The sequence below is a fragment of the Somniosus microcephalus genome, chromosome 6 (genome assembly GCF_052327205.1).
Source record: "Somniosus microcephalus isolate GS21.2 chromosome 6, FLI_Smic_1.0, whole genome shotgun sequence".
NCBI lineage: Eukaryota > Metazoa > Chordata > Chondrichthyes > Squaliformes > Somniosidae > Somniosus > Somniosus microcephalus.
The window spans coordinates 57,126,946-57,271,124 of NC_140992.1; positions in this window are offsets into that span (position 1 = coordinate 57,126,946).

Consider the following 144,179-nt stretch of genomic DNA (forward strand, 5'->3'; position numbering starts at 1 on the left):
CCCCCTAGTTCTAGTTTCACCCATCATTGGGAACATCCTCACCGCATCCACCCGATCAAGCCCCTTCACAATCTTATATGTTTCAATAAGATCGTCTCTCATTCTTCTGAACTCCAATGAGTAGAGTCCCAATCTACTCAACCTCTCCTCATATGACCACCCCCTCATCCCCGGGATTAACCGAGTGAACCTTCTTTGTACTGACTCGAGAGCAAGTATGTCTTTTCTTAAGTATGGACACCAAAACTGTATGCAGTATTCCAGGTGCGGTCTCACCAATACCTTGTACAACTGCAGCAATACCTCCCTGTTTTTATATTCCATCCCCCTAGCAATAAAAGCCAACATTCCATTGGCCTTCTTGATCACTTGCTGCACCTGCATACTAACTTTTTGAGTTTCGTGCACCAGGACCCCCAGATCCCTTTGTACTACAGTACTTTCCAGTTTCTTGCCATTAAGATAATAACTTGCTCTATGATTTTATGTCCTCCTCACTCACTGCTTTCCGTCCCTTCTTTGTATCATCTGCAAACTTTGATATGTTAGACTCGGTCCCCTCCTCCAAATCGTTAATATAGATTATAAAGAGTTGGGGACCCAGCACTGACCCCTGCGGAACACCACTAGTTACTGGTTGCCATGTTTAAATTCTTCCATGGCTTTACTCCTCCCTATCTCTGCAACCTTGACCCTCCAAACACTCCATTCCTCTAACCATAGCCTCTTGTGTATCCCCCCTTCCTTTCACCTTGCCATTGGCAGCTGTACTTTCAGGTCCTAGGTCCCATGCTCTAGAGTTCCATCCGTAAATCACCCACATGCCTCTCCTCCATTAAGGCCCTTCATAAAACCGATGTCTTTAACGAAGCTTTTGGTCATGCTTTTAAGATCCCCCTTCTTTGGCTCAGTGTCCTCTTTTCCTTATGCCTCTGTGAAGCATTGTGGGATGTTATTCTACATTAAAGGCACTACATAAATGAAGGCTGTAGGTGTTGTAATTCTTTTTGTATCTGTCAACAAAAAAAGACTTGGATTTCTAGAGCGCCTTTCACGGCCTCAGGATGTCCCAAAGCACTTTACAGCCAATTAAGTACTTTTGAAGTGTAGTCATTGTAATCTAGGAAACAACAAAATTGCATCTGCTCTAATCAGTTAATTAAATGTAAGAATTTTCTTGCATACCAAACTTGTAAACTCCTGTACAAACACACCAAGAAAGATTACTTAATTAAACCATTTCCTTATTGTTCTTGGTGTTTTCACTTAGTATATACAGGAAATATTCACTTCTTATCAGCTGCTTTTATATGCAACCCTGACCATGGGGGAAGAGGGCTAACTGCACCATTCTCTTACAATTACTTCTTTAATATGCATCAGTCTTTCTGTCAACCAGCTGGACAGTGGAGGCCCACCATTCCATGCATGCAGTCTGGTCAGTGTTAATAATGCCATAACATTGCAACATGACATCATTGCTGAAGCATGCCACTGTAGCCACAACTGCACTTTTACTGGCCCCAGGATGACCTAATTCAAATAAAAATGGGCCTCCTGGCTTCTGATCTTAAAAATGTGGCAAGTTTACTTTGATGTGGCGGCCTGCTATCTGTAACGCATCTTACAGGAGCTAGTGGCCAAAGACCAATATAAAAGCAGCTTTCTGTCTATCTTACTTATTGCTTCTCTCTGATTCTCCTGCTTTTCTCTCCAATTCAATTCTGTTTCTCTTTGTTCCTTTTCCAGGCCTTCTATTGATTACTGTTGCTTTACCATATTTTTCTTTGCCATCTGTAGTATAACATCAAGTCTGCCAAATTTTTGTGTCTGTCTACTTAAGTTCAGTCTATTTCTGTGTGATTTTATCTTGTGGGTAATAACAACAGATCTATCAGTTTGCCGACTTTCTTACTCTTAAGAAAGTTCACTCTCTACTTGGACGTTCATTGAAGCTCATTCATTATTGTCTATTGTGCTGCTGTCAGGTGAGCAGAGCATTTACAGTTTGATGGCATAAGTTGGGAAACCATGGATAGAAAGAAAGCTCAAACTAACAAACCCAAGAGCAACTGGTTTGTGTGAACCCCTTGTCCCAAAAGTATTTTATGCATGTGCCATTGAGTGGCAGTACGACTTTTGATTGTTTACATCATGCCACTCTTGGAATTTATGCAGATATCAGGAAATTAGTGCCATCTGCTAAGCATCTTCCCACAACCAGAGATCTACAGTTAAGCAGAATGGGGAAATCTAAACTCTCTTGCACCATTCTGTAGCACTATGTGCTGTACTATCACATCACTGTGCCTCTCCCTCGCATCTATGCAACAGCACCATTGCATTTATAAAAATCCTTAATGGCAGTATGACACTGAAATTCAGAAAACCTGGTAGTATTGGCATTACATCACTAAGCATGTTCTGTGCATAAATAATCAGGACTCAGGCCAAGGTCTGAAGGGGTCCAGGCCCATTCAGAGCTCTGGCAAAATCCAAAGGGCCGATTTCAACCCTGCCCAACTGGCGGTGTTAAAAACTCCGGGGCCTCACGCTGCCAAAGTTCCATCGTTTCGCCATCTGTCTCGGACCCTACCCGCATGATTCCCACCTTGAGTTAAAGGCAGGGCTAAAGAATCTGGTACAGTTAATGCTCCAGTAGATGCAGACTTGGTTGAAGTAACAGGGAGATTTAGTCACTTATATATTGGTGTCAGTGAGTAACTGCACTATCAGTTCCAAAAACACTTATCTCTTGCAGTAGGGCCCAACCCCAGGATTTGCTAGAACCAATATCCAGGAAAATCTTTTTGTTAAAAACATCAGATCTTCCTGAATCCCAGCTTTTCCAATGGGGTTGCCAGCAGCTGTCTGAAACTCAGGGCTGGAACCTCCTCTGATACCAATGTAAAAGCAGCTGTTACGTTCAAGTACTAAAAAAGTTGTAAGTCTATCCAAAAACATTAATTCAGTTTAGGAACTTTAGTAGTCTGCAGAGAAGACTTTTAGCTTATTTGCCTGGTGTAGATTCAGAGGGAGAAATTCGGTATCGCCCCGCTTGGGGCGCAATTATTGGCCGGGCGCAAAGTTTAGCGCCTGGCGCTAATTATCACCTCCGACTGCAAACTTGGCTTCTATCGCCCCCTGGAGGTGATTGGGGCGCTAAGTCAAGCATTACACACCTCTTAAGATGCTAATGGCGAGGAGCGAGGCGTTACCTCAGAGAACTGGCGAAGCTCAGGTGATGTCAGTCAGCAATGGAACACAGACACACTGACGCCGGCCAGTTCTTAAAGGGGAGGGTCGATCTTGCTCTCCATCCACAACCTGCTCATTGCAGCCTTGAATCTTGGCCTGGAGAGACCTGTACATCAAATCTGCTGGAAAGAACAATGGAGAGGCCCAGGGAAAGAGCTCAGAGTGCAGCCCCCATAGTCTCTTCTAAATCGATGCAAGGAAGGTCAAGTCAAAATGAACCTGCAAAGTGCTGCTCAGCACCCAAAACTCCTTCACACAGCGTTGAATCTTTCCAGAAGTCTCTCTCTCTCTCTCTCTCTCAGAATATATGGTGCAAAAATGTCAGCAACAAAAAAGGCAGGAAGCGGTCGCCTTTAAATAGCACTTCCCCCAGTCCCTTCCTGACTACAAAACGCTCCCCTCAACCTGTCATTGCTAACGGCAGGTGGTAAGGCAGGGAGCACCAGTCAGTATCCTGTCCGGGACGCTACCGGGGCGTTGCATGCTCAACTGATGTCACGATCCGCAGGCGCAGGAGATCGTGGCGGTAGTGTTTAGCGCCGCCACAAAATGACTGGTCAATTTCGCGAGCGGTGCAAACATCGCCGCGCCCGGGCGCTAGTTGCTTTGCACCCCATTAGCACCCTCTTAGAGCGCTAACGGGAGGCACAAACCAACTGAATTTTTCCCCCTCAGAGTTTAGAGCAGAGAATCTTTGCACCTCCTATACCACCCAGTGATACACCTGTGCAGGAGTTTCATTATTTTCGTAAATTTTTATTTTTCAGTTGAAATATTCAGTTTTCAAATGGCCCAGAAATTCGGGTCGGGGGCTTCCCGCGGGTGCAAGCCCCCAACCTGCACTTACCTAGTGCACCGGCCGTTGGGTTGTGGGCCCCCGTGGAATTCAGATCCGGGGCCTGCTCCAGCTGCTGGCGCGCAGTGCTTGCGTATCCCAGGGGCGCAGTTAGTTCGATGCATTCCCTGGGATCACGTGGGCCATGGGGAGCCAATCGGAGCAGGGAATGCACCATTCATAAGTCTGACAGGAAGTGCTGTCAAAACTTAGAAATACTATGGGCCTCTTCTTCTTACAAAACATCACTAAATCGTCAAATAAATTTTAAAAAACATCACATTTTTTAAATAAACTATAAATTACATGAAATAACTATATTAAACAATAATTTAAATTTTTGAAAAAAATAATTTTATTTTCTAACGGGGCTAAAAATAAACTTACCTTTCTTTAAAGTATTTAAAAATAGTAAACCTGTGGAAAAAATGTTTTAATTTTAATTAATTCACCACTTACCTTGTTAAAAATAGGCCTTACGACTGCTTTTTACATGTCTAACTTCTGCAGACTTACCCTCCTGGGAAAACCTGTAAAAAAAAACTAAGTTCGATGCGCACGCGCAGCCTCCCCCGCACACGCGTTCGACCTCTGAACCCCTGCATTCAGGGGAACGGAAGTGCCGGTTTCCCGCACATGCGCAGTGCGTACTCACCCGCGGGGACCCGAGTTTCTGGGCCATTAATAAAATAAATATACTTTATCTGTTGTATAACTGCACACACTGCCTGCTCCATGGTATCACACTCTTTGATTGACTGAAATTAAACAAAAAAAAATTCACAATTCAAACTATCCCAATTGTGAAAAGACTGCCAGTAATAAAACAGAAATTGAACCAATCAAACTGTTGAGAATATATTTTGAAAATCTTTCATCCGCCATCTCAATTATTCTAAATATAACCTAGCAGAAAATTGTTAATTCCTCTCCCCCAGAACATTTAGTGGCAACTGGGCCTTCTAGTTCCTGATCTCCAACAGCAGCTCAAAGGCCCCAATCTCAGAGACTCAACACATAGCTCCACACCTGAGGGACCTGCAGCTGCATTGAAATGTCCTCCTCTTTTCCAGCATTAGCCCCTGTCAGGGGAAGGCACACAAGGGAGGGGGTGCCCCTAGTGCCATGCTAATGGTTTAGGATAGGAAATGCCAGCACTCCTGGGTCTTAACAGGAGTCCTGTCTGCTGCCAGGACAGAGGGGAGCCAGGAAAATTGACCCCATAAATTGTTGAAACTTTCTGTATGAACTTTACATGGTTGAAGTCCAATAGTAATATTATGGAGTCCTGGCCAATATTTATCCCTCAATCAACATTACTAAAAACAGATTATCTGGTCATTATCACATTGCGGTTTGTGGGAGCTTGCTGTGTGCAAATTGGCTGCCTTGTTTCCTACATTACAACAGTGACTACAGTTCAAACTACTACATTGACTGTAAAGCGCTTTGGGACATCCTCAGGTTGTGAAAGGTGCTGTATACATGCAAGTCTTTCTTTTCTTTTTTGTAAAAGCAAGATACAGGAAACTTTGTGATATCCGGCACCGATGGGACCGAGCTGTTGCCGTCCCATCAAAACTGCCGGACAAACCAGCGCTAATGTTGAAACATACGGAGCTCATATCTGGCAACAAACCCAACAGCTTCTAAACAGTCGGCCGTACCTTGCAAGCATCTCTGTAGTTTAGCAACAGCTTCAGCGAGACCTTGCAGAGCCTGACTGGTGAAAAAAAAGCAATGAAAAGAAAAAAAACCTAACGAAACGGCTCCTGATTTTTGCCGGTGGCTCGAGCATTCCGGACAGTTAACCTCCGGATAAACCAAAGTTTCCTGTAGATTGTTAAACCACTTTTCATTTTGAATAGCATTTTTATTATTTGTAACAGTGGAGGATCATTATATAATCCTTCACATGTACGACAATGTCCCATCAATGTTCATTAAATTTGTATGACGCGACCACAAGCACATAAGGCAGATTAACCACACCACTAGAATTTCTGTATAAAGGCACATCCAGTTTCACCATACTTAAAACTTGGATTTTGCACTCAGTTGGTTTCTTATGTTCAACTCTGCTGGAACAGTTTTTTATTTCAAGTGTAATTAATGCTGAACTTGGATCAACTTTCACCAAGGTTTGGACAAATAAACATTAGGTATAACTAATTTGAGAAAATTATAAGGAGTATCAAGGGGCATTGAGAACAGAATTCCCATTTGTTACCTTTCACACAGGAAAAAAAGGTGAAAACTCAATACTTTAGTCTAAAAAATATTTTTTTAATCTGCAGTAAAATCCCCTCAAGGCCTGATTTTAACACCAAGCTGAAATCGGGGGCTGAAGCAGGCGGCAAACCGTCTCGCTCCCTTGAATGTGAGGCCAGGGAAATTTTGACCCCCAGGACTTATTTGCATGCACCGACTCTGACTCCCACCCGAAGCTGGTGGGAATGATGTCACTGCCGGCGGGTGAGAGTCAAAATTGGTGGGGGGGGTCAGTCTGTCGCTGGGGTCCCACAGAAACAGTCCCCAGCAAGGTAACTAAGGACTTGGGGGGTGGGGAGGTCAGAAAATCGAGTGATGGGGTAAGCCTGAGACGGGGGAGGCCCAAGGTATTCTGCTACTCCTCCTGGCCCCCAGGGAATCTTCAAAAACATTTTTATAAATCTCTTACCTGGGTTTCCTGTAGCCAGGATCCTTGCTGCCACCAGCATTCACTGGTGGGTTGGAGGCTGTGCGGGCCTTAGTTGGGCCCACGGCTAAAATAGTGCGCGCATCACAACGGGATGCGACACTGCCCTTTCAATTAGGCCTCTGCACCTTTGGCACAGGCAGCCTTCCCGTACCTGAATTTACACAAGTCAAAATAATGGGAGGGCTAGACCGCATTGGGAACACAGTGCAAACCCACTTTCTGCCATCTAAACTACCCCCGCCCACCATTTGTACCATTCCCACCAGGCTGAGGGTTAAAATCGGCCCTTTAATCTTGTATATTTATTTTATATGCAACATATATTAATTTTATATACAATATATATTAATACATAGGATAAGCATTCATTAACTCACTTATGTAAAAGATAGAATTAGCGTTTACATGGATCAGAAGTGAGACAAAAATATCTCCTACAGTGACGTTAAAAGAAGTATTCCTTATGATGCTGTCTTTAGCAAGAGGAAAACAAAAAAGAGAAAAGGGAAGGGGAAAGGGAGGAGGGAAAGGCTGAGAGGAGATAAGGGATGTGAAAGAGAGACGAGAAGGGATGTATTGGGTGGGAAGAGAAGCAGCATGAGAGGAAGAAAAAAGGTGATAAAAATAAAAAGTCAGTGAGGGAAGATAGGAAGGGGAAGAAAGGAAAAGAGAGGAGAGGGAGGAGGAATGACAGACAGAGAGAGAGAGAGAGAAAAATAAAGGGGAGGAGGGAAGAAAGGGTGGCAGATAGAAAAGACAAAAAGAGAGAAAGTAGAAAGCGTGAGAGGGAGAAAAGAGAGAGTGAGGAGAAGTGAGGTTGTAGGACCTCGTTTGCAATTTTTTAGGTATAAATGAGCAGAACATGCACAATGCCCACTTCACCCGTTTGTACCAGGAGGTGAGCAGCTCAACCAACAGTCCTTAAAAGGACTGCTGGAGACCAATCCAAAAATAGCCTGGATCTTTTATTGGGGGTAATTCTTGTGGGGCTGATCACTCGTGCCCCCCTCCAGTGCGTCTCCCCTCCCCCACTTTTACTGCTGACATTTGCTGTAACTTGGATTTCCTGGCAGTTGGTGTGGATAGCTGCCTGCCAGCGCTTGGCACCTCCTCAGCTGAATTATGCTGATGAGGCCTAAACCTGATAATGCTTCCCAACGTTGGCTTTGGGTGGGCCCACTCTGCCAACTTCTGTTTAAGTTAAACATTCCCCGCAATGTTACAACAATAATGTAATAAGGTACCAGGAGTAGCTTTAATACCGTATTATTAACTCAAAATTACTAAGACAAAATCTCTTAAATTAAAATAAAAACACTTCTCCTGCTTTTGTCCAGTTGTCCCATTTATCTTATTTTCTTTTCTTGCCTATCCATCTTAGTTTCACTTTATTTTTTACAGTTTTGTCGCTAGTCCACCTCTTTTCCAGGTCCTTTCCCTTAATTTTTAAAACGTTAAAGCATTTCATTTTATTCTACTCCTTGCCGGTTTTAATTATCCGTTTGAAAGTTGGAGAATTTTTTCTTAAATAAAAGATCTTAAAGCCAATGGAATGCCCAAGACATGAAAAGTGACCTTGTTGCATTAATCTTTGATCTAAAACTGCACCCAAGCCAATAGATGTTTGCGGCTGACAGGTAAACTCAATGGCACCACTGAGGCTCAACAGTGTTCATTCCAAAGCTTGTCTATGGTGCTCAATGCTTCATTGTGCCTCAAACAGTGGAAGTTATATTCCTTTAAGATAAAGTGTGTTTCAAAATTAATTTCAGTTAGTCGTAGTTTTTTTACTCAAAGATTCTTTATTTTGGCAGCTGGGGTGAGCAATACACTGAACTGACTGGAATTACTCACATCTTCAGAGGGCCCCATCTATCCTACACTGATTTTCCATTATTATGTGGTTTGCCTGTATTCATAAGTGAAATCCAGAAGAATTGATCTCACATCTCCTGAAATATTAAATGCATGCAAATATGCCGATGCTGTTGGACACTCTAGGGGAGAAATTCAACTTGGTTTTGTTCCTCTTTTTTGGCATAAAATGGACAATAGGTAGACAAATTTCAGGACGTGATAACCCGCGACCGATCTCTCCGGCCGGCCGCCATATTGGATTGAGCAATGTTTGATTGTCAATGCCAGTCACCTGAAAGCAGTGAGGGCCCTCATTAAAATAAAGGTCCTGCATCTCTCTAAGGACCATTTTCCCCAATCTGATCTGTGGGAGCACCAGAGTCACTGGTACTTAAGCCCATCCAGTAATTCTTGGTGCCAACAAGCCGGAAGCAGGCTGCAACTGCATTATTTAAAGGCATCCTCAGCTGCATTCAGGCAAGTCTCTGGTTAGCCATTTTAAGCTGCTAATGGGCTTGAAAGCCTTTTCTTGGCTGTGTTAACTGCTATAGCTGTTTGGGAAACTTTTAGAGAGCACTCTTTGGAGGTGCAGCACTATCGCGTTGCAGGGACTTCATAATCGATGTAATTCTGGATGTACAGCTCAATCTGCTATTGGAGCTGGAGGATGATGAGGAGTCCTGCAGCTGCTGGGAGAAGAGGGCGAGGAGAGGAGGATGCAGAAGGCTTTACACCATGCGAGACTTCCTGAATCAAACATTCTGCCTCAAATTCATCGAGGAGCAACGTGTCCAGGGGTGCCACTTCACCAGGGAAGCCGTGACTGAGCTATGTCAGCTGTCGCAGCACCAACTGCAGCCCAGCACTGGGGTACACATATCACTGCCAGTGGCGATACAGGGGAAAGTGGCCACAAATTTCTATACCTCAGTGTCATGCCAGGCTGCAACAGGTGACATCAGCTAGATTAGTCAATTTGCATCAGGGAGGTCGCAGGTGCCCTCTTCACTAAGTGGAAAAAATTTATCACGTTTCGAAGAGAGCCAGCGTAACAAGAAGAGCGAGCTCTGGGCTTCACCAGAAATGTAGGGCATTATCGACTATATCCACATACCCTTACGAGCTCCATACGAAGAACATGGCATCTTCATTAACAGGAAGAACTTCAATTTTTTGAATGTACAGCTGGTGTATGACCATAAACAGCGTTATGTGGCGTTGCCACATTGGGGAAACACTGTGTGTATGTAGATAAATCTGTATAATCCCTTTTTAACCACTGTATTCCCCTCCCCCCGCAAGACAGTTGCAAGCTGAGAGGAATAAGGCACGTTCAGACTTGCCTGCTGCTGAGAGAAGGAAAACCAATCAGGTTCCAGCAGGTGACCAATCCATGAGTCATCACATGTTCGCGGGCTTCACGAATTCAGTACTGTATTGTGAGAGTTGGAGTAAAGACCTATTTCTTGTAGCTCGCTGTGTTGCATATTTCTTTACGCGGGAGACCGTAGTCCCCCACATTGGTGACCCCGAATGTCGGCGGCCGAAGCCCCCGACTCACGCAGCCCTACAGAGGCCAGCAACGACCCGATGGCAACCAGCAGCAGCCTGATGTCGGCCGGCGCCACGTCCTTGAAGCTCCCCACCTTCTGGGAACACCAAGCACCAGCTTGGTTCGTGCACTCGGAGGCCCAATTCACCCTTCGCAGGGTTCAAGACGATGAAGAAAGGTACCTCCACGTAGTCTCAGCACTAGCAAGCTCTACCGCCGCTGAAGTTCTCGGCCTGCTGGGGAACCCACCACAGACCGGCAAGTACTCAACCATTAAGGGCCGCTTGCTGCAGGCTTACGGCCTGTCTGGGGAGGAGAGGGCCCGCAGGCTTCTCTCACTACCAGGCCTCGGCGATTCTACCCCAACCCAGTTGATGAGCCGGATGCTTGCGCTCCTGGGCTCTGAACCGCAGTGCTTCTTGTTTTGGGCCCTTTTCCTCAGCCTGCTTCCTCAGCAGGTACAGACTGCCCTCGCGGGGTCCCCGATCACGGACTGCATACAACTGGCAGCCGCCGCAGACAAAGTCTTTGCCGTCGCCCAACTCGGCTGTGCAGCCGCGAGGCTCCCCGACACCACCGAGCGCGCGCCGCCACGCCAGGCCGCAGAACTATGCTACTACCACGCGCGTTTCGGCCACAAGGCCCAACGCTGCAGAGCACCCTGCTCTTTCGATCAAACCAAGATGGCCACCCGGACCAACGCGCCAGCCCCGCGCCGCCGCCTAGGCCCGCTCGACCGCACCCCCGCCGCCACGATGGCCATCGGCACCGCAGGTAAACTGCCGTACATAACCAACTCTCTTTCAGGGCGCAGATTCCTTTGCGACACCGGAGCCCAATGCAGCATAATTCCTGCCGCCCAGCTCGACATCCAGGCAGGCCGCAGTGGCCCACCCCTCGTGGCGGCAAATGGTGCAGCCATCGCTACTTTCGGAAAGCGACGGGCCGAGGTTTGTTTCAATGGCCAGCGATTTACGTGGGATTTCGTGATGGCCTCGGTGGCACATCCCTTGCTGGGCGCCAATTTTCTTTGCGCCCACGGACTCCTGGTCGACGTCCGCGACAGGCGCCTGATCGACGCAGCAACTTTCGCTTCACTGGCCTGCCAGCAGAGCAACAGCCCGGCCCTCGTCGGGTCCTGCTCCGCCCCGGCGCATGACGACTACGCCCGCCTACTCGCAGATTTCCCGAGGCTCACACAACCAACTTTCTCAGCCGCGGCAGCCAAGCATGGGGTCGAGCACCACATCGCCACTACGGGACCACCAGTGTTCGCTCAAGCCAGACGCCTGGACCCAGCCAAGATGGCGGTGGCCAAGGAAGAATTCACCACGATGGAAAAACTGGGCATCATCCGCCGCTCGAACAGCCCTTGGTCGTCCCCCCTCCATATTGTGCCCAAGCCGGGCGGTGGCTGGCGCCCCTGCGGCGACTACAGACGGCTCAACGACACCACCACGCCCGATAGATACCCCATTCCGCACATCCAAGACTTCTCGGCACACCTAGCAGGAAAGTCCGTCTTTTCCAAGGTCGACCTGATTCGCGGCTACCATCAGGTCCCAGTCCACCACGCAGATGTCCAGAAGACGGCGGTCATCACCCCCTTCGGACTGTTCGAGTTCCTGCGCATGCCCTTCGGGCTTAAGAACGCCGCACAGGCCTTCCAATGGCTCATGGACTCCGTCCTACGGGACCTGAGCTTCCTGTTCGTCTATCTGGATGATATCCTCGTGGCCAGCACCAGCAAGGCCGAGCACATCACGCATTTGCGCTCCCTTTTCCAGCGCCTCAGCCAACACGGGCTAATCGTCAACCCGGCCAAATGCCAGTTCGGAGCAGCCCAAATTGACTTTCTCGGCCACAGAATCTCGCCAAGGGGAGCCATTCCCCTACCTTCCAAGGTGCAGGCGGTGGCGGACTTTCCCCAGCCCACCTCGGTCAAGGCGCTGCAGGAATTTTTGGGGATGGTCAATTTCTATCACCGGTTCGTGCCCAAGGCCACCGCACTCATGCGCCCCCTCTACGAAACCACCAGGGGCAAAACGGGTAAAGAGCAACTCACCTGGTCCAGCGAGATGGCGACAGCCTTCCACCAGACTAAAAGCGCCTTGGCCAACGCCACACTACTGGCCCACCCCATCCCGGGCGCCAAACTGCCCTCACCATGGACGCCTCGGATTACGCCGTTGGCGCCATCCAGCAACAGTGGGTCGAAGGCGCGTGGCAGCCACTGGCATTTTTCAGCCGACAGCTGCGCAAGAACGAGCAGGCCTACAGCACGTTCGACAGAGAGCTCCTGGCCCTGTTCCTGGCAATCCAGCACTTCCGTTTCCTCCTGGAAGGCCGGCCGTTCACCGCATTCGTGGACCACAAGCCGCTCACTTTCGCCATGGCCTAAGTAACCGAACCCTGGTCCGCGCGCCAACAGTGCCAACTCAACTTCATCTCGGAGTTCACCACGGACATCCGCCATGTCGCCGGCAAGGTCAATTTGGTGGCCAACTGCCTCTCAAGACCCTCGCTCCACGCAGTGCACCTGGGCGTCGACTACGCCAGCATGGCGAGAGACCAGGCCGCCGACGCGGAGATCCAGGCCCTCAGGACGTCAACTACCAGCCTCACCCTGGCCGACATCCACTTCCACGCAGCCGGCACAACCCTCCTGTGCGACGTCTCAGTCCCCTTACCTAGGCCGGTCGTCCCATCCGCCTGGCGCAAGCGAGTTTTCGATATCATCCACGGCCTCTCACATCCAGGGATGCGTGCGTCTCAGAAACTTATGTCCGCCAAGTTCGTCTGGCCTGGAATCCACAAGGATGTGAGAGACTGGACCAACACATGCGTGGCGTGTCAGCGCGCTAAGGTCCAGCAGCACACCAAGGCGCCATTGGAGTGTTTCCCGGTGCCCGAGAGGCGTTTCGACCACGTCCACGTCGATCTGGTAGGCCCCTTGCCGCCGTCGCACGGTTTTACACACCTGCTCACGATCGTCGACCGCACCACCAGATGGCCCGAGGTGGTTCTCCTCGCCTCCACCACCACGACCGACATCGCGCGAGCATTCGTCTCGACATGGGTGGCCCGGTTCGGCGTGCCGACCGACATATCCTCGGGCAGAGGCCCCCAGTTCACCTCCCACTTGTGGAATGCCATCACCGCCGGCCTCGGCACCAAGTTGCACAGGACAACAGCCTACCACCCGCAGGCCAACGGGCTCTGCGAGCGCTTTCATCGTTCTTTGAAAGCCTCCTTCCGCGCCAGCCTGGCCGACACCAGCTGGATCGACAAACTACCCTGGGTTCTCCTGGGATTGCGCACCGCGCCCAAAGAGGACCTCCGCGCCTCTGCGGCCGAGGTGGTCTACGGCCAACCGCTCAGAGTACCAGGCGACTTCCTCCCCCTGACAACGGATCCGTGGTCGGCCGCCAGACAGCTTTCCCTGCACCAGGACGCGGCCCAGCAATTCCGTCCAGTGCCCACTTCGCAACACGGCCCGCAGCCGTCCTACGTGCCTCGAGACTTACGACATGCACCATACACCGGCCCCTTCCCAGTATTGGAGACGGGGGACAAAGCTTTTCTTATCGACGTCAGTGGGAAGCCGGGCCTTATTTCAGTAGACCGCCTCAAACCGGCGCACCTGGACCTCAGCGTCCCATTTCGGCCGGCTCTTCCCCCATGGCGGGGCAGACCTCCCGCGTTGGTGGCGGCCCCACAAGAGGACCAAGACACACCAGAATCTTACTTCCCGGCCGCCGCCCCACCTTCGCCGGCAGCCCGTCCAGCCAGCCCACCAGCAGACCAGCCGCCAGACCAGCCGACGAACCAACCGGCCGACCTCCCAGACAGCCCTCCTCACACGCCAGATGGCTACTACAGCCGCTACGGCCGCTTGGTCAAACCTCCGCAGAGACTGACTTTTACAGTTAACGAGGATTCTGGGGGGGCGTATGTGGCGTTGCCACATTGGGGAAACACTGTGTGTATATGTAGATAAACCTGTATAATCCCCTTTTAACTGCTGTATTCCCCACCCCCCGCAAGACAGTTGCAAGCTGAGAGGAATAAGGCACGTTCAGACTTGCCTGCTGCTGAGAGAAGGAAAACCAATCAGGTTCCAGCAGGTGACCAATCCGTGAGTCATCACAGGTTCGTGGGCTTCACGAATTCAGTACTGTATTGTGAGAGTTGGAGTAAAGACCTATTTCTTGTAGCTCACTGTGTTGCCTATTTCTTTACGCGGGAGACCGTAGTCCCCCACAGTATCATGCATGTCTCTGCTCAGTTCTAAGACAGTAGTCATGATGCATTTATCCTGAGATTTCAATAAGAGAAAAAGAGGGAAAGATGGCCATATACCCTGCGAAGCGTATCCTCCAGCCTCGCCAGTCACATCGCTCCTGACATGACCCCGTCCACAATTTCCATGGCTGCCTCAATTAATATAGAAAGGACGTGGATGGATGGTCGCCCTCCTTCTGTCTGTGCCTGCTCCTTGGCATAGTGTGCCAGCTTTTCCTGCATGAAAGAAAAGGAATGCGCTTTTTTTTATCTGTTCACGGAATGAGGGCATCGTTGGCAAGGCCAGGATTTATTGCCCATCCCTAATTGCCTCGAGAAGGTGGTAGTTAGCAGCATTTTTGAACCGCTGCAGTCCATGTGGTGAAGGTACTCCCACAGAGTTGTTAAGGAGGGAGTTTCAGGATTTTGACCCAGCGACTTTGAAGGAACGCCAATATATTTCCAAGTCAGGATGGTGTGTGACTTGGAGGGGAACTTGGAGCTGGTGGTGTTCCCATGCGCCTGCTGTCCTTGTCCTTCTATGTGGTTGAGCTTGCGAGTTTGGGAGGTGCTGTCGAAGAAGCCTTGGTGAGTTGTAGATGGTACACACTGCAGACATGGTACGCTGGTGGTGGAGGGAGTGGATGTTTAAGGTGGTGGATGGGGTGCCAATCAAGCGGGTTACTTTGTCCTGGATGGTGTTGAGCTCCTTGAGTGTTGCTGGAGCTGCATGCTTCCAGGCAAGTGGAGAGTATTCCATCACACTCCTGACTTGTGCCTTGTAGATGGTGGAAAGGTTTTGGGGAGTCAGGAGGTGAGACACAGAATACCCAGCCTCTGACCTGCTCTTGTAGCCACAGTATTTATGTGGCTGGTCCAGCTAAGGTTCAGGTCAATGGTGACCCCCAAGATGTTGATGGTGGAGGATTCGGCAATGGCAATGCCATTGAATGTCAAGAGGCAGTGGTTAGACTCACTCTTGTTGGAAATGGTCATTGCCTGGTACTTGTGTGGCACGAATGTTACTTGCCACTTATCAGCCCAAGCCTGACTGTCGTCCAGGTCTTAATGAAGCAGTCCATGCCCGCATATAGCATCTGACGACTTGTGAATGGATCTGAACACCGTGCAATCATCAGCCAACATCCCCACTTCTAACCTTATGATGGAGGGAAGGTCATTGATGAAGTAGCTGAAGATGGTTGGGCCTTGGACACTGCCCTGAGGAACTCCTGCAGTGATGTCCTGGGGCTGAGATGATTGGCCACCAACAACCACAAGCATCTTCCTTTGTGCTGCCTTAATGTCAAGGGCAATCACTCTCATCTCACCTCAGGAAATCTGCTCTTTTGTCCATGTTTGGATGAAGGCTGTAATGAGGTCTGGAGCCCAGTGGTTCTGGTGGAACCCAAACTGAGCATCAGTGAGCGGGTTATTGGTGAGTAAGTGCTGCTTGATAGCACTGTCGATGACACATTCCATCACTTTGCTGATGATTGAGAGTAGATTGATGGGGTGGTAATTGGCCGGATTGGATTTGTCCCACTTTTTGTGGACAGGACATACCTGGGCAATTTTCCACATTGTTGGGTAGATGCCAGTGTTACAGCTGTACTGGAACAGCTTGGCTAAAGGCATGGGTAGTTCTGGAACACAGGTCTTCAGCACTACAGCGGGATGTTGTCGGGGCCCATAGCCTTTGCTGTTACCAGTGCGCTCAGCCATTTCTTGACATCACGTGGAGTCAATCGAATTGGCTGAAGACTGGCTTCTCTGATGGTGGGGACTTCAGGAGGAGGCCCAGATGGATCATCCACTCGGCACTTCTGGCTGAAGATGGTTGCAAGCACTTCAGCCTTGTCTTTTGCACTCCTGTGCTAAGCTCCGTCATCATTGAGGATGGGGATGTTTATAAAGCCTACTTCTCCCGTTAGTTGTTTAATTGTCCACCACCATTCATGACTAGATGTGACAGAACTGCAGAGCTTTGATCTGATCCGTTGGTTGTGGGATTGCTTAGCTCTGTCGATAGCATGTTGTTTCTGCTGTTTAGCATATATGTAGTTCTGTGTTGTAGCTTCACCAGGTTGGCACTTCATTTTTAGGTACACTTGGTGCTGCTCCTGGCATACTCTTCTACACTCTTCATTGAACTAGTGTTTTCCCCTGGCTTGATGGTAATGTTAGAGTGAGGGATATGTCGGGCTATGAGATTGTAGTGGAATAAAATTCTGCTGTTGCTGATGGCCCACAGTGCCTCATGGATACCCAGTTTTGAGCTTCTAGATCTGTTCTGAATCTACCCCATTTAGCATGGTGATAGTGCCACACACCATGATGGAGGGTGTCCTCAGTGTGAAGATGGGACTTTGTCTCCACAATGACTGTGAGGTGGTCATTCCTACCAATACTGTCATGGATGGATGCATTTGTGACAGGTAGATTGGTGAGAATGAAGTCAAGTAGTTTTTCCCTTGCTTTGTTTCTCTCACCACCTTCCACAAGCCCAATCTGGCAGATATGTCCTTCAGGACTCGGCCAGCTCGGTCAGTAGTGGTGCTACCGAGCCACTCTTGGTGATGGACATTGAAGTCCCCCACCCAGAGTATGTTCTGTGCCCTTGTACCCTCAGTGCTTTTTCCAAGTGGTATTCAACATGGAACACCATGTTAGTTTGACCTGGTGAAAGGTTGTGAGGCTGTGCATGTCAAGGTAGACTATTTTGATGGTATGTGAAAGATGGCACAGGTGTGCAGAAGTGAAGAATTAATTGTGGGGCACTGGAATGTGCAGAGTGTACCAGTTGCAGCAGAAGGAGGTGGTGTGTTGCTGTGATTGAAGGAGAGTGATGGGAAGCGACAGAAGGAGGAGCTATGAGTGCTGGGGCTACAGGTGATGCAAGACTAAGCAGACAGTAAGAAAGATGTGAGTTAGGAGTCTTACTAATTCAGCCCCTAAGCTTCTTAAAGCATTGGAGCCAATTCCCGGGTCCAATGCTTCTCACATTGACATGTTCGGCACTTCTGCCCACTGGTGCCTGGCAACTTGCCTTCTGCCACGCATTGGGAACAACATCTCCTTCCTCCTGCTCATCTTACTAAACAGAACATGCAGAGCAGTGACCGAGAATCGGGGGGTAGTTGCTGTACTTGCTCTACCTGCCATTTGCACTGTACAGCACTGATTCAGTTATGGAAAGGCAAAGTGCACCTCCCCTTTAAGAAATGCAGCATTAGGCATCAATGACGCCCAATTCTCCCCAACCAATTGGCAAGCTGCCAAAAAAACATGCGAGTACTCACCCCTTTGAGGTTCTGTTCATCTATCCCACCCATCAAGGTGCTTTGTTATCACTGAGACTCAGATTGACCCAACAACAACAACAACTTGTATTTATATAGCCCTAGAAAACAAGGCATAAATGGAATGTATCAGATTAAGCTACTGGATAAATATAGTGTAAGAATGAAAGTGCCTTCACTTTTTGAATAACTTCAATCAAAAGCAGTTAAAAAAGTTACAATGAAAATAATATATTTTTCCTTTGTGATTATATAAACCAAATATACAGTAAGGATTTGCTTTAACAACAGTTGTTCACTGTCTATCTATCATAGCAGTGAATAGAACTGGCAACTATTACACCACTGGGAATGCTTTGACCACTTTTTTGATTGAATTAAAAATGATAAGGAAATGAATGAAACTTCTGTATTTATTATCATGAAAAATACCATTTGCTTTACAGAAAGGTATTTTTAAATAAACTTCTAAAATTAGAATGTCTCAGGGGACTGCTCATTATTTTGTAATCACCATTGGAGTGTGGGACATGTGAAGTTATATGTGAAGTTTCGGTCGGACGTCCGTGCTGTGGAGGTTTTTTTCCCCTACAGTAACCCCACCCGGAAATCAGCCTGCTTGACAGGCTTGGGTCCCTGTCAGGCAGGGAACATTTTGGAGGAGGCCGCAGGAGGAGGAGCAGGTAAGTAACCTGCTGCTGCATTAGTGGGAGCTTGGGGTGGTAGTGGGGGTGCGGGGGCGGGGGGTCGGCAGAGGGAGTTTGTCCGATCCTTGATCCGGAAGGGTGGGGGGTCCGATGATAGGCAGGGAAGAAGGTAAGTTTGGTGGTCTCGGAGGAAGCACTGCTGCTCCTCCTGGCCCACAAGCGGTGCTGGAAAGACACTTAACTTTTCCCCAAAGCTATCCTCATCTCCCTTGTGCTATTGGGTTTCCTGAGACCTGGGGAACCCAGCCAGCCAAGGTTAAACCTGTAAGACAGGTTAAATGTGAGGCTTCTGGCCTCATTATAATATTTAAATGGACAACCCACCTCCTACATAATGGGCCAGTAATTCCTGTCCCAACGCGTGAGTACGGTTGGGGTACGCACGCGTCTGGCCGGAGGAAATACCGGTTTTCAGCATGCACAGCGCATGCGGGGAAAACCGGCATTTCCTGCCCTCTGAACGAAGGGGTTCAGAGGCAGAACGCACACGACTGCACAGGCAGCGCGTGCGCAGTAAAATTCCTTTTTTTTTTCAAAGTTGCACGCGTGTAAAGGCCTCCGGTCTTTACGCGTGGAAAAACAAGACATAAGTATTTAGTTTTTCAGGTAAGTGGGCTTTTAGTACAATGTAGAATTTTTTTTCCACAGGTTTGTTATTTTTAAAGAATTTACAGGATGGTAAGTTTAGTTTTAGACCCTATTTTTTTTAAATTTATTTTTTTCAAAAAATTGATTAATTGTTTAAAACATTTTTTTAAAACTTATTTGTAGTTATTATAATCAGTGGGATGTTTTTTTAAATTTTATTTAAAGTTAAAGTAGTGTTTTGGCAGCCCATACTTTTCATGAGTTTGACAGCTCTTACTGTCAAACTCATGAATGAGTTTCCCCTCCCCTGATTGGCTGCACAATGCTCACCTGATCCCAGCCGGCACATCGCACTAACTACGCCGCTGGATCAGGTTAGCACAGCGCACCGACAGCGGAACCGGGCCTGTGAAAGGAAATGCAAGCAGGCCCGGGCTTCAGATGTCGGCGCGCAGGGTGAGTGCAGATCGGGGGCTTGCACGCGCGGCAAGCCCCCGATCTAATTTCAGGGCCAATAAGAAATAGGAGCAGGAATAGGCCACGTGGCCCCTCGAGCCTGCTCCGCCATTCAATAAGATCATGGCTGATCTAGGGCTCAAAGCCACTTCCCTGCCCGCTTCCCATAACCCTTCACTCCCTTATCTTGCCAAAATGTGTCTATCTCCACTTTAAATGTATTTAATGACCCAGCCTCCACAGCTCTCTGGGGCAGAGAATTCCACAAATTTACAACCCTCTGAGAGAAGAAGTTCCTCCTCATCTCAATTCTAAAACGGCGACCCTTTATTCTGAGACTCTGCCCCTGAGTTCTAGATTTCCCCATGAGGGGAAACATCGCCTCTTCATCTACCCTGTCGAGCCCCCTCAGTATCTTATATGTTTCGATAAGATCACCTCTCATTCTTCTAAATTCCAATGAGTATAGGCCCAGCCTGCTCAACCTTTCCTCATAAGTCAAACCCCTCATCTCTGGAATTAACCTAGTGAATCGTCTCTGAACTGCCTCCAATGCAAGTAAATCCTTCCTTAAATAAGGAGAGCAAAACTGTACGCAGTACTCAAGGTGTGGTCTCACCAATACCCTGTACAGTTGTAGCAGGACTTCCCTGCTTTTATACTCCAACCCCCTTGAAATAAAGGCCAACATTCCATTTGCCTTTTTGATTACTTGCTGTACCTGCATGCTAACCTTTTGTGTTTCATGCACAAGGACCCCCAGGTCCCTCTGAACTGTAGCATTTTGTAATCTCTCTCCATTTAAATAATAATTAGCTTTTTTATTTTTCCTGCCAAAGTGGATAACCTCGCACTTTCCCACATTATACTCCATCTGCCAAGTGTTTGCCCATTCACCTAGCCTGTCTATATCCCTTTGCAGATTCTTTGAGTCCTCTGCACAACTTGCATTCCCACCGATCTTTGTATCATCTGCAAACTTGGCTACATTACACTTAATCTCTTCCTCCAAGTCATTGATGTAGATTGTAAATAGTTGGGGCCCCAGCACCAATCTTTGTGGCACCCCACTGGTTACCGTTTGCCAACCAGAAAATGACCCATTTATCCCGACTCTCTGCTTTCTGTTAGTTAGTCAATTTTGTATCCATGCTAATATATTACCCTCAACTCCGTGAGCTCTTATCTTATGTAGTAACCTTTTATGTTGCACCTTATCGAATGCCTTCTGGAAATCCAAATACACCTCATCCACTGGCTCACCCTTGTCCATCCTGCTTGTTACATCCTCAAAGAACTCCAGCAAATTTGTTAAACATGATTTCCCATTCCTAAAACCATGCTGACTCTGTTTGACTGCAGTATGTTTTTCTGAATGCCCTGCTACTGCTTCCTTAATGAAGGAATCCAGCATTTTCCCAATGACAGATGTTAGGCTAACTGGTCTATAGTTTCCTACTTTCTGTCTCCCTCCTTTCTTAAATAGTGGTGTTACATTAGCTGTTTTCCAATCCGCTGGGACCTCTTCAGAGTCCAGGAAGTTTTGGTATATTGCAACCAATGCATCCACTATCTCTGCAGTCACTTCTTTTAAGATCCTGGGATGCAGGCCATCTGGTCCAGGGGACTTGTCATCTTTTTGTCCCATTATTTTACCGAGTACTATTTCCTTAGTGATAGTGATTGTCTTAAGTTCCCTGCTCCCTGTGGCCCCTTGATTATCCATTATTGGGATGTTGTTAGTGTCTTCTACAGTGAAGACAAATGCAAAATATTTGTTCAAAGTCTCTGCCATTTCCCTGTTCCCCATTATTAATTCCCCAGTCTCATCCTCTAAGGGACCGACATTTACTTTAGCTACCCTCTTCCTTTTTATATACCTGTAGAGGGGGTTGGCTGCCCGTCCCCTGTCCCGCCTCCGATAAACCTGGCAGTGGGCAATTTGGGTCGGGTTTGAGATTTTTAACATTTTTACATCTCACCTGACTTCAACCTACCCATTTTTGGGGGTTAAAATAGTGTTTTTTGACTTCATATAAACTCCATTCTCAATTGGCCCATGATATTGTGATTATTTATAATGAAGACCGAAATAATTAATTAAAAAAAATAATGGCCCAGAAATTCGGGTCGGGGGCTTCCCGCGGGTGTAAGCCTCTGACCTGCACTTACCTTGCACGCCGGCCGTTGAGCTGTGGGCCCCCGTGGAATTCCGATCCTGGGCCTCCTCCAACTGCCGGCGCGCAGTGCTTGAATATCCCAGGGGTGCAGTTAGTTCGATGCATCCCCTGGGATCACGTGGGCCATGGGGAGCCAATCGGAGCAGGGAATGCTCCATTCATAAGTTTGACAGGAAGAGTTATCAAAACTTATAAATACTACGGCCCCAAAACATCAGTAATCTTCAAATAATTTTTTTTTTTAAATCACATTTTTTAAATAAACTATAAATTACATGAAATAACTATTTTAAACAATAATTTAAATTTTTGAAAAAAATAATTTTATTTTCTAACGGGACTAAAAATAAACTTACCTTGCTTTAAAGTATTTAAAAATCTTAATTAATTCACCACTTACCTTGTAAAAAGCAGGCCTTACACCTGCTTTTTAAATGTGTAACTTCTGCAGACTTACCCTCCCGGGAAAACCTTAAAAAAAAACCAAGTTCGATGCTCACGCGCAGCCTCTCCCGCGCATGCATTTGACCTCTGAACCCCTTCTTTCAGGGGAACGGAAGTGCCGGTTTCCCGCGCATGCGCAGTGCATGCAGGAAACCGGCACTTCCATTGGGCCTACGGGTGAGTACCCCGTGCGTACTCACCCGTGGAGACCCGAATTTCTGGGCCCATGTTTGTTAATAGAAAACAAAATAACATTTACATAGTAGTTTCAAATAGCGACAGTATGCATATACATACATGAATTGTAGCTTGACTCAGTGGTAGAACTCTTCCCTAGGAGTCAGTAGGACATGGGTTCAAACCCCCTTCCAGGATATGCATTTAATCTGGACTGACACTTTGGTGTTACCATCCTTTCGCTATGACGTCAAGCTGAGGCCCCATCCACCTGCTCAGATGGGCATAAAAGATCCCATGGCACTATTTGAAGAAGAGCAAGGGAGTTCGTCCAGTGCCCTGGCCAACATTTATCCCTCAACCAATACTATCAAAACAGATTAACTGGTTACTTAAACAACACTGTTGTTTGTAGGACCTTGCCATGTCAAAATTAGCTGCCATGCTTGCCTACAAAACAACAGTGACTACACATCAGAAGTTATTTAATAGCTGTCCAGTGTTTTAGGATGTCCTGAGGACATGATTTTTAAACACACATACAACCAAGAAGCATCCTTGCTTTGGATAGGCTCACAAAAGTTGCCCATGTTCTTCACAATGAACAATCCTGCAGTCTCCCCATCCCCACTGCCAGCCATGCCCCCTAGTCCTTTGAAAAAATGACCTGTTCTTAACCTGTACAGACTGGTCTATTCAGTTAAATGTGTAACACAAAATTCTGTCTTGAACTTTGGGGGCACGTAAAAGCTGTTCCAAGCGAAAGAGGACAGATGGGAGGGAACACTTGCATGTTTTCCTTCAGTCAGCTTTCAATTTTAAATATTCATTAAGACAATATAAAATGGAGCCTAACTTATAGAAAAATAGGTCCTTCTAGGTTGCCTACTTCCACCTTCATAACATCACCCATCTCCATTTCTACCTCAGCTCATATGTTACTGAAACCCTCACCCATGTCTTTGTCGCCTCCAGACCCGATTAATCCAAGGCTCATTTGGCCAACCTCCCACCCTCTGTAAATTTCTGCTCATCCAAAGCTCTGCTGCCCATGTCTTATCCCTCACCAAGTCATGCTCATCCATCATCCCTGTCATTGCTGACCTACATTGGCTCCGGTCCCTTAATGCCTCTAATTTAAAATTCTCATCCTTGTGTTTAAATTCCTTCATGGCCTTGCCCTTCCCCATCTCTGTAACCTTCAACATCCCCACAACCTTCCTCCCCTGCCAAACACTGTCTTCTGCAACCCCCTCTCCCTTTGCCCCACTACTGGCAGCCTTTCCTTCAGCCATGCTTTGGAATTTCCTCCATAAATCCCACTACCTCCCACTCCTCCATTAAGGCCTTCCTTAAAACTCACCTCTTCCACAAAGCTTTTGTCATCCCTCCTAATATCTTCCTTTCTGGCTCAGCATCCGTTTTTGATTATACCTCGCTGAAGCATGTATTTTTCTATGTTAAAGGTGCTATATAGTTGTTGCTCTCCAAACAACGGGAAAAGATAATTTTCTGCAACTCTGCCATGTCAACTATCAATACAGTATGTGTGTGAGTGTGACAGCAAACATTTTATCTCCCGAGCATGAAATACTGCATATTACTTCATGACATGTGTATTTAAGATACCCCAAAAGGTTGGTTTTAATGAAGCTTCAAAAACTTGACCGAGGTCTCCAGATGTTATATTGGGATCCAATGTGCCCTTAAGTCATTTTAAGTTTCTTTTGAATGTTTGTAAGCCATGAATCACAAGCAATGTTTTTTTGAAGTATAATACTTTGCAGTGCTGCCATCAGATTTTTTATTTAGTTGGATAGTAATATCTTTTCATATTAATACATGTAAAGAAAAGCTTCCTACATGGAAAAGAATAAATTATGAAATTAATAAGCAATATTTATTCTGTTGGATATAATTATTTTGAACCAAGTGACAACATTAAATAAAGCTGTGAAAGAAAGAACTTTAACCACATTTTAAAAGTTAAAATGTAGACAAGTAAATAAAAAACATTTCATCTGGATGTTCATATTACATTTATAAAAAGAGTTGGTTCCAATTTTGCTAATCATCTGGAGTTCCTGTTTAGTCAGCAGAGTAATATTAAAACAATATTTCAATTTGCTTCAGAGGTAGAAAGCCATTTTAACCACATATTGCAAAATATGTTTTTTTTAAATAAGCTGCCTTAACGTCACCAACATGAACTTCGACCCTAGCTGGGTCCTAAGCACGCCAGGCAAACAGGCTGACAGTGGTGATGTCTGCAGCTCTTAAAGGGACACACACATCATTCAGGTAAGTTAGAATTTCAGGTTCACCATCCTCCACCTGCATCACGATGACATGCAAGCCGTGATCCTGACCAACGGTTCCATCACAGACCCAATTCAAGTATGAACCTTGCTGCAATGCTCCATCTCACCCTCAATAAGCTCCCCGCTGGAGTGGAGCTAATTTACAGAACAAACGGGAAACTGTTCAACCTCCGTTGCCTCCAGTCCAGATCCAAGATCGTCCTATCCTCTGTCGTCGAATTACAGTATGCAGACGATGCTTGTGTCTGCGCTCACTCGGAGGTCGAACTCCAAACCATCATCAACACCTTCACCGAAGCGTACGAGAGCAAGGGCCTTACACTAAACATCCGTAAGACAAAGGTCCTCTACCAACTTGCCCCCGCCACACAGTACTGCCCCCCGATTATCAAAATCCACGACAAGGCCTTGGACAACGTGGACCACTTTCCATACCTCGGGAGCCTACTGTCAACAAGGGCAGACGTCGTTGATGAAGTCCAACACCGTCTTCAGTGTGCCAGTGCAGCCTTCGGTCGCCTGAGGAAGAGAGTGTTTGAAGACCAGGACCTCAAACCCGGCACTAAGCTCATGGTCTGCAGAGCAGCAGTGATACCCGCCCTCCTGTATGCCTCAGCTACATGGACCATGTACAGCAGGCACCTCAAAGCAATGGAGAGGTACCACCAATGCTGCCTCCACAAGATCCTGCAAATTCATTGGCAGGATAGGTGCACCAACGTCAATGTTCTCGCTCAGGCCAACATCCCCAGCATCGAAGCTTTGACCATGCTCGATCTGCTCCGATGGACGGGTCACATCGTCTGCATGCCCGATACGAGACTCCCAAAACAAGCACTCTACTCGGAGCTCCGGCACGGCAAGAGAGCCTCAGGTGGGCAGAGGAAACGCTTCAAGGACACCCTCAAGGCTTCCTTTAAAAAGTGCCACATCCCCACTGACACCTGGAAATCCCTGCCGCAAGACATAGAAACATAGGAACATAGAAGATAGGAGCAGGAGTAGGCCATTCGGCCCCTCGAGCCTGCTCCGCCATTCAGTGAGATCATGGCTGATCATCCAAATTCAGAACCCTGTCACTGCCTTCTCCCCATATCCTTTGATCCCTTTAGCCTTAAGAAATATATCCAACTCCTTCTTGAATGTATTTAATGACTTGGACTCCACTGCCTTTTGTGGTAGAGAATTCCACAGGTTCACCAATCTCTGGGTGAAGAAATTCCTCCTCATCTCTGTCCTAAATGGCTTACCCCTTATCCTTAGACTGTGACCCCTGGTTCTGGACTCCCCGGCCATCGGAACATCCTTCCTGCATCCAGTCTGTCCAGTCCTGTTAGAATTTTATAAGTTTCAATGAGATCCCCTCTCATTCTTCTAAACTCCAGCACATATAAGCCCAATCGACCCAATCTCCCCTCATACGTCATTCCTGCCATCCCAGGTATCAGTCTGGTGAATCTTCGTTGCACTCCCTCCATGTCAAGAACATCCTTCCTCAGATAAGGCAATGAAAACTGCACACAATACACAAGGTGTGGTCTCACCAAGTCCCTGTACAAATGCAGCAAGACATCCTTGTTCTTGTACTCGAACCCTCTCGCTACGAAGGCCAACATACCATTTGCCTTCTTAACTGCCTGCTGCACCTGCATGCTTACCTTCAGCGACTGCTGCACAAGGACACCCAGGTCTCGTTGCACTTCCCCTTCTCCCAATCTATTGCCGAACAGCTAATAATCTGCCTGTATTTGCCACCAAAGTGGATAACCTCGCATTTATCCACATTATACTGCATCTTCCATGCTTCTGCCCAATCACCCAACCTATGCAAATCATACTGGAGTTTCTCGGCATCCTCCTCACAGCACACATGCCCACCCAGCTTTGTGTCATCTGCAAACTTGGAGATATTACATCTAGTTCCCTCGTCTAGATCATTTATATATATTGTGAATAGCTGGGGTCCTAGGACCGATCCCTGTGGTACCCCACTAGTCACTGCCTGCCACTCGGAAAAAGACCCGTTTATTCCAACTCTTTGCTTCCTGTCTGCCAACCAGTTCTTTATCCAAGTCAGTACCTTGCCCCCAATCCCATATGCCTTAACTTTACACGCTGATCTCTTATGCGGGACCTTATCGAAAGCCTTCTGAAAGTCCAAATACACCACATCCACTGGTTCTCCCTTATCTATTCTACCAGTTACATCCTCAAAAAATTCCAGTAGATTAGTCAAGCACGATTTACCTTTTGTAAATCCATGTTGACTTTGTCCGATCCTGTCACTGTTTTCCAAGTGCTCTGCTATCACATCGTTTATAATGGATTCTAGCATTTTCCCCACTACCGATGTCAGGCTTACCGGCCTATAATTCCCTGTTTTCTCTCCACCACCTTTTTTGAATAGTGGGGTAACATTAGCTACCCTCCAATCCATGGGAACTGTTCCAGAGTCTATCAAATTTTGGAAGATGACCAGCAATGCATCTATTATTTCTAGGGCCACTTCCTTAAGTACCCTAGGATGTAGATTATCAGGCCCTGGGGATTTATCGGCCTTCAATCCCGTCAATTTCCCTAACACCGTTTCCCTACAAATACTGATTTCTTTCAGTTCCTCCCTCTCACTAGACCCTATGTTCCCTGACATCTCTGGGAGGTTATTTGTATCCTCCTTTGTGAAGACAGAACCAAAGTATGTATTTAATTGGTCAACCATTTCTTTGTTCCCCATTATAAATTCCCCTGATTCTGACTGCAAGGGATCTATGCTTGACTTCACCAATCTTTTTCTCTTCACATATCTAAAAAAGCTTTTACAGTCAGTTTTTTTGTGCACTGCAAGCTTACTCTCGTACTCTATTTCCCCCCTCTTAATTAATCCCTTTGTCCTCCTTTGCTGAATCCTAAACTGCTCCCAATCCTCGGGTTTACTGCTTTTTCTGGCCAATTTATATGGCTTCTCCTTCGTTCTTATGCTATCCCTAACTTCCCTTGTTAGCCACGGTTGAGTCACCTTTTTTGATTTATTTTTATGCCAAACAGGGATGAACAAATTCTGTTGTTCATCCATGCGATCTTTGAATGTTTGCCATTGCCTATCCACCGTCAACCCTTTGAGTAACATTCCCCAATCAATCCGAGCCAACTCACGCCTCATACCATTTATTTAAATTCAGGACCCTAGTCTCTGAGTCAACTACTTCACTCTCCATCTTAATGAAGAATTCTATTATATTATGATTGTTCCGACCCAAGGGGCCTCGGACAACAAGATTGCTAATTAATCCTTTCTCATTACATAATACCCAGTCTAAGATGGCCTGATCTCTAGTTGGTTCCTCGACATATTGGTCCAGGAAACCTTCTCGTATACTCTCCAGGAATTCCTCCTCCACAGTATTGTTACTAATTTGGTTAGCCCACTCTATATGTAGATTAAAGTCACCCATGATAACTGCTGTGCCCTTATTGCATGCTTCTCTAATTTCCCGTTTAATGCCATCCCCAACCTCCGCATTACTGTTTGGAGGTCTGTATACCACTCCCACTAACGTTTTCTGCCCTTGGTATTTATCAGTTCTAACCATACAGATTCCATATCATCAGAGCTAATATCCTTCCTTTCAATTGTGTTAATCCCCTCTTTAACCAGCAATGCTACCCCACCTCCTTTTCCTTTTTGTCTATCTTTCCTAAATATTGAATACCCCTGGATGTTGAGTTCCCAGCCTTGGTCACCCTGGAGCCATGTTTCCGTAATCCCAATCATATCATATTCGTTTACCTCTATTTGCGCAGCTAGTTCATCCACCTTATTACGAATGCTCCTCGCATTAAGACACAAGGCCTTCAGGCTTGTTTTTTGAACACTCTTACACCTTTTAGAATTATTATTTACTGTGGCCATGTTTGATTTAACCCCTTGATTTCTCTGACTGCCACCTTTGTTTTTCTCCTTCCTTTCTTTTGCTTCTATCCTTGTTTCCCTTTCCTCTATCTCCCTGCTCAGGTTCCCAACCCCCTGCCATTTTAGTTTAAACTCTCCCCCAGAGCACTAGCAAACACTCCCCCTAGGACATCAGTCCCAGTCCTGCCCAGGTGCAAACCATCCGGTCTGTACTGGTCCCACCTACCCCAGAACCAGTTCCAATGTCCCAGGAATTTGAATCCCTCCCCCTTGCACCATTCCTCTAGCCACATATTCATCTGAAATATCCTTCTATTCCTACTCTGACTAGCACATGGCACTGGTAGCAATCCTGAGATTACTATCTTTGAGGTCCTATTTTTTAATTTACCTCCTAACTCCCTATATTCAGCTTTTAGGACCTCATCTCGTTTTTTACCTATATTTTTGGTACCTATACGCACCACGACAATTGGCTGTTCACCCTCCCCTTCCAAAATGTTCTGCAGCTGTTCTGAGACTTCCTTGACTCTTGCACCAGGGAGGCAACATACCATCCTGGAGTAACAACAGAAAATGCTGGAAAAACTCAGCAGGTCAGGCAACATCCGTGGAGAGAAATTTGAGTTGACGTTTCGGGTTTGACCCTTCTTCAGAAGGGTCAAACCCGAAACGTCAACTCAAATTTCTCTCCACGGATGTTGCCTGACCTGCTGAGTTTTTCCAGCATTTTCTGTTGTTATTTCGGATTTCCAACATCTGCAGTATTTTGCTATCATACCATCCTGGAGTCTCGTTTGCGACCGCAGAAATGCCTATCTATTCCCCTTACAATAGAATCCCCTATTACTATAGCTCTCCCACTCTTTTTCCTCCTGTCCTGTGCAGCAGAACCACCCACGGTGCCAGGAAGTTGGCTGCTGCTGCCTTCCCCTGATAAGCCATCTCCCTCACCAATATCCAAAGCGGTATGTCTGTTTGAGAGGGGGATAGCCACAGGGGACCCCTGCACTACCTGCCTGTGCCTACTACTCTGCCTGGTGATCACCCATTCACTTCCTGCCTGTGCAACCTTTACCTGTGGTGTGACCAACTCCCTAAACATGTTATCCATGACCTCCTCAACATCGCGATTGCTCCAGTATGTATCCACTTGCAGCTCCAGCACCGCAATGCGGTCTGTCAGTAGCTGCAACTGGATACATTTCCCGCACACATGGTCGTCGGGGACACAGGAAGTGTCCCTGATTTCCCACATAGCACAGGAGGAGCATACCATGGGGCTGAGCTCTCCTGCCATGACTTACCCTTTAATTAATTCAAATTAAATTTAATCAAATCAATCCCACCAATTACACTACAATTAAATTATATACTTAAGGGCCCTGGTTTACCAGCAGTCCCCGCTACACCACAGACACTCCATAAACTATAAACCACAACATTTAAGTTTGGAAAAAAGGAGAGAGAGAGAAATACTCACCAACCAATCACTTACCTGCTTTCTGTTGACGTCACACTTCGATTACTTTTTACTTCTCTCTCTCCCTCCCTCTGAGCTCGGAGATTGGTAAGCCTATCTGCGCCTTGTTGCCTCATAAATCACCGCCACTGCCTTGCTCCATACAAGTCTGCCGCCGCTGTGGGGCCTACCTGCGCCTCGCTGCCTCTTAAATCACCGCTGCTGCCTCGCTCCACACAGGTCCGCTGCCACTGTGGACCGCACAAAGTGGAGAAGAAGCATCCGAGAAGGTGGCGAACACCTCGAGTCTCTTCGCCGGGAGCAAGCGGAAGCCAAGCACAAAGAGCGCATGTCAACCCAAGCACCCCACCCATCCGCCCCTTCAACCACCATCTGCCCCACCTGTGACGGAGACTGTAGGTCCCACATTGGACTCATCAGTCACCTGAGAACTCATTTTTTATGTGGAAGCAAGTCATCCTTGGTTCCGAGGGACTGCCTAAGAAGAAGAAGAAGAAGAAGAAGAAGAAGAAGTTAGAATTTTAGGGTTTGGACTGTTTTTTTTTATTTTATTGAAGTGGTGGCTTGCTGCAATAGATGTGAAAAGTTTTTTTTTAATTGTGCAGGGAGTGTTGCTGAATCCTTGCAAGGGCTCAGATGATAAATGAAGGCCTTTGAGAAGACAGAACATGCTGCAAATGCTTAGCAGGTCATGCAGCATCTGTGGAGAGAAAAACAGAGTTCACATCTCAGGTCGAGATGCTGCCTGACCAACTGAGTATTTCCAGCATTTTATGCTGTCATTTCACATTTACAGCATCTGCTTGCAGAGGGAAGAGGAAGACGCAGAAGAGGAGGAAGCCAAAGAGGAGGAATCAGACGGAAGGGTGCATACTAGACAGCCCCTTTATGGCCGGGATATCTGGGAAGGAATCATTCACCTGCAGTTCCACCAGCTGGGCAGATTGCCTGTTCTTGTTGACCCACTGGCTGGGCAGACTGGAGTTGTGCTGACAGGAGGGCGGGAAAGCAAGAGGTGCATGCCAGAAGGAGGATAACGTACGAGGATACCCACATCTTGTATATTTTCAGCCCTGCCGCTGGCCAAGGGCTAACCCCTGCCCCTGCCAAGAATGGCCTGCACCATCTCCTCCAAGGGGGTGAGGTAAGGCTAGGAATGGGAGATGTGCCTCGTCATTGGTGCAGATTGTTTGTAGGCAAATGATTGGGGGTTGTGCAGAAGTATGTGAGGCTAGTGGTACAATTGGTAGGAGACGGCTTTTGAAGATGCATTCACTGACCTTGACCAGTGGTCTGAGGTCACAAAGCTTCTTTGGGCAGTGGAGCCAGGTGGTGGGGGCGACACTGCGGCAGTGACGGCCTTAGTGATTTACTCCCACATCATTCTTTCTGGAGGGCCTCCTGGCCCCTGTGAGTAAAGGGCCACTCTTGCCGTGTTGACCCCCTGCACAATGCTGGAGTGCTGCATGTGAGACCCTCATTGCCCCTTCCCTGGTTTGCTGAGCCATTTGTGTTAGTGCTGAGGCAGTTTTCCCATTTGTTGAGGCTAGGAAGGTAATTCAGCTTTAACAGCTGAATATTCACAATTAGAACTTCTTTTAAATATTGAATATTTCTTAAAAGGCAGAAAGGGTTGAATAATGTATTGATTCACTGCATTTTACTTTGCATTACTTCAGTGTGCATGGCCCCTTTAATTCTCAGACCTCTTCATTGCCCACAATTCCCTCCGAGCTCCACAGCTTCGCTCACAGAGGCTGTGGGAAGCTGCAACGCCGGACCTGGACAGAAACTTTGTCCCGGATCCCTCCAGCAACACCACCAGGACTTTACTAGTGAATACAAATTTTTCTCCCACAGCTTTAATTTTGATTCATAGTCAAATGACTTTCAGATATATTCTCAGTCGGAATTTTCTGGGGATTCAGCGGATGGGATCGGTGGCGGGTCGGTTGGGAAATTTGATGTTTTTGACAGTGAGTCAGGACCCCGTGGTCAACCCACCGCAACGCGCCTTTCCCAATGTCGGGTCTGTCAGCGCTGAACAGACCAGACAGGCAGCAGCGGGCGACCCAATTAAACTCATTACCATCTAGTTCACAGATCATTAACAGGCTTTTTTAACTCACCTTTTCACTTTAACTTCATGGCCACAGGAACCATGCTGTTCGGGGACCACGGCTGTCAACCTGAGGTGGGAGTTCAGTGGCCATTGCTCCAGCTCATTACTTAACAGTTTCAAACGTACAGTAAAAGCTCCCACCTGACAAAGATCACTTTCCTCAGCCTCAAGATGTTTCTCAGTCTATTTCCAGCACAGATTCTGCAGGCTTTCCACTTTCCACTCTCCATTCTCTTCTACCTCACTGGAAGAACGCTCTCACCATTGACAGAATGCTTTGGTCATCTCTACTTCACCTGCCATCTATTCCACAACATGGGTGCCCTTTATACTTCTCACCTTGGTCCTCAAAATCCAACCATGATCAACCCCAACACCAGCAGCACCAACAAAAACATCCGAGCACATTGCTGCCCGGGAGGCCAGGGATGGCCTCACCATGGCGAGATTTACTTCACTTGACGCTGTACACCCTGGCTGCCACATGATGTGCCAGGTTGGCACCACACCACACCAACACCATAAAGCATCCCTAAAATGTCCAAGCCATTCATTTCACACTCACCACCATTGCGGGAGGGGGGGTGGGGGGGTGGTACGTTATGTCTCACCATTCACTGCAACTCAATAAGCCACTTCCAAAGGTGCACACAAATCTGTCCAAGACTGCAAAATAAAGGTTTCAATGTTTGACACCACATTAACAGAAACTTTATATGAACATTGCATAAAACACCCAAGTGCCTACCCTTGTGTGTTGTTAGTTGGTATGATTGCACTGGGATGAAGGTGAGTGTGAGGGGTGGCTAGTGAGATGGGGAGGTGATAATGTAGATGGAGAGAGAGGGCTGGGTGGAGGAGCAAAGGTAAGTTGGTGTGAGTAAGGATGTGCAGGAGTAGGGTAGGGAAGGCAGAGTGATGGGGATGTTATGAGAGGCACAGCAGGATGAAGGTGAATGTGGCTTTGTACTAACATTTTGTGATCTAATGAGATCATTGAAAGGTTTGCGCCACTGCACCCAGGTCCTCCTGATGACATCCCTGATTGTGCCCTCCTCCTGGAGAGTTGTCTTCCACCCATCGGAAGGGAAGAGGACCTCCCTGCATGCTTTGACTCCCATAAGCATATGGAGGGAGTCATGAGAAAACCTGAGTGCAGCCCTCTGCCGCTGTGCAGTCATTGTCACTGTTTGCAGCACTTCAGTGCTGTAGAACACTGACAGCACAAATTTTAAAAGAAAGTTGGCCATAGCCCCTTTAAGGAAACCGGCTGATGATGCGTCATGAAATGACGTTACCAGGCCCGCTTTCCCTAATTGGAACAGGAAACGCATTTGGCAGGCTTAACAAGCCCTATCTTAAAGTTATAACATCTCACCCAACCCCAACCCACCCATTCAAAAGTTTTTTGGGAGTTAAGATTCAGCCCTATGTTGCTGATAAAAGCTCTGATTCTGGCAGCTTACAGAAAGGAAGTGAATATTCATATATTTTTCCCACTAATTTTGGATGGGTGTGTTGGAGTCAGGTGAGATGTTAAAACTTTAAAATTCTCAAACCTGACCCTAACCTGCCTCCAACCCACCCACCTTGGGATTTAATGGAGGCAGGACAAGAGGTGGGCAGCCAACCTGCTCCCAGGAGGCGGGTTGGCCAATTAAATATTTTAATGAAGCTGGCAGCCTCTCATTTAACCTGCTTTGGAGGTTTAACCATGGCTGTCTGGGATTCCCAGTCCTCGGGAAACCAAACAGTATCATTGTCCTATAGATTATCCTTTAAGGAACTCCAAATGTTGACATTTTATGCTGTTTTAAGGAAGGAAGATTTTTTTTAAACAATGGTGTCTTGCAGGTATAATATGAGACACCAAAAACGACTGATCAAGATTGCAGAGTGGCTGTTATAAATCTCATCATTCATCAAGAAACTACTCGTGAAATAACGCTGGATGGCCAGCTGGTGGCGCCGTCCAAGGAGTATAAATACTCGGGCATGGGCCCAGCTTCTCAGGGACATTGTGTAAGACAAGGCACTAGTGAAGTACAGCTAGACCTCCATGTTCTGAAACAAGTTGATTGAAGCCTTGCTTTATGCTCAAACCAAGTGCGTAGTGAGTTTTATTACGTCAATTTAATCAACTTGATATCGACTCCACGCTCTGAGTGATTTTGGGAACAGCCAGCTACAACTCAAACCATAGAAGGGAACTCAGTCAAGTAATCGATCCATCATGGAGAAACTACTCAGACCCGCCCATCTCGACCTGGACCCGAATTCACTTACAGCCGCTAAGGTATGGAAACACTGGTATCGTACCTTTAGCAACTTCCTTGAGGAGTGTGGCGAGAATGTTCCTAACAAGTTACAAATGCTTGCTAATTATGTATCCCCTCATGTGTTTGATTATATCGAAGACTGTGTAGACTATGATGCCGCTATCCAAATGCTACAGCATCTATATGTCAAGTCCCCAAATGAAATTTTTGCTCGGCATCTACTGGCCACAACTCGACAACAACCCGGGGAATCACTTGACGAATTCCTTCAGAAACATCGCAGGCTCAGCAAGGATTGTAATCTTAAAGCTGTTACAGCTGAGCATTACCAGGAGGAGTTAATTTGTGATTCCTTTATTAATGGGATTGCGTCACCCTTCATATGTCAGCATCTGTTGGAGAATAAAACCCTCAAGTTACAGGCTGCCTATGACCAAGCATGTTCTCTGGACTTAGCAAAGAGGAATACAGACACCTATCTTTCACCACGTGCACGGGCTGCTGCTATCACTTTTAGTGACTCTTTCAATAGGACTCGGGCGGAAGCCCTCACGAATGATGACTCCAACCCGGCTGACGACAACCCTACCCTAGAAACCTACACTGATGAAAACCCCACCCTAGCGGCATCTTGGCAATCTGGAAGGAAGTGTTTCTTCTGTGGAGGTGCATTCCATTATAGGAAATGTTGTCCTGCTCGTAACGTGACCTGCAATCATTGCAGCAAGAAAGGTCACTTTTCGAAAGTATACCGGTCGAGAGCTCCTGTTAGTTTTGCAGCTACTATCCATAAAACTGCTCCTCCGCCAAGAGCCACTACTAAGGTTACAGCTGCAATCTATGAAACTGCTCCTCCCCCAAGAACCACTACTAAGGTTACAGCTGTCAAAGGTAAAACTGCCCCTCCTCCAATCACAGCTGTTTTTCCCCAAAGTCTGTCCCATGCAGCCACGAAGGTTTCAGTATATCGACACATTTTGAGTGCACTAATCGACTCATGCAGCTCTGACAGCTTTATTAGTGAGCGGACTGTCAGTAAGTTAAAACTGCGCATTTACCCCTCGGACAGGGAAATTGCAATGGCTCTGATGACACTGACCACCAATTCTTCTGGCTTTTGTCTTGTCGACCTTATTCTCAATGGCCGCACTTATTTCTCCACCTGGCTCGGGGTGCTCAAGAACCTATGCAGTGATGTGCTCCTGGGACAGGATTTCCAGAAACAACACAAAAGACTCACTTTTGAGTTTGGAGGGTCAAAGCCGGAGCTTACTATTTCCAAAGTACCATTTTGTGCACTTTCGGCGGCTTCACTCGACGAGCCCTCCTTGTTTGCCAATCTTTCCCCCCGATGTAAGCCCATAGTCACTAAATCACGACATTTCAGCCAAGATGATCGATCCTTTATCGAGACAGAAATCTCTCACCTTCTAGCTGACAGTATCATTGAGCCATGTTCATCTTCCTGGCGGGCTCAAGTCGTCGTTGTTAAAAATCCTCTGAAGCAACACAAGAAATGTCTTTGCATCGATTACTCACAAACTATTAACCAGTATACCGATCTGGATGCCTACCCACTACCACGCATCGATGACATGGTCAATAACCTTGCCAACTACAAGGTATTTTCAACTTTTGATTTAAAGAGCGCCTATCATCAAGTGCCGTTAAAGGACTCTGACAAAAAGTATACGGCCTTTGAGGCCAATGGTCGGCTTTACCAATTTTGTCGCCTTCCATTTGGGGTCACCAATGGGGTGGCCGTCATTCAATGGGCAATGGATAGCCTTGTATAATGGTAATAATATCACCATTGCTGGTCATGACCAGAAGAAGCATGATGCCAACCTCCAGAAATTTTTTGACGTTCTCCGTCATCGCAACTTAACCTTAAATGAGTCCAAATCTGTGAAATCAGTACCATCAGTCAACATCCTTGGCTACTGGGTGGGCAACGGTGTTATCAAACCGGATCCGGAGCGACTTCGTCCGCTTCAGGAGCTCCCTCCCCCTATGAATCTCGGCTCTCTTCGTCGGGCACTCGGCATGTTTACCTATTATGCAAAATGGATATCCCACTTCTCCGACAAGATCCAGTCCCTGCTTCATGCAAAGTCATTTCCATTGGAGGCAACAGCTATTTCAGCTTTCAACCTCCTCAAGCGACAACTGGAAAAAGCCACACTTTGTTCCATTGATGAAAATCTTCCTTTCGTGGTCGAGTGCGATGCATCGGATGTGTCTATCTCTGCTACCTTGAATCAATGTGGTCGACCCGTTGCATTTCTGTCCAGAACTTTGCAGGGTAGCGAGCTCCATTATCCTCCTGTCGAGAAGGAGGCTACGGCCATCATCGAAGTGGTACGTAAATGGAATCATTTTCTTGCTCGTCGCCATTTCACACTTATAACCGATCAGCGCTCTGTGGCCTTTATGCTGGATAACCAGAAACGCACTAAGATCAAGAATAACAAAATACAACTCTGGAGGATGGAATTGGCCGCCTTTGGATACACCATACATTATCGACCCGGCAAAGAGAATGTGGCCCCGGATACCCTCACGCGGGCATTCTGCTCTTCTATGTCAACTTCGACTCTGGCGGATCTTCATACTGACTTATGCCATCCTGGCGTTACCCGTATGCTGCACTTTGTGCGATCTAAAAATCTCCCATTTTCTACGGAAGATGTGAAAAGAACATGCTCCTCCTGTAGAATTTGTGCGGAATTAAAATCGCAATTCTTCCGTCCATCGGATGGCTCGCTCATACACGCTATGCAGCCTATGCAGCGACTCAGCATTGATTTTAAAGGGCCATTGCCTTCCTCAATGCGAAACACCTACTTACTGACTATGGTGGATGAATATTCACGCTTTCCCTTTGCTTTCCCCTGTCCCAATATGCTTACTTCCACAGTGATCAAATGCCTTGATCAAGTCTTTTCCCTTTGCGGTACAGCCAAGTTCATCCACTCTGATCGGGGTCCCTCCTTCACGTCAAGCGAACTCAAAAGTTCTCTCTCCCAACGGGGAATCACCACAAGTAAAACGACACCGTACCATCCCATCGGTAACGGACAGGTTGAGAGATACAACGCTATCATTTGGAACGCTGTTCGTCACGCAACCTACCAGACCAGCAGTGGGAAACTATGCTCCCTGACGTGTTGCATTCCATCAGGTCTCTCCTTTCTGCATCTACCAATGTCACACCTCACAAGCGATTCTTCAGCTTCCAGCGTCACTCCACCCATGGGACGTTTCTACCATCATGGTTGGCAGCTCCCTGCCCCGTGCTGCTCCGAAGATTCGTCCGATCATCTAAAAATGATCCTCTCATCGATGAAGTAGAACTCACGGACGTCAACCCCACATACGCGCACGTGCGGTACCCTGATGGCCGGGAGTCCACCGTTTCACTCCGGGACCTGGCTCCCTGTCCCGCCGGTTCCACGGACCCAACCGATAGAGGGACCAACGGGGATGATGCCGACACTCTGCGCGCCCTCAAAGATGACGCCCTACCTGGGACATTGAGAGATCTGCCAGCTGCCCCACCGGATCCACTCGGGGAGCCGAGCGCTCCCCGTGGGATGGCCACCAGAGGCCAGGACGCCGGTCAATCCCCGGCTATCCAACAGGATGAAGCCATTTCTGCGCCTGTGGGGACCCGCACCCGGAGTCACGATCTCCCCAGCCTCCCTCGGGTCGATCAGAGCAACACGGGCCCTGTCAATCCACCGGTACGGATCAAGTGGCCCAGGAACTAAGACACGGTCTGGGGAGACGTACCTTCTAGCCATAAACAAAAATCTAAAAGACTGCGGTTATTCATGGTCCGCCTAATCCACTAAGAGGAAGTCGTCGGACTTCCAAATCTTTTAGGCAGGAAGAATGTTATAAATCTCATCATTCATCAAGAAACTACTCGTGAAATAATGCTGGATGGCCAGCTGGTGGCGCCGTCCAAGGAGTATAAATACTCGGGCGTGGGCCCAGCTTTTCAGTGACATTTTGTAAGACAAGGAACTAGTGAAGTACAACTAGACCTCCATGTTCTGAAACAAGTTGATTAAAGCCTTGCTTTATGCTCAAACCAAGTGCGTAGTGAGTTTGATTACATTAGTGGCTCTCTACTTTTTATTTGAACTTGGCACAATATTTATTGTCCAGTTAAACAAAGCTGTAATTTTCATCTAGTAGTGGATAGAAGTGGATAGAAAGGACCTATTTCCCTTAGCAGAAGGGTCAAAAACCAGGGGGCACAGACTTAAAGTAATTGGGGGAAGGTTTAGAAGAGATTTGAGGGGAAATTTCTTCACCCAGAGGGTTTTGGGGGTCTGGAACTCACTGCCTGAAAGGGTGGTAGAGGCAGGAACCCTAACCACATTTAAAAAGTACTTGGACGTGCACTTGGGATGCTCTAACCTGCAGGGCTACGGACCAAGAGCTGGGAAGTGGGATTAGGCTGGATAGCTCTTTGTTGGCCGGCACGGACACGATGGGCCAAAATGGCTTCCTTCCGTGCTGTAACTTTCTATGATTCTAGTTTAATGTTCTGGTCACGCTTTTAAAAGCCTGCGTTGAAACTAATAACAATTGGAACAAAAACAATTTTATAATGAAATACAGTTGGTTTGTTCCTCCTATTTTAAAGCATTTTTTTTTCTTCATTCTTAAGTCTTACATCACACACAATTCCCTCACTATTGCAGTGGAGGCCGTGGTGTCATGCTGCTAGCTCCTTGCTAATGATAATCTTATTCAGGACATTAATAAGCACTCAAGAGCATTCCTTGGTAACTCTGCAGATGACTTTCCCTCCCTCTATCTATGTAGGAAGGTTTCCCCATTGACAACTCCCTAATGGTAGATACAGCATTCACCAGATTGTAAATCACGGGCTGAAGCCAAGTGTGTTTTAATGCTGTAGCAAAGGGAGTGAAACAATCTTTCACTGAATTGCTGGCCCAGGACAGACTTACTTTAAGACAAAGAAAGAGGATACTGTAACATTAACATGAAATAAATATGATGACAAAACCAAAATGATACATTGCTTCACATCCAAAGGAGTACACTGAAATATTGATAATTGTGACCATTGTGTTGAGTTTTGAAAAAACAAGTCTTCAAGAACATGCTTGATCTTTTGAGGTGGAGAAACCAACTGAGAAAACCTAAAGAGAGTCATTATGTCATTTCACGGTTCACCAGTCTCTTTCTAGAGGCTCACACTGTGTTGTGCAGAGCATTGTTATAAAACCCCCTACGTAAAGTTTTACCACAAATCCCTTCAGCTCCCAGTCACATGGACAGATGGCCACCGCCTTGCCAGTCAATAGGTTTTAAGCTTGTGCTTTTCAAAATCTTTGAGCTTACCGGAATGACAGCTTCTCACACAGCGGTGAAGTCATACAGTTAAACAATAAAATAAAAATAATAAAATGCTGGAAACACTCACCCAGTCAGGCAGCATCTGTGGTTAAACTATAATAGTTTACTGACAAGTGTAATGGATTCTCTAGTGTGAACTAGATGGGATCTAACCATAGAATCTAATCAATTTGGAGTTTCTTAAATGATGCTCTAAAAGACAATAATCCACATATATAGATATAAAAATCTTGCCAGCCATATTGAAATGAAGTTGATTTATAACTCTAACTTATCAGGAGTGCATGGCACAAAAAGTGGCTGATTTGGCACCAAGGTCATGGGTCAAGGTGCTATTTATTGCCAAACACAACTGACAAATGTATGTTATCACTATTGTAACAAAAGTGTCTGAAGACTCATGACAAGGTGTTGCTTAACAGATCAGTTTCATTTTACAGCATGGCTTCACTTTACAGTTGACCAATGCACCACACACAGCTGCACTAACATTTGTATTCTTTCAGGAGCAAGGCTGAGAGCAACGATTGACTTATGCAGATATAAGAATATCTTAATTAGTTAACATCACAAATAAAAACAAGACATTTCTCTTTGTATACCTTTTCCTCCAAAATCTCCCTACTTAGGGACACTGGAATGCCACAAGGATTTTACTTTCTTACCATATAAATTCAACATGACAATCCTAGTGTAATACAAGCATTGCTTACCTTATAACCACTGATGAGTGCTTTGGAGAGATGATGAGGGCTAAATTGGATAACCCCCGAAAACGGGCATGGGGATCACTGTAATGTATGTAATGTATATATACCTTAAGGGTGAGAACTACTTTTTACAGCTCCTGTATACTGTAGTACCGGCAGTGACCACACCTGTATATAAACCCTGAGTAGTGATCTGTAGAGTTAGTTCTAGAGTAACCCTCATTCAGTAAACACCTGTTGAATCGTTCCCTGCAGTCTGTTGTCTGATTATTGAAGGACACAACATTAAGATACACGGACATAACATTGGCGACGAGGCAGATTCGAACCTACCTGCAACTCTGCATCACCTCCCAGGGATTCGCTCCTGGAGAACAGTGGAAGAAGGTCGAGTCCAGAAGCACGGGCGTCGACCATGGGCAACCGCCCAGTCATCCAGCGGAGATTTGAGCATCGCAGGGGAGGCTGTCGAGAGCCAGGCTTGGCTTTCCAGTCACGGTGGTCCAACGAAACGGGCTGGCAACAGGTACTGCGCAGACCCTTCCCGGACAGTGGCGGGCTAGAGCCCGACCGAGCGGCACAGAAAAAGGCCGAGCAGCGTCGATGGGGGAGAGAGAGAGGACAGAGCGCACAGGGCGCAGCCGGTGTTCAGGACCGAGCGGCATCAACGGGGGAGAGAGATGAGAGAGAGCAGAGCGCAGCCGGTGTTCAAGGGCCGAGCAGCGTCAACGGGGGAGAGAGGCGCGCAGGAAAACGCAAGGCGCTGCCATTGCCACGAGGACCGCAGAGAGCGGTGTTGGCAGCAGCGCAGGAGCAGCGCGCGAAACCCACAGGGCGTCGCCATTTGCCACGAGGACCGCCGAGAGCGGCGTTGGCAGCAGCGTGGGAGATGCCATTTTAAGCCACAGCGGGGAAGAAAGGAAAGCGCGGGAGACGCCATTTTAAGCCAGTCTAACCACACCCAAAAATGCCGAAGAGTGGCAGTATCACAGCGTTCGACAATGAAGTCGAAGATTGGACGACATATGTCGAACGCATAGAAGTATACTGCAAGGCGAATGAAGTGCCAGATGACAAGAAAGCGCTGGTATTGTTGAATTCAATGGGTGCAAAAACGTATGGCTCACTACGAAACCTAGTAATCCCAGAGAAGCCAGTAGAAAAGGATTTTGAAAACATAGGCCTAGAAATTGGGTATAGCCCCGCTTGAGGCGTTAGAACTGGCGCTGCGCAAAGTTTATAGCCAGACGAAACTTGTCGCTGCCTGGCGAGATATTGGGTTGCATCGCCCCCAAAGGGGATTGAGGCGCGAAATCGGACATTGCACGGGGCTCCTAAGGCGCAAAAGTTCAGGCGCTACCCAATATCGGCGCGGACGGGCGCAGCGCATGTGATCTCAATTATCGGAAACCACGAGACTTCCAGGCGCCGGCCGGCTCTTAAAGGGGTGGGTCAGTCAGCCTGAGCTGCCACACTCAATGCCCTGTAGGCCTCAGAATTGGCGCTCGCCCTTCTCTGGCGCAAGAAACTTGGTCAGGATGGAGAAGGTAAGACAGAGGGCAGAGCGCTTCAGCACTGAGGCTCTGGACCAGTTGGTGTCTGCAGTTGAGCGCCGTCGAGATGTTTTGTATCCTGACAATGGCAAGAGGCTGAATCAAAAGGCTTACCGGCGATCTTGGAGGGAGGTTTCTCTGAGGGTCAACTCCAGCAGCATGGCGACCAGGGCCCCTGTTCAGTGCAGGAAGAAATTCAACGACCTCACTCGGGTCGTTAGGGTGAGTGTTGGTTATACAAACTTCTGATTCCCTCCATCTGCACCTGACTTCGAGGACCCTGTTGCCATGATGCCCCAATGGCCATCTGTCAGCAAGCACCCATGGCCCTTTCTGGGCACACACATGGACATTTCACTCAAGGCCACATGTAAGGGCTCTTGCACCATGGGGGGCATGCGATGATCTCTCAAAGCCTCATGTAAGGGCTCTTGCACCATGGGGGGCATGAGATGATCTCTCAAGGCATCATGTAAGGGCTCTTGCACCATGGGGGGCATGAGATGATCTCTCAAGGCATCATGTTACAGAACTTCCCCTTCTTTCCCCTGCAGTCCAAGCTGGCGACGATCCGAAAGGACCAGCTTCGAACCGGTGGCGGACCTCCACAAGTGGTCACTCTCACGGATCTCGAGGAGAGAGTGCACCAGATTCTTGGAGGACGTCTGTCTGGTCCTGTTACCACTGCAGCTGCCGACCCCATTCTCGACAGCGAGGGTAAGGCTCTCACCTTTTTCAGCTGTCTCCTTCCACTTGGTCCCCCCGCCAGCATGCTTCCTCAGTGTGCAGCCATGTCAGAGCCTTGCCGCAATCTGGCATGCCTTTCCGCCAACCTGTCCTTTTGCTAAAGCCACTCTTCCACCTCCCTGCTTTCAGATGATGCATCACCAACTCGGGCTCAACGCCCTGAAGCTGCCAGTGCCAGTGCCTCCGGAGGCGAGGATCAGGAGGAAGCCGGACCATCCGTTCCAATCTCAGGGGAGCATACACATCTACAGACTGGGGATAGTAGTTCCCTGGAGAGGAGGGGGGGGCTCTGAGGATCAGCCAGTTGCCGGAACAAGCGGCATGCAGCAACGCAAGGGGGGTAGGCAAGTTCGGCCACCGTCTCCCCGGAGGGCAAGGCAGGTAGTGATGACTGCTGCACAGAGTGCAGAGGAGGTGCGTCGCCTGGCTGAAATGAGCACCCAGGCCCGGCTCAGGCACACTGAGCTGATGGCTGCAGTGGGGAGGATGCCTCAGTCAATAGATACACTGGCAAAGAGTGTGTTGGACTTCAGGGCAACAATGGAGAGGACTCTCCAGGGCTTCGGGGCAACATTGGACAGGACTCTCCAGGGCTTCGGGGCAACAATGGACAGGACTCTCCAGGGCTTCGGGGCAACAATGGAGAGGACTGTCGAGGGCTTTGGGCCAACAATGGAGAGGACTGTCCAGGGCTTCGAGGCCGCTATGGAAAGGACTGTTCAGGGCTTCGGACAATCCCTGGAAAGGTCTTTCCAGGGCTTGTCCGAGGCAGTGGAGCGGTCGGCACTGGCCTTGTCTGAAGCAATGGAAAGAGCTGTCCAGGGCTTCTCCGAAGCACTGGCACCTGGCTCACAGGTCCTCACTGCTGCCACGCAGTCACTTGCCGGCCTCATCCACACCCAGATTGAGGCAACGCGAACTCTCACTGCAGCCACACTATCTGCATCAGCTAGGATCACCCCGGGCCCTTCCAGTCCCATTCAAGGCCAGGAATCAGTGGAGCATGCGATTGTGGCGGATGAGCCGAGCCGGTCCCCTCAGAGAGCCAGTGTGTCATCCGACCATGGTGCAGGTGTCCTCTCTTGGCAGGTGACCATTGCACATGCCAGCGCTGGTACATCTGCAGTGCAGCTGCCACCACCTGCAGGGCACACTGCTTCCAGCCATGCTCAGATCAAGCATCCTGCGTCCGCACCCTCCAAGCCCAGAGGTCGGCCAGGCCGTCCCTCAGGGGCTTCTGCGCTTCCACACAGTCAGCAGGCGTCCCCCAGCCTTCACCCCACCACTGGGGTTCAATTACGTAGGAGCAGCAGGGAGGGAAGGGACCGACCGCGAAAGAGAAGTCGTTCTCCATCAAGGGGCCAGCAGTAGAGGGAGGTGCTGAGACGTTTCTTTGGCCAAATTCAAGGACACCCTCACCTGTTGTAATTGTTGGAAATGGTTTGTTTAGTTTTGCGGCTTTGCCGAAGAGTTAACTGTTATTTTGTTAGTTATGGTTTTTGTTGACACGACGTTGTTTTGCTGTAATGAAAGACTTTTGTGACAATAAAGAGAAGTTTGAATGTGCTATGGTGCACGTGACTAATTACAGTGATGCTGGCCTTCAGAGGCTTTCAAACATCCAAAGTGTGCAGGAGTAAAGACACTCATCATTCTGCCAGAGGGGCCTCGATACGAGTCCTCATGAGCCTCTGACAGATGGCCCTTCCACTTTCAGGAGCCCTTCCATCTTCCTCCTCCTCCTCCTCCTCCTCCTCGTCCACATGCTCCTCCTCCTCCGCCTGCTTCTCCAGGGTCAGAGGGAAGGTGATGAATTGACGCCTTCGCCTATAAAGGGCAGCTGTAACTTGCCGGATGCAACAGTGTACTGCAACCTGAGAGATATTCGCAATGTCCCCAATAGCTGACTGAAAGGATCCGTTGCCATAAAAATTGAGGGCAACTGTCAGTTTAATGGCCACCGACAGAGAGGTCCTGCACCGTAGACGCGGCTGCAGATCCTCAGCAAGCAGGTGGCACAGCTCAGTAACAACGTCCCTTCCGATTCGGAGCCTTCGCACACACTGCTCCTCCGACATGTCAAGGTATGACACCTGCTGCCTAAAGACCCTCGCAGCATACCCTCGGATTGGCCGACCTCCATTGCCCCTCCTCCTTCTGGCCAATCCCGGCCCTCTCTCCCGCCGTCTATCTGCCCGTTCATAGTGTTCGGCCATGAGGCCGTCGCCCTCCAAAGCATCTCCCATTCCGATGCCAGTTGGTCAAAAGGCTGTTAGGTCTAGTGCTCCAACTGCTCCGGACAGGTTTGAGGGTCCCAAGTACTCTAATGCTAAATTCCAAAAACTCTGCTCCACAGTAGCTCACCAACTCTCTCCACCAACGATCGCAATGAACAGGCCAAGTAGCTGAAGCTTCTATAGTAGAGCTGTCCCCTTTAAATAGCGCCCCCCGACTCCGAGAAGGGCCTGCTAATGCTCCTTTGAACTGTCACTAATAGCGCTAGGCGTAAAGGCTCCGGGCGCCACCCAATATCCGCTCAGACGCCCCTAAAAGGCGTTGCACACTGAAATGACGTCATGATCTGCTTGCGCTCGCGGGCGCGCGCAAACACTTAGCGCAGGCGTTAAATGTATAGTCAATATGGGAGTTGTCGCTATCTTCATTGCGCCCGCCCCAACATTGGGTAACGCCCCAATTCTCGGTCTCTTTAGGCGCTAACTGCTGGCGCAAACAGCCGAATTTCTAGGCCATAGTGTCAATCCTACAGGACCACTTAAACCCCACACCGCTGCTGATAGCAGAAAGATTTAAGTTTCACAAAAGGAACCAGCATAAAGATGAAAGTAATGCTGAGTATTTAACGGAACTGCGTAAGTTATCGAAACACTGCCAGTTTGGAACGGGACTAGCAGATACTTTAAGGAGCAAGTCCTGCAAGGGATTCCAGGGACCCAGTGTTATTTGGACGACATCCTGGTCACAGGCGAAAATGACAGTGATCACCTCGCCAACCTGGAGAGGGTGCTCACTAGATTGAAGGAATATGGGCTCCGAGCTAATCGCCACAAATGCGAGTTTTTCCAGAAGCAGATCTCGTATTGTGGCCACGTTATTGATAAAGAGGGGTTACATAAGTCCCCTGAAAAGATTGAGGCAGTAGTCAAGGCTCCAGCACCGGAAAATGTGTCACAACTGAGGTCGTTCCTCGGGCTGGTGAACTACTACCATAAGTTCTTGCCGAATTTGTCTACCGTACTACACCCACTGAACACCCTACTGCAAACGGGGGTACCATGGAAGTGGAGTGACGAATGTAAACGAGCTTTCCAGAAGAAACAATAGCATTGGAAGCTGATGAATCAACTGACAACAGGGTGCTAGAATCGCCTCCGCACCAAGAGCGAGACACTCGGGAAAGGCGTTATACAGAAAGAATCAGGAAGCCTCCCCAGAGACTGAATATATGAATGGACTATTTTCATATAACATTGTATATTAAAAATGTTAATTGTTAAATGAGTATTATGGTGCTGTTAATCTAAAAGGGGAGGAATTGTAATGTATGTAATATACCTTAAGGGAGAGAACTACTTTTTACAGCTCCTGTATACTGTAGTACCGGCAGTGACCACACCTGTATATAAACCCTGAGTAGTGATCTGTACAGTTAGTTCTAGAGTAACCCTCATTCAGTAAACACCTGTTGAATCGTTCCCTGCAGTCTGTTGTCTGATTATTGAAGGACACAACATTAAGATACACGGACATAACAATCACCATGCAGGATTAACCCGTGCCCGTTGGATGTAATGCAGGCAGCACTGCTCATTTACATGATTTCTGCATGCAGCCAGTGCTAGCCACACTGTTGATTGGCTGCACGTATCGGCAGGAGGCCCAAAATCAATACTTGCTAGCCCTACTTAAAGCTAGCCTGCACTGCTTAAAACTAGCTAGGAATTCTTAAAGGGGAGGTGCATTGTGGCTGGAGCAGGTGCTGGGAGTCCTGTGGGAGCTGAATCTGACCTGGGAAAGACAGAAGAATGGCTAAACATAGGAGAGAAAGTGGGCACCCAGGTTTTTGGACGCTGTACTGGAGGTCTTGGTAGAAGAGGTGGAAAGAGGGAGAGAAATCCTATGTCCGCAGGGAGCCAGGAGGCCCTCCAGCTACACAGTGAAAAGGCAGTGGGAGCAGATAGCCATGGAGGTCAATGCCAGGAGTCTAGCCCTGAGGACCTGGAAACATTGCCGCAAGAAGTTTAATGAGTGGTCAAGGTCAGTGAATGCACCTTCAAATACCATATCTTACCAACTGCACCATTAGCTTCAGCCACTGCTCAAATCACCACACCCCCACCATTCACCTGTCAACAATCTCTATCATAGAATCATAGAATGGTTATAGCATGGAAGAAGGCCATTCAGCCCGTCAAGCCCATGCTGGCTCTCTGCAAGAGCACTTCAGCTAGTCCCACTCCCCCACCCTTTCCCCATAGCCTTGTAAATTTCTTTCCTTCAGATATCAATCAAGACTCATACCTAACATTCATATGCTTCACCTTACCCTCACACACTTAGCACTGTTGCAAGCCTCACACCCACATCTCACAGCTCACACACACTGCCAGCTATTCAACCATGAAAGCCACATCACCCAAGCATATTGCGCGACACTCACTGACAAACTTCCCTCTCTCTTGCAGGACAAAGTGGAGCACAGCATCCTCATACCTAATCCTCCTTCTCACAACCCACTTCCTCCTCATCCCACAATCTCTTCTGCAGATGGTGTTAGCATGCACCTCTTATTTTCCACCCCCCCCACCACAACCTTACCCTTGTGCCTTTTTCCTTTCAGGTACCCAAGAAGTGCAAGAAGTGAAGGAACACCAAGAAGTGAGTGATGATGAAGACACACTGTCACTTGATTTCACACTCGCAACCACTAACTCAGATACTGACACAGCGCGTATCTTAGAGGATAGATTAGAGGCGGGATATGCAGGTGATGAGACACCGGCCACCACAGTGCAGGGGGCAAGGATAGCACAGGTGCTAGCTTGCCAGAGGGCATGGTCACACATGGGTACTGCTGCAGAGGACTCAGATGAGGACTTCGATGGGCTAAGCTACAGAAGAAGGCAGATGGGTATACACAACATAATGCTTGGTGCTTTGGGAAGCCTGCCAGAAAGCCTGCATTCAATGTCAAGAAGCATGGAGGAATCTGGCATCAACTTGTCACAGAGCTTTGCGCAGAGCTTGGAGCCCATCCTTTCCAACATGGAAATGGTGGCCAACTCCATTAGCACACCTTTGGGCCCATCCATGATGCAGTCTGATGGCTGATATCTCAGCTTCCATTGCAGAACAAGCAGCTTCCACCAAAAGTCTGAGTGCTGCAGTGGAAACTCAGACTGTTGTCATCGTGGCTGTGGATTACACTGTGCAAAGGGACTTGCAGGGTTTCACAGCAGTCCAGCAATCTGTCCTCCAACAGATTACTAGGATTGCTGAGGCACCGCCCTGGGGGAGTGGCAGTGGCTCCATGGAGCACAATACTGCTGTCCTCTCTCAGGATGACAGCATTCCTGCTCCCACCCCATGCCACTCCGCCAGTGCCCAGACTTTTGCAGCCCAAGCTGAGATGGTGCAGTCTGAAGCTGGGCCTTTTAGACCCAGAGCTGCTCAAGGTCATCCTCCAAGGCCATCTGCAGTCTGCCCCACTGAAAGTCAACAGCCTTCCAACAGCCATGCTGCAGGCACTGGGGTAGCACTGCGTAGTAGCACTAGGGCAGGCAAAGACACATGGAAGACAGGCACTAAGGGAATGCACAAGGGTGATTAGTTTACGATTGTATGAAGTATGGCATGATTTAATTTATAAATTTGGTTTGGAATGTTTATTTTTTGGTGGCTTTTAATTTTGCATTGTGATCAAGAGGACAATGTGATTGTCAGTGACAGAGGGAAGGTAAGGAGTGTGGGACTGTTGGTGAATGGGGAATTGGTGTTGAGGTTACTGGTATCGCACTCGAATGAATTCTTCACGTACAGCCCGGGCAGAAAGAGGCTGTGTAGGTTGCCACCTCCCTTCCTCTTCTGCCTCCTCTCTTCTTCCTCCTCCTCAAGCTTCTGCTCGTCACCTTCTCGCATGATAACTGGTGACAACGGCTGTCCCCTCAGGATGGCAAGGTGGTGCAGCATACCGCCACAAATCTTGAGACCTGCTGAGCTGAGCGGTTCATGCAGCAGAATCATTGTTTCAGCATGCCAATGGTCTGCTCTATCACATTTCTTGTGGCAGCATGGCTCTCATTGTATGCATGCTGCACACATGTGCGTGGGTTGCGAACTGGAGTCATGAGCCATGTTGTCAGCAGATAGCCCATGTCACCCAGTAGCCACCCTTTGGTTTGTCTTGTTGCTAAAATGCAGCTGGCACAGCGGACTGCCATAGAATGAATGCATCATGACTGCTGCCAGGATATCGGGCATTGGCCTGCATGATGGTCACACACCAGCTGGACATTGAGGGAGTGGAATCCCTTTTGGTACTGCTACATGGCAGAATTGACATGTGGCACCCACAAGGCAATGTGTGTGCAGTCAATGGCACCCTACACTATGGGGAAGCCTGCAAGTCTAGCAAACCTTTGTGCTCACTCGCAAGCTTGCCTCTGGCAAGAGAGAATGAAATGATGGAAGCTCTCTTTGAATAGAGAGCCTCAGTGACCTCCCTTATTCAACAGTGGATGGCAAATGGCGAGATGTTGCAAATATATCCAGCTCCAGATTGGAAGGAGCCTAACGCATTAAAGTTCATCGCCACAGTCACCTTCACAGCCACTGACAATGTGGTCCTTCCCCTAATCTGAGGTTGCAGCTGTAGATGCAGCATTTGGCAGATTTCAGTGAGGACCTCCAAAGTGAAGCACAGACATCTCACACACTGTTCCTCACTACGGGTCAGGTAGGAAAATTGCTCCCTGAACACCCGGGCAGATATGGGCTGTGCTGAGAGCCCTTCTCCCCCTCCTCCTCCTCCCACTTCTACCAGCTTGACCTGCTCTGTGTGGCCTCTGCTCGTTCTCCCAGTCATGCTCCATTCCAAGTGGAAGGCCTACTAGTGCACCCACGTCTGGGAGCAACTGTCTTGTGCAGAAGCCTTGAAGTCAGCAGAAAGTACTTGCGCACCTGCCACACCACTCCCTGTAGACTTTTCAAACTTGAAACAACTATGGAAAGCACCAAAAATGTGTAGAATTGTTGCAACAGCCAAATTAAATCAACCAGCAACTAACCTGTAAGTAGTTGATGATTCCTTTAAATAGCACTGGTGGGGGTGGGGGGGGCCTTCCTGCTGCTGAACATGTGTTCAACTGTGCAAGCTTAAGAGAGGGCATTGGCTGGAGCACTGAGTTCAAAAATGGCAGTGCTGGCGTCAAATCAGTGTTGCATGCTGATTGACGTCATGATCTGCCTGCTCTGCATACTTCCAGCGGATTTTCACTGCACACATTAACGCCTGTACCAAGATGGCGTCCGCCGCGCTTCACTTCACAAATGTGCATATGCATCATAGACACCATTTTAGAGCTCTAAGGGCACTCGTAGCCCCCAAAAAACAGGCACCACCGAGCCCAATTTTTCACCCCACGCCTTTTGTCACCAGATGATATCAGAAAGTTATACATCATACAATTGGTAGACCAAGATTAAAAACATAGGGTGAGATTTTGCAGAGAAAATAACAGCATGTGAACGATGCACACCATTATTAACGTGCAATTCAGCCAGCAACTTGTAGTGAGGAAGAGATACCCCATGAATTGCGAATTGACGCAAGTTGCTGGATGATTTGCGTAGCTCACGCTTAACCTCCCCGTGATTTTCCTGAAGTTGCACATTAATTGCCCATTAAACGCGCCACAGAAAGTTAAGTCTAGTAATTAACAGTGTAAATACCCTTTTAACAATGTGATAATTGTTAATGATTGTTAATCAACCTCTCTTGCCCACAAAGTGAACAATTATAAGTGTGGAGTCTCATTCTTTTGTGTTGTGAATTGTTTTAGGAGATTTAAAAAATGCCGAATTTTAAATTTAATTTTTTTCTTACTTTTCCTTTTTGTCTTTTTTTTCTCCCTTAATCCAATCTTTCTTTCCCTTTCTGTACCTGATTTGACATTGAAGTCATCTACTCTAATTCACCTTGCTTCTCAGTCCTTCCTCTGGTTATTTCTCAATCCTTAATGCACATTGGATAAGGAGGTACACTGTGTGTTCCATTGTTCACCAAGGTCCCAGATGCCCTGTTGCCCGCACTGCACCATTATCAGCTTGCACTTCCACCAACTTTGTTGGCAAAATTTTTAAAAACCTAAATGTGCAAAAACAAGTCTAACTAATGGGACATGCCCTGAGATGTCCTGCTCCAGCAATATCTGCCCCATTATTAAATGTCATGTTTCCCATCCCCTGCTGGAGAAGTACACTAACTCTCTCTTAAAAACATAACAGTAGGACCCAAAGACAATTATAAATGTTATATCCTGAATCAATCCCGATTAAAATGAAATGAAAGGAGTTGTCCAATAGGCAATGGTTAAACACGATTCATGTTGTGGCACGGAGCCATACAAAGCAAAAAAGTCTGAGATTTGATGCTTGATCTATATCAAGTTATCCAGGCTCAGCCAGCACTACTGACTCCCAACAACCCAGAGTAGGGAGAGATAAACCCAAGGTTATCCAGTGATCCCTGCTTGAAGTGACCATGTGGATGGTAGAGGTAAAAAATAGCTTGACAACAGTCATTGTCTAGGTTTACACATGATAAATGGCCCTTTGGGTGAGGTGCAGAAGGGCCACTGATGGAACCATACAGCAGCTATAGCAACATGAAAGAAGTGCAGGGGAAAACTAATAAGAAAACATTGGAGGAAAAATAGTGAATTGAAAGTGACAAACTAATCTCTAAAACAGAATGGCCCGTAATTTCCGATAGGAGGCTTCCTGCATGCGGATGCTTCCTATCGGGAAAAAATCTACACCCTTACCTGAGGGCTCCCGAGGTCTGGCCATTTCCGATCCTGGGCCTCTGCTCTTCGAAATGCGCAGGGCCCACGTCTCCCGGGGCGCATGCGGTTCGCAAGCATCCCTGAGATCACGTGGGCCAGGCGAACCAATAGGAGAAGGGAATCCTCCTTCATACTTCTGACAGATAAACCTGTCAAAAGTATGAATGGGGATCACTGAAAAAAGACATAAAAACATTAAATACATTTTTTAAAAACCATCACGTTTTTAAAATGAGTTAAAATTACATTAAGTTAAATATTTTAAACAAAAATTAAATTTTTTGAAAAAAATAATTGAAGTTTTTTACAGGGCTAAAAACAAACTTACCTTTTTTAAAAGTATTTTAAAATTATAAATGAGTGAAAAAAAATTATTTTTTAACTTTTTTAAACTCTTATGCTGGTAAAAGCAGGTCTTACGTTACGCCTGCTTTTACCAGGCGTAAGATTTTTAGGTGATTTCAGCGGGCGGAGGTTCTGCAGAAAGCGGAACTATCCCCCCGCAGAGGCCCTTCTCCAGGGCTTTGCATGCCTAAAACCGGCACTTGCGAGGTCCCTACGGGTGTGTGCACAGCTCGTACACACCCATAGGAATCGGAAAATACGGGCCAATATATTCAGGCAAAACATCCACATTTCTTTAACTGGTTTGTCATTTATAAGGGAATATGTGTAAAACAGTATAGAGTGAGGTAAGTACTTCAGTTTTCAATCTCATTTCAAACTTGCAAATTTGTTTTTATAATATTTACAGCACAGAGAAGCTGTGATTTCAAACATCAGTCTCCTGAACACTTGCTTGGTAAACCTTTTCTCATTTGTTTGCAAATGCACTACTTGATCATGTAAATTGCATTGAAACACATCAGCACATCATCTGTGCATGACTTCATTGTAACAAAAGGACTGTGGCTGCTCCAGCTCTTTCCTATTCCTGAACAGAAATAGTCTACCAAGCACTTTTTCCATGAGGACAATATATCTTAAAACCTTAAAAACTTGTTTTTCACCAGTAAAAATATTGATTATATTGGAGCACTTATGGCGGTACCTTTCCAACTAAAGCATCTTATCAAACAATAGCAGGCATTGCACTGTGTGAACATAAACTTTCAGAATTTTGGAATGTTTTTAATTATATATATAAATGCATAGTTTAATAGACACACAAGGAAAATTTTCTAGTTTGTTTGACTTGTGTTCATTGCTCCTGGTTTTACCTTACAATGAATGCAACAGCAGTCTCATCATTAAATTATCGTGTCTCTCTAATGGTAATGTTATGGTAACCATATAAAAAGTAATACTAATAAATGTGAAATGCATACCACACAGGAGCTACATGCCATTCATATAGGCAGCATATGTCACTTATATAGCTGCTGCACTCATGGGATGTTTGACAAATGAATGCTGGCTCCTCCATCACCAGCACAGCTTGTCCTGCTCTCAAATATCAGTGCCTGTGCTATGGTGGCTTAACCTACTCAGTTAAAAGCACCTTGTTCATGTACAGGAATTGACACTGACACACATACTAGCCACACATTACCAGATGTGAATGAATTGTTACCTTTTATCTGGCGTATACTGTAAATCAAAGACGGCCAAAGCAAAGATCGAATTTCCACACAAGTAATGTCTGTAATTCATAAACGCAGTGTCTAACAAGTGTGTAAGTACTTTGTGATGAATTACCCCTTTAATCATCAGTAAGACGTACTACTAGGAATCAGATTAACTTGAATAACTATGATCAGCACTGCTAAAACTGGTTTGCAATTGAATTTTTAAAAATTATATATAATAAGCAATTATAATCTGAATTTGCGTGCAATTACAACACTAAACTTGTTATTTGACAAACTGTAGGCTTTTAATACTACTTAGATAACATATCATGAAAACTGCTACCTCATAATTTGAAAGATCAACAACAACTCTACTTATTTCAAAGTTTTGAAATTGTGTTGAGCATGAAGTAGTACGTAGTCCCAGTTAAACACCAAGGTCATAGGCTAAGGAGGCATTTGTGTTGTGAACTGGCAAAGATAAAATGCATCAGATTTGTGAATCTAAATGCTGAACAGTGCATTTGAGTAAAACTTGTCCCCATGAGCACAAATACAGTATAAAATAGGTATTTATATTTTGGAGGAGGAGAGAAGAATTTTTTTTTGCTCTAAATGCTATCTAATATATTATTTAAAATGTAACAAATAAGCACATGTTTTGCTCCATTTTGATCCACATTTTGTTACTTGCACTAAAGGTAAGTTTGGGTTGGAATCAACAGCTTTATATCTGGGAGGACACATTCTCCGATTTCCCTTCTTCTTCTCCTGTGGGCTAGCCCCTGTTACTACCAGGAGCATTCATTCCCTAGTTTTAAAACAGACAAGTAGCAAAAAGACTTTGGTCACAATTATAAATACAAACTTTCTTCATCAGCGACAGGAATCAAATTCCATGCTGGTATAAAAGTAAAGGCAAGACATCTGCCTATAATTCATATCCATGATCACTATTATTTTCTTCTGCGTGAGATAACATTTTTATTAATGAGGCCAGTGGAAATCCATTACTACTGTGTATTTTTTTGATTTATGGCCCTGAGAACTTGCTATTATAACACTTGCATTTATATAAGGCCTCGTCACATTAAAGTATTCAAAAAATCTTCGCATAATTAATTACTTTGGCAGCTGCATGTTGGCAAATGTTGGACCTGCACAACCATTTCTTTAATATAAATAATTATTTTAGTACAAATCACTTTTGGTGGCAGAGCCTTCAGCTGTCTCGACCCCACACTCTGCAATGGGCTTTCTAAACCCATCCACCTTGCCACTTCTCTCCACTCTTCAAAAGCCTCCTTACAATTGACCTTTTGACCTTGCCTTCTCCCACCACTGATTGGCATCTGGTTGTTTTTTTCACCTCTGTAAAGTGCTTCAGGACAATTTATTGTGTGAAAGGTGCTGTAAATGTGTACATTGTTGTTGTATGGGGTTAGGGTTAGTATTGTCATTTAGGATATCTCAACATTTCAGAGATTTCCATAAGGACAGTAAAAGGAAAGAGTGTCCAATAAATTTAGATGATAGTCAGGACCTTATAAATCACATTTTTGAAAAATCACAAATTGTTTTGGTCAGAAATGTAGCTAGAGTTGTTTTGCGTCAACTGCTGATATTTGTAATTAATACTAAAATTATTAATGAAGCCTTCGATATTCCTGGAAATTGTTTCATGTTTAATGATTTACACAGGTGTAACCTTAACCAGAATGTTAATCAAAGGCATCATCAAACATCAGAAATTGATTGCAATGAGATTTTCATGTGCTGCCATTATAACAGAGATTTGCAAAACATCCATAATCCAGCTGTTCTCATGTCTGTCCAGCACCAGATATCTCTGGGAAGTATTGTGGACTTATTTTCATTTATCGTTCATAATGGAACTAAAATTACCTTCTTATCACCATGTAAAACTTGTATGGAAAAACACATAAGATAACATTTAAAAAATCAGTCCATAATTATAGTTCTTTAATCTTGCTTGCCCTTGAAGGACTTTTTCATATTAAGTGGTCCAAATAGAGAACTGAAGAATGAGTTTCTTATCATCTTGTATGGCATTCTATCAATTCATGGTATCAGACAAGAGTGCTTATGCACCCTTTCAATAAAATAGTGCTGCCATTTTTGTTTAAAAGTTATTTTTGAGTCTGTTTTCTGATGGCTTACTGGGAAAAAGCACTGACTTGTATAACACTAAGCTACAGACACTTGCAAGTCTAAGATTCAATCCTTGGTCTGTGCTAGTGAAGGCAACAGTTTGGGCTGTACAATTAAGCTGCATGCCTCTTGGCTGCAAATGCCATGGAATCATAGCACAGCAAGTGTCAGCATCTTCAGGAGAAGGGGACAGAGCAGGAAAAAAGATACAAATTGTAGGTGTAAAGTCTGTGGGTTGTGCAGTTAATAAATACACAGACTTCAGAAGTAACAAACAAACAGGTCTTTACTATTCGAAGGTCCGGGCGAATCTGCCCCAGCAATCCTGCCACAACACTTATATACTGGTGTGGTCACTATCGGTATTACAGTATACAGAAGCCAAACAAATAGTGCCACACCTAAAGTAGTTCTCTTAAAGGTGAACGGTTACATTCAATAGTTCCCTTAAAGGTAGACGGGTACATACACTACAATCCTCCCTTTTTAGCTTATTACTTACAGAGTCTCCGTTAAACATACATATCTTCAACTTCCTATAAACAAATTACAGATATAATCTCGGTGGAGTCAATGTCATATAAAACAATTTACAGATATAATCTCGGTGGGAACAGTTCACAGGTTCAGTCTCTGCGGAAACAGTTCATAGATTCAGTCTCTGATCTTGACTCGTTCCGAACAACATTTCTTTGGTGTAGCCGGTTCACCTGGCTAGCGTGACTCCTCCATAGCCTTTTTCTTGACGTAACAGCTTGAACTTTCGTCCTGTTGAACCAGCAGTGCGGACTTTTACAACCAACTGGCTGTCTTGACATTTTCCAGTTTTTCAACTAATTTAGCTCCTTTCGTAGTGTTCCGCCTGAGATGGTAGAAGTGCTAATATTTTAGACAGTTATTATCTTCTGCTTCTTCTTTTTCTTTTCTGCCTTTTTGAAACTCTCGGAGCTCCTTTCTCGGCTGCCAGCTGTAGCGCCACCAACTCTCTATGTTCCTTAGACCTTAAGTGCTTCCTCCGGATTTCAGCACTTTGGGAGTTTTCATCACAAGCTGGACAGACCACATCCTCGTAGTATTCAGTGTCACTCAACAGGTCATGGTAATATTCGGGTTCGTCCTGAGTTAGGCCAGCGAGAGAGCCTTCTTCTTCCTCCTCACCCGTCTGGACGTTAGCTGACGGTGGTTCCTTCCCTAGACATCTTTCTTGAAAAGACTTCTTCATGCATTCATATTCATCCCGCTCTTCCTGGGTTGTCTGCCATTCCTTCACTACTGACCTCATTTGTGAGTTCAATACCTTCCCTTCCACTGGGGATTGCGGTATCAGGCTATTTAATCCTTCTGCTGAAGCAGCTGTTTCAACATTCTTCTGTTCACATTGACGTGATTCAACGAACTCTTCATAGAGTAAACTGTAACACAAAATCTGTGTTGCCACCTCAGTTATTTCTGTAACTTTTGGGAGCTCCGAATTCCTTCCCTTTGCAGATTGAAGCTCGTGTTCCCATTGTGGAGTCTTGTCTCTCAGCATGTGAAGGAGTTGGCTGACCGTTAACTCTTCCGTGGGGACTCTGTGGATCAGAGTCTTCACCATTTCATCCACCTTTCCCTCCAATGCTTTCACCTTCCTTTCCTCTTGTACTTTGGTTTCAAGCGCTCGCAGAAGTTGCGCCTTGATGCTCCCAAGCTCATGTTCAGAGCCCATTCTTACAGTCTCTGTGTTTCTTACAGTTTCCTTCCCTTCCACTGAAAGGATTCCCAGTTGACTCTGCTCTTCAAGTCGTTGAACCTCGGTCATTGCCGCCTCATATTTGTCTTGGGTTTCCTTCAATATTTTTATGAGTTCTTGGACATCTTGTCTTTCATGTTCTGCCATGTCTTTCACCGCTAAATTCTCATCTATGGATGGAACTTGTACCGATGAGTCTGTCTTGGCCTTGAGCTCATCAAGAATTTCCTGCAGCCTTTGGACTTCTTGCTCATGTTCAACCTTTAGTTGTTCATGTGCTTCTACTGAAACTAGCTTTTCGGAGGTTGCCGAGTTAATCCCCTCCAGAATTGTCGCCTGGGCCTGTTCATACTGTTCTTTCCACTTCTCACACTCTGCTTGTAAGGAGTCGTAGAGAAGAACTGGAATAAAATCCCGGCTTCCTGAAGATTCCTCTTCATTTGCTTCTTTCGCAATTTCCTGTTGGAGTTCAGCCAAGGCTGCTATGCTATCTGCCTCTTGAAGTCTCACTGCCATCAAATCTTCTTTATTCTTGCAGTCTATCTCAGTCATTTTCCCTTTATTTTCATTTAACTGAGTGATAAGCTCCTCTTGCAACATGGCCACATTATTCACATCAGGTAAAGAAGCGTTTCTCTTTTCCATGTCCAAGATTTTTTTCTGCATCTCTTTAAGTGCACACTGCGATTCAGCTTCTCTTAACCTTGCCTGCACTAGCTCCGTCTCCAATTGCAGAACAAAATCCTCAGTGTAGCGTGGTTTGCCTTTATGCTGTATCTCTAGATCATGCAAATATTCTAACTCCTGAACATCATAAGGGAGGTGTGATCGGTAATTGGTCACGATGGCTCTATGGTCGCTCTCTGCTTGAGCCAGCAGGTTCTGTTGTCTTTCCAGACTCTCCCATTCGGTGTCATAGAACTTTTTCATTGTTTTCATCTCTTGTACGAGATGGTAACTTAATTGTTCGAATTGTTGTCGTACTTTGAAATAACGTTGAGTTCGAGCTCGGTGTTCCTCCGTAATGCATATGTCTGTGACTTGAACAGACTCAGAATTCTCTGTCTTTATGCACGCCATCGTTTTTCCAACCTTAGTCAGTGAGTTCATGTTAACCTTGTTTTTCATACGTGGGCTGGACTTATCGTCTTCCGGCTCAGAGTCTGAGCTGCTTGTCTGCACCGAGTCCTCACTCGTCATTGCTTGTAGGTAGTACCATTCCATGTCTATTTTCTTGATCCACTCCCGTCCTAGAAGTGGTGGTCCTCCCTCATGTAGTACATACAAGTTCATTCTTGGGTGTTCTTTACCCCTATCTCTCACCTTGACTCTTATTTTTCCCATGGGGTATACTTTATGCCCCGTGTATGTCTGCAATATGAACTTGGTATCTCTTAAGGGTATGTGTGAGAATAGCCGGTGGTAATCCCCTCGATTTATGACTGATACAGCTGATCCAGTGTCCAACTCCATTTTCACTTGGACTCCAGCTATTTTTAGCATGACCCAGATAGTTTGTAGGTCAGCTTCCTTACTCACATGGTGGATACTCAGACTACCCAGCTCCTGGCCGTTTGGATCTGAGTCTGGATTCTGTTCGTCTGAACTCTTCTCAGCCCCCTTGTATACCTTGTTGTACTTTTCTTGTGATGGCTTCCTTTGGTTGTTGGTCTTCTTCCCTGACCGGCATACCTTAGCGATGTGACCCAGTTTGCCACATTTCCTACATTCTTGGTTCTTAAACCAGCATTGATTCTGGTCGTGTGTTGTCTTCCCACAACGATAGCATTTTGTTGTACTTGAGGTAATTTGGTCCACCCCGAGCGCCGCCGCCTTTAGTTGCATTTCCGCCGTTCCTTTCGCTGCGGCTTCGTGTGATGCGGCTATAAGGACAGCCCTGTCAAGTGTAAGGTCGTTCTCTTCTAGTAGGCGCTTTTGCATCCCTTCCTTGGACAATCCGCCTACGAACTTGTCTCGCAGTGCCTCTGTCAGATTCCCTCCGAACTGGCAGTATTTCGCTAGCCTACGCAGTTCGACCAAGTATTCTGCGTTGTTTTCGTCTTTCCGTTGCGTTCTTGCATAGAATTTGAATCGTTCAGCCAACATCAACGGTGTGGGGTTCAAGTGGTCCTTCAGAACAACCACAATCTCTTCGAAAGACTGATCCGCCGGTTTAGCTGGTGCCAGTAAATCCTTCAAGAGCCCGTATGTCTTTGCGCCCATCGAGTTTAACAATGTTATCGCCTTGTCGTCTTCCTCTATTTTGTTGGCTTCACAATAGATCTCGATGCGTTCCACGTACGTGGCCCAGTCTTCTATCTCAGAATTAAAATCATTAATATTCCCTCGCTTAGGCATCTTTCTTCCCTTGGGAGCAGCACCAGTATTTCTTTAAGTATTCTTATTTATTTGTTTATTTCTAAGATGGCGGTTTTCCCGCGAATATGGCGGTTTCCCGCTCTTCCTTTCTCTCCCCGCCCACTTCAATGGCGGTATGTCAATCAAGATGGCGGTTTTCCCGCGAAAATGGCGGTTTCCCGCTCTTCCTTTCTCGCCCCTCCCACTTCAATGGCGGTTTCCCGCTTCTGGCGTCTTCTCCGCCTAATGGCGGCTTCCCGCGTTTCTTCCCGGTGGAAGGGGTACGCTTCCCCCCACAGCGGACAGGTTCAGCCGCTGGCTGGCTACCGCACAGCTCCCCTTACTCGGCTATGTCTTTTCCTCCCGCCCGCACGGTTCTACCGGCGCTGGGTACACCCCGTTAACGGAGGACAGTTCAGCCGCTGGACTGGCTCTCGCGCAGTCTCTCTCTCCGTACCCGGCTCTGTCGCTCTCTCACCCGCACGTTCGGTGTTACCGGCCCTGGGTACCCCGTTGGTGGAGAACAGCTCAGCCGCTGGACTGGCTCTCGCGCAGTCTCTCACCCCGTTTTCGGCTGTGTCTCTCACCCACTCCCGCACGTTCGGTTTTGCCGGCTCTGAGTACCCCGTTGGTGGAGAACAGCTCAGCCGCTGGACTGGCTCCTCGCAGTCTCTCTCTCCGCACCCGGCTCTCACCCGCACGGTTCCCGTTCGCCTCCCCAGCCCTCTCGCAGACCGGTGTTTCCCTCCCCGGCTGCGGCTGGGTTTCTCTTCCCGCGCCTACTCGCAGGCTCAGCGCTTCGTGGCTGCGGTCGCTGCCCGGATTTTTCCCGCCGATCGCGGTCCAGCTGTCACCCGACGCCGTTGGACCCGACTTTTGGCCGGCACAGCTCTCCCTCGACCGAGGTCGAGTGCTCTGCCCTTATCCTCCGGATACTTCTACACCTTCCCCTACTCACAGTCTCTTCGGCCGCCTTGTTTCTTGCTGGTCGGCTCACTCCGCACCGTGGCAGAAGGGTAGTCAGTGCCTGTTGCTGATACAGCTTTTGTTGTTAGTCTTCCTGCTTTCTGTTGTTGCAGCCTCGTGTTTTCTTTTGGTAGCACGACGAGGGCGGTTGTCTCTCTTCGACGCTCTTCGTTGCTTTTGGTAATCTTGCCGCAGGGTACGATCGGACTCGTCACCACTGTAAAGTCTGTGGGTTGTGCAGTTAATAAATACACAGACTTCAGAAGTAACAAACAAACAGGTCTTTACTATTCGAAGGTCCGGGCAAATCTGCCCCAGCAATCCTGCCACAACACTTATATACTGGTGTGGTCACTATCGGTATTACAGTATACAGAAGCCAAACAAATAGTGCCACACCTAAAGTAGTTCTCTTAAAGGTGAACGGTTACATTCAATAGTTCCCTTAAAGGTAGACGGGTACATACACTACAGTAGGGACTTGCTTTACAAGAGTTATTGCTGAGATAATTGTGGGATTGTATGATGCTAGAAAACAGTGTCAGGATCAAGTGTCTCTTTAAATTCCAATTTCATTCCATTTTCTGGATGTGATATTACAAAGTATAACTGTTCCTTGATGAACCCGGAGAACGGTTTCAAGAACAAAATAGAACTTTACAACTGTTATTTTAAAAAGATATCCAGACCATAGCAAACCCAAGTTAGTAAACTAACAGAGTGATTTATGATGGCATATAAGTAACAATAAACATATAAGCCTCTATATACTGACATTTAGCAAAAACCTATTTTCACTGTGAAGTAACAATAGAAAGTAATACTGTATTCAGATTCTGAGTAAATTACTTAAATTGGCTCATTTAAACAGAAAACTGATTTCAGTTTTTCAAACTCACTATTATGCTTTAAGCACTGTGTTGCTCAAATCTATTAGATCGAGTTACAAGGAGAGGGGGGTGAGAAATTTGTGTTCGCCAGGAAAGTTGCCGGTGTCACCAGCAACTGGAGTTAACGGCTGCTGAAAATGACAAATTTCATTTGGGGGTTGGGGGGGTGGGGAGGTGTTGGAGATTGGTGGCACAGCACTTAACTTCCGTGCAACGCCGTCCTGGTGGCGTTAGTGGAGGCAATCCAACCCGAAGTTCCTGTCCAGGTGCGGCATTCGAGCTTCGCACAGCTTCTGGAAGTGAGGCTGTGGAGCTCACAGGGAATTGTGGGCAATGAAAGGTCTGAGAATTAAAGGGGCCATGTATGCAGAAGCAACAAAAATTAAAATCCAGTGAAATCGTGCAATTTTCAGCCCTTTCTATATTCAAAAAAAAAATTTATAAAAAGAACTCCCAAATGTGAATATTCAGCTATTAAAGTGGAATTCCCTGCCTAACCTCAGAAATTGTAAAAGTGCCGCAGCACTAACTCAAATGGCTCAGCAAGCCAGGGAAGGGGCACCCAGGGTCTTGCACGCAGCACTCCAGCTTTGTGCAGGGGGTCAATGCTGCAAGAAAGGTCTTCTACCCACAGGGGGCCAGAAGGCCCTCCAGAAAGAAGGATGTGGGACTACGTCACCAAGGCCATCACTGCCAGCAGTGTCACCCTCACCACCTGGCTCCAGTGCCCAAAGACGCTTCATGACCTCAGACCACGGGTCAAGGTCAGTGAATGCATCTTCAAAAGTCATCTCCTACCAACTGCACCACTAGCCACACACACTGCTCAATGCATAATCTCCAATCACTCACCTAACAACAATCTGCACCAATCACGAGGCACATCTCCCATTCCTAGCCTCACCTCACCTCCTTGGAGGAGATGGTGCAGGCCATTCTTGGCAGGGGCATGGCTGAACCCTTGGCCAGCGTTGGGGCTAAAAGGATACAAGATGCTGGTATCCTCATACGTTGTCCTCCTTCTGGCATGCACCTCATGCATTCCCGCTGTCCCATCACTACAACTCCACCCTTGCGCCTTCCTCATTTCACACACCCAAGAAATCCAGCCTGCCCAGCCAATGGGTGACCAAGAAGAGGGAGAGGAGAGTGAAGAAGAACAAAAACAACAAGATTGATTTGACACTCTTAGCCACCAGCTCCTCAAGGTCAACAAGCAAGGCCATTTGCCGTGTCCCCCACTCAAAGTTAACAGCCTTCCACAGCCATGCTGCAGCGACTGGGGTAGCACTGTTTCAGTAGGATAGGCAAAGGCACCCACAAGACAGTCACCAAGAGAACAGGTGATGAATTGATTTCTTGATGTCACATTGGATGGATAGACTTATATAGTTGGATTGGAAAGTTTGCTTTGTGGTGGCATTTATTTCAACATCGTGGGTAAGAGGCGTTGTGATAGTCAGTAACAGATGGAAGGTAAGGTGTGGGACTAATGTTGAAAGGGGAATTGGGGTTGTGGTCACTGGGACCGCAGGTGGATGATTCCATCCCGGATATCCCGGCCACAAAGGGGCTGTCTGGGATGCATCCTTCCATTTGTATCCTCCTCTTCTGGGTCTTCCTCTTCCCTCTGCGAGCGGATGCTGTAAATCTGAAATGCCAGCATAAAATGCTGGAAATACTCAGCTGGTCAGGCAGCATCTCGACTTGAGACGTGAACTCTCCACGGACGTTGCCTGACCTGCTGAGTATTTGCAGCATATTCTGTCTTCTTAAAAGTTTAATTTACCATCTGAGCCCTTACAAGCGTCCAGCAGCACTCCCTACACACTTTAAAAACTTTTAACATCTATTGCAGCAAGCCACTACTTCAATAAAATCAAAAAGAAAAGTCCAAAACCTTAAATACAAATTAACCTGAAAGATGTGTGTGCCCCTTTAAGAGGTGCTGACATTGCCAATGTCAGCTTGCTTGCACACCAGGTTAACCTGGCATCCTTAGGACCCAGCTAGGGTGTTAGTGCTAGGGTTGACGTTCGGTTTGTGACGTTACGTTGGCGTTGCACGCCTCTTGACGTCACAACGGTGCCATATTGTCCAGCATGGCGCTGCCAGCAGCGCAAAGGTAAGGACCAAAACTGCGGCCGCCCCGGGACCCACCGGCAGCTGGCGAAAGAACGGTGGCCGGTGTTTTAGCGCTATTTAATGGCACTACAGAGTGGCGCTCAGGCCGCAAATTTCTAGCCCAATATTTCTTTCTTCTCCAATTGATCTGTTCACACTAATTAAGAGTGAGTTCTTCTGATTATATCAGTGTGGTCGCTGTCCTAGGTATTTATAGAAATAATTCGTTTTTGCAATTTTTAAACCAGCTTTCTCCCATTTTTGTTATTCCAGTATAAATTATGTAATCTCATACATATTATTAATGCAGTCTTGATGGATCTACTATGGAAATATCCCACAATTAATACATACACGATGAGGCCCTAAAGGGCTTGCGTGAATTGGATCTCTATAATAGTGATACGTTAATTATATTTGTTGCAATAAATTAGTTATGACTGATAATTCATTTTTAAAAATGCTCCTTTTTACAAAAATATTTATCATTTTTTGTAGTTTTATTTAATTTGTAACAGACTAGACACTTAAACTGAATATAAGGTTTTGAATCGTATTTAGGCCTTTTTGGTTTCAAGAACACAAATGCACCAAGGTGTATGATACCATTCTGTCTATTTGGTATATTTCAGCTAATTGAGAAGTACAGTTTAGAATGACATTTCTTTCAATTATTGTCAAAAGACAGGCAAGACCAATCATATTTTATGAGTCAGCTCATAAGATTACTGGTCATCTTTGGATTACTAACAGAAAACAAGTCACAAGTAACTAGTTAATGGAAAGATCAAGGGGAAATTTAAGAATAAGGTAAATAAAAGAACGGTGGCATAGTGGTTAGCACTGTTGCCTCACAGCGCCAGGGACCCGGGTTCAAATCCGGCCTCGGGTGACTGTCTGTGTGGAGTTTGCACATTCTCCCCGTGTTTGCGTGGGTTTCCTCCGGGTGCTCCGGTTTCCTCCCACAGTCCAAAGATGTGCGGGTTAGGTTGATTGGCTATGATAAATTGACCCTTAGTGTTAGGGGGATTAAATACGTGGGGTTACGGGGATAGGGTGGGATATGTGTTGATGTAGAGGTTACGGGGATCGGGTGGGATATGTGTCGGTGCAGGCTCGATGGACCGAAATGGCCTCTATCTGCACTGTGGGGTTTCTGTGATTCTGTGAAAACTACCTAATCAGTTACTAGATGAACTTTCAATTAAGTTTCTTTGATAACTTGTTTAGTTACTACATCTATTGATGCTGGAGGACCAAGGAAGTTGCAGTCAAGCAGAGACCGAGAGGTTGATTTTAAGTCCCGGGTGGAAGCATGGCCTAGCAAGTGGCCAGCCTGTCCAGGCCGATTTTAATGGCCGGCCCTCATTAGCATGGCACAGGCTGACTTCCTAACCAAAACAGCCTGGAAGGCGGCAGAATGCAGCTGCCAGGCTGTTACAATTGGGCGGCAGGAGGCCATCGCCAGGGATCAGAGAGAACGGCCCCGACGCTAAGGTAAGTGTACAGGAAGGATCCGACCGGGATTGCGATCGGGAGAGGGAGGGGAAATCCCGGAGCAGGAGAGGCCTAAGGTTTCCTTATGGGGCTCAGAGTAGCATGCCTGCTCCTCCTGAACTTCAAGAGAACATTTTTTTTTAAATGTAAAGCTTATCATTTTTGGCCTCTTCCAGACCCAGATCCACTTCCTGATAGATTTGGCCTAGCGGGCAAGCCACCGCCACTTCCCCGCTCTGGCCTTGGGTTAATATTGCAGCTGGGCCTGGATGAGATCACTGGAGCATGATCTACATATTCAAAGAAGGACCCCACTGGCCTTGGACAGGTGCCCTTGCCACCTGCAATTTAAAATTGCAGCCAGCCAGATTTGGGACAGAAGCCAGTAGGTATGTTCCCCCCACCCATCACTTCATTTTAACTGCCTCCCCCCGCCCGGTTTCTGCCAGATGGAAAGGACTAAATTTCCCTCCCCCTATGATCACAGTGTTGCTCTCCCCTTTTTAAATTTACTAATGTGTCACTGCTGATTATGCAGCCCATTGGTTGGCCATTAAGTAAAAGACAGGCGTTTTCTGCTGCTTGCGACAGTCATTCTGGAACTGAGGAAAAGACAGATCCTGGATATGGGAGTAATGCAATTTACTTGCTTTATATTGTCAGGTTCTGTCACTGGTGGGCATACGGTAGTTCTGGTGCTGACAGCACATTATCAATATATACATAGTGCCATAAATACACAGGGAGCTTTGTGAAGTAATTTGCAGCTGATATGGTTTAGAGAAGTCAGCATATAATCATCTATTCAATGCACTTACTGCAAAATGAAACACTGAAGTGCAAAGGTGATCATACCCATTCCTTAGCATCTGAAACTAACAATTGGTCCACTTGTTAATGATGTGCATGAAGCTGCATCAGTAGAAAGCAGCCTGCACTGTCTTTTTAATTCCAGCTCCAGTAGTATGCATCCCATCCTGCTGTTAATGCTTTACAACATGCTCACTGACTTTCCCATGAGGCTTTGAACTTGAAAGAAATACCAAAGGATCACCATATGATGCAAGGAAAATCACCAATCTCATTTAGGGCTTGGAATTATATCCCAAAGCACAGTGATTGTGATGGGAAGAGGAACATTCATCTCTGTTAGGATTTTGTATAATGTATAGGAGCCCTGTGTGATGACATTCACCTCAAGTTGTTGCTAATTACCAGATCCAATGCAAGCTTAATCTACAAAAATAATTACTTTGAGGCTTTCTTTAGATTTGATGCCACAAGATATCACAGAGAATAAAACCAAATTATTTACTTTTTAAAAAATCAAAAATAAAATCACACCCCATTCTTAAATGATTGGAAGTTTACAAGAAAGAGTTCTGCATCTCAGTTAGGTAATAACTAGAGAAGCTTTTAAAATCATCAGAAAGATTGGGAATGACTCATGGGGAGTTTGGACACACACTAAAAATGTAGCTGTACTGCAAAAAAAAACAACTTTGTATCTAATTTATGTGTCCAAGCAGAAAGGGTAAATAGGGGTGTGGCAAAGGCTTTAAACTAGTGAGATGGGGGGAGGGATCTACAAGAAACTTAACCAGACTAATTATAAACACAACAGGAAAAGAGAGCATAGGAAAGAATAAAGTAAGGGAGGACATTGATGGCAAGGGAATAAATAGTTATAGAACATGGGGGTAAAATTGGGTCATGTCCCCTTTGAGGCGTTAACTTTGCCAGGGCACTAAAAGTATTTTTAGCATCCCAAAAAAGTTAGCACCCCTGCACCCGAAATTAACTGGTAGCGCCCCAAGAGGGAGGCAGTGTGCTACTGGAAGCACCCCGCCTCCATCTTGGGGTGCTGCGAGTGAATATCATGGTGCTACGTGCCGTGGTACTGCAGGCCTTCCATCCCTTATTAAAGGGGAGTGGCCTAGCGCAGCACAACCTGGGGCCCAGCTGAGCCACCAGGGATCAGAGTGCCAGCAAAAGAGCCCAGCACTCAAGAGGAGTGCCGGGCTTACGGAGCGCAGCCGGCACCCCACAGGGCGGCTTCTCAGGCGGCCAGGGACAGCAATGGGGGCAGGTGCTGGCAGGCAGCCAGCAACAAAAATGGTCGCCCGGCACCTCCCCCTTAATTTGTGCCGCCCCGGCTGCACATATGCCCCCTTGACCTTGTTGGACATAGCATCCGGTGGTAAGTCAGGGGGCGCTACCAAAGATCATGGCCGGGGCGCGAGCAGGGCACTGCGCATGGCGATGACATCATCGCCGGAGGCGGAGCACCGCGGGGCACTATCGGTTACGGCTGCCGCTAACCGCCCACTGAATTTCACGGGTGGTATTAGCTGCGCCGCGCCCGGGCGCTAGTTGCTTTGCACCCCATTAGCACCCTCATGGGAGGCGCAAATCAACCGAATTTTTCCCCCCAGGAGTCTAAAAAATGGTTAAACATAAAGTGAGAGGAAATCCTATTAAAAATGAATTAAACTGTCTGTACAGCAATACACACAGTGTCCATAATAAAACAGAGGAGCTGGAGGCAATCATGTGTTGTGAGGAACCAGACATAGTAGGGATTACTGAGGCATTGTTACAGAAAAATCAGGACTGGGAATTAAACATTGCAGGGTATAACATATTTAGAAAAGACAGAGAGGGAAAAAGGGGAGGTGGAGTAGCTGTACTTATTAGGGATAACATAATGGCAGTAGAAAAAGTGACACAGCTATCAGCAAGACAAAAATAGAATCCATATGGATAGAGATAAAAGATAATAAAGGATCAATCATACTAATAGGTATAGTCTACAGACCACCTAATCCTAATAGTGGGAAAGGAGGTGGTGGAAGAAATATGCAGATAAATTATGGAAATTAGTAAAAAACATAGAATAATAATCATGGGGGATTTCAACTATCCAGATATTAATTGGACAAAAGAGGTAGGTAAAGGGGATAAGGGAATGGAATTACTACAATGTGTACAGGACTCCTTTCTAACTCAATATGTAAAAAGCCCAACAAGGGAGGATTCACTATTAGATCTAGTAATGGGGAATGAACCAGAGCAGATAAGAGAAACAAAAGTAGTGAAACATCTAGGCAATAGTGACCATTGTGGTAAACCACTTTTATCGTTCACTATCGTTACACTATAGTTATCACTGTTGTATTGTTATCACTGTTCTCACTGTTGTATCACTATACGAGGTCGCCTCTTGTCGCGCTGTTATACCTGGGCTGACCACCTCCGACTCCGCCCATGGCTCCACCTACCTGCCCAGGTATAAAGGTAGTCGACTGGCTGGTATTCCTCCTTGTTGGACCCGATCACCCACGAGGGTGGGCTCTGTTATTTAGTCAATAAAAACCTTTAGTTACGTTCCTAACTCGTCGCTTTTTATTGGACGAATTGATAGGTATATCAATTTTATTGACTAAATTTTAAAGATGTCTACTACTGGCCAGCCAGAAGCCCTCCCAGAAGCACAGCCACAGCAGCTTTCAGACACCGGGCTACACCAGCCACACCAGCCGGCTTGGCTGCAAGCCCTCAAACCACCGTACCTGGATCTAAACCCACAGGCAGCAAACTCAGCCCTCAACTTCAAACACTGGCTGGACTGCTTCGAATCCTACCTGGAAGAATCCGGCGTCCCTCAGAGATCCAAACTAAGAGTTCTGAACGCCCAAGCGAGCCCGAGAGTATACGCACTCATCCAGGACACGACTACATACGAGGCCGCTATCAACCTACTGAAACAGCAGTACCGGAGCCCGGTAAATTACATGTACACCAGGCACCTCCTGAGATCCCGCCCGCAACAGCCAGGAGAGTCTGTAGCTGAATTTTTACGGGCGCTAAGAGCACTCGGCAGGAACTGTGACTTTAAAGCGGTGACGGCTGTTGAAAATACGGAAGATAATATCCGCGATGCCTTTGTGAAAGGCCTACGGTCCGACTACTCACGGCAAAGACAGCTTGAAGCTAAAGACCTCGACCTGGACAAAGCTGAAGCCCTCGCTCTCTCCCTAGAGGTGGCCCATCAGGACCAGGAGGCGTTTTCCAGGTACTGCTCGCGACCCTGGGACTCGGGCCCGACCCCTACCGCAATACCCTTCGCAGCGCCGCCCCCGGGACCTACCTCAGCGTCGGCGTCCCGGACCCGACCGGGACCGCCACCCCCGGTACCGGCTCCGACATCGGGCACCCGCGATCGGGCCGCCGGCTGCTTCTTTTGCAGCCAGGAGAAGCACCCGAGGTCGCGCTGCCCAGCCAGGAACTCTACCTGCTCAACCTGCAGGAAGAAAGGCCACTTCTCTAAGGCCTGCAGGAGCGGATCTTCAGAGGCCAGCAGTGCCTCATGCGAACTGTGGGGGCGGCCATCTTCTTTCAAGGCAACTGAGGCCAGCATCCCCACACGTGAGTCATGGGGGCGGCCATCTTTGATCAAGGCAACCGACCCCAATAGTGCCTCATGTGAGCTATGGGGGCAGCCATCTTCTCCGCCATTTTGTCCTACCTCGTGGGAGACGCCATTTTACCCACCACGCCCGACTGCCACCGGGCCTCCGGACCCGACGACCGCCTCGCCCGCAGACGACAACGACTCGCTTACCTACACACTAGCCTCCGTCACTCTGGATCAAGCCCGCCCACACCACCTGTCCAAGTCGATGATGGACATCAAAGTAAACGGCCACGCCACGACCTGCCTGTTCGACAGCGGAAGCACGGAGAGCTTCATCCACCCAGACACGGTGAGCCACTACTCCCTCCCTGTCCTGCCAACACGCAACCGAATCTCGATGGCATCGAGGTCCCACGCCACGGACATTAGCGGCTACTGTGTTGTGACCTTGTCGGTTAAGGGTACGGAGTATAAAAATTTTAAACTCCTCGTCCTCCCCCAGCTCTGCGCTGCCGTCCTACTAGGGCTGGACTTCCAATCCCACCTCCAAAGTGTAACCCTAGCATACGGTGGGCCCCTCCCCCCACTCACAGTCGACAACCAGCGAATGTTAAACTGCCCACCGCGTAACACCTGCAGCCTATCCACCCTCAAGGTGCCGCCACCTTCCCTGTTCGCTAACCTCACCCCCGACTGCAAACCCGTCGCTACCAAGAGCAGGCGGTACAGCGCTGGGGACAGAGCCTTCATTAGCTCTGAGGTGCGGCGCCTCCTGAAAGAGGGCATTATCGAGGGGAGCAACAGCCCCTGGCGTGCCCAGGTCGTGGTCGTTAAGACCGGCGATAAAAATCGCCTGGTCATCGACTACAGCCAGACCATAAACAGATACACCCAGCTGGACGCATACCCCCTTCCCCGCATATCTGACATGGTCAATCAGATTGCACAATACCGCGTATTCTCGACCATCGACCTTAAGTCGGCCTACCACCAACTCCCTATCCACCCCGAGGACCGCCAGTACACCGCCTTCGAGGCGAATGGGTGCCTATACCACTTCCTTAGGGTCCCCTTCGGTGTCACCAACGGGGTCTCGGTCTTCCAAAGGGAGATGGACCGGATGGTTGACCAGAACGGACTGCAGGCCACATTCCCCTATCTAGATAACGTCACCATCTGCGGCCGCGACCGGCAGGACCATGACGTGAATCTGGAGAAATTCCTCCGTACGGCCCAACGGCTGAACCTCACCTACAATAAGGAGAAATGCGTGTTTAACACCTCGCGCCTTGCCATCCTTGGCTGTGTGGTAGAGAACGGACTCATCGGCCCCGACCCCGAAAGAATGCGCCCCCTCATGGAGCTATCCCTCCCCCACTGCCCTAAGGCACTTAAGAGAACCCTGGGGCTCTTCGCCTACTATGCCCAATGGGTGCCCAATTATGCGGACAAAGCCAGACCCCTCATGAAGTCCACATCCTTCCCCCTCACGGAGGAAGCGTGCGCGGCCTTCTCCCTCATCAAGGGAGACATAGCCAAGGCCACAATGCACGCAGTGGATGAGTCCATCCCCTTCCAAGTGGAGAGCGATGCATCCGACTTCGCCCTAGCCGCTACCCTTAACCAGGAGGGGAGGCCGGTGGCCTTCTTCTCAAGGACCCTACAGGGCCCCGAGATCCGACACTCGTCGGTCGAGAAGGAAGCCCAGGCAATTGTGGAGGCGGTACGGCGCTGGAGGCATTACCTGGCAGGCAAACGATTTACCCTCCTCACCGACCAACGTTCGGTTGCTTTCATGTTTAATAACAAGCTGAGGGGCAAAATCAAGAATGACAAGATCTTGAGGTGGAGAATCGAGCTATCCACCTACGATTATGATATCTTGTACCGGCCAGGTAAGCTGAACGAACCCCCTGATGCTCTTTCACAAATTACATGCGCCAGCGCGCATATTGATAGACTTCAGACCCTCCACAATGACCTCTGCCACCCCGGGGTCACCAGACTTTACCATTTCATTAAGGCCCGCAACCTGACCTACTCCATCGAGGAGGTCAGGACCATGACCAGGAACTGCCAGACCTGCGCCAAGTGCAAACCGCACTTCTATAGGCCGGACAGAGCAAGCCTGATCAAGGCCACCCGCCCCTTCGAGCGCCTGAGCATCGACTTTAAGGGGCCTCTACCGTCATCTGACCGCAATGTGTACTTCCTCAACATCGTTGATGAGTACTCCCGTTTCCCTTTTGCCTTCCCCTGCCCAGACATGACCAGTACCACGGTCATCAAGTGCCTGAACGACCTCTTCGCCTTGTTCGGGTTCCTGAACTATATACATAGTGACCGGGGCTCCTCCTTCATGAGCGAGGAACTCCGTCAGTTCCTACTAGCGAGAGGTATTGCAGCAAGTAGGACCACCAGCTACAACCCCCGAGGGAACGGCCAGGTGGAAAGAGAGAACGCGACGGTATGGAAGGCCGTCCTCTTAGCCTTAAAGTCTAAGGGCCTCCCAACCTCCCGCTGGCAGGAACTCCTCCCGACAGCGCTGCACTCCATCCGGTCACTACTTTGCACTGCCGTTAACGCCACCCCCCATGAACGAATGTTTGTTTTCCCCAGGAAGTCGACTACGGGAACCACTCTACCAACCTGGCTGACCTCTCCGGGGCCCGTCTTGCTGCGAAAGCATGTGAGGGCCCATAAAACGGACCCCCTGGTCGAGAGGGTGAACCTCCTGCACGCCAACCCCCAGTACGCCTACGTGGCTTACCCAGACGGGCGGGAGGACACTGTCTCCTTACGAGACCTCGCACCCTCGGGCACTCCGGAGACACCACCTTTACCCCCCCCCACCACCCCCCCAATTCCAGCCCAGGTGACGGCATGCCGGAACCCCACGAACCTTCGCCGACCATGCAGACACCAGCATTAACACCGGATAATGCAGCACCACCACTGCGACGATCGGAGAGGCTTACGAGGCCTCCGGACAGACTGACATACCAGAACTGGTAGTACACTTCACCCCGCCGGACTCAAATCTAAACAAGGGGTGAATGTGGTAAACCACTTTTATCATTCACTACCGTTACACTATAGTTATCACTGTTGTATTGTTATCACTGTTCTCACTGTTGTATCACTATACGAGGTCGCCTCTTGTCGCGCTGTTATACCTGGGCTGACCACCTCCGACTCCGCCCATGGCTCCACCTACCTGCCCAGGTATAAAGGTAGTCGACTGGCTGGTATTCCTCCTTGTTGGACCCGATCACCCACGAGGGTGGGCTCTGTTATTTAGTCAATAAAAACCTTTAGTTACGTTCCTAACTCGTCGCTTTTTATTGGACGAATTGATAGGTATATCAACCATAATATAATACGCTATAAGATGATAATCGAGAAGGACAGAAGTATGACGAAAACTCGGGTAATAGATTGGAGAAAAGCTGATTTTGAGGGGCTGAGAATAGAACTTGGGTAAATAAATTGGGCAACAATATTGGCAAACAATGATGTAGAACAGCAATGGGAAACATTTAAAATGGTGTTCAACAGAGTGCAGGAACAATATATTCTGCTAAAAGGAAAGAACAAACTACATTAATGAGACTCCATGGATGAATAAAGCCATAAGGGAACAATTGAGGGTAAGGAAAGAGGCAAACATTAAGTACATAGACAGCAGGGGAGTGCATGATATGGGAGAATACAAAGAGATTAGGAGAGAAGTCAAAAAAACAATTAGGAAGGCAAAGAGGAACTATAAAATTAAATTATCAAGGAACATAAAACAAAATAGTAAAATATTTTACAGGCATATCAATAAAAAAAGGAAGGTTGGGATGGGAATAGGGCCATTAAGGGATAGACAGGATAATGCCACAGGTAACAATAGAGAGATGGCAGAAATATTAATAATTATTTTGCTTCAGTATTTACCAGGAAAATAGAACAGGTGGACATGACGTTGGATGATGAGATGAGTATTGAGCTAAGTGCATTTAAAATAAAAAGAGGGGATATATTAAATAAACTAATCAAACTCAAAGAGGATAAAACCCCTGGATGGATGGATTGTATCCATGCATTTTAAAAGAATCTAGGGAAGAGATAGCAGAGGCATTACTACACATATTTAGTAATTCGTTGGAAAAAGGTGTAGTGCCAGAGGACTGGCGGATAGCTAACGTAATACCTATATTTAAGAAGGAGGATAGAACATGTCCAGGGAATTATAGAACAGTCAGCTTAACATTGGTGGTAGGAAAAATAATGGAATCCCTACTAAAGGAGAAAATAGAAGAACATCTAGAAACCATAAACATAGTAAAGAATAGACAGTATGGATTTCAAAAGGGAAAGTCTTGCTTGACCAACCTCATTGAATTTTTTGAAGCGTTAAGAGAGTAGACACTGGTAATGTAGTAGATGTAATTTATTTAGATTTTCAAAAGGCCTTGATAAGGTACCCCATAATAGACTGATGAACAAGGTCAGAGAATGCAGAGTCAGGGGACAAGTAGCAGAAAGGATAGCTAGCTGGCTTCAAGACAGAAAGCAGAGAGTAGGGGTAAAGGGTAGCTATTCACAATGGCAGAAGTTGGGTAGTGGTGTTCCATAAGGATCAGTGTTGGGACCACTGTTGTTCACAATTTATATTAATGATTTAGACTTTGTAATCAAAAACACAATTTTTAAATTTGCAGATGATACCAAATTGCAGGGGATAGTCAATACTGAGGAGGACAGCAACAAATTACAGGACATTAATAAACTTGCAGAATGGGCATATAATTGGCAAATGAAGTTCAACACAGATAAATGTGAGGTATTACGGGGGTGAAATTCGCTTACATTGCGTCTGCCGTTAGCGCCTCTGCCGTTAGTGCCCCAGGCCTCTGTGCCGCCGGCGATGACGTTATCGCCAAGTAACACAACCCCTTAGCGCCCCATGGCCGAAATTCTGCTGCACCCCACGAGGCTGCCGCGGGCGATATCAGCAACAGCCTCGCGGGTCGCGAGCCAGGCTGCACACTGCTAGTGAGGCGCTAATTAAAGGGATAATCCGGCTGCGCCCCACACTGACATTTTTAATTTTGGCCAACCTCCAGGTCAGCCCTTGGTATGGCCCGTGGCCACCATCGCGGCCATGGCACCACGCTGCCCTGGTGGGCTAGTGGAGGCCATCAAACAGCCTGCAGAGTGCACAGCGGCCCTCCCCTTTAACGGAAGGGGAGGGGTGCTGAAATGTGTCAGCGCTACGCGGAGCGGCCGCATAGTACTCTGGTGCTACCTCGCTTTGTGCCCCACGCACCGTCTCGAGAGGAAGTGGAATGCCTGAGATAGCCTTCCGCTTCCTCACCGGGGTGGTAAACTCAATTTAGCGGCCGGGGCGGAACGCCCGCCACGGCGCTAAATGTGAGGCGCTATATCAGTTACCGCCCTCAAACGGGGCGTAACCGAATTTCGCCCCCTACATTTTGGTAGGAAGAATAGGAAGGGCACTTATTACTTGGATGGTGCGCGTCTAGGTCAGGTAGAGGAACAAAGGGATATCGGAGTACAAATACACAAATCACTACAAGTTGCAACACAGGTTACCAAAGCCAGAAAAAAAGTAAACCAAGCACTAGGGTTTATTTCTAAAGGTATAGAATTGAAAAGTAGGAAAGTTATGCTAAACCTGTATCGAACATAGACCACACTTAGTACTGCGTACAGTTCTGGTCGCCATATATTAAAAAGGATATAGAGGCACTGGAGAGAGTGCAGAGAAGATTTACAAGGATGATACCAGAATTGCGAGGGTATACACATCAGGATAGGATGAACAGGCTGTGTCTCTTTTCTCTTGAAAAAAGAAGGCTGAGGGGTGACCTAATAGAGATCTTTAAAATTATGAAAGGTTTTGATAGAGTGGATACAGAGAGAATGTTTCCACTTGTGGCGAAGAGCATAACTAGAGACCATCAATATAAGATAGTCACCAAGAAATCCAATAGGGAATTTAGAAGAAACTTCTTTACCCAGAGAGTGGTGAGAATGTGGAACTCGCTACCACAGGGAGTGGTTGAAGTGAATAGTATAGATGCATTTAAGGGGAGGCTAGACAAGCATATGAGGGAGAAGGGAATAGAGGGTTAAGCTGATAGAGTTAGATGAGGAAAGAGGAGGAGGCTCAAGTGGAGCATAAACGCCAGCATGGACTGGTTGGGCCGAATGGCCTGTTTCTGCGCCGTATATTGACTTTATAAAGATATGAATCATAGTGAGAGAACAATAATCAAAAAAACCTCACCAACTACATGTACAAGGCCAAAGATGGGTGACATTAGGTATGTAGCAGCACATTAGATTTGCAGTTAAAGCACATTATTGGGGCATAGGAGAGGGATCTTCACCACATGCCTAAACCATTTCTACACCTTACCAAGGAGTGCTTCATGCTGCTATTGGGTGCAAAGAATGGTAAAATACTCTACTTCCCACCACCATCATCCTTCACATTGATGAGAATAGTAAATTCCCTAATTATTTCAAAATGCATACATAAATCCTTTGATATTACTCCTATTCCACCAGGAGAATAGAATGGAGTAATTGTTATGCCCACCTCTTAGGGGATCACAAAAATGTAATTGGAATATACATTCCAAAAAGACAATGATATTGTCATAAAATCCCATTAAATGCCAAATTGTAAAAATCTCAAAGATCAAATCACCTCATGATAATTACAAGATGGAGTCTCTGAGCCTGAAGGAGCTGGAGCAGTAACAGAGCAGTGTCTAACATGGTAGCATACATTATTCTTAGATCCCAGTTGTAGATCAGGAAGGGCAAAACACTTTAAGTAGAATATTCCATCTTTTTGTAATTTAAACCATATCATAGAACAACAAGAGGAATGAAAAGGTCTGGGGGATTCATAGTATGGAACTGAATACTTCACACACTGAACTATGTGATTAGTTCTTAAGGCATAGAATTTATTAAGAAATAGCACAATATATTGCAGATCTCTTCCAAAAACACATTCTGGCCCTTATAGCACATAATAAAAATGGAAAACAAATAAACACAAATAGCTACTACACAGTTTATCATTCATACTCATAAGTATTCCAACTATGATCCCTGACAGTGGGAGGGGAATACAATTCTAAAAGTATTTCCTTGTTGCTTATCTCAGGCACTAGATATGGCAAGGTTCAGCTAACCTGAGGTAACTTAATATTACCTGAATATAATCATATTTCTATACAAAGTGACTGCCAGCATTTGGAACAGCCTCTGTGAAGTGATGTTATAAATGTTGCTTTTTCTGCTGCTTTCAATTGTGTAAAGGAAACCATTCCAGGATCCAGACAGCTTACATTTGCATGTTCCTCAAGTCAAAACCATCTCCTTTGTGCCTGTGCTAAAATGGCCTACTTTACCTCAACTTGCAGTGATTTTCCTCTAAGCATGTTTCTTCAAATAGTGGATGAGCTCACATTTAAAAATGTAGTCACCTTTAAGCAAGTTCAAAATGAAACATGCCCCAGAGGAGGTTTTCGCCCGTGTATTGCATGACAAATCTTTGACTAATTATATGCCTAATGAATGATTCTCTGCATCCATGTAACTTCTAACGAGCTCACACTGACCATTATCTCAAGGGTGTATGAAATAATATAGAACAAGTTAGAGCTCAAGACAAATTATTTATAGGAGTGTCAGGCTGCAGTATTAATTTTGCATGATGATAGCAGAACACTGCTGAATCAGTCATTCTTACAGTAATCAGATATATTTAAATTAATATTATCCTGATTAAAATCTGTCTCATTATTCAACGGACAGGTCCCTTGGGTTCATCTAGCAACAAAACATGTAGTTTGTCTCAAAGAGGCAGTTCTGACAGATAACCTTATGTCAAAGCTCATAACTAGAAATACAATTATTCCCAAATGGTGTGTAAGCCATTTGCTTACAAGAACGTGCTGAAGCAGCAGCTCCATTTTTAAGTGCAAGTTTCAAGCTGAACCTTGAATTTGCAAATGCTTTCAAAACCTTGCACCTGATTACCTTAGTAATAAGCTTATTATTCAGTTCATCTGTTCATTCTCATCAAACTGATCTCTCACCATACTTAAGTCTCCATTTCCCAAAGTGCTCAATTGTCGTAATCAATCTTTTGTCTCTTGTGCCCATAGTGTATGGAACTCACTGTCTTACTTATCAAACAATTTCTATCCTATCTATTTGGTCCCTCATTATTTTAAATGTGTTTGTGGAAAGAAAAGGAAAAAATATATAACATCTTATGAACGCAGAACATTCTAAAGCACTTCGCTTAATTACTTTTAAAGTGTAATCACTTGTTTTGTAGGAAAATGTGACAGCTAATTGTACACAGCAAGGTTTCACAAACAGCAATGAGATGAATTACCAGTTCATCTATTTTGGTGATGCTGGTTGAGGGATAATTGTTAGCCAGTACACTGCGAGGACTCCCTATTTTTCCTTGAATATTGCAGTGGAATTGTTAACTTCCACCAGATGACATTGATGACAACAGCTTTCATTTATATATCACCTTTATCATAGAAAATGTTCCAAGACACTTTAAAGGAGCATTGGAAAAATAGACACCAAGCCAAAGAAAAGAGAGATATAGGAGGAGGGACCAAAGGTTTAGTCAAAGAGATGGGCTTTAAGCAGGGCCTTAAAAGTGTAAGGGAGGAGGAGAGGAGGAGTGCTTTAGGGAGTTAATTCCATAAAATGGGACTGAGGTGACTGAAAGCTTGGCTGACAAAGGTGAGACGAAGGGAGTGAGGATTCATGAAAGGCAAGAGTCAGAGGAACAAACTTCAGGAGGGGTTATAGGGCTGGAGGAGGTTACATAGTGAGAGATGAGGCTTTAGATAAAGAAAAGAATTTCAAATTTGAAGTGTTGGGGAATTGGGAACTATTGTAGGCCAGTGAGTACGGTGGTGATAGAGGGAGGAGGATCAGAGGCTGGTGAGGACACATTTGAAGTGTTGGGGAATTGGGAGCTATTGTAGGCCAGTGAGTACGGTGGTGATAGAGGGAGGAGGATCAGAGGCTGGTGAGGACAAATTTGAAGAAGTTAAGTTTGGTGGTAACAAAAAGCATGAATAAGAGTTCAGCAGTAAAAGAACGAATGTGGAAATGGAGGTGGATGGTTTTATGGAGGTGCAAGTAGGCAGCCCTATGATCGAGAGGATATGGGGATGGAAACTCAGCTTGATAAGACTGGAGCCAAGTGTGGGCAGTCCCACTGAGATGAACAATGGAGAAGAGGTGTTGGTGAAGGATGGTGTGGTTAGCCATGTCAAAAGCTGCAGAATGATAAAGCAGAATGAGGAAGGATAATATACTACAGGGGTTGTGATGACAGTGAATTGGAAAGAGAAGGTAGCGTGCCAGGTGAGGGGGAACCAATTACAATATTAGCTAGTATGAGAGCCAAGAAGGGAAGTTGGCGATCAGTGGGAAAGGGGTTGAAGGAGCAGGAGGTAGGTCTCATGGAAAAATTAGCTTGGAGCGGGGTAGTGGGAGATGGGGGGAAAAAATTAAAGAGACCAGGGATGAGTTAGCAGGGGAATTAAAGGTTGGATTGGCTAAGCGAGCAGAGGGAAGGAGGTAAAGGAGTAGAGGTAGCTGAAGAGGTAGTTGTGATCTTACTGACAAAATAAATTCCTGACTTTCTTACACTTGGGCCCCAATCTTACCTCCGAGGCACGTTACATGAGGAGAGGTGAAGTTAAGATCTGGAAATCCGGAAGTACGGGTTTCCCGAATGTCCTGCACTTTTCAACTTGTCTTTTCATTGTTTTCTGTAGGCTGCCCGCCCATGCCTGTTGGGCGGGAGAGCCTCAGCCAAGCTGAGAGCATGTAGGTCTAGTGCGGGGATGGGATAGATTGTGGGGGGGTGCAGATAGTGGTCGGGAAGGTATGATTGCAGAGGGGTCTTATTGTGGGGAGGGGAATGATCATTGTGGGGGGGGGAGCAGACAGATTGTGGGGGGTGGGGTTACTGGTAAGCTTGCTGGGCCTGGAGGAAACGATCCTGTTTCTGGGCCACAAGCCGTGCTGTAAAGGCACTTAGCTCATGGATTCAGCCTTTCTCACCTCCTTTCACCTGCTGGGTTTCCCGAGGCCAGGGAAACCCGACCAATTGGGGTTAAAAATAGAATCCCTGTTAAAATGAAGGCATGCAGCCTCACTAGAATATTTAAATGACCAACCCACCTCCTGAGAGCGGATTGGTTGCCTGCTCCTCATCCTGCCCCATTAAAACCAGAAGTGGACGTGTTCGAGGCGGGTTGGGGTCCTGTTTCCGAGTTTTAGCTTTTTAACCTCCCACCCGAACCAAACCCACTCATTTTTGGGGGTTAAAATTTCCCCCTAGGTGTTAGAGGGGAGGTTGGAGAGAGCAGGGGTGAGAGGTTTAAGGAGGGTGGTCAATGTAGATTAAAAAAAGCCTGGGTTATCTTTGTCCACCATGGTAATCCCTGGATAATGAGCAATTTTGGCACTGGACAGCGAGGTTTGGTATAGCTTGATATGATGAAGCCATATTTTCAATGAATGGCTAAGCCAGTTGCGTGCCAAGTTTGCACTGCTGTGAGTTAAGGGCATTGAGATGGGGGCAGTACCTGGGAGAATAATAAGAATGGAAGAGAGTAACAGTTCTTCTGGGTACAAGGGCATTGAAAGTAGGGTTGAGGGAATGGTTGACTAAATCAACAGGAGGACTATCAAGACAACTAGAGAGCTAAAGGCTGAGCAGTTGAGAGTTAGAAATTATGGTTGTAAGCAAGTCAGGGGAGAGTTTTTTCTAAGATTGGATTCTGAAGGAAGTGAGGCTGAATGAAGGTAGGGAGTTTGGTGGGATACAGGGAAGTGGTTGGATGTGGCCTTGTTGGTGATCAAAGGCCATGGGAGTAAAGAGTTCATGGGAGATGGCAAAATCCCAGGGAATGGCTATGAATATAGCTAGCAGACTTTATATGAAGAGAGAGGTTTAGGGACAACAGGAGGGAAGTGAATTCAGAAGGCAAGGGGAACTGGAGTGAAAATTGAAATTGTTGCGAATGAGGTGTTGCTCACTACAGATATGTAGGGAAGAGAGAAGGGAAGATATTTTGGGGAGAAAAGCGGGGTCATGTTTGAGGGGGGAAGGGGAAATAGTCAACAAGGATTTTCAAGGAAAGCCAGGAGGGTAGAACAGGGTGAGGTGCTCAAAGGAGGGTAAATGCCAGAGGAATAGAGAGTGATATCAAGATGAGACTTGGTAATAAGGGATAGATTGATGACACAGTTTGAGCTTGGGAGGTAGTTTGAAAGTGAAGCCAGGTGGAGAGGTTTCAGGGAGGGGACAATGTCACCATTTTGGTCAGGGCTGTAATGTTAATGCAATCGTCTCCAGCAATGGTATGGCTGGCCAGGGCCTTGCTAGAAAGTGACCAGACATTTTGGATGGAAAATGCAGAGGGGCGCTGATTGTGGACCCCCTGGCGGAGACTGGGAGCGGGGGATTGGGGTTTGTTGGTGAATAGGTTGAGTAGGATGAGAGGGAAGTTGGTGAGGTTGTCCAATGAACGTGCTGGAAAAGGTTGACAGGAATGAGGGATGAGGCAGTTGGAGTTATTGGTCATAGAGAGTTCGCAGCAAGAGAGAGGGAGGGAGATGGAAAGATGTAGGAGTGCAGGGAAGGCTGAAAGACCAGATTGGAGCTGGAAAAGAAGGGACTTGGGTCTGTAGCACACAAAATGGCACAAGTGAGATCTGAGTTGACATAAGCATGATGAAAGTAATGATTAAAGTGGACAGACATGAGAAATTACAATACAATCTGGAGCACTGTCTTGAGAGGGGAGCTGAATTTTATGTAAACATAAAAATCAAAAGAACAGGCAGACGGATTTAATGTTTCATCCAAAAGGCGGCATCTTCAACATTGCATTATTCTCTTAGCACTGGAATGTCAATCTAAATGATGTGCTCAAGTTCTGGAATGGGGCTTGTACTCACAACCTCTTAACTCAGAGATGAATGCTACCAACGGAGTCTAACTGACACATAAGTAGCCTTTATAGTTGTTTGTGAAAGGTTTGCAAAATTCTGCAGATTCCCTCAAAGCAAGAAGATTACCCCAAAGAAGAGATTTTGGACTGTTTAAAAGAATGTTGGGCCAAAAAGGGCTTAAAGTTAAAACCCCAGGATTTTGGTTATTTTAAAAGGGCATGTCCAGGCCTGTGGAAGGCTGGGACAAAGGGGTTGGGATGGGCCTCTGTAAAAACAAGCAGTTTGGTTATTGGCATAGGCCAAACTGTCTGGGAATGTTCTGGGCTGTCTCAGTCATTTCACATAAATGACAAAAGGCCTACGGAAGAGCAGTTCCCGCCAAAATTACAGAGCATAATGCAGTACATGCCACTGATCAACAAAAGGGACCCTGACCCCAGCAGGAGAAGACAATCGAACAACAGTTTAACCACTCAGAGAGACATCCAAAACCACTTCACACACTTAAACCAATTTCGAAGCAATCCTGAAACCAGTTAAATAAATGGGACCAATCAATGTTAACAAGCCCGCCCAAAATTTAACAATGAACCGAGTCTGATTTGGCGGGCAGATAAGCAGGCCTCAATTAGTATAAACTAAAGACCTGTCTCCACAAGAAATCAGTTTGATGAGTTTGATGGGTTCGAACAGTTCGATAAGTACAGTTCAGCAGAAGGAGTTCAACAGAAACAGTTCAACCAGTTCGAGAAGAAAGAAGAGACCCATCGTTCAAGTTTAAAATACCATCGAAACTCGGCGGTTTCAGAAGCAAGCATCTGGAAGCAGTTCTCTCTCTCGAAGAAGAAGAAGTAACACATCATCGGACACCTCGTGGCACCAAGGGCTCCACAAAACCAACAACCAAATATTACCAGAAGCCAACCAGGTAATACTGGGCCACCGCGACCAACAAGAAACCAACTTGGAAGAAACCGAAGATCTGCAAGTTTTTCCTCTCTACAAACTATTCCTGCGTTTGGTGAGCATTATCCCTGGTCCTTTCGAGTCCAACTTAGCTAGTAAGGTGGGATTGGGAGGGGTGAGGTATTTGTCTACTGTAATTTTTCCCTCGTGTATGTCGAAGTGTTTCCCCATTTTATTAGAGTGTTAAGATTATTGTATTGTATTTTCCATCTCAAATAAAAACCAAAGTTCTTGTATCAAATTCAGTTGCCTGCGGCAATTTCATTACAACCCCCAAATAAGTCCAGGTCTAGAACCAAGGGAGTGGGAGCGATTTGAACCGCTCATAAGTCAGAGGCCAAGCTGACCCACACACCACCCCTTACAATGTATTATCACATGGTTTGTCACATGGTTTAGTATGAGCATGCTCAGTCGCTCTGGCCTAGTAAAGCAAGCACATTGACTAGTAACTCATCGTGTCCCTGTCCTTCATTTGTTCTACCCACATATATTACATTTTTGATGATGAGGATGGGATCCCAAAGCCATTTTTAGGGATCATGGAAGGATACAGTGATCAACTTTCAAGTGGAAAAGCGTAAGGTACATGGGTAGCGTGCTGAGTCACTGTTCGACAGGATCAGGATAATCACGGCCGCGCCTACGGGATTCATTGGAAGCCTCGGCGAACCATTAAGTTCTTACATTGAGCAGATGGAGATGTTTTTTAAGATGAATAACATTATTGAGACTGAAGGTGCTGATGAGAATGTTCAAGCTCAACATAAAGTAATTTGTGAATGTAAGAAAGCAATTTTTCTAATAGAGATCGAGCCAGCTGTCTGCGGAATGTTGACAAACCTACTCGCCCCAGGGAAAGCGAAGGATGCGTCGTTTGAAGACATTGTCGAGAAACCCGAGGACAAAGCCAATGCCGAATCTAAAGCTCTGAGACCAAGTCAAAAGCATGTCAGTGAGAGCAGTTCAGTGAATTGTTATCACTGCAATGGAAATCACTCACCACAGTCCTGTCAATACAGAAATGTGAAGTGTTTTCACTGTCAGAAGCAAAGCCATATTTCAGCAGCTTGCAGAGCTAGATCGAAAGCAAGGAAGTAAGAACCATTCTAGTGGCAATGCAAAGCAGTGATAACAAAAGGGAGGAGTTCACAATGTTGAAGTGAATACACCTGATGTTGAAGAACTAGGAATCTACAGTAGCTATGCCACGAGCAGCAATGCTAACAGCCGTGAGATAGACTTCCGTACAAAACTTTTGATCAACGAGCAATATATTGATATGTGTATTGACACGGCGATGGACTGCTCTATCATGAATAAGGACACATATGAGAGTAAGTTCAATCAAATACCACTTACAAAGAGTATCGCAGAGTTAAAAACCTACTCCGGAGAAATCCTAGAGACATGCGGACAAATAGAATGTACAATGGCCAATCAGTAAAGCTGCCTATTATTGTAGCGTGCTACAATAAAAGGCCTACCCTCATGGGCAAAGACTGGTTGAGAAAGTTAAAACTAGACTGGAAAAACATCTTCAGTGTAGATGCTTCAAAGAAGCGACTCGACACAATGCTGAACAAGTACGAAAGCATGTTTACAGACAGTTATGAAGTCATCACTGGGTATGATGCACATATCTGCATCAAGTCCAATGCAAAGCCTGTCTGTTGTAAGGCAAGGCCGGTCCCCTATGCGTTGAAAAGTCAGGTGGAGGAAGAGCTAGTAAAAACTGATAAAAGTGAATGGGCTACCCCGATTGTAGTAGTGCCCAAAGCAAACAAATCTGAGATAAAAACAGGATCATCTTTGAGTTCAGAACCAAAACAAAAGAGCCTGATAATTGGTTCAACGCCAAAACCTTTTTTAAGGAGATCAGGAAGGCTCCGCAAACCTGTTACTAAACAGAATTTGTAGGATTTGTAGGATTTGTTGTTCAATTAAAAGAAAAAAAGATAGGAGTTTTTGTTATGTGATACATGTAACACTGGGAAAGGTGGAACCATAGTTTTGTTGTATTTGAGAGGGGAATACATACATTTTTTTTAAGGGGAAAGCAGTTCACCATTATCACACGGTTTGTCACATGGTTTGGTATGAGCATGCTCAGTTCACTCTGGCCGAGTAAAGCAAGCACATGGGCTAGCAACTCATCCTGTCTCTGTCCTTCATTTATTGTACCCACATATATTACAATAGTGACTTTGTACAACAGGTAGACTATCCTTTATCCGAACTTCCGAAAACCGAAGACCTCTAAAAACCGAAAGTTTTTTCGTTCAGCGTAAGTCGTGCGCACGACATGACCAGAGTCCCCCCACCTGACCTGACCCGTCCGATATTCTTTTCTCCCCCCCCCGACCCGACCCGACCCGTCCGATATTCTTTTCTCCCCGACCCGACCCGAACCGCGGCATGTCCGATATTCTTTTCTGACCCCCGACCCCCCCGACCCCCCCCCCCGACCTGAACCGCGGCCCGTCCGATATTCTTTTCTCCCCCACACCCGACCTGATTTGCGGGCCAGCTTAGTAGGAGGTCAGCCGATATCCGGCTTTCCAGAGAAGCAGGAAGGGGAATGAGACACGGAACAGTCACAAGAGGTAGCCTGAACTGTAAAGTCTGTGGGTTGTTTAGTTAATTAATACACAGACTACCAGAGTAACTTAAAACAGGACTTTACTATTCGAAGGTCAGGGCGAATCTGCCCAATAAATCCTGACACAGCACTTATATACCGGTGTGGTCACCGTCGGTATTACAGTATACAGAAGCCAACAAAGTAGTGCAACACCTAAAGTAGTTCTCTTAAAGGTGGACGGTTACATACAATAGTTCTCTTAAAGGTAGACGGATACATACACTACAATCCTCCCTTTTTAGCTTACAACATACTGATTCCCCATTAAACATACATTATAACATATATACAACTTTATGCAAGACAGTTCACAGATTCAGTCTCTCTGGAGGTTTCCGGACTCTGTCCGGATAACGCCTCGGAGGTGTCGTAACTCCCGGCGGGGTAGCAGGTGCTTCTGGCAAGGTCGATTCGGCTTGAAGGACAGTGTCAGGTTCATCTGATTCCAATATTACCAGATCGGAGGTAGGTGTTCTGGGTATCTCTGTCTCAACATTAACCATGTACGGTGGTGGAGTAGGTTGGCCATTTGTGGCTGACCCTATGATCTGGTCAACATGGCGCCTTATTATACTGTCCCCAATGTCCACCGTATACATCAACGGCCCTAGCCTTTTTCCAATAGTTCCAGGCTGCCATTTCTCGGTACGGTAGTCCCGGGCCAAAACTTGTTGACCTATCTGAAAAGATCTAGTTGGCCTTTCATTCATGCCCTGGAATTGCCGGTTCTCTACATCCCTTCTGACGTTTGGCTTAAGCAAATCCAGCCGGCATCTTAGTCGTCTATTAAAAAACATCATGGCGGGAGTTTGATTTGTGACCGCATGTGTTGCATTCCTGTACGCCAACAAGAAGCTATCCACCTTATGTTGTAAGTTAATGGCTTCATTACCCATGGTCTTTATGGCCTTCTTAAAGGTCTGGACAAACCTTTCAGCCAATCCATTGGAGGCGGGATGGTATGGGGCTGACGTGTAGTGCTTAACCCCATTGCTCTTTAAGAATTTCTTGAATTCTTCGGACACAAATTGCGGTCCATTATCAGAACAGATCTGTTCCGGCAGCCCATTCCTAGCAAACATGGTCCTTAACACTGTGATGGTTTTTTCCGTGGTGGTGGTGGACATCTTTATTACCTCCGGCCACTTGGAGTGTGCATCCACCGCTATTAGAAACACTGAGTCCATAAATGGACCAGCAAAGTCGATGTGTACCCTTTGCCAAGGAGATGAGGGCCACTCCCATGGATGCAGAGGAGCCTGTGGTGGCGCGTTTTGGACCTTCTGGCATCCTAGACAGCTCTTAGTGATTTCTTTGATGTCCCCATCAATGCCTGGCCACCACACGAACGCTCTTGCTAGGTTCTTCATTTTCACTCCACCCAGATGTCCCTCGTGCAGCTCCTTTAACACCTTCTGTTGAAGTTTGGGTGGAATCACCACTCTAGATCCACACATCAGGGTTCCTCGACACACTGACAGCTGTTCTTTTCTCTGCGAAAATGCTGGCAGCGTTGGTTCGCCCTGTGCTGGCCATCCCTCCACCATTAAATCATAGACTCGTGAGAGAGTCGGGTCATTTCTTGTTTCGTTTTCGATCATCGAATTTGTTACTGGTAGACATTCCACTATGGATGAGTGGAACATCTCTACCGGGTCCACTGTAGTCGCTTCTTCTACTATCGGCAATGGCAAGCGCGATAACCCATCAGCATTTCCATGCTGTTTGGACCTTTTGTATTCGATGTCATATTGGTGTGCCCCAAGTAACACGGACCACCTCTGTAACCTTTGCGCTGTCATGGTGGAAATGGCCTTGATAGGGTTGAATATGGACACCAACGGCTGGTGGTCTGTCAGTAATGTGAACTTCTTGCCCTGCAGGTAATGATTGAATTTCTTTATGCCCCACACAAGGCTGAGGGCCTCCCTATCTATTTGAGCATAATTTCGCTCCGCGGAGGTCAATGATCGGGACGCGAATGTCACTGGCCTTTCCGAGCCATTTGGTAACTTGTGTGAAAGTACTGCTCCAATTCCATAGGGGGAAGCATCACAAGCTAGACGAAGAGGTAACATTGGGTTGAAATGAGCCAACACTTCTTCAGAGGTAATCAACGCCTTGCTTCTGCGAAAGGCCTTTTTACATTCCTCACTCCACTTCCATGGTACTTCTTTCCGCAACAGAGCATTCAGCGGATGCAGCACCGTGGATAGATTCGGCAGAAACTTGTGATAATAATTAATCAACCCCAAGAATGATCTTAACTGTGATACGTTTTCCGGAGCGGGGGCCTTCACGACAGCTTCTATCTTGTCAGGTGACTTGTGCAGCCCCTCTCGGTCAATGACATGACCGCAGTACGAGATCCGTTTTTGGAAGAACTCACATTTCTTGCGATTAACTCGAAGGCCATATTCCTTCAACCTAGTGAGCACCAGTTTCAAATTTGTGAGGTGTTCTTCCTCGTCTTCTCCCGTAATCAGGATATCGTCTAAGTAACACTGCGTGCTTGGAATTCCTTGTAATACCTGCTCCATGGCCCTCTGCCAAATTGCTGGAGCCGAAGCTACCCCAAAAACCAGTCTATTATAACGATACAAGCCTCTGTGTGTGTTGATGGTGAGGTACTGACGCGACTCTTTCTCGACTTCCATTTGTAAGTATGCCTGTGCCAGGTCTATCTTGGTGAAGTGTTTCCCTCCAGCCAACGAAGCAAAGATATCTTCAATCCGCGGAAGTGGGTATTGTACCGTGTGAAGCAGCGGATTCACTGTGATCTTGAAGTCTCCGCAGATGCGGACCTTCCCCGGTCCCCCTGGCTTGTTACTTGGTGAAGACTTCATGACGGGAACAATGGGCGTGGCCCACTCACTCCAGTCCACTTTTGACAGTACCCCTGATCGTTCAAGTTCTTCCAGTTCTGCCTCCACAGCAGGTCGTATCGCGTAAGGTACCGATCTGGCTTTGAAAAATTTTGGGCTTGCATGTTCTGCAATCTTAACCTTTGCTTTAATTCCTCGCAGTGTTCCCAGTCCTTGCTGGAATACCTCTTTAGCTTCGTCCAATATTCTGGACAACCGTTCAGGTTTGACATCTTCCTTTCCGGAATCTACCATCATGGTGTTTAGTGAATGCCAGTCTATCTTTATTTTCCTGATCCACTCCCGTCCCAGAAGTGGTGGACCTCCCTCAGGCAACACATACAGGTCCATCCTTTGGTGATCTTTGTCCTTGTATCTCACCTTGACTTCTATCTTTCCGATGGGGTATACTTTGTGCCCCGTGTATGTCTGCAATACTAGTTCCGTATCCCGTAGGGGAATATGCTTGAATAACTTTTTATAATCATGCTTATTCATGACCGTCAACGCCGATCCGGTGTCCACTTCCATTTTCACTTGGACTTTTGCAATCTGTAGTGTGATCCAGATAGCTTGTCGGTCAGCTTCATTACTCACATTGTGAATTCTCAGACTATCCAGTTCCTTGCAGTTGGAGTGTGAGTCCGAATTCTGTTCTTCCGGACTCTTCCTAGTCACCTCATGTACCTTTCTGTACCTCTTTTGTGGTGACTCATTATTGTTGGTCTTCTTTCCTGACCGGCATACCTTAGCTATGTGACCGAGCTTGCCACATTTCCTACATTCCTGGTTTTTAAACCAGCATTGGTTCTGGTCGTGTGTTGTCTTCCCACAACGATAGCATTTCGTTGTACCCGAAGTAATTTGCTGCACACTGAGTGCCGCTGCCTTTAGCTGCATTTCCGCCGTTCCTTTCGCTGCGGCTTCGTTCGATGCAGCAATAAGGACAGCCTTATCAAGTGTAAGATCGTTCTCTTCGAGCAGTCATTTTTGTGTTTCTTCCTTCGACATTCCGCACACGAATTTGTCTCTGAGTGCCTCTGCCAGATTTTCCCTAAACTGACAGTGTTTCGCTAGCCTACGCAGTTCAATCAGGTACTCCGCGTTGCTTTCCTCTTTCCGTTGCGTTCTCGCGTAAAATTTGGATCGTTCCACTAACATCAGTGGTGCGGGGTTAAAATGATCCTACAGGACAGCAACAATATCATCGAAAGTCTGATCCGCCGGTTTAGCTGGTGCTAGTAGATGCTTCAAGAGCCCGTATGTCTTCGCACCCATCGAGTTTAGCAAGGTTATAGCTTTGTCATCTTCTTCTATTTTATTGGCCTCACCATAGATCTCAATGCGTTCCACATACATGGCCCAGTCTTCTACCTCGGAAATAAAATCGTTGATGTTACCACGCTTAGGCATCTTCCTCTCTTCCTGATAACACCACGGATTATTTCTTTAAATTTTCTTTTTTTTCTTCAAGATGGCGGTTCCCGCGAAAATGGCGGTTTCCCGCGCTTATCTTCTCTCCCCGCCCACTTCAATGGTGGTTCCCTGCTTCTGTCTTCTTCTCCGCCTAATGGCGGCTTCCCGCGTTTCTTCCCCTGGCGGGAGGGGTACACTTTCCCCACGGGCGACGGCCGCTGGCTTTCAGGTTCACAGCCTGCGTGTCGGCTTCAGTGCTTTCCCTTTTCTCGGCAGGGCAACCGGCGCTGGGTACACCCCGTTGACGGCGAACAGTTTCAGCCGCTGGACTGGCTCTCGCTCAGTCTCCCTTGGTCGGCTCTGCCTCTCCCGCTCGCTCGGCTCCCAATCGCGCCTCCCAGCCCTCTCGCAGTCCGGTGCTTCCCTCCCCGGCTGCAGCTGAGATTTTATATCTTCCCGCGCCTACGCTCCCAGTCGCAGCGCTTCGTGGCTTCGGTCGCTGCCCGGCCTTTTTTGCCGGTTGCGGTCTAGCTGTCTCACGACGCCGTTGTGTCCCCAGCCTGTCTGTACCGCGCTTCCTTGCTCCACGCTGCCCCAGTCTCAGCGCCTCTGGGCCCGACTTCTGTCCGGCTCCTTTCCCCCTCGACCGTGGTCGAGTGCACCGCCCTTATCCTCCGGTTATTCTTTTTACTTTTCCCTTACTCACAGTCACCGTGGCCGGCTTGCTTCTCGTGCTGATCGGCTCACTCCTCACCGTGGCAGAAGGGACAGTCAGTGCCTGTTGCTGATGGAAGTCTTTGTCTCTGAATTCTTCCTCCTTTCCAGCTCTGCAGACTCGAGTTTTCTCCCAGCAGAATGACGAGGGCGGTTGCCTCTTCTCGACGCTCGTTAACTGCTTCGGAAGTATTGTTGCCGCAGGGTACGATCGGACTCGTCGCCACTGTAAAGTCTGTGGGTTGTTTAGTTAATTAATACACAGACTACCAGAGTAACTTAAAACAGGACTTTACTATTCGAAGGTCAGGGCGAATCTGCCCAATAAATCCTGACACAGCACTTATATACCGGTGTGGTCACCGTCGGTATTACAGTATACAGAAGCCAACAAAGTAGTGCAACACCTAAAGTAGTTCTCTTAAAGGTGGACGGTTACATACAATAGTTCTCTTAAAGGTAGACGGGTACATACACTACATGAACTTTTAAAATTTATATTAAATACAAATTTCCCAGTCTTATAATAATACCTTCTGAAATCCGAAAAATTCCAAAAACCGAAACTCAGCTGGTCCCAAGGCTTTCGGATAAGGGATAGTGTACCTGTATTAAATATCATACTTTTCTTCATTTGTACCTTGTTTGTATTGCCTTTGTAGCCTTAGCTGACATGTTGATGGAGTGCTGCACTGTCAGACATGATAGCCGCGATTTTTTGGTTCGAGGTGGCTTGGGTGAGGGACAGCTGCCTTCCGGGCTCCAGTCCCGTTCCCAACGACATCAGACGCACAAACGTGATTTTTTGTCAATTAGCCTTATTAAGCCTGCCCTGCGGGCTTGCCTGCCAATTAAGAGGAAGCCAGTGTCAGATGACATCAGTTGATGATGTGTCATCTGCCGGTTTTCTTAAAGGGGCCATGCACATTTTTTTTGACAGCTGATTTCTCAGTATTTGACAGAATTGAGGTGTTGCAAACACTGAAAATCACTGTACAAAGGTGAGCTCTTGCACCCAGGCTCTCCAGTGACTCCCACCTTAGGCTAGAACAGATGGTAGCTGCAGGTGAGGTTACAGAAGCGATCTGTCACTGGTGAGAGAGGTTCTCCCAATGAAGTAGAACTAGACATCCAATTCAAAACTTGTTACCTACAGAAAAGTGTAAATGCATTAAAAATTATTTTCCCTACATTATCTTACCTCTGAAACTCACCAGTGCACCATTGGATCTGTCACGCCACTACTGCAGCTGTCATCAATGCAGAAACATTACAGTAGACTCACAACATGCCACACTTACCTGGCGTGGAGACCGGATGTCGGGCAGCCCGCAGTAGAACTGTCAAAATTGCAAAAAGCCTCTTAACTGCCTGTTAACAACCTGTTAACAAGCAGTTAAGTGGCTATAATCCTCTTCCTGCCGCTAGGTGCCGGGCCCATGTGCAAATCAGGGACCCGACACTTGAGAAGTTTGATTGGAAGCGGGTTGACAGCGGGTTTCCGACCCGCTGTCAATCTTTGCAATTTTGCCGGATGTCCCGCCTCCAAACCCGCCCCCTGAGCACTGGCAAAATTCCGGCCGATGTCTTTTAGATGAGATAATAAATCAGAATATTATCCCAAAGCCTCCTCAGCCTCTTAGGTGAGCATAAATGATCCCATGATACTATTCGAAGAAACGCAGGGGAGTTCTCCCAGCATCGTGGCCAACAATTATCCCTCAATCAACATCACTAAAAAAACAAATTTTCTCGTAATTTATCTCACTGCTGTTTGTGCGACCTTGCTGTGCACATATTGGCTGCCTTACATTACTACAGTGACTGCACTTCAATGGCTGTAAAGTGCTTTGGGACATCCTGAGGTTATGAAAGGTGTTATATAAATGCAAGTTCATTCTTTCTCTCATTAAAATGTTCCAGTTTGTGTCCGCTGCATTAAATCCACTATTATTAAAGATCATCCCATACATTCCAATTTGTCTTTATTACAAACCATTTTAGGTAAATTAAGGTCTCTGTTATAATGTTTCAAAAACCAAAAATGAACAGATTGAGTAATTTAATACGAACACCAACACCATCAGACTGTCCACGCAAAGGACTTGAGCCTTGAAATTACTTGAAGTTTGGAATGACTGGGGATGCTCCTTGGGACCACAACTGGGAATTCTTTAAGATAAAGTGTAAAAGGTTTTGCAGAAATTCAACCCTACAGACATGAACCAATTACTGTGTTGACGGGCTTGTTGATGAAGCATAGATTAAATGATTCACTGGCTGTCTGCATTTGACTCACTGAAGCCCCATAACTCAGGTACTTGGACTGCTTGCTGCTGCCACGTAGTCAGTGGGATTGTCTCTGAATGGGATTGTTTTGGTTCGATGAAAATGTTTAAGCATTAATGCATTGAAAGTTTTTGAAACTCTAGAGGGCTCGAGTATAATTCACAAGTTAATAATCTTTATGTTTGATTAGCATGAATGGGATTGTTTTGGTTCGACAATTAATGCCCCCATTAAGGTGTATTTTAATACCAGGAGTTAGATTTTAACTTAAGTCAGGTGGTGTAGACAGGGCAGTAGCAACTCAAAAATGGCTGACAGTTCCATTTACACTGGCACTTCGACTGCTGCCACTTTTAAAAAGAGTCTCTTGCTGGGCAGCCAAAGTGCTTGCCTGTTTCAGTCAGTAGGCCATTTAAACATGTAAACTAGAAATCTCTCTCTGCCTTTCTCTTTTTTATACAGAGAGATTGATTTATAATTTTAAACTGTTGTTGAGCGAATGAAACCACCTTGTCATCAGATATTCTTTGTCTGGATTAGATAGAGTCACAGGGGCTATCATGAAACGGACGTTGTGAATTGGGAGCTGGTTTTACATGGTGTCAATGGAAAAGAAGACAGGGCGGGTTGTAGAGTGTGCTGCTGAGTCACTGCCGTCTGCTTTACACAGACTTGAAAACGTGCACCGGAAATAAAAAGGGCCAGAATGCACACAGGCAAAAAGATGCAGTTGTTGGAGTCGCTAGAAATCAACAGGCTCTGAGACTTTTGTTGCACCAAAGGCAAAACGCGTGTTACTTTATTCACTCTCCATGAGGACTGAGGGTCTCAGCCTCGTTGCAGGGCTATGACGTCATTATGCTACCGACGCATGACGTCATCACTGATGTGCCTCAATAATTCCGAGACTCGATGTTAGCGAAACAAAACAAGGCTTTTATTAACTTAGAAGGTAACACGTAAGAGAGAGAGGTATCTTCCTTCTGGAGACTGAGGCCAGACTGAGCTAGCTTACAAAAGGGGCCAGGTATGGGCGGAGCCCTACACACGGCACATTCCAGCACATTCCAATAAACAATACAATGAGGACTGGGGGAAGGGAAATGACACTGAAACCGACCACAGTCACAGGCAGTGATGAATGGAATATTTCATCACATTCACCCCTTCTATAGATTTAGTCTGTTCGGGGGTTTGATAGTCCTTTGCGACCGACGTGGCTGTTGTGGTGCCGCGGGTGTCGGCTGGGTGTCTCCGGTAGCCTCCTGGGCCTCTGCCGGGGGTGCCGCCAGGGTTGTTGAAGGGGTAGTTGGTGGGGGTGCCGTTGGTCGATGTTCTTCCGGGGGTGATGAAAGAGTAGTGGGTGGGTAAGAGTTGCTGTGATCGTTGTTGCTGCTATTGCCGTGGTTGTTGTCGATGCCGGCTGGGGCGACGTCTTTTATGGACACGGTGTCCTCCCTTCCGTCGGCGTGCCGGACATATGCGTATTGGGGGTTGGCGTGGAGTAGGTGTACTGGCTCCACGAGAGGGTCCGTCTTGTGGCCCCTCACATGCCTTCGCACGAGTACCGGACCTGGGGTGGAGAGCCATGACGGCATGGATACGCCTGAGGTGGATTTCCGGGGAAAGACAAACATTCGTTCATGAGGCGTGGCATTAGTGGCCGTACACAATAGCGACCGTATCGAATGGAGCACATCTGAGAGGACTTCCTGCCAGCGGGAGATAGGGAGGCCCTCGGTCCTTAGAGCTAGAGTGACTGCTTTCCATACTGTCCCGTTCTCTCGCTCCACTTGGCCGTTACCCCGGGGGTTGTAGCTGGTGGTACGGCTCGTGGCGATCCCCTTGGACAGCATGTACTGGCGTAGCTCTTCACTCATGAAGGACGCCCCCCTATCCGTATGGATGTAGCTCGGCATACCGAACAGGCAGAACAGGCTGTTGAGGCATTTAATGACCGTGGCGCTGGTCATGTCTGGGCAGGGGAAGGCGAATGGGAACCGGGAGTATTCGTCCACAATGTTCAGGAAGTAAACATTGCAGTCGACGGACGGGAGGGGGCCCTTGAAATCTAAGCTGAGCCGCTCAAAGGTCCGTGTAGCTTTGATTAAGTGGGCTCTATCTGGGCGGTAGAACCGAGGCTTGCACTCAGCGCAAGTGCGGCAGTTCCTGGTCAGAGACCGAACTTCCTCAATCGAGTAGCGTAAGTTACGGGGCTTTATGAAGTGGAACAGCCGCGTGACCCCTGGGTGGCAGAGGTCGTTGTGGAGGGTCTGTAGCCGATCCCCGGTGGCGCTGGCACACATCCCTCGTGAGAGGGCGTCAGGGGATTCGTTAAGGGCCCCTGGCCGGTAAATGATGTCGTACTCGAAGGTGGAGAGCTCGATCCGCCACCTAAGAATCTTATCATTTTTAATCTTCCCCCTCTGTTTATTATTGAACATAAACGCTACCGACCGCTGGTCGGTAAGTAGGGTGAAGCGTTTGCCGGCTAGGTAGTGGCGCCAGTGGCGCACTGCCTCCACGATGGCTTGGGCCTCCTTTTCCACGGAGGAGTGTCTGATCTCGGGCCCTTGGAGGGTCCTCGAGAAGAAAGCTACGGGCCGCCCTGCCTGGTTGAGGGTGGCCGCCAAGGCGAAGTCAGACGCATCACTTTCCACTTGAAATGGAGTGTTCTCGTCCACTGCCTGTAGCGTGGCCCGCTCAATATCCTGCTTAATGCTTTTGAAGGCGGCGTGGGCCTCAGCAGAGAGCGGAAAAGAGGATGCTTTCAAGAGGGGGCGGGCTTTGTCGGAGTAGTTGGGGACCCATTGGGAATAATAAGAAAATAACCCCAGGCACCTTTTCAGGGCTTTGGGAGTGTTGGGCAGGGGCAGCTCCCGTAGGGGGCGCAATCGGTCGGGGTCTGGTCCGATTTCCCCATTCTCCACCACGCTGCCTAGTATGCAGAGGCGCGTGGTGTTGAAAACGCACTTGTCCTCGTTGTAGGTGAGGTTGAGTTTTTGTGCGGTTTCCAGGAACCTCTCGAGGTTCGAGTCGTGATCCTGCTGATTGTGGCCGCAGATGGTGACATTGTCGAGGTAGGGGAAGGTTGCCTGCAAGTGGTGGTCATCGACCATGCGGTCCATCTCCCTCTGAAAGACCGAGACCCCATTCGTCACCCCAAAGGGGACTCTGAGGAATTGGTAGAGGCGTCCGTTCGCCTCGAAGGCGGTGTACGGGCGGTCCTCTGGTCTGATAGGGAGCTGGTGGTACGCTGACTTGAGGTCGATGGTGGAGAACACCCGGTATTGGGCGATTTGGTTCACCATTTCTGATATGCGGGGTAGCGGGTAGGCGTCTAGTTGGGTGTACCTGTTGATCGTTTGACTATAGTCGATCACCATCTGTTTCTTCTCGCTACCCCTTACCACTACCACTTGGGCGCGCCACGGGCTGTTGCTGCGTTCAATAATGCGCTCTTTCAGGAGCCTGTCTACCTCGGTCGCGATAAACCGCCTGTCCTCCCAGCTGTACCTCCTGCTTTTGGTCGCTATTGGCCGGCAGTTAGGGGTAAGGTTCGCGAATAGCGAAGGCGGCTTTACCTTCAGGGTAGCCAGACCGCACACTGTGAGGGGCGGCTGGGACCCACCGTACTTGAGCGTGATGCTTTGGTGGTTGCACTGGAAATCCAGGCCCAAGATCACGCTCGCACATAGGTTCTTCATGATTAATACTTTAAAATTATCGTATACAGTTCCGTTAACGCCCAATTGTACCGTGCAGTAACCCAGAATGGTCGATGTCTGGGTTTTATCAGCCATAGAGATGGTACCCTGAGCAGGGACCACCTTTAGGGAGAGTTGTTGTGCCAGTTCAGGGTGGATAAAACTCTCCGTGCTTCCACTGTCAATTAAACATTTAACCCGGCACCCGTTTACCTCGATGTCCACCATTGATTTGGATAGCGGGTGCGGCCTGGTCTGGTCCACTGTGACCGATGCCACTGTAGGGCCCTGATCGATACAAGATGGCGTCCACGCTGTCTGCTCATAAGATGGCGGACCCCACGAGGTCGGGCAAGATGGCGTCCAAGATGGCCGCTCCCACAGCGCACACGCGGCGGTGGCGGGTTTTCCGGCGGGGTTCCCTCTGCACACCTTCCCAAAGTGCCCCTTCTTACCGCACTTAAAGCAGGTGGTGCCTTTCGCCGGGCACAGGCTTCTGGTGTGTTTTGGCTGCCCGCAGAAGTAGCAGTTGGGTCCCTGACGCGTCGCGGCTGTCGTAGGGCTTCTGGGGGGAGAGCGGGGCCCCGCCGGTGTCGGGCTGCCGGGCGGGGAAGATGCCTTCCAAGATGGCGGCGCCCTCAGTGCACACGTGGCGGCGTGGATGGCGCGGGCTGAAGAGTAGGCGTCCGAGTTTCTCTGGGCCACATCCAGGGATCGCGCGGTGTCCGCAGCCTGTTTCAGGTCCAACCCCGTTTTTTCCAGCAGTCTTTGCCGGATGTAAGTGGAGCTGAGGCTTGTGATAAAGGCATCACGAACAAGCTCGTCCGTGTACACTGCGGCTTTTACATCTCGGCACTTGCAGTCTTTGCCAAGCATTTTTAGGGTGCTTAGGAACTCCTCCACGATTCCCCAGGTCGCTGTGCGCGAGTAGCGAGCAGATGCCTAGCATACACCTCATTCGTAGGCTGCTGGTAATGCGCCTTTAAGATGTCGCAGGCGGCCAGGTACGTATCGGCGTCTTGGATGAGGGGGTAAACCCGGTGGCTTACCCAATTCCGCAGAATTCCGAGTCTCATCCTCGCAGCGTCCGTAGCGTCTTTGACGGCTGCGGAATTGTCCAGGAAGAATTCCATACACTCAAACCAGTGTCCGAAGCGTGCTGATGCGTCCGGAGCATGTTGATCCAAATCCAAACGTTCGGGTTTCAGGAGTTGATCCATAGTGTTGAAAAATAAGTTAATAAAATTGATGTGCCTCAATAATTCCGAGACTCGATGTTAGCGAAACAAAACAAGGCTTTTATTAACTTAGAAGGTAACACATAAGAGAGAGAGGTATCTTCCTTCTGGAGACTGAGGCCAGACTGAGCTAGCTTACAAAAGGGGCCAGGTATGGGCGGAGCCCTACACACGGCACATTCCAGCACATTCCAATAAACAATACAATGAGGACTGGGGGAAGGGAAATGACACTGAAACCGACCACAGTCACAGGCAGTGATGAATGGAATATTTCATCACAATCACGCTACCGATGCTCTTAAAGGGACCCTGCCCCGATAACCCAACCAAGTACGTACATATAACAACATTGGCTATACATAGTGAATTGTGTTTAGGTACATATAACAACATTGGCTATACATTGTGAATTGTGTTATTGTCCCTATATGGTCTCCGCCACATACGTCCCCCCAGAATTCACTAGCACTGGCAATGTCAGTCATTGGGGGGGCCAGATCACACGGTCGGAACGGCTCCTCAATTCCTGGGTGGGGACTGGGAGGTTCGTCGGCAGACCTCGGGCGCTCGGTGGTGGACTGAGGGTGCAGAAACCGGAGGTCGGCCCCGCCTCGGGGGCTGTGCCAACTCAACAGGTCAGTCCAGATCCAGGTGGGCTGGCTTAAGACGGTCCACGGAAATGCAGTCCGGCTTACCGCCGACATCCACTACGAAGGTCTTGTCCCCGGTTTCCAGGATGTGGAATGGTCCATCGTAGGACGGCTGAAGAGGTCCCCGGTGGGCGTCGTGGCGGATGAAAACGTACTCCGCCGCACGAAAACGTTGACCCACTGTTCGTGGATGGTGCCGACCGCATAGTCCGAGGCATCGGTGGTGAGAGCGATCGGCGCATCAGGTAACGGATGTGCCAGCATGGTCGCGTTAGCCAGGGCCCTTTTCCTGTCCGTGAAAGAATTGGCCATCTCCTTGGACTAGTCGACGGCGAGCTTGTCGGGTTTGCCTTTGAGGGCCTCGTAAAGGGGCCGCATAAGCTGGGCTGCTCGGGGGACGAAGCGATGGTAAAAGTTCACCATACCCAAAAACTCCTGCAGGGCCTTCACGGTGAGGGGTCGCGGGAAGTCCATCATGGCCTCCACTTTCGATGGCAGTGGCACCGCCCCGTCCTTCGTGATGCGGTGCCCGAGAAAGTCGATCGAGGACAGCCCGAACTGGCACTTGGCCGGTTTGACGATTAGGCCGTGCTGGCTGAAGCGTTGGAAGAGAGTCCGAAGGTGCGACACATGCTCTGTCCTGGAGGCGCTGGCGATGAGGATGTCATCCAGGTATACGAACAGGAATGTCAGGTCCCGTAACACGGTGTCCATTAGGCGTTGAAAAGCCTGGGCGGCGTTTTTGAGGCCAAATGGCATGCGGAGGAATTCGAACAGCCCGAACGGGGTGATCACCGCGGTTTTCGGGACATCCTGCGGCCGGACAGGGACCTGGTGGTAACCCCGGACGAGGTCCACTTTCAAGAATACCACTTTCCCAGCCAGGCAGGCGGAAAAGTCCTGGATGTGTGGAATCGGGTAGTGGTCGGGGGTCGTAGCGTCGTTGAGGCGCCGGTAATCGCCGCACGGGCGCCACCTGCCGCCTGGTTTCGGAGCGATGTGGAGGGGCGAGGCCCATGAGCTGTTTGACTGGCGGATGATGCCGAGGTGCTCCATGGTGTCGAACTCGGCTTTAGCGATGGCGAGTTTCCCCGGGTCGAGTTGCCGAGCGCGGGCGTAGACGGGCGGACCGGTGGTCGAGATGTGGTGTTCTACCCCGTGTTTGGTGGCGGCGGACGAGAACGTGGGCTTCGTGAGGTCCGGGAACTCGGGGAGGAGGCGGGAAAACTCGTCGGAGGCCGATAGTTCGCTGGGCAACTTCGTCGTGCTGGACCCACTGAGGGAACACGGGAGCGAGCTGAAAGTCTCAGCATTGATGAGACGTCGGTTCTTGACGTCCGCCAAAAGGCCATTGGCGCAGAGGAAGTCAGCGCCGAGAAGGGGGGTGGACATTTTTGCCGTGACAAAGTCCCAGGTGAACCGCTGCCCGCCAAAACAAAGCGCCACGCTCCGTTTCCCGAAGGTGCGGATGGAACTGCCATTGGCGGCTTCGAGGACGGGACCATGGTTCCCCCCTTGCATGTCTATGGTTAACGCGGGCAGGACGCTCACCTGGGCACCCGTGTCGCAAAGAAAACGACGTCCGGAGTCAGTGTCTGTAATAAATAACAGACTGCCTGAATGGCCGACGGCCATAGCAGCCGACGAGTGGTCTTTCGTTTCTTTTGACGCGGGAAAACTGCACGGGGGCCGGCACTTCCTGGCTTTGGGGCCGAACTGCGCGTGGTAGAAGCAGAGGCTTGGGGGCTGCCGCCGTTGGGCTGTATCGGTGGGGGCAGGGCTCTGCGTGGCTGCGCAGTACTGTTGCCCGGTGGAGAAAAATTTGTCGGCCTCCTTGGCCAGGTCGCGGAAATCGGTACTGGAAGAGTTGGCTAAAGCCGACCGTACCTGACCTGGCAGCTGTTGAAGGAACAGTTCCTTGAAGAGGAAGCACGGCCTGTGTGTGCCCAGGAGGGCCAGCATGTGGTCCATCAGCTCCGAGGGCTTGGAGTCGCCAAGCCCGGGTAGAGAGAGAGAAGCCGGCATGCGCGCTCGGCTTCGGTGAGTCCAAAAGTTTCTAAGAGGTGTGTTTTCAGCATTCCGAATTTGTTGAGCTCCGGGGGTTTCTCGAGCAGGCTCACGACTCTGGCCGCGGTGGAGCTGCCGAGAGCAGAGACAACATAGTAGTACCTCGTGTCGTCCGCGGTGATGTCCCGGAGTGCAAATTCAGCCTCGGCCTGGGTGAACCAAGCGGCAGCCTGTCGTTCCCAAAACTCGGGTAATTTGATGGAAATGGCGTTCATTGCCATTTCGGATGAGGTCTTTGGAATCGTCCAAAAGAGCAGCGGGGTCACCAATGTTGGAGTTGCTAGAAATCAACAGGCTCTGAGACTTTTGTTGCAGCAAAGGCAAAACGCGTGTTACTTTATTCACTCTCCATGAGGACTGAGGGTCTCAGCCTCGTTGCAGGGCTATGACGTCATCACGCTACCGACGCATGACATCATCACGCTACCGACGCTCTTAAAGGGACCCTGCCCCGATATCCCAACCAAGTACATACATATAACACCATTGGCTATACATAGTGAATTGTGTTTAGGTACATATAACAACATTGGCTATACATTGTGAATTGTGTTATTGTCCCTATGTGGTCTCCGCCACACAGTCTAGGTTCTCATAACTTGGATAGTTTCAAAATGGTATCCTGGGAAAGGTTCCAGACATGCTACTCCCCATGAATCTTGAATTTGCACAGAATCATTAATCACTACTACTAACAATGCAAAACAAAAGTTTCCTCAAAAATCTTACTTTCAGCATAGCTAAGCTTGCAAAGACATCCATTTGTTATTAATCTAATAAGACTGTTCGTTACTCAGAAAACTGATTTGTAATTTATTTTAATCGTAATCCATCAAAATTCAATTAAACTTACCCTGGAAATAATGTGAACAAATGATTATGAATAAATGAATGTTCACACAGGGTAAGTATTTTCACTTCTAAGTAGGCCACGTATCCTCATAGAGGAAACAGAAGATGGATGTGTTAGGAATGGAATACTAAGACTTCAGACCTGTTGGAAGGCTTGTGGTTTTCTGAGTATTTTGTTTTCTATTATAATAGATAAATTTTTAGCTGATTTCTCAGGAAGGTGATTGCATATCACTTTGTCATATGGACTTAATCACTGTTTATAGTGATAGAGAAACACAGGAAATCAGTGTCAGCTTGATTTAGCCTGATAGAAGCCTGCAGGCAGGTTGAGCATATGTTGAGTCAGTACCCCATAAAAAAGCACAGAATTCCAACCCCCAGAGGACATTGAAATCAAAACCAACAAAAACAACTGTATTAAAGTAGACCATGCTAATCAACTATCAAGATTATTAACTTGTGAATTATACCCTAACACTCTTGAGTTTTGAAAACTTTCAATGCATCAATGTTTAAACAACAAACCTAAACGATCTATTCAGAGACAGTCTGAGGACTTTGTGGCAGCAACAGGCAGTCCAAGTACCTGAGTTATGGGACCTCAGTGAGTCAAATGCAGACAGACAGTGAATCACTTAATCTATGCTTCCTCAATGTTCCCCATCAACACTGTATTCGGTTCATGTCTGTAGGTTTGAATTTTCACACAACCTTTTATACTTTACTCTGAGATTATTTTAAAGAATTTCCAGTTGTGGTCCCAAGGAACATCTACAGTCATTCCAAACCACCCCCAGACCAACCCTTTTGAATGAGACATTAAACCGAGACTCAGTCTGTTCAGGTGGACGTAAAAGATCCCATAGGGTTAGTCAAAGAAGAGCATCAGTGTTCTCCTAGTGCACTGATCAACATTTATCACTTAACCTACATAACCAAACAAATTATCTGATCATTTAGCTCATTGCTGTTTGTCGGACCTCACTGTGGGCAAAATGGTTTCTGTGTTGCTTATACACCAGCAGTGACTACACTTCAAAACAATTTCATTGTTGTGAAGCATTTTGGGAAATCCTGAGGACATGAAAGGTACATTTTTGAAAATAAATGTACAAAATTAACAGCCTATTGTTACTGTATAATGGCCCTGATAGTTACGGGGCAGGGGGGGGTGGGGGTGGGGGAGATCAGGTCATTGGGTGCAGAGAGGGAGGGTTGACCGATCGGGGTGGGGGGTGGGGAGTTATCAAGTTTGCTTGGGGACCGGCACTCCTGCTCCTCCTGGCCCACAAGTAGTGCTGGAAAGGCCTGCAGGCATTAAATCTAAAATCCTGCTAAAATTTAAGGCACACAGCCTCATTAAAATACTTAAATGGTGGACTCACCTCTGGAGAGCAGGTTTGTCACCCAGCCCCAACCCGCCTCCGTTATAACCAGATGTGGACGTGTTGGAGGCAGATTTACAATTTTTGAAAATTTATATCCTGCCCCCCTCCCGCATTCCCCCCAATAATTCCCTGTTTTTGTAATTGTAAATTTTGACCATTATATTTAATGCACACCCACAACTTTACTGACTTGACAATGGATGTAGCTATATTACACTTACCATTCTAAGATCACTATGTGATCAGTCTATCAAATGGTTTAATAGACCAGAGTTTTACTCTCCACCACTCTGGTGAATCTATTGAACTTTGAAAGCCATTGCTGGCTTTGTGAACATGCAAATATCATTGCTTTTGTATATGTTGATAAACATATGCCAAGAGGAGTGGTTAAAAGTAATACTTTACAATAAAAACATTTGACTCTTTGTGACACATAACTTTCACGTGATGGGATTTACTTACAATGTTGCTGACCTTATGGCCCCAATAATAACTGCGAGGCTGGAAGGGAGCGGGTGGAGACTTAGTGGCACTTTTTTCGCTGGAAAGTAACTTACCTGTTCCATCCAGCTGTTCTCACCTCCCTTCAGCTCCCCCAGGAGTTAAATGTGAAAAACAAGTTAAATTTGAGGCAAGCAGCCTCATTAAAATATTTAAATGATGGACCCGCCTCTGGAGAGCAGGTTAGCCGCCTACCCCCCGGAACCGGAAGTGTTGGAGGGAGGTTTCAGATTTTTTAATTTTTAACCCCCGCCTGCCTTCCCCCACCCTTCCTTGGGGGTTACAAATTACCCGCTATGGTACAACATGATTCTGCAGCTCTTTGCTCCACATCTGAACTAATTCACAATTCCTGAATGTCTGAATTCCTACCTGGCTTTAATGCGCTTAGGACTTCGATTGCCAAACTATGTTCCCATTAAACTTGTTTTTGCATCAATGGAAAGCTAAAGCCACTCTGCACCAACAGAAGGTCGGTAGTATAAAGGTGTGCCTACTGGATTTTGTGTGTTCCAAATATAACTGCTTCCCAGTCGAATTATGCAAGGTAACTGATACTTGCTTTAGGACCCTTCTAATCAGGATGGAGACTAGTTTGCCAAGGTAGAACTAACAGAAAGGGGGAAAAATTTGGTTGGTTTGTGCCTCCCGTTAGTGCCTTAAGAGGGGGCTAATGGGGCGCAAAGCAACTAGCGCCCGGGCGCAGCAATGTCTGCGCCGCTTGCGAAATTGACCAGACATTTTGCGGCGGTGCTAAACATCACCACCCCGATCTCCTGCGCCTGCAGATCTTGACTTCATTCGAGCGTGCTACGCCCTTGTGGCGCCCTGGACTGGATATTGAGTGGCGCCCCCCTCCTTTCTGTCTGGCACAAGCAACGACAGGTAGACTGGAATGTTTCCCAGTCAGTGCGGGGCTGGGGGGGGCGCTATTTAAAGGCAGCCTCTTCCTGGCTTTTTGTGTGGTAGACATTTTTGCACCACTCATTCTGACAGAGAGAGAGATTCTGGGAGAGAGAAGGAGAGACTTCTGCATAGAGTCAACGTTGTGTGAAGTAGTTTTGGCTACTGAGCATCACTGCAGATACTTTGGTTTTGGCCTACATTACTTTGATTGCCAAGAGACTATGGGGACTGCACTGATTCGGGGCGTCGTCCTGCACCTGCAGATTAGGAGGCAACAGAGATGCAGAGAGAGAGTGGTAATCATGGCCAGACGGAGGAGGGCCAACAGGCCTCTGTACAGGAGACCTTACCCTTCCAGGGTATTTCGCCAACAATTCTCCTACATTAATTTGTCTGAGGAGCAGTGTTTGCGCAGGCTGCACTTCAGCAAGGAGGTGCTCACTGTGCTCTGCCACCTGCTGCAGCCAGATCTGCAGCCTTTACTGAGGACCAGGACGTCTCTGTCAGTGGCAGTGAAGGTCACAGTGGCTCTGAACTTTTATGCCACCGGCTCCTTTCAAGCAGCTACTGGGGACATCGCCAATATCTCCCAGTTCGCGGTCCATTGCTGCATCCGTCAGGTCACAAATGCCCTCTATAAAAGGAGACGCCAGTACATCTCTTTCCCAATGACCCAGGCCAAACAGCATGAACGCGTATTAGGCTTTGCGAGAATAGCTGGCTTCCCCATGGTGCAGGGCGCCATTGACTGCACGCATGTGGCATTGCGTGCACCGCATGAGAATGCAGAGGATTTCCGCAACCGCAAGGGATTCCACTCCTTAAACGTCCAGTTGGTCTGTGACCACAGACAGCTGATACTCGCTGTCAATGCCCGTTATCCTGGCAGCAGCCACGATGCATTCATCCTGTGCCAGACTGCTGTGCCAGAACTTTAGAACTTTTCCAGGCACCGCATCAGCCAAGTGGTTGGCTCCTCGGGGACAAGGGTTATCCACTGTGCACCTGGCTGATGACACCGCTCCGTAACCCCAACACCCCTGCAGAGCTGCGGTACAACGAGAGCCATCTTGCCACCAGGAACATCATTGAGCAGACGATCAGCATGCTCAAGCAACGGTTCCGCTGTCTGGACCGCTCAGGAGGAGCCCTGCAGTACTCGCCTGTGTGAGCCTCCCTCATCATAGTTGTGTGCTGCATGCTGCATAACCTGGCAATCCTCAGGACCCAGCCAATGCCACCAGGCCTTGGAGCACCACTGGAGGAGGAGGAGGAAGAGGAGGAGGAAGATGAGGAGGATGATCATCAGCAGCACCAAGGCGGGAGGAAGGCCCACAATGTAGAAACTGGAAGGGCCATCCGTCAACGGCTGATAGCAAGCCGCTTCTAGGCCCCTGCTGAGGAAATGGCTTCTGCCATTGAGAACAACATGCATGAAACCAACCTGCAACCCCTAAGCCGGCCAAGGCAGCAATGATTCCAAAGACCAAACATGTACATTTTGAATACAAAAACTTATTTATTTTACAAACTTTGTGTGTGTCATTTCTTCATGACAAACTAATAGAAACAAACACAAAAAAATAGTAATTAACATAACTAGTTCTCACAACCTGGAGATAATGTCCTAAACACTAAACAAAAGTTTGAACACGAACCTCGGCCTTTAATAAAAAATTGACCAACATTTCGTCACACCTCCTACTTTTTGCCCTTCGAGGGTGATCTCCTTCCCTTGCGCACTTCCCCCCTTCCCACCCTACTGCTCCTCCGTAATGGGGGCCCAGTGGCTGCAGCAAGGCTGGTGGAAGGCTGCTGATTGTCAGAACTTGAGACTGCAGGTGCCCTTGAAGGACGGCCTCGACCAGCTCTGGACCTGGAGGGCCCGGCTGCAGACTGCATCAACTCTGCATGGGCGGCAGCAGTCTGGGCTACAGGCAGTGGCAAGTGCAGTGGAGAAGTGACAGTGGTGGCAGCAGGAATGCTGTCATCTTGAGAGAGGACAGCAACTCCCTGCTCGACCGACACACTGGCACTCCCACGGGGCAGCACATCAGCTTCTGCAGCAATCTGCTGGAACACAGATTGCTGGCCTGCTGCAGCGCGGTGAGAGCCCCGGGGAAATATGTCCGGACCAGCGACAATGGCAGCAGTAAGTGCTTGCGTGGCCTCAATCTGAGTCTGCATGAGAGCAGTCTGAGATGGGATCAGGGCAGCCAGTAACTGAATTGCAGCACTAAGCTGTAGCGTGGCATCCGCCTGTGCTACAACGAAGTGCTCCACACTCCTTGCCAGTGATTCAATGCATTCGGGCACCCTTCCCATTGCACCCATGAGCTCAGTGTGCATGTCCACCGCCTGGGTGTTCATTTCAGCAAGGAGCCGCTCCTCCTCTGCGTCCAGTGCAGCAGGACTCGCTGGCCTACTCTCCCTCCGGGGAGAAGGCCCCTGAGCTTGCCTACCCCCATCGCGTTGCCGCAGCTCGCTGGGTCTTGGAGCTTCACCCTCATCAGACCCTTCCCCCTTGCTCCCCTCCAGGGAAGGCGTGTTCCTAGTGTGGGCATGGGCTTCCTCGGGAGAGGGTGGCGCTGATGCTCCGGCTTCCTCTTCCTCCTCGCCTGCTGCTTCGCTCCCACTGGCAGCTTCAGGGCCCATCTCCTCAGCTGGTGAATCACCATCTGAAAGCAGGGAGGTACAAGAGTGGCTTTAGCGTGAGGACACAGGGCGGCAGTAAGGAAGGAATGAGTGCAGCGATTTAGTAAGTTGGATTGAAAGTGTCAAAGGCTGGTGTTGTGAGGGGCAAGTGGAATGAGAGAGGAGAAAAAGGTGATGACCTTACCATTGCTGTCCAGAATGGGGTCGGCCTCTCCAGGGGCGATGGGACCAATCACCTGGCTTGCCACAATCCTGTGAACGTGTGCCTCAAGATCGCTGAGGGGATGCAGCTCAGGCCGTCCTCCACCCGTCCGTTGCTGCTGTCTCCTATTATGAGATAGCTTGGCCTGCAAGAAAAAGGATGGCGTCTGAGTAAATATACAGCCATGGTCTTGCCTGATGTGCCTCCCATAATTGAATATCCTTTAATGTATGCAGCCATGGTCTTGCCTGATGTGCCTCCCATAGGTGAATAGCCCTTACTGTATGCAAAGTTTGGAATGTGCGTGTGTGTTTCATGAGAGGGCCATAGGTGTTGGATGAAATCCTGTGCTCAGAGTTAATCAATCTTAAATTTGCCTTAGTCTCCTCATTAAAATGTACATATTTTAGGATGATACTGCTGGACATTTCCCACTCAATTTTGAGAAAAAGAGCACAGCATAGAGATAATATTTCAACAGAATGACTGCCGGAAGTACAATTTATAGCACTGAAGAAAACCTCTACATAAATTCTCTCTATTTTATAGTTTATTTCAAATGAACCCTAGGGCTTTAACCAGCTTCAGCATTTCTGACACGGAGTGGAGTTAATCTTACCATTTACATTGTAAACGCCCAGTGGGACACCTTATCTGCCATTCTGTGGTTTTCCTTTCGTATGTGCACACATTAAAATATTGACTGGACTATTTATTACACTGCATCTAAATGTTTTTATACTGAAATGATAAATGTTAATTCCAGATGTTGCTCTATTCCCATTCTCAAGGTAGCAACTAGCTTCCATCCTGGAAGCTACAGATTCAGAATATGAAACCCTTGAAGAGATAAAAAAAAGTGCAGCCCTTTCCAGACGTGTCGAGATCTGCAACCATATATGATACTAACAATAAAAGGCAGGATATCTCCACATCAAAGAAGATAGGACAATGAGCAGCCCAGTTAAGTATCTCCTGTTCCATGCAATGGGCAGTCTTCCACCTTCAAATACATTTCCTTCAAACTGAACTAATTAGAATAATGAATTGTCCAGAAATGTAAAATGCCTTTGAAATGGTTCCAGCATGAAAATTACCTTAGACATGGATCAAGAATGATTTACAGCTCAGAAGTAACAACATTTACAGTCTCAGTTAAATGATGGATTAAGGTAGATCTAACTTCTGATTGTTGATGTAAACAGGCTATTATTGCACAAGCTTCTTTAGCCAGCAACCCAAACCTTTATCATTGGAACCAACTCATTTGTTCTTCAATGGACTGTGTATATTTTCTTATAACATAGCTACCAAACATAGTAAGTAGTATACCATTGTAGAATTAGGATAAAACCTGGGAATTCAAAGTCACGATATAGTAATTCTTAAAATTTAAGCACAGGTTTAATAAATAATTAAAATACGCATACTATTACTGCTAGCAATAAATAACACTTTCCACTGTCAGAAAATGGCATCTATTTGAATAAATACATTTTTATAATTAGTGCAATGATTTTTTAAAAATGGAAAATGTTGTACAATTAAGTACTGCCTTTCTCCTGATTAACATCTTCCATCTATATGCATGATAACCTTACGCACCAGGTGAAACCATTGTAAAATCAAATGGAAAATGGAGCAGCAACAGGAAATTCTGAACTCAGAATATAGGCCTTGAAATTACACTGTGATATTAGCATATAAACAGTTAATACTGTCACATGAAATCCCTTTGGGGGAGAAATTCATTATAGCCCCATTAAGGGCACTAAATCTTAAAAGTTTGGAAAATTAGCACCAGGCGCTAATGATTCCAAACTTTAAAAAAATTCGGTTTTGTGCTCCAGGAAGGAAGTGAAGCGCTAAATCAAGCATTCCACTTCCTTCTTGGAGAGCAATCAGCAGCAGGTGGGGCGGAGACTTCAGCAGTGCTGCACACTGGGCCGTGCAGCGCTGCCACGTTCAAAGGCTCCTTCCCTCCCTTAAAGGGAAGGGCCATCGCTGCAGGCTCTGCAATAGAAAAAGTACCTACCTGGACCACCAAAGCCGCGATCCAGCGTGATCAGCCCGGCACTCAAGCAGAGTGCCGGGCTGATCGATCATGGGCAGGAACCCACGAAAAAAAGCGGAACAAGAAAGGTAAGTTTTTTTCCCTTACCTCGGCCAACTTGCCTTTAATCATCACACCCGAAGCGGCCGGCCGCCCGATGCACACCTCCTGCAGTTTTTGCCCGGTGCTGCTGCAGGGGGCAGAAGTCAATCTCAGGTCCGGGGCGCTACTGGGGCAATGCGCCTGGTGATGACGTCATGATCTCCGGGCAAAGGAGATTGGGACAGAACATCATAGCGCCACCGCAAAACTCCTGCCGAATATGGCGGGAGTCAATGTCAGCGCCGCACCCAGTCGCAAAGCCATTTGCGCCCTGTTAGCACCCGCCGGGGTCACTAACGGGAGGCGCAAAGGCACCCAATTTTGCCTCCTCTGTTTGCTATATTAAGAGACGTATTAACCCATTCATCTTAACTAGTTAATGCCTCCCCTAAAATCACAGACAAACTAATAAAAACACAGGAAGCATTTGTAAGTTAATACTGTATATCAGCCATGGCTCAGTAGCAGCACTATCGCCTCTATGTCAGAAGGTTGTGGGTTCAAATCGTACTGCAGAGATTTGAGCGCAAAATCTCGGCTGACATTCCAATGCAATACCAAGGGAGTGCTGCACTGTTGGAAGTGCCATCTTTTGGATAAGACGTTAAACTCAGGCCCCGTCTGCCCTCTCAGTTGGATGTAAAAGATCGTATGGTAATATTTTGAAGAAGAAGATGGGAGTTCTCCCTAGCGGGGGTTTTGCAGCAGCGCTACGGCGTTCCGCCCCGATCTCTTTCGCCCGGAGATCGTGACGTCCTAGCCAACATTTATCCCTCAACAACATCACTAAAAACAGATTATCTGTTCATTATCACATTGCTGTTTGTGGGACCTTGCTGTGCGAAAATTGGCTGCTGCATTTCCTACATTACCACAGTGACTAGGCTTCAAAAGTACTTCATTGGCTGTAAAGCACTTTGGGGTATCCCGAGGTTGTGAAAGTTTCAAAATTTATGATGGGGGTAAATAATGTGACTCTGATTTACAAAACATAAGTTTGACATCCTAAATCTGCTAAAAAGCTTTTGGCTTAGCAATGAATATTTTTACATGTGGTGTCTCAAAGAAATAATATCTGGACAATAAAAAAAGTGGTACTGAAATGTACAAGGACAAGCATCTTACTTCAGGAATTGCCTTACCAGGAACTAGAAAATATTACAGATATGTAGAAAGATTAATTCAAAGCATTGATAAAATATTCAAGTAAATGCAACGCATTTACATTGGGTCCCTTTTATATTGGATATCAACAGTTACACTATAACTGGAGCCACTGATTGAGCTATCTATCAAAAATGAAATTTGAGGCAGACCTTGAAAGCGGCACTATGGCAACTAAAACAAAATGTTATTACAAGAGGCTATTGTAGAAAACCTTAAGTCGATACATTTTCTCAGAATGAAAAGAAGCATTGCAGGAATAATTGATTTTACAAATTGGGGAACAAATTAAGTTCTGAACAAGTAATGAAAAACGTTCAAATTCACCAGCTTTGTATCATTTGATTTTTTTGTGTTAATGGAAAAATTACATCTTTTGATTTGGGTTGCTAAAGCTGTTGATTGGCCTGATAAAGACATTTTTTTTAAAGAATTTTTGAAATATATTTGTCAGCCCTACATGAAATAAATATTTTTCAAAGCTTTTGCAATTTTAATCCTAGCATTTTTGTATACTGCCTATTTGTTGATGGCAGAGACTTGTTTTTTTCACAAGAGATGATACAGATAGAAACATAGAAGATAGGAGCAGGAGTATGCCATTCGGCCCCTCGAGCCTGCTCTGCCATTCAGTGAGATCATGGCTGATCATCCAAATTCAGTACCCCGTTCCTGCCTTCTCTCCATATCCCTTGATCCCTTTAGCCTTAAGAAATATATCCAACTCCTTCTTGAATATAGTTAATGAATTGGCCTCTACTGCCTTCTGTGGTAGAGAATTCCACAGGTTCACCACTCCCTGGGTGAAGAAATTCCTCCTCATCTCTGTCCTAATTGGCTTACCCCTTATCCTTAGACTGTGACCACTGGTTCTGGACTCCCCAACCATCGGGAACATCCTTCCTGCATCTAGTCTGTCGTGTCCTGTTAGAATTTTATAAGTTTCAATGAGATCCCCTCTCATTCTTCTAAACTCCAGCGAGTATAAGCCCAATCGACACAATCTCTCCTCATACATCATTGCTGCCATCCCAGGTATGAGCCTGGTGAATCCTTGCTGCACTCCCTCCATGGCAAGAACATCCTTCCTCAGATAAGGCGACCAGAACTGCACACAATACTCAAAATGTGGTCTCACCAAGGCCCTGTACAACTGCAGCAAGACATCCTTGTTCTTGTACTCAAACCCTCTCGCTACGAAGGCCAACATACCATTTGCCTTCTTAACCGCCTGCTGCACCTGCATGCTTACCTTCAGCAACTGGTGCACAAGGACACCCAGGTCTCGTTGCACTTCCCCTTCTCCCAATCTATTGCCATTCAGATAATAATCTGCCTTCCTGTTTTTGACACCAAAGTGGATAACCTCGCATTTATCCACGTTATATCTGCCATGCATCTGCCCAATCACCCAACCTGTCCAAATCATACTGGAGTTTCTCGGCATCCTCCTCACAGCACACACGCCCACCCAGCTTTGTGTCGTCTGCAAACATGGAGATATTACATCTAGTTCCCTCGTCTAGATCATTAATATATATTGTGACTAGCTGGGGTCCAAGGACCGATCCCTGTGGTACCCCACTAGTCACTGCCTGCCACTCAGAAAAAGACCCGCTTATTCCAACTCTTTGCTTTCTATCTGCCAACCAGTTCTCTATCCAAGTCAGTACCTTGTCCCCAATCCCATGTGCCTTAACTTTACACGCCAATCTCTTATGCGGGACCTTATCAAAAGCCTTTTGAAAGTCCAAATACACCACATCCACTGGTTCTCCCTTATCTATTTTACCAGTTACATCCTCAAAAAATTCCAGTAGATTAGTCAGGCATGATTTACCATTTGTAAATCCATGTTGACTTTGTCCGATCCTGTCACTGTTTTCCAAGTACTCTGTAATTACATCTTTTATAATGGACTCTGGCATTTTCACCACTACCGATGTCAGGCTCACTGGTCTGTAATTCCCCATCTTCTCTCTACCACCTTTTTTGAACAATGGGGTAACATTAGCTACCCTCCAATCCATGGGTACTATTCCAGAGTCTATTGAATGTTGGAAGATGGCCAGCAATGCATCTACTATTTCTAGGGCCACTTCCTTAAGTACCACAGGATGTAGATTATCAGGCCATGGGGATTTATCGGCCTTCAATCCCGTCAATTTCCCCAACACCATTTCCCTACAAATACTGATTTCTTTCAGTTCCTCCCTTTCATCAGACCCTATGTGCCCCGACATCTCTGGGAAGTTATTTGTGTCCTCCTTTTTGAAGACAGAACCAAAATATGTATTTAATTGGTCTGCCATTTGTTTGTTCCCCATTATAAATTCCCCTGATTCTGACTGCAAGGGACCTACGCTTGACTTCACCAATCTTTTTCTCTTCACATATCTATAAAAGCTTTTACAGTCAGTTTTTATGTACCCTGCAAGCTTACTCTCATACTCTATTTTCCCCCTCTTAATTAATCCCTTTGTCTTCCTTTGTTGAATCCTAAACTGCTCCAAATCCTCAGGTTTATTGCTTTTTCTGGTCAATTTATATGTCCTCTCCTTGGATCTTATGCTATCCCTAATTTTCCTTGTTAGCCACGGTTGAGTCACCTTTTTTGTTTTATTTTTATGCCAAACTGGGATGAACAAATTCTGTAGTTCATCCATGCGGTCTTTGAATGTTTGCCATTGCCTACCCACCGTCAACCCTTTGAGAGACATTCCCCAATCAATCCTACCCAACTCGCGCCTCATGCCATCGTAGTTTTTTATTTAAATTCAGGACCCTTGCCTCAGTGTCAACTACTTCACTCTCCATCTTAATGAAGAATTCTATCATATTTTGATTACTCCGACCCAAGGGGCCTCGTACAACAAGATTGCTAATGAATCCTTTCTCATTACATAATACCCAGTCTAAGATGGCCTGATCTCTAGTTGGTTCCTCGACATATTGGTCCAGGAAACCATCCCGTATACACTCCAGGTATTCCTCCTCCACAGTATTGTTACTAATTTGGTTAGCCCAATCTATATGTAGATTAAAGTCACCCATGATAACTGCTGTGCCCTTATTGCACGCTTCTCTAATTTCCCTTTTAATGCCATCCCCAACCTCCGCATTACTGTTTGGAGGTCTATATACCACTCCCACTAACGTTTTCTGCCCCATGGTATTTCTCAGTTCTACCCATACAGATCCACATCATCAGAGCTAATATCCTTCCTTACAATAAGGAAGATAAGGAAAGTCATTGGGCCTACCCTAATTCTTCCATCAAGAAAGAACTTACAATAACCTTTGCTCCCTCTCCCCACTTCAGTGTATCCAACCACTTTTGAAAGAATTCCAGGATTTTTCCTCCACTAAACCATCCAGAAATCTATTCCTTACTCTTGTAGGAATTATTTATGACTTTCACACCTCCCACGTTGGGTGTTACAGTGGGGTTCGTACATCTGAATCTGCCTTAACAGAAACACATGAATACACTAACTCTCTCACAGAGATCTTTTATTTAACCACTAACACACGGATTAAATAAGAAACACAACTAGACCTGTCCTGGAGACTACAAGCACCCGATTGGCCAAATCGACGATCGCCTGAATTCTATTGAAATCTTTTGCCGTCTTCTTTCCGTTAGACTAGGACACGTTTGTCCTGGCCGACTGCAATAAAGGAGCTAGGTATCGTTAAGTTCTTATATTCTTTGTGTCCACACCTCCCTCGTGATTTTCACATGCACATCTCAATGATAGGTTCCTTCAGGCGTTTCCCTACCCCTTATTGTTCATGGTCGGTTCAAAGTTTAGTGGTGTTACCTCATAATGCCTATCACTTATTGAAGTTTAATGGGGATCTTATCTCAAGACAGTACCAGTCAGTTCTGCTGGTCCCATAGCAACCCAAGATTTGTCTTTGGTTACCAACTGCCTTTGTCTGACAGATAGGGGTCGATTTTCATAAAGCTGTCGGGAAGGAGGCGGGACTACAACTTTTGGGTTTTAGTCCCGCCTACATCGATGTTCGGCCAATCCACGTGATTTTCCCTTGATTGACCTTGTTAAGCCCGCCCAGCGGGCTTAGCAGGCCAATTAAGGGCCACCCAGCAACAGGTGACGTTACAGACTGAAATTTCATCTGTCAAGAGGTCTTGACAGATGAAATATCAGTGTTTCACAGCTGTTTGAAGCTGTCAAACACTGACAGTCTGATTATAACCGGAGTCCTTCTACACAGACTCAGTTAGAAGTCTCACCGGCAATGAAAACTGAAGGCTGTCACTTTTGACAGCTCGCAGCCATTTTGCTTTCAGTGCCGGCTGAGTGATGGACTCCCGAAACCTAGAGGAAGAAAGGCAGTTAAAGTAAGTACAGGTAATTTAAACATCTTTACACACTTTAGACACACCAAACACACTTACCTTTGCACTCATGCACCCATCACTCACCTGAACACCGACATCGCGACCCCTCCAAGTCCTTCAACCCGACGGCCCACCTGCTCTAACCTGGCGTGGTTTGGAGCCATCGGGAATCCCACATGACATCCCTCAAAATAGGGATTAGGCTAAAAACTGCCTGTTAACTACCTGTTAACAGGCAGTTAATTGGCACTAATCACTTCCCGCCTCGGGTCGGCGGGTCCCAGTGCGGGGCGGGTACCCGCCTCCCCTGAAACTTATGTGGAGGCGGGTTTTGGGCGGGATGGTGTCGGGACCCCCAAAATCGAGATTTCGCCCCCCCGCCACATGCCTGAAACCCCGCCTGACGGCTCCAGGAAAATCGATCCCATAATGTCTGTTAAAATGCTCCTGTAGGTATTCGGGTTCACCTAAGTAGGTATTGGACGAATGCCTACTAAATAATCGAGTTCGACTTCAGGAGAACAATCAAGAAGTTCTTTAATGCAGGAAACAGATGAAATACAGCGACAATATAGATGGATGCAGGAGAGCCAGTAGGCAGGTCTTAACCCAGCGGGGACGCCACGAGGGCTGAGTTCGCATTCCTGTGGATTGCGTGATGACGTCATCACGCTCGGCCGCGTTTTCCCGCGCTTGTGTGGTCACGTGACCCACGTCGTGATGTCGGCACGTCTACCCGGCACTGTAGCTGGCCCTTGTGGCCGAAGTCGTGGGAGCGGGAGGCCGAACCGGGCCAGCGGCCATCGCGGGCGTGGGAGGCCGTACTGGGCCGGCGGCCACCGCAGGAGCGGGAGGCCAAGCTCTGCCGGCGGCCGTCGCGGGAGTGCAAGGCCGAGCTGGGCCGGCTCGCATCTAGGTGACACGCGACATGACGTCAGTGCGTTAGTACGCGTTCTTAAAGGGGCAACGGCCCAAACAGGTAAGCAATATGTATATAGATAGTTAAGTTAAAGGGAATTATGTATTATAGGTAAGGGACACCCGGTGGTACCGCCACACTCCTCTATATTCCTGTTTCTCAGCTTGCAGTTTAATGTTGTTTAGCCATCATTAAAGTTCCCTTTTTTATTAAAGTTCTTTTTAGGGATGTTTAATGCAGATTAACCCTATATGCTGATTACGTTTTGGCTGCAGAACTTCCTGACAATGGTCCAAAATTTGCCTTTTGAACCTACAACTCCCTTGTCCTACTGTCACAATTTAATGTGAGCTAGTTTTCTGGATTTACTTTTTCTATGTTGTTTACTGTATAGAATTACTTAGAATTTACAGCACAGAAATAGGTCATTCTTCCCAACCGGTCTATGCCGGTGTTTATGCTCCACATGCGCCTCCTCCCACCCTACTTCATCTAACCCTAACAGCATATCCTTCTATTCCTTTCTCCTTCATGTACTTATCTAGCTTCCCCTTAAATGCATCTGTGCTATTCGCCTTAACAACCCATGTGGTACCTTTGCGAGGTTCCTGCTTACTTGCCTGCCAGTCTCAATCTTTGGTTTTTGGCCGTTTAGCTGTAACCTAAAAATTATCCTTCACTCATATTTATATTCTCTGTTCAAGTGTTCAAGTTATTATAAGCATTATCATTTCATTGGAACAGAAGCAGCAGTCCATCCAATTAACTGAATTGGGTTGTTGGGATTTTCTATCTGTAAATAAGATTTTAATGTAGGAGTTTGCTAGAACATGTTGGTGTGAAATAAAGCTGTGGAAGTTTTGCCTACCATGTTTACAAAATTCCTGCCACTTCTTTACTGTTGTAAATGAAATAGGCATTGTCAGGTGCCTCTGCTGTGGTCAGACAGTCAATCTATCAATAGTACTTTCATATGTTGAATTAGGTTGGTTTACAGAATTAAAAGACACAAGGAAATCAGAGAGGTTTGCTAACCATTGGATTTATTCATTCACTTTCTATTTCTGTACTCATAACCATTCAAGAAGAAAGATGTACAGATTGCTCTGGACATCCAACTACTGATACTATATTGGGAAAAGGAGGGTTGTTTAAGCTCAGTAGGCAGCAGGTGTCTATGCATTTGGGTCAGTTTTTCCAAACACAGTTGTGCCACTTACAGACCAGCTTGAATGTTGAAAGCTACTTCGGAATTCTGCATATGGCCGGCAGTAAAAATATCTGCACTTACTACAACTACAGAATTGCAAGATGAACATTCCAATGCTCTCCTGGTCGGCCTCCCATCTTCCACCCTCCATAAAACTTGAGCTCATTCAAATCTCTGCTGCCCGTGTCCTAACTCGCACCAAGGCCCGTTCACCCATCACCCCAGTGCTCGCTGACCTATATTGGCTTCCAGTCCAGCAACGACTCATTTTTAAAATTCTCATCCTTGTTTTCAAATCACTCCATGGCCTCGCCCCTCCCTATGTCTGTAACCTCCTTCAACCCTACAACCCTCCAAGATCTCAGCTCTCTTCCAATTCTGGCCTCTTATGCATCACTGGTTGTAATTGCTCCACCATTGGTGGCCGTGTTTTCAGCTGCCTAGGCCCTAAGCTCTGGAATTCCCTCCCTAAACCTCTCTGCTTCTCTTCCTCTCTCTCCTGCTTTAAGATGCTACTTTAAACCTACCTCTTTGACCAAGATTTTAGGCATCTGTCCTAATATCTCCTTATGTGGCTCGGTGTCAAATTTTGTTTGCTAATGTTCCTGTGAAGCAGCTTGGGACGTTTTACTATGTTTAAGGTGCTATATAAATGCAAGTTGTTGTTGTTGTTGAAGCCCTTGTTATATTTCCCCCTAAATATCCATGTATAGAACTATAATATATATATATACCAGCTGGAGTGCCCGGCGGTGCCGAGGCTTTTTCGAGGGCATGTTGTAATTGGAAGAGAGAGAGAGAGCGACTGGGGGGAAGAGAGAGCGCGACTGGGGGGAAGAGAGAGAGCGACTGGGGGAAGAGGGGGGGGAAGGGGGGTAAGAGGGGGGAGGGGGGAACAGGGGGGGAAGGGGAGGGGGAAGAGGGGGTGGGAAGAGGGGGGGAAGGGGAGAGGGGAACAGGGGGGAAGGGGAGGGGAGGGGAGGAGGGGAGGGGGAGGGGAGGGGAAGGGGAGGGGGAGGGGAGGGGAGGGAGGGGGGAAGGGGGGAGGGGAGGGAGGGGGGAGGGGAGGGGGGAAGGGGAGGGGGGAGGGGAAGGGGAGGGGGAGGGGAGGGGAGGGGGGGAGGGGGAGGGGAGGGGGAGGGGAGGGGAGGGGGAGGGTAGGGGAGGGGGCAGGGGAGGGGAGGGGGAGGAGGGAGGAGGGAGGGGGAGGGGGAGGGGGAAAGGGGGGGAGGGGGGGAAGGGGGGAAGGGGGAGGGGAGGGGGAGGGGGGAGGGGGGAGTCCCCGAGCCCCGCCCTCCCGAGCGCCGATCTCCGAGGCCCGATCTCCCGAGGCCCGATCTCCCGAGCCCCGATCTCCCAAGCCCCGCCCCCCCGATCTCCTGAGGCTCGCCCCCCGCCCCCCCCATGATCCCCGGAGCCCCGCCCTCCCGCTGCGCTCTCCCGACCCCCGCGCGTGCCCCCTCCCGAGCTCCGCCTTCCCAAGCCCCACCCCCCGCCCGAGCCGTTTCAAGATCAGAGAGACGCCGCCGCGCAACCTACCGCGTGAGTCCCGGCCGGACTCAAGTCGCGCTCTGGGCGGAAGATGACGCGGACGCTGACTCCCGCCCTGCCCGCCTTTACTAAGATGGCGGCGGTGGCGAAGCTCGGCTCAGGCCCGCCCCCTCCAGCCTTCACAAAGATGGCGGCGATCGCTGGCCCTTTGTCGATCGCGACGGGAGGCGCCTAGCTCGGGCGTGGCTGGTCAACAGATGCCCAGGCTTTGAGGCCTGGAAAAACGGTGAAAGGTAGGGAAATTATAGAGGTTAGACAAAAGATTTACAAATGAATTAACTTTTTTTATAAACAATTTGTCTCTTAAAAGCAACTTTTTTTTTGCTGGAAATGTAGATTTGAAAAGAAACACGCAGAAAGCGGGAAAAAGAAATGAAAAGTTTGGAATCAAGATGGCGGCGACTCACCTCGGTTCAGAACGATAAGGCCCGCCCACACAGGCACCGAATGGTGGACCGTCAGGTTCACCGAAGCATAGGATTGGTCAATTGTCCCGTCACTCGGCTGTAGGAGGGCCCGGCCGCACGCGCCAGGAACCCGCCATACGATTGGTCGACCTCGATGTCACTCGATGCTAATGAGCAGATAATGAGTGGAATGTTGAACGTTTTTTGGATACTGCGGGCGCAATTTTTGTCCGGCCGAAACGTAAATACGCTTATGACGGTTCTGGAATAGTCAATTTTCTTTCGACGTAACGCACGTGGAGGTACGCTCTATAACTTTCGAGTTTATTCAAGACAGACAGACGGAATGACAGACAGAAGTATCCTTTTATATATATAGATAGACTAGCTGGGGGTGCCTGGCGGTGCCGAGGCTTTTTTGATGGCATGTTGTTGTTGGAAGAGAGAGAGGGAGCGACTGGGGGGAAGAGAGAGAGGGAAGGAGAGAGAGAGAGGGAAGGAGAGAGAGAGAGAGAGAGGGAAGTAGAGAGAGAAAGAGAGAGAGAGAGGGAAGGAGAGAGGGAAGGAGAGAGAGGGGGGGGAAGGAGAGAGAGAGGGGAAGGAGAGAGAGAGAGAGGGGGAAGGAGAGAGAGAGAGAGAGAGAGAGAGAGGGAAGGAGAGAGAGAGACGGGGTGAGAGAGAGAGAGAGACTGGGGGAGAGAGAGAGAGAGACTGGGGGGGAGAGAGAGAGAGAGAGAGACTGGGGGGAGAAGAGAGAGAGAGAGATTGGGAGTGTGAGACAGAGAGAGATTGGGAGTATGAGAGAGAGAGAGATTGGGAGTGTGAGAGAGAGAGAGATTGGGAGTGTGAGAGAGAGAGAGATTGGGAGTGTGAGACAGAGAGAGATTGGGAGTATGAGAGAGAGAGAGATTGGGAGTGTGAGAGAGAGAGAGATTGGGAGTGTGAGAGAGAGAGAGATTGGGAGTGAGAGAGAGAGAGAGAGACTGGGAGTGTGAGAGAGAGAAACTGGGAGTGTGAGAGAGAGAGAGATTGGGAGTGAGAGAGAGAGAGATTGGGAGTGTGAGAGAGAGAGATTGGGAGTGTGAGAGAGAGAGATTGGGAGTGTGAGAGAGAGAGAGATTGGGAGTGTGAGAGAGAGAGATTGGGAGTGTGAGAGAGAGAGATTGGAGTGTGAGAGAGAGAGAGATTGGGAGTGAGAGAGAGAGAGAGAGATTGGGAGTGTGAGAGAGAGAGAGACTGGGAGTGTGAGAGAGAGAGAGATTGGGAGTGTGAGAGAGAGAGTGATTGGGAGTGTGAGAGAGAGAGAGACTGGGAGCGTGAGAGAGAGAGGTTGGGAGTGTGAGAGAGAGAGATTGGGAGTGTGAGGGAGAGAGAGATTGGGAGTGTGAGAGAGAGAGAGATCGGGAGTGTGAGAGAGAGAGATTGGGAGTGTGAGAGAGAGAGATTGGGAGTGTGAGAGAGAGAGAGATTGGGAGTGAGAAAGAGAGAGAGATTGGGAGTGTGAGAGAGAGAGAGACTGGGAGTGTGAGAGAGAGAGAGATTGGGAGTGTGAGAGAGAGAGAGATTGGGAGTGTGAGAGAGAGAGAGACTGGGAGCGTGAGAGAGAAAGGTTGGGAGTGTGAGAGAGAGAGATTGGGAGTGTGAGAGAGAGAGAGATTGGGAGTGTGAGAGAGAGAGAGATTGGGAGTGTGAGAGAGAGGGACTGGGAGTGTGTGAGAGAGAGAGATTGGGAGTGTGAGAGAGGGAGAGATTGGGAGTGTGAGAGAGAGAGAGATTGGGAGTGTGAGAGAGAGAGATTGGGAGTGTGGAGAGAGAGTGATTGGGAGTGTGAGAGAGAGAGAGACTGGGAGTGTGAGAGAGAGAGACACTGGGAGTGTGAGAGAGAGAGAGACTGGGAGTGTGAGAGAGAGAGAGACTGGGAGTGTGAGAGAGAGAGACTGGGAGTGTGTGAGAGAGGGAGACTGGGAGTGTGTGAGAGAGAGAGGCTGGGAGTGTGAGAGAGAGATTAGGAATGTGAGAGAGAGAGAGAGATTGGGAGTGTGAGAGAGGGAGACTGGGAGTGAGAGAGAGAGACTGGGAGTGAGAGAGAGAGACTGGGAGTGAGAGAGAGAGAGATTGGGAGTGTGAGAGAGACAGAGACTGGGAGAGTGAGAGAGAGAGAGATTGGGAGTGTGAGAGAGAGACTGGGAGTGAGAGTGAGAGAGAGAGACTGGGAGTGAGAGAGAGAGAGACTGGAGTGAGAGAGAGAGAGATTGGGAGTGTGTGAGAGAGAGAGACTGGGAGTGTGAGAGAGAGAGAGACTGGGAGTGAGAGAGAGAGAGAGATTGGGAGTGTGAGAGAGAGAGATTGGGAGTGTGAGAGAGAGAGAGATTGGGAGTGTGAGAGAGAGAGAGATTGGGAGTGTGAGAGAGAGACTGGGAGTGAGAGAGCGAGAGAGACTGGGAGTGAGAGAGAGAGAGACTGGGAGTGAGAGAGAGAGAGACTGGGAGTGTGAGAGAGAGAGAGACTGGGAGTGAGGGAGAGAGAGATTGGGAGTGTGAGAGAGAGAGAGAGAGAGATTGGGAATGTGAGAGAGAGAGAGAGATTGGGAGTGTGAGAGAGAGAGAGAGAGATTGGGAGTGAGAGAGAGAGAGATTGGGAGTGTGAGAGAGAGAGATTGGGAGTGTGAGAGAACAATAACCAGCCCCAGGACAGTGACAGCGTAACACAAAGAATTCGACCCAACACAATCGTCACTAAGCAAAAGGAAAAATATCTGTCATATTGCGCAGAAACAACAAAAACCCAAAACAAACTCAATTGCTACTTGGCCCTAAACAGACAATGCAACATGGCTGATTACCTGACCATGGTAAAGGATAGCAAACTGAGAAAAACCTTGACAATGTACAGACTTAGTGAACATAGCCTGGCGATCAAAAAAGGTAGACACAGACAGACCCGGCTACCAAGAGAGGACAGGATATGCTCTCACTGCAGTCAGGGAGTGGCGGAGACAGAGATGCACTTCCTCACAGCTTATAGAAAATATCAGGGCATAAGGGAGAATTTCTAACCAAAATTCACAAAAATATGCCCGGAATTCAGAAATTTGAATGACGAACAGAAACTCCCATACCTACTAGGGGAAGAGAGAAATTGTTTAACCTTAGCGGCACACTATGTTACAGCTTGCCATAAACTGAGTGACATCCACTAAATATAAGAAAAGAGTATATACAAATTATATGAATGTATATATTTACACTCAGGGATATATCTGTTTATACACTGTATGGATAGATCTGTATGTATGTGTTCAACCATGAATGTTTTTCGATGCTTTGGCAACATAAGATGTACCTTGTCATGCCAATAAAGCGATTTGAATTGAATTGAATTGAAATTGAGAGAGAGATTGGGAGTGTGAGAGAGAGAGACTGGGAGTGTGAGAGAGAGAGAGATTGGGAGTGTGAGAGAGAGAGACTGGGAGTGAGAGAGAGAGAGATTGGGAACGTGAGAGAGAGAGAGATTGGGAGTGTGAGAGAGAGAGATTGGGAGTGTGAGAGAGAGAGAGATTGGGAGTGTGAGAGAGAGAGAGATTAGGAGTGAGAGAGAGATTGGGAGTGTGAGAGAGAGAGAGATTGGGAGTGTGAGAGAGAGAGAGATTGGGAGTGTGAGAGAGAGAGAGATTGGGAGTGTGAGAGAGAGAGAGAGAGATTGGGAGTGTGAGAGAGAGAGATTGGGAGTGAGAGAGAGAGAGATTGGGAGTGTGAGAGAGAGAGAGATTGGGAGTGTGAGAGAGAGAGAGAGAGAGATTGGGAGTGTGAGAGAGAGAGATTGGGAGTGAGAGAGAGAGAGATTGGGAGTGTGAGAGAGAGAGACATTGGGAGTGTGAGAGAGAGAGATTGGGAGTGTGAGAGAGAGAGAGAGATTGGGAGCGTGAGAGAGAGAGAGAGAGACTGGGCCGCCGCGGCCGCTCACCTGATGGCTTTGGGTCGGGCTCTGGGGCGGGGCTGTTGACGCCGCGGGGAAGATTTGTGCGCGGCAGCTCCCGGCACGGAACGCTGCGGCTGCTCACCTGATGGCTTTGCGTCGGGCTCTGGGGCGGGGCTGTTGACGCCGCGGTGAAGTTTTGTGCGCGGCAGCTCCCGGCATGGCCCGCCGCGGTCGGTGACCTGGTGGCTTTGGGTCGGGCTCTCGGGCGGGGTGAAGTTTTGTGCGCGGCGGCTCCTGGCACGGCCCGCAACACAAGGCCCAGGCTTCCCGGGCTGCTAGGCCACGCCCGGCGCCGGCACAGCCGCTCGAAATGGCCGTCAAAGTAGGCGAGCCTCCGGGCGAAGGGCAGGGGATCACTTCATTTCCTACTGTTGCTAAATACAATTTAAAACTCAAATAAATTGTTATTTTCCTTAGTTCCCTAACACACAGAAAGTGTGGGAAAAAAATCGTGAAGAATCAAGATGGCGGCCACTCACCTCGGTTCAGAATGATAAGGCCCGCCCACACACGCACTGATTGGTCAACCGTTGCGTCACTGAACTGTAGGATTGGTCAATCGTCAAGTCACTCAACACTCAACTGTAGGATGGCCCGCCCGCACACGCAATGAACCCGCCCCCGTGACGCAGCGATTGGTCAACCGTCGGTCAACTGTCAGGTCGCTCGACCGCACGATTGGTCAACCTTCACGTCACTCAATGCTAATGAGCAAATGAGCGGATCTTTTCCCATTTAATGAACGGAATTTTGAATGTTTTTGGGATACCGTGGGCACGATTTTTGTCTGACGGAAAAGTAAATACGCCAATGACCGGTCCGTAATCGTAAGCTTTCTTTTGATGTGACGCGCATGTAGGTACGCTCTATAACATTCGAACGTATAGAGAACGGATAGACAGACAGACAGAAGAGGTCTTTTATATATATAGACTAGCTGGGGGTGCCCGGCGGTGCTGAGGCTTTTTTGAGGGCATGTTGTTGTTGGAAGAGAGAGAGGGAGCGACTGGGGGAAGAGAGAGAGGGAAGGAGAGAGAGAGAGAGGGAAGGAGAGAGAGGGAAGGAGAGAGAGAGAGAGAGGGAAGGAGAGAGACAGAGAGGGAAGGAGAGAGAGAGAGGGAAGGAGAGAGAGAGAGAGAGAGAGGAAAGGAGAGAGAGAGAGAGCGGGAAGGAGAGAGAGAGAGAGAGAGGGAAGTGGAGAGAGAGAGAGAGATGGTAGGAGAGAGAGAGAGAGGGAAGGAGAGAGAGAGAGAGGGAAGGAGAGAGAGAGGGAAGGAGAGCGAGAGTGAGGGAAGGAGAGAGAGAGAGAGGGAAGGAAAGAGAGGGAGAGAGGGAAGGAGAGAGAGAGGGAAGGAGAGAGAGAGGGAAAGAGAGGGAAGGAGAGAGAGGGGGGAAGGAGAGAGAGAGAGGGGGAAGGAGAGAGAGAGAGAGAGAGGGAAGGAGAGAGAGACGGGGTGAGAGAGAGAGAGTGACTGGGGGAGAGAGAGAGAGAGAGACTGGGGGAGAAGAGAGAGAGAGAGATTGGGGGTGAAGAGAAAGAGAGAGAGATTGGGGGGACGAGAGAGAGACTGGGAGTGAGAGAGAGAGAGAGAGAACATTGAGGAACATTGAGTGACTAATGAGCACACCCATAGCATATATACGCTAAAAACGTTTAAATCAATACCGAATGTACCCAACGACTGTTTTAAATTAATACTGAATGCACCCAACGAGGGTCAACGACTGTTTAAAATTAATACTGTCTGTACCCAACGAGGGTCAAAAACGTTTGACACCTATAGAATGATGGAAACCTGTACTTTTTGTTATGTAAGCTTTGGCAACATGGTTCCCTGTAAACTTTCATGCCAATAAAGCATTTGAATTGAATTGAATTGAGAGAGAGAGAGAGAGACTGGAAGTGTGAAAGAGAGAGAGACTGGAAGTGTGAGAGAGAGAGAGACTGGGAGTGAGAGAGAGAGAGAGAGAGAGAGAGAGAGAGAGACTGGGAGTGAGAGAGAGAGAGACTGGGAGTGTGTGAGAGAGAGAGAGTCTGGGAGTGTGAGAGAGAGTGGGAGTGTGTGAGAGAGAGAGAGAGAGAGACTGGGAGTGTGAGAGAGAGAGAGAGAGACTGGGAGTGAGAGAGAGAGAGAGAGACTGGGAGTGTGAGAGAGAGAGTGAGTGTGAGAGAGTGAGAGAGAGTGGGAGTGTGAGAGAGAGAGACTGGGAGTGAGAGAGAGAGAGAGAGAGAGACTGGGAGTGTGTGAGAGAGAGAGAGAATGGGAGTGAGAGAGAGAGACTGGGAGTGAGAGAGAGAGAGACTGGGTGTGTGTGAGAGAGAGAGAGAGAGAGTGTGAGTGTGAGTGAGAGAGAGAGAGTGGGAGTGTGTGTGTGAGAGAGAGAGAGACTGGGAGTGTGAGAGAGAGAGATTGAGAGTGTGAGAGAGAGAGAGATTGGGAGTGTGAGAGAGAGAGAGATTGGGAGTGAGAGAGAGAGAGAGATTGGGAGTGTGAGAGAGAGAGAGATTGGGAGTGAGAGAGAGAGAGAGAGAGACTGGGAGTGTGAGCGAGAGAGAGATTGGGATTGTGAGAGAGAGAGAAACTGGGAGTGAGAGAGAGAGATTGGGAGTGTGAGAGACTGGGAGTGTGAGAGAGAGAGAGACCGGGAGTGTGTGAGAGAGAGAGACTGGGAGTGTGTGAGAGAGAGAGAGATTGGGAGTGTGTGAGAGAGAGAGACTGGGAGTGTGAGAGAGAGAGATTGGGAGTGTGAGAGAGAGAGAGATTGGGAGTGAGAGAGAGAGAGAGATTGGGAGTGTGAGAGAGAGAGAGACCGGGAGGAGCGGCCCGAGCCAGTCAAAGAGGCGAGTGGAGAGGTAGGGGTGCCGGATCGGGTCGGGCCTGGAGAGCGAGCAAGCCCGGGGCCTGAAACCCGAGAAACTCCGGGGTCGGAGAAACTCGGACAAACACCGGGCCGGGACAGCACAGCCGAGCCGAGAGGCTGGGGCCAGGGCAGAAGCCCGGAGAGCGAGCAAGCCCGGGGCCTGAAACCCGAGAAACTCCGGGGTCGGAGAAACTCGGACAAACACCGGGCCGGGACAGCACAGCCGAGCCGAGAGGCTGGGGCCAGTGCAGAAGCCCGGAGAGAGCGTTGGGAGCTGAGAGCTGAGAGCGCGAAATTTGAATGAAGGGAAACGGCTGAAAGGAGAAAAGGAGCAAAGAGAGGTAACTGCACCTAGAGAGAGAGAGACGGAGCGAGAGAGCGTGAGAGAGAGAGAGGAGAGGAAACACCAGCTGGAGAGAAAAAGCCGGAGAAATAAGTTTTACCTAACTCTACCTAAGTTTCATTTTAGTTAAAGTTAGTTCGGAAAAAGTTTAATTTTATTTAAATTTAGCTCGAAAAAAAAAAAAAAAAACCTGAAAAAAGAACAACAAACCCGCGAGGAAAAGGAATAGAAACCCGAGAGAAACGATAAACTACCCGAACCAAGAGCCTGTGAGAAAAAGAGAAAGATAAACCTTTAAGAGCAGCTATATCAAAGATGAACCCCTGAAAAACTCCCAATTTTGGACCTAAAAGTGGGCTAAGGTGGAACACGACACAAAAAAGAGAAAAAAAAAAAGTTATCTATCTGAGACAAAAAACAAACGACTACAATGAGCAGGGAAATGATATATCCTGAGCAATGCACAAAAAATAAAGCAAAGGAAAAATACAAGTACACAACACTAAAAAATAACCCAGAAATCCTCTACGTTGACTATACCACACACAAAGGGACTAAGCTGAAGAACAACCTCATATTCTACACCGAATACGTCACCTCCTGGAAGGAGACTTTACAAAAACACTACACATACGTCTCCAGTGAAGGTATTGGCAGTGGAGGCAGACTGAAAATATGTAAAGATGGAAACCTAGATAAAGATGACCCCCTGCTAACCATAAGCTACTACAACAAAAATAGAAAGATCATGATACAGGGGAATGTGGAAAATCTGGACACCTTCGAAAAGGAATTCCCCCAGTTGAAAACTAAGGCAGACACAAAGAGGACCAATGGACAGGAAGCAAAAGAGAGTCGAACAGAGGATGATGAGAGCCAAGTGGAGGAAGAAGAAGAGAGACCAGCAGAGGAAAACACCTCCCTGTACATCTCCACCCCCCCCACACCTCTCAACGAAAACAAAATGATGAAAGAGAATCTGGCCAAACTAGAACTTGATTTCAACGAATACAGAGAAACACTGGCCAAGAATTTGAAGGAGGAATTCAAACAGCTAAAAACGGAACACGAGTCCACCATCCACAAGATGAGAAAGACCATAGAGGAGCAAAGAAATGAGATCAAAGAACTCCGTACTCAACAAAACAAAATGAAGGAGACCGTAGAAAGGCTCAGCAGGCAACACAAACCTCTTAAGGTCCAAAAACCTGAGGACACAAAAACAACACACACAAAGACACAGAACCCGCCGGATGCCACCCCACACGAAGACACACCGAAAGCCACAAACCCCGCTCCAACCAGCCCTCAGTCGAGTCATGCCCAGACTACTGCTACCCAGTCCTCACACACAGGAACACAAAAACCGACAGATACCCCCCCAAACGATGACACACCGAAAGCCCCAAACCCCGCTCCTGCCACACAACATATCCCAGAAACCCAGCCAACAACCAGCCACCAGGCGAGCCCTACCCAGACTACTGTTACCCAGTCTGAAAAAACAGCCCCTCAGGCGGTCCTGCTGACCGACTCCAACGGAAAGTTTCTGGACCCCCAGAGGCTGTTCCCAGACCATCAAGTCCTGAAAAAATGGTGCAGCAACACAGGCCAAGCAATGAAGATCCTGAACAACGAATCCCTTGGAAGCCCCAAATGGATTGTGATCCACACAGGCACGAACGACCTACGCACCCTACAGGAAGGCACGGCTTGGGCGGTGAGCAGGATGGCAGAAAAGGCCAGCAGGGAATTCCCCGAGGCGCGGATCGTGATCTCCACACTACTGCCCAGAAAGGACACCCCAGCCTATATAATCCACAACACCAACAGGGAGATCGACACGAGATGTTCTGTCCTCCCCAACGTCTCCCTGGCCCATCATCCAAACATCAACACAAGGGAACTCTATGACGAAATACATCTACTCAAACAGCGGATGTGGATCTTCGCAAGAAACCTCATAAACACTGCCAAAAGACGCAGCCCTCCCACCCCCTCTACCATTGGGAGCCCAAACAGGACCACCAATGTCCCCCACCCCCCTTTACAAAACCAACAACAGAACCGTGCTTTTATACCTGACCCAAGACCCCCCTCTAGACCACAGACTGTAGACCAAGAACTGAGAAAGATCATGACGATGCTGAACAGCCTGATAGAAAGCCGGAGAAATTATTAATATTGTTATTTATCATTATCATTATTGTTATCTTATCAGTATTATTACTATTATTAGATAGATATATGTGCATGCCTCATGAAATTTATACTAAATCATCATTTAGCATTATAGAAAATAGTGTTTCCACACTCATCCCACAAAATAGGTCCATTTTATTTCGTTTTATTGAACTATATAAATGCGTTCTTTCCACATAAGCTGCTGGAATATCCAGGGCCTCCGCTCCTCAACTTTTGGGATGAAGAGTACAGACCCTGAATTCCTAAAAGCTATAAAAGACATTGATATAATTGTGTTAACAGAAACATGGTGCCAAAAGGACATGCCGACCCACTGTCCTCCAATGTACCATGAAATCATTGTGCTCTCAGTAAAGAACACTAAAACACGCAAGGGCAGAACCTCCGGGGGAATATTGGTGTGGTATAAGGGAGAACTGGACAAACACATCTCACCGGTAAAACAGGGGAAATCACACGTATGGCTAAAACTAGATAAAAATGTAGGAATAGCAAAAAAAGATGTTTACTTATGTGCGATCTACATACCTCCAATAGATTCGCCATATTTCGAAGAGGAGTTATTTGATACTCTCCACATGGAAATCAGCCATTTCCAGGCCCAAGGAAAGGTGATAATATGTGGGGACCTAAATGCAAGGACCGGTTGTGAACCTGACTTCATAGACCCACAGGGAAACAACCATGTGTTTGGCCAGACCCCTTTAGATGTCACACCAGCCATCGCAAATCGGAACAACCTTGATCGTGAAATAAATAAAAGCGGTAGGGAGGTAGTGCAACTCTGCCGAGCCTTAGGCCTGTACATAGTTAATGGTAGGTTCAGAGGGGACTCCCAAGGGAGACTCACATACTCCTCAACTCTTGGGTCTAGTGTGGTGGACTATACAATCACTGACCTGGACCCCTGCGATATCAACGCATTCACTGTCAGGCAGCAATCCCCCCTCTCAGACCATAACCAAATAAATGTGTACCTTAAACTTTCTGCCCAAACTACAGACACAAAAAAGGAACACAGTAAGCTACATAAAATAAACCAGACATACAGATGGGCCCCAGACAGTGGAGATAAATTCATCACAGCACTAAATTCACCTGATCTCACAAGTAAAATTTCAAAATTTAAAGAAAATCTATATGAGATCACCAGAGATGGTGTAAACACGGCCATAGAGGATATAAATATGATCTTCCATGAGGCAGCTGTAAAAGCCGACCTCGTGAAACAGAAGAGGAAGCGTCACAAAAGACAAAATAAAAATATGAAATGGTTTGACCACGAATGCAAAAATGCCAGAAAAGACCTGAGAAAAATATCAAACCAAAAGCATCGGCAACCAAACAATCCGGACCTACGTACTAGATACAATGAAACCCTCAAAAGATATAAACACACCATTAGGAACAAAACACAAAACTATACCCACAAAATACTCGAAGAAATTGAAAACTCCACCAATCCAAAACAATTCTGGGAAATGTGGAATAACCTGAGTACAACACAATTGCAAGCATTACCAATCCAAGATGGCGACATCTGGAGAACACATTTTGAAAACCTCTACAAAGACATCCCAATAAACAAAACAAACCCAAGTCAACATCAGGTCACAGAAAAACTCCACACATTAGAAGCAACAATTAAAGACAACCAAAACCCTCTAGACTCCCCAATCACATGGAAAGAACTGGCCACAAAAACAAAATCTCTCCACCGAAAGAAAGCCTGTGGCCCAGACAACATCAAAAATGAAATGCTAAAGTTCAGCAATATGGAGATGCAGGGTGCGATACTCAAACTATTCAACATCATATTACGCTCAGGCTGTTTTCCCGATATCTGGTGCCAAGGACTAATCTCCCCCATATACAAAAGTGGAAACAAATCAGACCCAAATAACTACCGCGGCATCTGTGTCAACAGTTGTCTAGGGAAGTTATTCTGCAGTATTCTAAATAGTAGATTACTTGATTTTCTTAACAAACATAATATCCTCAGAAAAAACCAAATAGGCTTTCTTCCAAAACACCGCACCGCCGACCATATCTATACCCTTCACACCCTCATTGAAAAACATAAACACCAAACAAAAAATGGGAAAATATTCGCCTGTTTCATCGACTTCAAGAAAGCCTTTGACTCTATATGGCACGAAGGGCTCTATTATAAACTTCTTCAGTGTGGAATAGGGGGCAAAATCTATGACCTTATTAAATCAATGTATCTGAAAAACAAATGCGGGGTCAAAATTGGAGACAAACGCACCGATTTCTTCACCCAGAGAAGAGGCGTCCGGCAGGGCTGCAATTTGAGCCCGACCCTGTTCAACATATACATAAATGAATTAGCAGACATGCTGGAGCAAAGCGAGTCACCAGGTCTCCGTCTCCTGGATGGAGAAGTGAAGTCCCTGTTCTATGCGGACGACCTGGTTCTGCTGTCTCCCACAGAACAGGGATTACAGCAACAACTAGACCTACTCGACAAATACTGCCAAAATTGGGCTCTAACAGTAAATCTAAAGAAAACCAACATCATGATTTTTCAGAAAAGACCCAGATGTCAGGAAAACAAATACCAGTTTACCGTCAGTGATACCACTATAGGACACACTATGAGCTACACCTACCTTGGTCTAACTATTACAGCATCAGGGAGCTTCAGCATAGCAGTGAATGCACTAAAAGAAAAAGCCCGAAGAGCCCTATATGCAATAAAAAGAAAATTCTACAACATCCAAATCCCAATCAAAATCTGGCTCAAAATATTTGACAGCATAATCCTGCCCATTGCACTGTACGGTAGTGAAGTATGGGGCCCGCTAAATCACCAAAGCTACACTAAATGGGAAAAACACACAATAGAAGCCCTACATGCAGAATTCTGCCGAAGCATCCTTCGCACCCAAAGAAAAACGCCAACAAATGCATGCAGAGCCGAACTAGGCAGATACCCACTGATAATAAACATCCAAAAACGAGCACTAAACTTCCTAAATCACCTCAAATCTAGCTCCCCAGACACCCTTCATTTCAAAGCCTTTCAGACCCAAGAGCTAAACCCAGAAAAGAGTCCCCTGAGTCAGCTGCTACTGAAACTAAGTACTCAGCCGGACCCTGACCAGCCCCAGACCAACACAGCCGTCCAAACACCAATCCGAGTGAACCAAATCATTAAAAAATGCAAAGAAACCTACCTGGAACATTGGAACAAAATAACCGAAAGCCAAAGCAGATTAGAATGTTACCGGGCCCTAAAAAGAGAATATAAACTGGCAGACTACCTCACGACCATCAGAGACACAAAACAGAGACAGACCCTCACCAGGTACAGACTAAGCGACCACCAACTGGAAATTGAAAAAGGCAGATACAAGAAATCCTGGCAGCCTAGAGAGAATAGAATATGCGATCAATGTCTGGCTGGCGAGGTTGAAACAGAAATGCATTTCCTCCTAAAATGCGAAAAATTCAACACATCAAGAAACATATTATTCAACAAGCTAAGCCAAACAACCCCAGATTTCAAGGAATTGGAAGATCTGTCAAAATTGAGATTAGTCCTAGGAGAAGGAGACAGACCATACCTTGGGGCCAAATATGTAACAACATGTCACAACCTGAGGACTGTTTAAAAGTAAGACTGTTTAAAATTAATATTGAACGTACCAAATGAAGTAGAAATACTGTTTAAAATTAATATTGTTTAAAAGTAATATTGAATGTACCCAACAAATGTCAAATCGATTGACACCTACAGAATGTTGGAAAACTGTACCTTTTTGCTATGTAAGCTTTGGCAATATGGTTCTCTGTAAACTTTCATGCCAATAAAGCATTTGAACTGAACTGAACTGAACTGATTGGGAGTGTGAGAGAGAGAGAGAGATTGGGAGTGTGAGAGAGAGAGAGACTGGGAGTGTGAGAGAGAGAGAGATTGGAAGAGTGAAAGATAGAGAGGTTGGGAGTGTGAGAGAGAGAGAGATTGGGAGTGTGAGAGAGAGAGAGATTGGGAGTGTGAAAGAGAGAGAGATTCGGAGTGTGAGAGAGAGAGATTGGGAGTGTGAGAGAGAGAGAGAGACTGGGAGTGTGAGAGACAGAGAGATTGTGAGTGTGAGAGAGAGAGATTGGGAGTGTGAGAGAGAGAGATTGGGAGTGAGAGAGAGAGAGATTGGGAGTGTGAGAGAGAGAGATTGGGAGTGTGAGAGAGAGAGAGATTGGGAGTGTGCGAGAGAGAGAGATTGGGAGTGAGAGAGAGAGAGAGATTGGGAGTGTGCGAGAGAGAGAGATTGGGAGTGAGAGAGAGAGAGAGATTGGGAGTGAGAGAGAGAGACTGGGAGTGAGAGAGAGAGATTGGGAGTGTGAGAGAGAGAGAGACTGGGAGTGAGAGAGAGAGATTTGGAGTGTGAGAGAGAGAGATTGGGAGTGAGAGAGAGAGATTGGGAGTGTGAGAGATAGAGACACTGGGAGTGAGAGAGAGAGAGAGACTGGGAGTGTGAGAGAGAGAGAGATTGGGAGTGTGAGAGAGAGAGAGACTGGGAGTGTGAGAGAGAGAGATTGGGAGTGTGAGAGAGAGATTGGGAGTGTGTGAGAGAGAGATTGGGAGTGTGAGAGAGAGAGATTGGGAGTGTGAGAGAGAGAGAGACTGGGAGTGTGAGAGAGAGAGATTGGGAGTGTGAGAGAGAGAGAGATTGGGAGTGTTAGAGAGAGAGAGATTGGGAGTGTGAGAGAAAGAGAGATTGGGAGTGTGAGAGAGAGAGAGACTGGGAGTGAGAGAGAGAGAGAGACTGGGAGTGAGAGAGAGACTGGGAGTGAGAGAGAGAGAGACTGGGAGTGAGAGAGAGAGATTGGGAGTGAGAGAGAGAGATTGGGAGTGAGAGAGAGAGAGACTGGGAGTGAGAGAGAGTGAGATTGGGAGTGTGAAAGAGAGAGAGAGATTGGGAGTGTGAGAGAGAGAGAGATTGGGAGTGTGAGAGAGAGAGAGATTGGGAGTGTGAGAGAGAGATTGGGAGTGTGAGAGAGAGAGAGATTGGGAGTGTGAGAGAAAGAGAGAGATTGGGAGTGTGAGAGAGAGGGATTGGGAGTGTGAGAGAGAGATTGGGAGTGAGAGAGAGAGATTGGGAGTGTGAGAGAGAGAGATTGGGAGTGTGAAAGAGAGATTGGGAGTGTGAGAGAGGGGCTGGGAGCGAGAGAGAGAGAGAGATTGGGAGTGTGAGAGAGAAAGAGATTGGGAGTGTGAGAGAGAGAGAGAGAGACTGGGAGTGAGAGAGAGAGAGAGAGACTGGGAGTGTGAGAGAGAGAGAGAGTGAGTGTGAGAGTGTGAGAGAGAGTGGGAGTGTGAGAGAGAGAGACTGGGAGTGAGAGAGAGAGAGAGAGAGACTGGGAGTGTGTGAGAGAGAGAGAGAATGGGAGCGAGAGAGAGAGACTGGGAGTGAGAGAGAGAGAGACTGGGTGTGTGTGAGAGAGAGAGAGAGAGAGAGAGTGGGAGTGTGAGTGAGAGAGAGAGCGTGGGAGTGTGTGTGTGAGAGAGAGAGAGACTGGGACTGTGAGAGAGAGAGATTGGGAGTGTGAGAGAGAGAGAGATTGGGAGTGTGAGAGAGAGAGAGATTGGGAGTGTGAGAGAGAGAGAGATTGGGAGTGAGAGAGAGATTGGGAGTGAGAGAGAGAGAGAGAGAGACTGGGAGTGTGAGCGAGAGAGAGATTGGGATTGTGAGAGAGAGAGAGACTGGGAGTGAGAGAGAGAGATTGGGAGTGTGAGAGACTGGGAGTGTGAGAGAGAGAGAGACCGGGAGTGTGTGAGAGAGAGAGACTGGGAGTGTGTGAGAGAGAGAGAGATTGGGAGTGTGTGAAAGAGAGAGACTGGGAGTGTGAGAGAGAGAGATTGGGAGTGTGAGAGAGAGAGAGATTGGGAGTGAGAGAGAGAGAGAGATTGGGAGTGTGAGAGAGACAGAGATTGGGAGTGTGAGAGAGAGAGAGAGACTGGGAGTGTGAGAGAGAGAGATTGGGAGTGTGAGAGAGAGAGAGATTGGGAGTGTTAGAGAGAGAGAGATTGGGAGTGTGAGAGAAAGAGAGATTGGGAGTGTGAGAGAGAGAGAGACTGGGAATGAGAGAGAGAGAGAGACTGGGAGTGAGAGAGAGAGAGAGACTGGGAGTGAGAGAGAGAGAGACTGGGAGTGAGAGAGAGAGATTGGGAGTGAGAGAGAGAGATTGGGAGTGAGAGAGAGAGATTGGGAGTGAGAGAGAGAGAGACTGGGAGTGAGAGAGAGAGAGATTGGGAGTGTGAGAGAGAGAGATTGGGAGTGAGAGAGAGATTGGGAGTGTGAAAGAGAGAGAGAGATTGGGAGTGTGAGAGAGAGAGAGATTGGGAGTGTGAGAGAGAGAGAGATTGGGAGTGTGAGAGAGAGTTTGGGAGTGTGAGAGAGAGAGAGATTGGGAGTGTGAGAGAAAGAGAGAGATTGGGAGTGTGAGAGAGAGGGAGAGATTGGGAGTGTGAGAGAGAGAGATTTTGAGTGTGAGAGAGAGAGATTGGGAGTGTGAAAGAAAGATTGGGAGTGTGAGAGAGGGGCTGGGAGCGAGAGAGAGAGAGAGATTGGGAGTGTGAGAGAGAAAGAGATTGGGAGTGTGAGAGAGAGAGAGAGACTGGGAGTGAGAGAGAGAGAGAGAGACTGGGAGTGTGAGAGAGAGAGAGAATGAGTGTGAGAGAGTGAGAGAGAGTGGGAGTGTGAGAGAGAGAGACTGGGAGTGAGAGAGAGAGAGAGAGAGAGAGACTGGGAGTGTGTGAGAGAGAGAGAGAATGGGAGTGAGAGAGAGAGACTGGGAGTGAGAGAGAGAGAGACTGGGTGTGTGTGAGAGAGAGAGAGAGAGAGTGGGAGTGTGAGTGAGAGAGAGAGAGTGGGAGTGTGTGTTTGAGAGAGAGAGAGACTGGGAGTGTGAGAGAGAGAGATTGGGAGTGTGAGAGAGAGAGAGATTGGGAGTGTGAGAGAGAGAGAGATTGGGAGTGTGAGAGAGAGAGAGATTGGGAGTGTGAGAGAGAGAGAGATTGGGAGTGAGAGAGAGATTGGGAGTGAGAGAGAGAGAGAGAGACTGGGAGTGTGAGCGAGAGAGAGATTGGGATTGTGAGAGAGAGAGAGACTGGGAGTGAGAGAGAGAGATTGGGAGTGTGACAGGCTGGGAGTGTGAGAGAGAGAGAGACCGGGAGTGTGTGAGAGAGAGAGACTGGGAGTGTGTGAGAGAGAGAGAGATTGGGAGTGTGTGAAAGAGAGAGACTGGGAGTGTGAGAGAGAGAGATTGGGAGTGTGAGAGAGAGAGAGATTGGGAGTGAGAGAGAGAGAGAGATTGGGAGTGTGAGAGAGAGAGAGATTGGGAGTGTGAGAGAGAGAGAGAGATTGGGAGTGTGAGAGAGAGAGAGACTGGGAGTGTGAGAGAGAGAGACTGGGAGTGTGAGAGAGAGAGACTGGGAGTGTGTGAGAGAGAGACTGGGAGTGTGAGAGAGAGAGAGATTGGAAGAGTGAAAGATAGAGAGATTGGGAGTGTGAGAGAGAGAGAGATTGGGAGTGTGAGAGAGAGAGAGATTGGGAGTGTGAAAGAGAGAGAGATACGGAGTGTGAGAGAGAGAGAGATTGGGAGTGTGAGAGAGAGAGAGAGACTGGGAGTGTGAGAGAGAGAGAGATTGTGAGTGTGAGAGAGAGAGATTGGGAGTGTGAGAGAGAGAGATTTGGAGTGAGAGAGAGAGAGATTGGGAGTGTGAGAGAGAGAGATTGGGAGTGTGAGAGAGAGAGAGATTGGGAGTGTGCGAGACAGAGAGATTGGGAGTGTGAGAGAGAGAGACTGGGAGTGAGTGAGAGAGACTGGGATTGAGAGAGAGAGATTGGGAGTGTGAGAGAGAGAGACTGGGAGTGAGAGAGAGAGATTTGCCGAACTAGGCAGATACCCACTGATAATAAACATCCAAAAACGAGCACTAAACTTCCTAAATCACCTCAAATCTAGCTCCCCAGACACCCTTCATTTCAAAGCCTTTCAGACCCAAGAGCTAAACCCAGAAAAGAGTCCCCTGAGTCAGCTGCTACTGAAACTAAGTACTCAGCCGGACCCTGACCAGCCCCAGACCAACACAGCCGTCCAAACACCAATCCGAGTGAACCAAATCATTAAAAAATGCAAAGAAACCTACCTGGAACATTGGAACAAAATAACCGAAAGCCAAAGCAGATTAGAATGTTACCGGGCCCTAAAAAGAGAATATAAACTGGCAGACTACCTCACGACCATCAGAGACACAAAACAGAGACAGACCCTCACCAGGTACAGACTAAGCGACCACCAACTGGAAATTGAAAAAGGCAGATACAAGAAATCCTGGCAGCCTAGAGAGAATAGAATATGCGATCAATGTCTGGCTGGCGAGGTTGAAACAGAAATGCATTTCCTCCTAAAATGCGAAAAATTCAACACATCAAGAAACATATTATTCAACAAGCTAAGCCAAACAACCCCAGATTTCAAGGAATTGGATGATCTGTCAAAATTGAGATTAGTCCTAGGAGAAGGAGACAGACCATACCTTGGGGCTAAATATGTAACAACATGTCACAACCTGAGGACTGTTTAAAAGTAAGACTGTTTAAAATTAATATTGAACGTACCAAATGAAGTAGAAAGACTGTTTAAAATTAATATTGTTTAAAAGTAATATTGTATATACCCAACAAATGTCAAATCGATTGACACCTACAGAATGTTGGAAAACTGTACCTTTTTGCTATGTAAGCTTTGGCAATATGGTTCTCTGTAAACTTTCATGCCAATAAAGCATTTGAACTGAACTGAACTGAACTGAACTGAGAGAGATTGGGAGTGTGAGAGAGAGAGAGACTGGGAGTGAGAGAGAGAGATTTGGAGTGTGAGAGAGAGAGATTGGGAGTGAGAGAGAGAGATTGGGAGTGTGAGAGATAGAGACACTGGGAGTGAGAGAGAGATTGGGAGTGTGAGAGAGAGAAAGAGATTGGGAGTGTGAGAGAGAGAGAGACTGGGAGTGTGAGAGAGAGATTGGGACTGTGAGAGAGAGATTGGGAGTGTGTGAGAGAGAGAGATTGGGAGTGTGAGAGAGAGAGATTGGGAGTGTGCAGAGAGAGAGACTGGGAGTGTGAGAGAGAGAGATTGGGAGTGTGAGAGAGAGAGAGATTGGGAGTGTGAGAGCGAGATTGGGAGTGTGAGAGAGAGAGAGATTGGGAGTGTGAGAGAAAGAGAGAGATTGGGAGTGTGAGAGAGAGGGAGAGATTGGGAGTGTGAGAGAGAGAGATTGGGAGTGTGAGAGAGAGATTGGGAGTGTGAGAGAGAGAGATTGGGAGTGTGAAAGAGAGCTTGGGAGTGTGAGAGAGGGGCTGGGAGCGAGAGTGAGAGAGAGATTGGGAGTGTGAGAGAGAAAGAGATTGAGAGTGTGAGAGAGAGAGAGACTGGGAGTGTGAGAGAGAGAGATTGGGAGTGTGAGAGAGAGAGAGATTGGGAGTGTGAGAGAGAGAGAGATTGGGAGTGTGAGAGAGAGAGATTGGGAGTGTGAGAGAGAGAGAGATTGGGAGTGTGAGAGAGAGAGAGATTGGGAGTTTGAGAGAGAGAGAGAGAGATTGGGAGTGAGAGAGAGAGAGAGACTGGGAGTGTGAGCGAGAGAGAGATTGGGATTGTGAGAGAGAGAGAGACTGGGAGTGAGAGAGAGAGATTGCGAGTGTGAGAGACTGGGAGTGTGAGAGAGAGAGAGACCAGGAGTGTGTGAGAGAGAGAGACTGGGAGTGTGTGTGAGAGAGAGAGATTGGGAGTGTGTGAGAGAGAGAGACTGGGAGTGTGAGAGAGAGAGATTGGGAGTGTGAGAGAGAGAGAGATTGGGAGTGAGAGAGAGAGAGAGATTGGGAGTGTGAGAGAGAGAGAGATTGGGAGTGTGAGAGAGAGAGAGATTGGGAGTGTGAGAGAGAGAGAGACTGGGAGTGTGAGAGAGAGAGACTGGGAGTGTGAGAGAGAGAGATTGGGAGTGAGAGAGAGAGAGATTGGGAGTGTGAGAGAGAGAGATTGGGAGTGTGAGAGAGAGAGAGATTGGGAGTGTGCGAGAGAGAGAGATTGGGAGTGTGAGAGAGAGAGACTGGGAGTGAGAGAGAGAGATTGGGAGTGTGAGAGACTGGGAGTGTGAGAGAGAGAGAGACCGGGAGTGTGTGAGAGAGAGAGACTGGGAGTGTGTGAGAGAGAGATTGGGATGTTAGAGAGAGAGAGATTGGGAGTGTGAGAGAAAGAGAGATTGGGAGTGTGAGAGAGAGAAAGACTGGGAGTGAGAGAGAGAGAGACTGGGAGTGAGAGAGAGAGAGACTGGGAGTGAGAGAGAGAGATTGGGAGTGAGAGAGAGAGAGACTGGGAGTGAGAGAGAGAGAGACTGGGAGTGTGAGAGAGAGAGAGACTGGGAGTGTGAGAGAGAGAGACTGGGAGTGTGAGAGAGAGAGATTGGGAGTGAGAGAGAGAGAGATTGGGAGTGTGAGAGAGAGAGATTGGGAGTGTGAGAGAGAGAGAGATTGGGAGTGTGCGAGAGAGAGAGATTGGGAGTGTGAGAGAGAGAGACTGGGAGTGAGAGAGAGAGATTGGGAGTGTGAGAGACTGGGAGTGTGAGAGAGAGAGAGACCGGGAGTGTGTGAGAGAGAGAGACTGGGAGTGTGTGAGAGAGAGATTGGGATGTTAGAGAGAGAGAGATTGGGAGTGTGAGAGAAAGAGAGATTGGGAGTGTGAGAGAGAGAAAGACTGGGAGTGAGAGAGAGAGAGACTGGGAGTGAGAGAGAGAGAGACTGGGAGTGAGAGAGAGAGATTGGGAGTGAGAGAGAGAGAGACTGGGAGTGAGAGAGAGAGAGATTGGGAGTGTGAGAGAGAGAGAGACTGGGAGTGTGAGAGAGAGAGACTGGGAGTGTGAGAGAGAGAGATTGGGAGTGAGAGAGAGAGAGATTGGGAGTGTGAGAGAGAGAGATTGGGAGTGTGAGAGAGAGAGAGATTGGGAGTGTGCGAGAGAGAGAGATTGGGAGTGTGAGAGAGAGAGACTGGGAGTGAGAGAGAGAGATTGGGAGTGTGAGAGACTGGGAGTGTGAGAGAGAGAGACCGGGAGTGTGTGAGAGAGAGAGACTGGGAGTGTGTGAGAGAGAGATTGGGATGTTAGAGAGAGAGAGATTGGGAGTGTGAGAGAAAGAGAGATTGGGAGTGTGAGAGAGAGAAAGACTGGGAGTGAGAGATAGTAGATTACTTGATTTTCTTAACAAACATAATATCCTCAGAAAAAACCAAATAGGCTTTCTTCCAAAACACCGCACCGCCGACCATATCTATACCCTTCACACCCTCATTGAAAAACATATACACCAAACAAAAAATGGGAAAATATTCGCCTGTTTCATCGACTTCAAGAAAGCCTTTGACTCTATATGGCACGAAGGGCTCTATTATAAACTTCTTCAATGTGGAATAGGGGGCAAAGTCTATGACCTTATTAAATCAATGTATCTGAAAAACAAATGCGGGGTCAAAATTGGAGACAAACGCACCGATTTCTTCACCCAGAGAAGAGGCGTCCGGCAGGGCTGCAATTTGAGCCCGACCCTGTTCAACATATACATAAATGAATTAGCAGACATGCTGGAGCAAAGCGAGTCACCAGGTCTCCGTCTCCTGGATGGAGAAGTGAAATCCCTGTTCTATGCGGACGACCTGGTTCTGCTGTCTCCCACAGAACAGGGATTACAGCAACAACTAGACCTACTCGACAAATACTGCCAAAATTGGGCTCTAACAGTAAATCTAAAGAAAACCAACATCATGATTTTTCAAAAAAGGCCCAGATGTCAGGAAAACAAATACCAGTTTACCCTCAGTGATATCACTATAGGACACACTATGAGCTACACCTACCTTGGTCTAACTATTACAGCATCAGGGAGCTTCAGCATAGCAGTGAATGCACTAAAAGAAAAAGCCCGAAGAGCCCTATATGCAATAAAAAGAAAATTCTACAACATCCAAATCCCAATCAAAATCTGGCTCAAAATATTTGACAGCATAATCCTGCCCATTGCACTGTACGGTAGTGAAGTATGTGGCCCGCTAAATCACCAAAGCTACACTAAATGGGAAAAACATACAATAGAAGCCCTACATGCAGAATTCTGCCGAAGCATCCTTCGCACCCAAAGAAAAACGCCAACAAATGCATGCAGAGCCGAACTAGGCAGATACCCACTGATAATAAACATCCAAAAACGAGCACTAAACTTCCTAAATCACCTCAAATCTAGCTCCCCAGACACCCTTCATTTCAAAGCCTTTCAGACCCAAGAGCTAAACCCAGAAAAGAGTCCCCTGAGTCAGCTGCTACGGAAACTAAGTATCAGCCGGACCCTGACCAGCCCCAGACCAACACAGCCGTCCAAACACCAATCCGAGTGAACCAAATCATTAAAAAATGCAAAGAAACCTACCTGGAACATTGGAACAAAATAACCGAAAGCCAAAGCAGATTAGAATGTTACCGGGCCCTAAAAAGAGAATATAAACTGGCAGACTACCTCACGACCATCAGAGACACAAAACAGAGACAGACCCTCACCAGGTACAGACTAAGCGACCACCAACTGGAAATTGAAAAAGGCAGATACAAGAAATCCTGGCAGCCTAGAGAGAATAGAATATGCGATCAATGTCTGGCTGGCGAGGTTGAAACAGAAATGCATTTCCTCCTAAAATGCAAAAAATTCAACACATCAAGAAACATATTATTCAACAAGCTAAGCCAAACAACCCCAGATTTCAAGGAATTGGATGATCTGTCAAAATTGAGATTAGTCCTAGGAGAAGGAGACAGACCATACCTTGGGGCCAAATATGTAACAACATGTCACAACCTGAGGACTGTTTAAAATTAAGACTGTTTAAAATTAATATTGAACGTACCAAATGAAGTACAAAGACTGTTTAAAATTAATATTGTTTAAAAGTAATATTGTATGTACCCAACAAATGTCAAATCGATTGACACCTACAGAATGTTGGAAAACTGTACCTTTTTGCTATGTAAGCTTTGGCAATATGGTTCTCTGTAAACTTTCATGCCAATAAAGCATTTTAATTGGAATTGGAATTGGAATTGGACTGGGAGTGAGAGAGAGAGAGATTGGGAGTGTGAGAGAGAGAGATTGGGAGTGAGAGAGAGAGAGAGATTGGGAGTGTTAGAGAGAGAGAGATTGGGAGTGTGAGAGAAAGAGAGATTGGGAGTGTGAGAGGGAGAGAGACTGGGAGTGAGAGAGAGAGAGCCTGGGAGTGAGAGAGAGAGAGACTGGGAGTGAGAGAGAGAGATTGCGAGTGAGAGAGAGAGATTGGGAGTGAGAGAGAGAGAGACTGGGAGTGAGAGAGAGAGAGATTGGGAGTGTGAGAGAGAGAGATTGGGAGTGAGAGAGAGATTGGGAGTGAGAGAGAGATTGGGAGTGTGAAAGAGAGAGAGAGATTGGGAGTGTGAGAGAGAGAGAGATTGGGAGTGTGAGAGAGAGATTGGGAGTGTGAGAGAGAGAGAGATTGGGAGTGTGAGAGAAAGAGAGAGATTGGGAGTGTGAGAGAGAGGGAGAGATTGGGAGTGTGAGAGAGAGAGATTGGGAGTGTGAGAGAGAGATTGGGAGTGTGAGAGAGAGAGATTGGGAGTGTGAAAGAGAGATTGGGAGTGTGAGAGAGGGGCTGGGAGCGAGATAGAGAGAGAGATTGGGAGTGTGAGAGAGAAAGAGAATGGGAGTGTGAGAGAGAGAGAGAGAGACTGGGAGTGAGAGAGAGAGAGAGAGACTGGGAGTGTGAGAGAGAGAGAGAGTGAGTGTGAGAAAGTGAGAGAGAGTGGGAGTGTGAGAGAGAGAGACTGGGAGTGAGAGAGAGAGAGAGAGAGACTGGGAGTGTGTGAGAGAGAGAGAGAATGGGAGTGAGAGAGAGAGACTGGGAGTGAGAGAGAGAGAGACTGGGTGTGTGTGAGAGAGAGAGAGAGAGAGTGGGAGTGTGAGTGAGAGAGAGAGAGTGGGAGTGTGTGTGTGAGAGAGAGAGAGACTGGGAGTGTGAGAGAGAGAGAGATTGGGAGTGTGAGAGAGAGAGAGATTGGGAGTGTGAGAGAGAGAGAGATTGGGAGTGTGAGAGAGAGAGATTGGGAGTGTGAGAGAGAGAGAGACTGGGAGTGAGCGAGAGAGATTGGGAGTGTGAGAGACTGGGAGTGTGAGAGAGAGAGAGACCGGGAGTGTGTGAGAGAGAGAGACTGGGAGTGTGTGAGAGAGAGAGAGATTGGGAGTGTGTGAGAGAGAGAGACTGGGAGTGTGAGAGAGAGAGATTGGGAGTGTGAGAGAGAGAGAGATTGGGAGTGAGAGAGAGAGAGAGATTGGGAGTGTGAGAGAGAGAGAGATTGGGAGTGTGAGAGAGAGAGAGATTGGGAGTGTGAGAGAGAGCGACTGGGAGTGTGAGAGAGAGAGACTGGGAGTGTGCGAGAGAGAGACTGGGAGTGTGAGAGAGAGAGAGATTGGAAGAGTGAAAGATAGAGAGATTGGGAGTGTGAGAGAGAGAGAGATTGGGAGTGTGAGAGAGAGAGAGATTGGGAGTGTGAGAGAGAGAGATTGGGAGTGTGAGAGAGAGAGAGTTTGGGAGTGTGAGAGAGAGAGAGATTGGGAGTGTGAGAGAGAGAGAGACTGGGAGTGTGAGAGAGAGAGACTGGGCGTGAGAGAGAGAGACTGGGAGTGAGAGAGAGAGATTGGGAGTGTGAGAGAGAGAGAGACTGGGAGTGAGAGAGAGAGATTTGGAGTGTGAGAGAGAGAGATTGGGAGTGAGAGAGAGAGATTGGGAGTGTGAGAGATAGAGACACTGGGAGTGAGAGAGAGAGAGAGATTGGGAGTGTGAGAGAGAGAGAGAGATTGGGAGTGTGAGAGAGAGAGAGACTGGGAGTGTGAGAGAGAGATTGGGACTGTGAGAGAGAGATTGGGAGTGTGTGAGAGAGAGAGATTGGGAGTGTGAGAGAGAGAGATTGGGAGTGTGCAGAGAGAGAGACTGGGAGTGTGAGAGAGAGAGATTGGGAGTGTGAGAGAGAGAGAGATTGGGAGTGTTAGAGAGAGAGAGATTGGGAGTGTGAGAGAAAGAGAGATTGGGAGTGTGAGAGAGAGAGAGACTGGGAGTGAGAGAGAGAGAGAGACTGGGAGTGAGAGAGAGAGAGAGACTGGGAGTGAGAGAGAGAGAGACTGGGAGTGAGAGAGAGAGATTGGGAGTGAGAGAGAGAGATTGGGAGTGAGAGAGAGAGAGACTGGGAGTGAGAGAGAGAGATTGGGAGTGTGAGAGAGAGAGAGATTGGGAGTGTGAGAGAGAGAGAGATTGGGAGTGTGAGAGAGAGAGAGAGATTGGGAGTGTGAGAGAGAGAGAGATTGGGAGTGTGAGAGAGAGAGAGATTGGGAGTGTGAGAGAGAGAGAGATTGGGAGTGTGAGAGAGAGAGAGATTGGGAGTGTGAGAGAGAGAGAGATTGGGAGTGTGAGAGAGAGAGAGATTGGGAGTGAGAGAGAGAGAGAGAGACTGGGAGTGTGAGCGAGAGAGAGATTGGGATTGTGAGAGAGAGAGAGACTGGGAGTGAGAGAGAGAGATTGGGAGTGTGAGAGACTGGGAGTGTGAGAGAGAGAGAGATTGGGAGTGTGAGAGAGAGAGAGATTGGGAGTGTGAGAGAGAGAGAGAGATTGGGAGTGTGAGAGAGAGAGAGATTGGGAGTGAGAGAGAGAGAGAGAGAGACTGGGAGTGTGAGCGAGAGAGAGATTGGGATTGTGAGAGAGAGAGAGACTGGGAGTGAGAGAGAGAGATTGGGAGTGTGAGAGACTGGGATTGTGAGAGAGAGAGAGACCGGGAGTGTGTGAGAGAGAGAGACTGGGAATGTGTGAGAGAGAGAGAGATTGGGAGTGTGTGAGAGAGAGAGACTGGGAGTGTGAGAGAGAGAGATTGGGAGTGTGAGAGAGAGAGAGATTGGGAGCGAGAAAGAGAGATTGGGAGTGAGAGAGAGAGAGAGAGATTGGGAGTGTGAGAGAGAGAGAGATTGGGAGTGTGAGAGAGAGAGAGACTGGGAGTGAGAGAGAGAGATTTGGAGTGTGAGAGAGAGAGATTGGGAGTGAGAGAGAGAGATTGGGAGTGTGAGAGATAGAGACACTGGGAGTGAGCGAGAGAGAGAGATT